General features: G+C 48.3%; 20 protein-coding genes and 3 pseudogenes across 22 annotated transcripts in view; 14 read left to right on the top strand and 9 right to left on the bottom strand.

The window, feature by feature from the left end:
* LOC117857152 (BTB/POZ domain and ankyrin repeat-containing protein NPR2) overlaps positions 1-233 on the bottom strand; it is a 4,318-nt gene extending 4,085 nt beyond the window's left edge. The window contains exon 1 of the mRNA XM_034739660.2: positions 1-233. This exon is cut by the window's left edge and continues 1,062 nt beyond it. The gene's annotated coding sequence lies outside the window, so the exon portion shown is untranslated.
* A 4,476-nt stretch (positions 234-4,709) lies between these two features.
* On the bottom strand, positions 4,710-14,611 carry LOC117856021 (DExH-box ATP-dependent RNA helicase DExH6). The gene is made up of 15 exons (XM_034738422.2): positions 14,307-14,611; positions 13,200-13,290; positions 12,736-13,045; positions 12,530-12,604; positions 12,039-12,083; positions 11,426-11,516; positions 11,279-11,337; positions 10,838-10,999; positions 9,745-9,797; positions 9,625-9,658; positions 9,217-9,306; positions 8,133-9,134; positions 7,440-7,998; positions 6,202-6,698; positions 4,710-5,555 (listed from the first exon to the last, which is right to left on the bottom strand). Exons 1-15 carry the CDS (start codon positions 14,425-14,427, stop codon positions 5,151-5,153), a joined length of 3,594 nt encoding a protein of 1,197 aa, XP_034594313.1. The 5' UTR covers positions 14,428-14,611; the 3' UTR covers positions 4,710-5,150.
* A 378-nt stretch (positions 14,612-14,989) lies between these two features.
* On the bottom strand, positions 14,990-17,886 carry LOC117859146 (protein TUNICAMYCIN INDUCED 1). Its single transcript, XM_034742346.2, has 3 exons — positions 17,626-17,886; positions 17,184-17,531; positions 14,990-16,063 (listed from the first exon to the last, which is right to left on the bottom strand). The coding sequence occupies exons 1-3, from the start codon at positions 17,755-17,757 to the stop codon at positions 15,278-15,280; spliced, it is 1,266 nt and encodes a 421-aa protein (XP_034598237.1). The 5' UTR covers positions 17,758-17,886; the 3' UTR covers positions 14,990-15,277.
* A 1,567-nt stretch (positions 17,887-19,453) lies between these two features.
* LOC117857582 (uncharacterized) lies at positions 19,454-23,436 on the top strand. Its single transcript, XM_034740328.2, has 10 exons — positions 19,454-19,987; positions 20,082-20,268; positions 20,374-20,507; positions 20,602-20,714; positions 20,808-20,931; positions 21,246-21,395; positions 21,499-21,654; positions 22,185-22,264; positions 22,341-22,390; positions 22,832-23,436. Exons 1-10 carry the CDS (start codon positions 19,604-19,606, stop codon positions 22,996-22,998), a joined length of 1,545 nt encoding a protein of 514 aa, XP_034596219.1. The 5' UTR covers positions 19,454-19,603; the 3' UTR covers positions 22,999-23,436.
* Positions 23,437-26,749: 3,313 nt separating this feature from the next.
* Positions 26,750-33,114, top strand: LOC117857581 (nuclear matrix constituent protein 1b). Of its 2 annotated transcripts, none has more exons than XM_034740327.2 (8): positions 26,750-27,103; positions 28,378-28,587; positions 29,062-29,315; positions 29,514-29,784; positions 29,938-30,021; positions 30,109-31,817; positions 31,907-32,093; positions 32,614-33,114. In XM_034740327.2, exons 1-8 carry the CDS (start codon positions 26,951-26,953, stop codon positions 32,749-32,751), a joined length of 3,006 nt encoding a protein of 1,001 aa, XP_034596218.1. In that variant the 5' UTR covers positions 26,750-26,950; the 3' UTR covers positions 32,752-33,114. The 2 variants fall into 2 exon arrangements, with proteins under 2 accessions (XP_034596218.1, XP_034596217.1); XM_034740326.2 differs by having other exon boundaries at positions 31,904-32,093.
* A 484-nt stretch (positions 33,115-33,598) lies between these two features.
* On the bottom strand, positions 33,599-35,210 carry LOC117857583 (trans-resveratrol di-O-methyltransferase). Its single transcript, XM_034740329.2, has 2 exons — positions 34,067-35,210; positions 33,599-33,989 (listed from the first exon to the last, which is right to left on the bottom strand). The coding sequence occupies exons 1-2, from the start codon at positions 34,889-34,891 to the stop codon at positions 33,681-33,683; spliced, it is 1,134 nt and encodes a 377-aa protein (XP_034596220.1). The 5' UTR covers positions 34,892-35,210; the 3' UTR covers positions 33,599-33,680.
* Positions 35,211-40,574: 5,364 nt separating this feature from the next.
* Positions 40,575-45,204, top strand: LOC117858831 (probable xyloglucan glycosyltransferase 1). Its single transcript, XM_034741968.2, has 5 exons — positions 40,575-41,881; positions 42,582-42,890; positions 42,980-43,270; positions 43,365-43,478; positions 44,206-45,204. Exons 1-5 carry the CDS (start codon positions 41,159-41,161, stop codon positions 44,827-44,829), a joined length of 2,061 nt encoding a protein of 686 aa, XP_034597859.1. The 5' UTR covers positions 40,575-41,158; the 3' UTR covers positions 44,830-45,204.
* Positions 45,205-46,142: 938 nt separating this feature from the next.
* Positions 46,143-47,962, top strand: LOC117857537 (uncharacterized). Its single transcript, XM_034740252.2, has 4 exons — positions 46,143-46,391; positions 47,328-47,400; positions 47,482-47,537; positions 47,624-47,962. Exons 1-4 carry the CDS (start codon positions 46,336-46,338, stop codon positions 47,742-47,744), a joined length of 306 nt encoding a protein of 101 aa, XP_034596143.1. The 5' UTR covers positions 46,143-46,335; the 3' UTR covers positions 47,745-47,962.
* Positions 47,963-48,263: 301 nt separating this feature from the next.
* On the bottom strand, positions 48,264-52,809 carry LOC117857536 (uncharacterized). The gene is made up of 3 exons (XM_034740250.2): positions 52,077-52,809; positions 50,382-50,569; positions 48,264-49,060 (listed from the first exon to the last, which is right to left on the bottom strand). The coding sequence occupies exons 1-3, from the start codon at positions 52,657-52,659 to the stop codon at positions 48,614-48,616; spliced, it is 1,218 nt and encodes a 405-aa protein (XP_034596141.1). The 5' UTR covers positions 52,660-52,809; the 3' UTR covers positions 48,264-48,613.
* Positions 52,810-54,354: 1,545 nt separating this feature from the next.
* Positions 54,355-55,528, top strand: LOC117855860 (uncharacterized). The gene has a single exon (XM_034738260.2). It carries the CDS (start codon positions 54,680-54,682, stop codon positions 55,298-55,300), a length of 621 nt encoding a protein of 206 aa, XP_034594151.1. The 5' UTR covers positions 54,355-54,679; the 3' UTR covers positions 55,301-55,528.
* A 3,467-nt stretch (positions 55,529-58,995) lies between these two features.
* Positions 58,996-60,578, top strand: LOC117854632 (uncharacterized). Its single transcript, XM_034736862.2, has 2 exons — positions 58,996-59,268; positions 59,605-60,578. The coding sequence occupies exons 1-2, from the start codon at positions 59,222-59,224 to the stop codon at positions 60,302-60,304; spliced, it is 747 nt and encodes a 248-aa protein (XP_034592753.1). The 5' UTR covers positions 58,996-59,221; the 3' UTR covers positions 60,305-60,578.
* A 2,347-nt stretch (positions 60,579-62,925) lies between these two features.
* LOC140222997 (protein DETOXIFICATION 33-like) lies at positions 62,926-63,432 on the top strand. Its single transcript, XM_072294270.1, has one exon. The coding sequence runs from the start codon at positions 63,025-63,027 to the stop codon at positions 63,301-63,303; it is 279 nt and encodes a 92-aa protein (XP_072150371.1). The 5' UTR covers positions 62,926-63,024; the 3' UTR covers positions 63,304-63,432.
* Positions 63,342-65,945, top strand: LOC117859023 (protein DETOXIFICATION 32). Its single transcript, XM_034742191.2, has 7 exons — positions 63,342-63,883; positions 63,975-64,061; positions 64,199-64,255; positions 64,398-64,636; positions 64,730-64,848; positions 64,931-65,017; positions 65,115-65,945. Exons 1-7 carry the CDS (start codon positions 63,348-63,350, stop codon positions 65,214-65,216), a joined length of 1,227 nt encoding a protein of 408 aa, XP_034598082.2. The 5' UTR covers positions 63,342-63,347; the 3' UTR covers positions 65,217-65,945.
* A 2,148-nt stretch (positions 65,946-68,093) lies between these two features.
* On the bottom strand, positions 68,094-69,249 carry LOC117859076 (zinc finger A20 and AN1 domain-containing stress-associated protein 5). Its single transcript, XM_034742258.2, has one exon. The coding sequence runs from the start codon at positions 69,156-69,158 to the stop codon at positions 68,460-68,462; it is 699 nt and encodes a 232-aa protein (XP_034598149.2). The 5' UTR covers positions 69,159-69,249; the 3' UTR covers positions 68,094-68,459.
* Positions 69,250-73,520: 4,271 nt separating this feature from the next.
* On the top strand, positions 73,521-74,453 carry LOC117858120 (putative calcium-binding protein CML19). The gene has a single exon (XM_034741124.2). It carries the CDS (start codon positions 73,607-73,609, stop codon positions 74,255-74,257), a length of 651 nt encoding a protein of 216 aa, XP_034597015.1. The 5' UTR covers positions 73,521-73,606; the 3' UTR covers positions 74,258-74,453.
* A 9,407-nt stretch (positions 74,454-83,860) lies between these two features.
* On the top strand, positions 83,861-86,940 carry LOC117858978 (uncharacterized). The gene is made up of 3 exons (XM_034742140.2): positions 83,861-84,054; positions 84,142-86,129; positions 86,514-86,940. Exons 1-3 carry the CDS (start codon positions 84,018-84,020, stop codon positions 86,631-86,633), a joined length of 2,145 nt encoding a protein of 714 aa, XP_034598031.1. The 5' UTR covers positions 83,861-84,017; the 3' UTR covers positions 86,634-86,940.
* A 139-nt stretch (positions 86,941-87,079) lies between these two features.
* On the top strand, positions 87,080-88,748 carry LOC117856508 (serpin-Z1-like; annotated as a pseudogene).
* A 2,569-nt stretch (positions 88,749-91,317) lies between these two features.
* Positions 91,318-92,430, top strand: LOC117854536 (serpin-Z1-like; annotated as a pseudogene).
* Positions 92,431-97,822: 5,392 nt separating this feature from the next.
* On the bottom strand, positions 97,823-99,466 carry LOC117856506 (serpin-Z1-like). Its single transcript, XM_034738856.2, has 2 exons — positions 98,928-99,466; positions 97,823-98,839 (listed from the first exon to the last, which is right to left on the bottom strand). The coding sequence occupies exons 1-2, from the start codon at positions 99,315-99,317 to the stop codon at positions 98,048-98,050; spliced, it is 1,182 nt and encodes a 393-aa protein (XP_034594747.2). The 5' UTR covers positions 99,318-99,466; the 3' UTR covers positions 97,823-98,047.
* Positions 99,467-100,919: 1,453 nt separating this feature from the next.
* LOC117856794 (uncharacterized) lies at positions 100,920-109,600 on the bottom strand. 2 transcript variants are annotated; one of them, XR_004640657.2, is made up of 10 exons: positions 109,400-109,600; positions 108,850-109,294; positions 107,095-107,834; positions 105,397-106,769; positions 104,254-104,315; positions 103,587-104,163; positions 103,413-103,494; positions 102,803-102,931; positions 101,808-101,855; positions 101,196-101,269 (listed from the first exon to the last, which is right to left on the bottom strand). XR_004640657.2 is itself a non-coding variant. In XM_034739184.2 (9 exons), the coding sequence occupies exons 1-9, from the start codon at positions 109,583-109,585 to the stop codon at positions 101,066-101,068; spliced, it is 3,717 nt and encodes a 1,238-aa protein (XP_034595075.1). In that variant the 5' UTR covers positions 109,586-109,600; the 3' UTR covers positions 100,920-101,065. The 2 variants fall into 2 exon arrangements, 1 of the variants encoding a protein (XP_034595075.1); XM_034739184.2 differs by lacking the exon at positions 102,803-102,931 and having other exon boundaries at positions 100,920-101,269.
* A 1,115-nt stretch (positions 109,601-110,715) lies between these two features.
* Positions 110,716-116,991, top strand: LOC117856505 (uncharacterized). The gene is made up of 8 exons (XM_034738855.1): positions 110,716-112,179; positions 113,582-113,803; positions 113,901-114,138; positions 114,216-114,406; positions 114,625-114,860; positions 115,408-115,651; positions 115,739-115,846; positions 116,637-116,991. Exons 1-8 carry the CDS (start codon positions 110,731-110,733, stop codon positions 116,763-116,765), a joined length of 2,817 nt encoding a protein of 938 aa, XP_034594746.1. The 5' UTR covers positions 110,716-110,730; the 3' UTR covers positions 116,766-116,991.
* A 1,271-nt stretch (positions 116,992-118,262) lies between these two features.
* On the top strand, positions 118,263-121,115 carry LOC117856723 (uncharacterized; annotated as a pseudogene).
* A 91-nt stretch (positions 121,116-121,206) lies between these two features.
* Positions 121,207-126,410, bottom strand: LOC117856722 (probable indole-3-acetic acid-amido synthetase GH3.2). Its single transcript, XM_034739094.2, has 3 exons — positions 125,931-126,410; positions 125,631-125,732; positions 121,207-122,923 (listed from the first exon to the last, which is right to left on the bottom strand). The coding sequence occupies exons 1-3, from the start codon at positions 126,269-126,271 to the stop codon at positions 121,540-121,542; spliced, it is 1,827 nt and encodes a 608-aa protein (XP_034594985.1). The 5' UTR covers positions 126,272-126,410; the 3' UTR covers positions 121,207-121,539.
* Positions 126,411-134,721: the final 8,311 nt, after the last annotated feature.

Here is a 134,721-nt window from a genome sequence, read left to right as displayed (position 1 = left end):
AGAGAAAAAAAGGACGTGAGAGATTGTCGGGGGGGCGTCGACGGACGACCTGGTAGGGGGGCGAGGACTGGCTGAGGAGCGCGCGGTAGAGGTCAAATGGAATCGTGGAAGAAGAGTCCGGGGGGCACGCAGTTTCGTGGAAAGCAGGGTGGGGGAAGGGAAAAGGAGTGGATCGAGGAAGACGACGACGGCGAAGAAGAGGGGGCGCCGGATGGGACTGCTGGATTTGCTGCGTCCCCATTCACAGGCATCAGCTTTTCGAGTAATAAATTACAAGGACCTGAGGTGTTTCGGCGCAAGTTGCAGGGAAAACCGGGGCCTGTATACGTCGACAGGTGACGCCTGACCATGGTGACGTCGACGGCAAGCTGTGCGTGAGCTTCGCCTTGGCGTCGTCCCTCCGGTCTCTAACCTAAACCTTATCTGCTAATATTTTAGTATTATGTGTATGAAAGTTGTGTGTGAAAATATCGCTCTCAAATGCCATCATAGCAATATAATTTATATTTTAAAAAGTGTCTATAGCTCAGTAAAATAGAGACTCTCCTCACACGAATTTCTGAGTCATTGAATCTAAAATCGGCGGCTCAGATCCCTCCTCTCTCTCCCTTATCTCCTCTCCTCACCCTCTTCTTCTTCCTCCCCCCACCCTCTTCTTCTTCCTCCCCCAACTCTCCGCCACCCGCCGTCCAGGCCCTCCCCTACCCCTCCAGCATAGGCGGGCTAGGGTCCGCCGGAGCTCCGCGGCGGCCGTCTCCTGCCCCTCCCGCCGCCATCACCATCGACGCCCCGCCCGGCACCGCCTAACCGCCATCCTCTGTCGCCCGGCTGGTGGCGCCCCCGCGCCCGCCACCTCCGCCGGACCGGCCTGCCCCTGAACCCCTAACCGCCATCCTCCGTCGCCCGGCCGGTGAGCAACCCCACCCCGGCAACCCCTGAACTCCTAACCTCGCCGGAATCTTGCCGGAGTTGGAGAAGAAAGAGAGATGGGGATGAAGAAAAATTTAGGTGAGGAGGGGCTCTATTTCACTCGGATGACTTTTGCATCCCTCGTACTGTAGCTGAAACGGAAAGGCGTGTCTGAACTAGAAAGGAAGAAGGCTGCCCGGCAGGCTCCCACTGCATCAAGCTCGCTTCCAGGAGCACGGTCGCCACTCGCTGTCATCGACTTGTTTATACAATATTGTACTGACGATATTGTTATATTGCTATTATATTAGTACTTATTATATAGGGCCTGGTTATCCTGGAGTAAAGTTTAGTTCACCCATTTTAGCTCCTTCTAGAGCAACTCCAAGAGGCTGCTAATCTTACCCCAATATTTTTTAGGAAAAAAGAGAAAAAACGAGCTCCAACAGTCCACCCAAACCTTCCTCAATTTTTTTGCAACGCTAAAAAACAGACTACCACCACGTATATTTTAGCGTTCGCATTTCTCCCTCAATTCTGATTCCCGCACGCTCGCGTGTCCCTTCCGATGGGCCCAATACGATGATGTGGCCTGTTTTAAAATATTGGGGGCTATTTATTAGCGATCCGCTGTGGATTGATATGTTTTTGAGGGAAATTTTTTTTGGAAGACTCCCAATACATAGTTTTGGGGAAGAATTTTTGGAGTACTCTTGGAGTTGCTCTTAGTCCCTAAAGTGCTAAATAAGTGGACTAAGGGTCTGTTTGATACTTCGTGTTAAAGTTTAACAAGTGTTAAAGTTTTAGCACTCTCAAATGGAGTGCTAAAGTTTAACATATTGGGGTGTTTGAATAGTGTGTTAAACTTTAACACCTTTGGTGGAAAATGACTTTATTGTCCCCTCATTTATGGCTGGCGGAGAGGAAGAGAGGAGAGAGAAGGGGGCAATGGTGGGAAAAAGTGGAGAGGGGGACCACTTTTAACAAGTTTAACACCCACATAGGTGTTTATGAAATTGGAGGGTGTTAAACTTTAACACATCCCTTTTAACACATGTGTTTAGGAGGTAATATGATAAAAAGGTGTTAAAAGTGGGATGTTAAACTTAACACCCCTATCAAATAGGACCTAAAATGTGAACTAAACACTTTAATCCTCTAGTTCAAAAGAGGTGGATTAAAAGGCCTTGAAGATACTTCTGCCCCTCATTTATTGCTTCGCTCCCCCTCCTCCCCCTAGCCCCCTCCGCAAGCCTCCCTCCCGCCGTGTGGCTCCTGCGCCAGAGGTCCCGACCTCGCGCCATGGACGGGTGCCGCCCGCAGGCCGCGGATGTGCGGAGCCTCGGCCTAGCACCCACCGCGGACATGCGGAGCGCCAACCTGCTCTCGCGCAGGCGGGTGAGCCCGCCCCTCCTCGTCGCGCTGAGCATGGTGCTCGCCCGTGGCATTGCGCGCGCCGGCCCCTGTTCTCCACCGTGGTCCATGGACCGCCTCACCACCGTCGCTCCTCGCGTCCGGCCGCCACCCGTCGGTCGCCGCGGCATGACGCCTCGACGCCGCCGCCCGGATCCGACGGCCTCACCCCGTGTACGAGTTCAAAACGCGTGCGTATAAGCATACGGTGTGATAGAAAGTTCCAAAACCGAATGTATGAGCAATTTTCCGAGCATGGCGTCCTGAGCAAACGAGGGTGGTTTCCAGCTCGTTCGGCTGGCTGCTTTGCAGCTGGCTTCTGCTGCTCGGCTCGCTGCCGCAGCAGCTGCAGCACGCAACAGCTCTCTGCCCCAGCAGCCAGCCAGCCGAACGCAACAGCTAGCCGAACTTCAGAATAGATGGTCACCCTCAGTGAATGACTATATTAATAAATTTTAATCTAGGGTGATTTAAATAGGATAGGAACTAAAGTCAATCAGGGGCATAATAATCCAGGCGTCGGTTAGCCCCAACCCCCAAGTCCTAGTGTAAACGCGGCCCCGCACGCTACGCTACAAGAGATCGCAGCAAGTGGGTGACATCACCCGTGCGGGAGGCGCCGGTGGTGGGACGCGTGAAGTCGCGCCCCTGACGGGAGCCCCCGCGTCACGGGCCCTGTTGCGGCCTTGTGGGACGCGCTGATGCGGTCCTCCTCCGTCACCGTACCGGCCCGGCACCAAAGCCATCATGATGGCGTTGGCACCCCCGGGATCCTCTGCGCCGGAAAGAAACCCGTGCCGTCGCTGTGCCGATACGCAGGCATCAGCAGCAATAGCCAATTGTAGTTCTTTTTTAACACGAGTCATGACTCACGAGCCATAAGTAGAAGTATCAGACTATGCAGTTTTACCTGGTGTGGGCGGTATTGGGAACTTCAGTCCCTATGCAGTTTACGAGTCCATAGTGTAATGGTGCGATGTAGTATATGCGGCATATTGAGGTCACTTCAGAGTTGACCGAGACTTTTGGACCATGGGAGTCGTTAAGACTAATGGCGGTGACTGAAAGCACCAGGCTTCGATTAGATTATGGTTGTCGAGCAATGACGCAAGCAAAAATAATATCGGATCGGCTTTTGCTCTCTCCTCTCCTTCCCTCTCCCAGCTAAAGGAGGAGCCGGTGGAGTTATAAATTATGGCTCCTCCGGCTCCGACTCCTCTAACACCGTGTCAGTAGGAGGAGGCGGAGCCTCTGAAGCCTGATCAAACTAGCCCATCATTTTCGGAAAGATGACAACACAAACATATTCTAGTTCTTACAGGGAAGTCCTGGACAATAGCAGCACGCACATTTCAAACTTCTAGCCAGGGTTTTGATTAGTTTTCTCCCTAATTCGTTCTTAGTGTTTGTTTCCTTAAAACGATGCATAATATCGTGGAAAGTCCTGCTACTAGCATTTAACTTTGAATTACAAATTTCTAGAAGCTTCAAATGCGTATTATTCTGCGGTTTTCTAGGAGGCTTATATAAGCACATCACGATTAGCATGCCCTCAAACGAAGAAATCAGAAACGGACGGTGAACGGAGTAAAAAATCGTAGCAGTAGTGTACTACCACACTCGACAGCGCAGAAAATCATCACCTGTGTCGTACGCAAAACACCACGGTCAGAAATGACAGGCTATCCACAGAAGTTAATGCAACAGCGACGAGCATTAAAGCTGGGTCATCGGCCAGCCGTGCAACGGGATAACCGAGCCAGATCATGCCGGATTCATGTGGCGTACCGATACCACACTGCCGGATGACGGCATCGTGGCCCGTCCCGACACGTGCATCACTCACAATTTGGGCTGTAGCGCCTCCGTTTCCGTGGTACCTGCCCGACCCACTAGGCCACTACTCGTACTACTAGACATCGCATTCCGGTCACAATTTTTAGTTTTCCACACAAGGAGGATGCTTCGCCCTGCATGGCAATCACAGCACAAGACGACTCGCGTCACAATTTCTCTTTTTCGAAAAAGAATAAAGATGCCTCCATGTCAATCACGACATCAACACAAATTCGCATCACTCCCATCACGTTGGTTTCGATTGGTTTAAGGGATGTTTAGGCCCCATCACATCAAATGTTTCGATACTAATTAGAAGTATTAAACATAGACTAATTACAAAGTTCACAACCCCTAGTCTAAATCACGAGACGAAACTATTAAGCCTAATTAGTCCATGATTTGACAATGTGGTGCTCAGTAAACATTCACTAATGATGGATTAATTAGGCTTGATAGATTCATCTCATGATTTAGCCTAGGAGTTCTTATAATTAGCTCATATTTAGTCCTAATTAGCATTCGAATATCCGATGTGACACGGACTAAACTTTAGCTCAAGATCCAAACACCCCCTCGCTATCTGGATTCTGGAAGACAAGTACATGCATGCACAGGATTAGACACGTGAGATGCAGGGCACATTTCCCTGCTGTGTAGGGCACAGAGCCTACCTGTGATCAAAGCTAATCCGATCTCGACCATTCTGGGGTCAGCATTTGAGCATCTGAACTGAGGTCTGTGATGCTGCTGCAAGGGAGACCGGCAGACCAGAAGAGTAACAACGTACACTGAAGGGCATACCCGCAAAACCGCAGATTTGCGATCAAGGTGGGAATGAGCTTCTGCTCTATAATTCTTTCCCTTCACTTTCAACCAACAACACAGTAAATCTTGTGACTTTCTAACTAAACTTGTTCTTCATCCTTGCTCAGACGTAGTACACACAGCTCAACCGAAGGGCAAGCAAAAATACTACCTTCAAGCCCTGATCACCGTGCTGCGTCGCGCTGCCTTTTGAAAGACCGTCGCGTTGAACTCCCAGGTCCAGAATTGCGGAAAGAACGCTGGGATTGGTCAAACCTACCAGTGGGAGCCCTAGATGGCCCAGTATGTACTGAAGCACCACCTGGATGGTTATATGAGTTCTGAAAATTTGGTGGCTGATGTGGCTTATCAGCCAACAAGGACACGAGGAAACCACCAGGTGGAATATAACCAGCTCTTCTTCCCTGGGAGAAGCTGCTAGCTTCCGCTGAATTCTGGCCTGAACCTCGGTTTGCTGGAAGATCATTGGATGGAACCATAGCAGGCAAGCCATCGTATGAGAGGATGCATGCGATGGCATACATCGACGCTCCAAGGGCTTGTGGGAGAACATCTTGAGGATATTTGACCTGTAGACAACACGTTTTATCAGGGGGGAAACATAGGTAATAGAAGTTACGTGACACAACAGTTTGAAGGGATGAAGAATAGTTTGAAATTGTACACAGGCTTTAATCAAAGACACAATGCAACTAGGATGAACGCGGGGGGTGGGGGCGGGGGGGTTGGGGGGGGGGGGGTAATAGCATATTGAAGATTTATCACTACAATTAAATTGCGTATGCAGCATTATCTGTACGGCAATTTACTGGTGTGCCTGACGGGCCATTGTGGCATGTTTAAGGAACAACACAAGTAAAAACAGAGATCAAGCTATATATAAAAGCTAATAGAGAAGGGCATTCACATGCTTTATCCAAACGAGACCATGCAACTAGGATGAACAGTGGGAAAGAAGAGAAGCATATTAAAGATTCATCAGTATTATTTTTCTCATGCATAAACCAATTTTTTCTTGAATACACAAGAAAGCATGCACACACCAATTATCAGAAATTGCACATGCAGAATTAATTGTAATGAATGTATGGCAACTTGCTGGGCACTGGGCAGGTCATCTTTAAGGAACATAGAAGAAAATAAACACAAAACAGAAAAGCTATATACATGATTAAATTCAAAAGGAGATGCATCAGCCAGGCACGATCATCTTACTTTGAAAAGAATAGCTGATGCTAGACGTTCTCTTAAGCAGTAAATTTGAGCAACATCCAGAGCCGTAGCATCAAATCGGAGCCACCGATCAACAACTACTGAAACAGTGTTATCAGGAGAAGACATAATCTCTTCTTTGTGCTGTACCAAAGTGCTTTTCTCAGCTTCATCCTCGCTGGAATCTTCCTCTTCATCACTATCATCATCAGGTGGAGCAACAACCATTTCTGTAGCGAGCAGAAGCAAAGGATGTGACCCAACAACTGAGCAATTTTTTATATACATTCCACCATCACCTCGAGTGATCTCATCGTATATCAGCAGTGGATTCCCAGAAGATTTACTAAATGATAGGTTAAAATTGCACGAATGTGGATGTAGACGAACTTTGGCACCACTTGCTGTTTCCACAACTGCTTTTCTAGCATTTTTGCGAGGAGGGAGCAACCTCCCTACCATTGGGTAGGCACCAGCCATAAGAACAGCACGCATGATACCTAATAGAGTTGGAAGTAAGTTAAATGCAGTTGAGCAGTTCAAATTTTAAGGCACAAAGCAAAATTTGTGAAGGAACCTCCAAAAGTCTAAAAACACAATTTGATTTCATTACCAAACGAAGGTACAAGATACTTTCTTCTGAAACAAATATAAATTAACAAAATAATGAAAATAAAAGATGGAAAATCTATAATGCACCAAACATCTAATTGACATATGTAATGAATTTTAGCCCATTTTAAATAAAATACCCCATCTCTTGAAGGACCAAAAAATTGAGGCCATATCTAAATATACTAACTTGGCATATGTATCTTTGCGATAGCTGTGATGTTCTTTTATTTACTTCAGGCACGGTCCTGATATAATATTACAACTATACAGGGGAATATTCCCACATGTGGGCACTAGACAGATAATATTACTTCATTTTCTACGCAACCACACCCAACCCCAAATGCAGTTCCCTAGAAAGAATGCACCCTTCTCAAGGGCCATAATCAGGAATGGAGCCAGGATTAGAATGATAGGGGGGCCAAGCAAGTTAGATCATATTTCTCTGTCACTAGGCATAATAGTTACCTAGAGATCTGACAAAATGGACCACTTAATACTTAATACTTAGTGTTTTACAAAGCATGTACATAATTCACAACTTCACATACCAAATGGGAAATTATTAAGGAAATCCAAGAATATACAATTTTTAAGATCTTCCATTTTCACAGTAACCTTAGTACCTGGATCTTTTGAGTTTAGGCTGCAGGCAGATGTATCTGCAGGAACGAACCCTCTTTGAGACAGTTCATTCTGAAGCTGTTTCCTCATGTTTGATAGCATATACATGATGTTTGAAGAGACAAAGTACTTTGTACAAAATTGAGATTCTTGGCCTCTATCTTTGGCACGCCTCCAGCAGTCGAATGCCGCCACAACAGCAAGCTGGTCACTGAACCCACCATACAACGAAGCAAGCTCAACTTTCGCTGCAGCTGCTCTTTTCCTCTCATCTGGGGCCATTGGAAGGAGGAATGGATCTCTATAATCCGCTGCACATGCCAATGTCAATGCTGGATCCAGGCAGTTCATTAATATAGCAAACAGGAGCATCTTGGTTGTGGATGGATGGACCGGCAGGGAACCCAGCTTTTCTCCTAACTCGGTTAGTTGTTCATCTTGTGTTAAAGCACCAAGATCCTGAAGTACAGTAATGGCATTTCTTACAGTTTCTGGAACTGGAGGGTCCAATGTTTTCTTCAGAAAGTCTGCTATTCTGCAGTTTGGATCAAGCAGTTTGACCTGCATGATGGAGATTGGATTAATGAACAGCAACCAGTAACTAAATAATACTTTAGTTGCAGATATGGGAAATATTCCATGCTATTGTTTTCACTAGACATTAGGGACAAATTAAATACAAGCTAGCATTGTACCTGCAAACAAAGTTCCTCGATGGGCATTCTTTTTATTTCAGGAATTTGGTAGTCTGGTAATGATGATGCTCTAAACCTTGAGTAAAGATGATAGCAAATTCCTGCCTGACAACGACCAGCACGCCCTTCACGTTGTCTTGCATTGGCTTTTGAAACCCAGGAAGCATGAAGTGTGGACACATTATTGTATGGATCATAGCTTTTCTCTTTCATTCTCCCACTATCTATGACAAACACAACATCATCAATTGTCACAGCAGTCTCTGCAATGTTGGTTGAGAGAATAATTTTACGAACCCCTGCAGGTGGACGTTTGAAGACCTTTTTCTGTTCTAAAGACGGAATCATGGAATGAAGTGACAATACAAGAAATCTTGATGAATCCCGTAAGAATGGAGAAGCAAGTAACCTTTCCCGAGTTTGATTGATATCTTCCCACCCAGGAAGAAATACCAAGATAGCTCCTTCATTGGAATCCACACAAATTTTTCCAAGCAACCGTTCTATTAGCACAGTATCAATGTGCTCTGGGTTAATAGTTGCCAAGTACTTATTAAGCAGCTCATTATCTTCAGTTGATTTTGCTGTACTGCACTCCATATGTTTCTTGATTACTTCATAAACCTCTTGTTGTTTTTCTTGCTGTGCCCAATCTAATGCAGATTTTCCATCATGATCCTGTGCTGAACAATCAACACCAAAAGATAAAAGCATACAAACATCCCCAAGCTGACCCTTAGCAGCAAAAACCATTAAAGGTGTTACACCAGTCTCTGAATGCTGATAGTTGTAGATTTCTGGGTTCTGCTCTGCAGAAATAAGCTCAAGGAGAGGATCAAATTCATCATTGAGTAAAGCCAGGTTAATTGAATCATCCATTGAGCTTTTGAAATCGTCAGTTAAAACGCTGCTCTGCTTTTTGTCACTGGTTGTAGTATTAAGATGATTATCACCCACAGATTGCAGAATAGAAAGCACATCCTCCAAATAGTAAGTTTTGACCTGAGGAAAAAGAAGTTACAACTTGCCAACAAAGATTTCAGACATTTAGTTTAAGATATTCAATCTGAGAGAGTTTACTAACAGGATAGGTAAACCCAGGGACTTGAATGACTGAACATCCGTTGAAGTATTGTGAAAACCGCTCAGCATCGATTGTTGCACTCATGAGTACCTGTTAAATACATTATTAATGCTTTTGTATTGGCAATATACTCAGATTTAAACGTGGTAGGTAATCCTATTAATTGGGAAACAGTTCAACTTTAACAAGCTACTTGGATAATACATAAGACCAACCAGTGTAACAATGCATCAATGTGATGAATTAGTGATGTTGTAACACTAATCTACCAAACCAGGAACTTCCAGTCTACAAACCCTTAAGCAGCCAACCAAACTGTTGCATTTACAACAAGTTTGAAGCATCTTTTATGTTTTGGTATGATGGCTGAAAAACAACAACTGAACTACAAATAAAGATTCTGCTCACCAAACGAAGATGAGGATACACTGGCAACAAATCTCTGCATAAAATTGTTTTGTGAAAGGCATTAGTATATTATCATGTGCACTATTAGTAATAGTGAACAAATGAAGTTTATCACGGTACCTTAGAATAGTCAGCATGAAATCAGAAAACCTATCCCTTTCATGGATTTCATCCTATAGATAGTAAAAATGATTATTAGTTCATAACATTTACAACATAGAATAATGTATACTCCCACAACACTAGAATCTTTCTCCAGGACCATGTTAAGCAAACGCATACGACAATGAAGTAGCTGCATATTCTATACAAAACCAGTTCAATAATGTTAATCAAATAAAAGAAATAGAACACATTATCCACAAAATTTCCAAGGAGTGTGGAAATTAATGATCCACACACCAAGCCATGACTTGATCTCGTTTCGCTACACTCACTAATATTATTATACTTTTCCCGCCTCAACTTCCTTGGGGCAAAAAGCTTTATTTTGAGGGGACATCAATACAAAAGGCTTTGCAATTGTTATTTTTGGCTTTTGCTGCTGCATTGTGTGCAAGAGATCAGGTTTTGCATGCAATGATCTAGAAGATTCGCAATGGATGAGTGAATAGTATAAAAATAAGTATTTCAGAAAAGAAATCATGGACAGATTACATTGCAAGCTTGTAAACTTAAGCATGAATTTCCCCAATTTAACAAAGTGGGCACAAATTCATAATAATATACATGGAGAAGGTTACAAGGTGTTAAGACAGCAACAAAATAAATAGCAAATCTGTGCCGAAGTCACAAAAGCATTGACATTAGAAAAAATTACCTATGGGACCATAATGTCAAATTACTAGGTACTTCCTCCATTTCAAATTATGGGTCGTTTTAAATTTTCTACATTCATGATATTTAGTATGTATTTAGACATAAGCATATATCTAGGTACATAACTAAAACTATGCAAAACGACCTATAAATTGGGACGGAGGGAGTACCTAAATGTTACAGGCAATACACTTGATCGCAAAAGAAACATTCCCTCTCTAACAAACTAGATGCTCATATGTGAGTTAACACTTCCTTGAAATGTACAGATTACCATTGCTTTTCAAATTATATGCTCTTGAAAATTTGTAAGCCAGAATCATATGAAAGTAATATTGTTACCATATCTATAAAATCATAATAATTCTGTGTATATTTAAGTATAAAGCATTACCACAATGATGTGTGATATTCCCAAAATTGCATCATCTAATGACCGCTTCGGATTTCGTGTCTTTGAGGTGTTAGTTCCTCTTCCTATCAGTACTCTCAAAAGAACGCCATTTGTGCAGAACATGACTGATGAATTCTTCCCTCCTTTTGACTCCAAACGTATCTACAGTAAAAAAATAGCATAAGACAGAAAAATATTTTGACATAACAATAGGCACAGGAAAAAGTCTCATAGATTCAAGAAAGGTAAAGTGGATCTAAAAGATCAATTTACATAAAAGAGGTATACTTCCTATGTTTCCAAACACATGACCCTGGAAGGCTGGAAGAACTTTGAGGAACATTCATTCGCCTTTTGACATTCGCAGCAACCATAAAGTGGACCTAAATAGACTTAACCCAGAAATACATCATATAGAAGAATATGACAATTTATTAATACCTTATATCCAACTGTATCACCAACAGCTTCTCCTCTTTCAGCAGAGATTCGCTCGGCAACTGGATAGCAAACAGAGCAAAGCACAACTTACAAGCAACCCGAAGATACAAATTCAACTAAATCTGTCATAATTTGCGTCAAACATACCTGAGATAGCTGAAATCCGACGTGGTTGAGTGCATATGATCTTACATGATTCTCCTTTGCCCCACATATGATCCAAGATGTATTGTGGAACCTATATAAGAAAAACATGGATAGTTAGCCAAATAAGTGAGTATCATTCCCACCCCAACCGACACAAAATTATCACCAAAGCTATTGTTATGGGTGGCCGGAGGGCCAGCCCATCTATCCCTCACGTCGTCAAGATAAAAAGATTAGGATAGAGATTAGATTAGATGATGTTAGTTCCTTAACTACAGAGATTAGTTTCTTAAGGGTCAAGTCTCCTCATCTATACAAGGATGGGATTGTATCTCCTTTCAATCAAGCAATAAAGAAGAATTAATCCAAGTTTCCCAATAGTCCCCCCTCCAAGCCAACTCAGCCCGGTTATCTTTCAGGTGGTGTTTACCCTATAATGAACTAAGGTTCATAGCAATTGCTCACATAAATAAATCAAAATATAATTAACAAACAGTAGTAGAAAAAACACGACAAAAAAATCTCAATTTAATGCAGGAACGAACATGAGATTAATCTATAAAATAACTATTTCATGGTCATATTACATACAAAGTGTAGAAAGAATTTGCACCTGGGTGGTTTTACCGCAGCCTGTTTCTCCAGAAATAAGAACCACCTGGTAAGAAATATAGGGGAATCAAATTGAAATCAGATGATGATTAAAGAAATTGTCTGGAGTGCTGGTAAAGTGCATAATGCATGAAGGAGAAAATAACAATGATAAATAAAGTGGCAAACATTTTGCTGAATAAATGCCCTCTGTTTTTTTTTGCTTGGTAACCAAGAATCACATGAATTGAAGATGTGGTCTAGCAAATGTTAGATATTTTCATCCATGCATAAATATGTCATGTCCACAGTGTGTTAATATCACCTTCACTCCTAAGAGGAAAAAAAGAGGAAAAGACAGAATCCTGCACCAAGTTTAATCCATGTATCATGTTGAAGTTAGGATAAAACTCAATTCCAAGTTGGATGACCTCTTTTGCTGCTTTTGCAATATTGCAGATTTAAATATATAAAACTTTGAAATGTAAGAAACCTTTCGAACAAAAAAAATACCTGGTGATTTTCCAAAGTTGAAGTGATGGCATCCTTGAAGGATGAAATAGGAAGCTTTGATCTGTCTTCCATGATCTGTTCACAAGTGAACTTTTAGCTATAAATAAGAATGTCTCGTAAGACAAATAAAAGAAACATCATCTTACTAATTGCAGTCATTTATAAAAAGAAAAGGAAGATAATATTATCTAGCAAAAATATACGACCTTCCTCAACTGTGTGGATCCATTTATTTTAGAGGCAAGCATCTCAACTTTCTTCGTTATATCAGGTTTGCTCATTGCTGGCCTGCAAAAGGCACTGTCTGTTTTCCATTTGGTGTTTGCTGCCTTACCACTAGAATTCCGGTTGGCATCCCCATGTAAATCAGCATCATCAGGAGGATAATGCGTAAATAAATCCTGCAAAACATGTATCGCCTCTTCAGAAAACCTAAGGTGGCTAGGTCCTTCTTCCATAGCAGGCCCCTGCTTCCGTTTACTTTTATAAACAGAGAGGCGTCGCTGTTCACCAAACCTGTAAGTTTACGAATAGAACTCAGAATAGCCATGACGTAGCAAAAGTAACATTAGGACGACACAGCCGTAAGATGCACCAAGCCTAGCCATAGATTCCTTATAACTCTTCACTGAAACAATTCTGCATAACGAATTTTTGTTATCTTACTCACCCAGAACTTTTGGATGTCATGCCCATTTTTCTACACATCTGATGGATTGCACCTCGCTCTAGTCTGGATATATCAGGTTCAAATGTGTACACTGCAAGGTAAAATTGTCTAGGTATCATTCATCTCACAGCCACAGCATATCACCAAGGAAGAGACCAGTGATCCAGGATGCATAAACATAATATAGATGGAGGGGGGCTGTATTTAAACTCAAGTTAGGCCCAACACATGAGAAAAGGATGACATCAATATAAGAGACGATTCTTATCACCTTACCAACCTTTGAAGTTCTACCAACTTATTAAACAATAAATTTCCCAATAGGGGCCTTTGCTTGTGCTTAATGTGCACTCACTAACACACAGAGATGTAAACATGGAGAGACATTTGCATGGGAGGCGTACAGCTACTTCACAACAATCTTAACTAAAGTTGCAAGCTGCAACTCAATGGGAAACATTTGTCAGTTATTTGGGGGGTCAGATGATAACAACCTGAAAAATATGAATGAAAAGCTACAGTACAGACACAGAATAGGCCACTTAGCCAATGGTCAACCTAAGAAAACATTTAAGATTTGTGTAAACACGAATTCAGATTAGCCACAGATGGACAAGGTGCAAATACTTTGTAGCTGTATTTGTGAAACATATGTTGATAGAACACAATGTGGATGAGAAATACTATAATCCTCACTTGTACCATAACAAGGATCAAGCGATCAGCTGTCATGCTAGAAACAGCAGTGCAAAATTGGTCACACTACAAAAGTAGGAAAATATTTCACCCAAAGCAGGTTGTAATCCAAAGGCGCTAATGAACAAGGATCACAGGACTAGAAATCTAGAATCGCCCTATTCTAATGGAGTTAGATAACAACAAAGCACCGATCCGGGGAAAAAACAAAAAGGCAAAGCAAAAGGACCAAATGGCGCACAAATGGGCAAGGCCTGAGCTCAAATTTCCCCCAAACCTTAGAACCCCCAAGCGCGAGGTCCCCTTAACGACGCATTGACACAACTAAAAAACACGCTCAAGCACCTCCCAATTCGCGACTCCAAAGCGCAAAAACAGACACCCAAGCAAGAGGAAGCGAATGGTGCGAACCCTCGGCGTCGGAGGCGCGGAAGTCCTCGAGCACCTTGGAGACGCGCACCAGCGTCGCCTCCCTCACGCCGCCGCCGCCCGCGGCAGCCGCGTCCTTCCCCTTCCGCCCCTTCCGCCCCATCCGTTAGTCCTCGTGCCCGTAGTCGTCGCCGCGAGGCTGGCGCGGTGGCTGGGCGGCTTCCTTCGCTGCGGCGCGCGCGGGTTGGCTTGGCCGGCGGCGGTCGCTTCCTCGACGCTGCGCTGTTGCGGTGCACCGAGGGAAAACCTAGAGCGAGTCGAGACGGCGAGCGGGGGGCGCAAAGAGTTTGGACGGACGGGCACGCCGGACAGGTGGGCCATGACGGTCGGTGAGGGTTCGAGGGCGTGGCGAACCGTGTGGAAACGGGCCACGTCCCGCTTGGCGCTTGCGATTGCGAATGTCCAAGGCTTCCAAGTTTTAAGGCCCAAGCACCCATGGATGATGGATTAGAAAGGATCTTTGGCTCGAAGGAGAATATTCGCGTCCCTCTTCGTGCATTTTTTTGGCGAGGCCGCGAGGGCGCGAGGCGAGCTCTTCAGAAATTCAGTGGTGATGGTTAATCGTACTCTACCCGTGGTTGGGCGTATCCACCGCAGCAGTGTGCATCCGCACGGTGCAGAAGACATCTCGGCTTGAACCGGATAAATTGGCACGACAATGCACAGAACGAACTCTCAAGTTCTGAGAGGCACTACAAACTAAAGAATCACGAACTGTTGCGTTCAAAAATGTACAATTGCTAACTACTCGTACAAGATTCTCCTTTTGTCTGGCTCGTTATTCGAGTTGATTGATATTTTTACAAAGCTAGCCAGTATTCCTGTAACATACAACGACACTTCTCATGTTAACAGTCAGCAGCAATAGGCAATAAACTTCTTGCCGCTTGTAAAGCTTTTCTCGACGGCGTGCAGCTCTGAAGAGATAAAACAGTCTCCAGCTCTTCCGGCTTTCATAGAGTGAAGTAAACCGGCGGCGGATGGACAATCTCCATCTTCGACCTCGTGACGTTGCCAGTGAGCACACTTTCCGACATGGCCTCGTCGGCCTGGAAAGGCTGCACCTGCGCGATCCTCTCGGGGATCGCCTGGCTGCCCTCCACTCGAGCAAGGACCTCATAGTGCGCTCTCAGATTCTTGGGCTTCGTCTTCCACTCCGGGAAGTTGGACCAGTCCGTCTCTCCCTTAACAAGCTTCTTCTCCACCGCGAATGCCATCTTGACATAGGTTTGCGCGGAGGCTCGCGCCTTCACCAGCTTGAATGTCCCATTCTCGCCTGCTTTCTTTCCAAGGACCGAGGCCAAAAGCTCCTCAAATCCCTGCAGGCTACCATCTGATCCGTTCAGTGACAAGAGAGGCCACAATGCGGTATTGTGTGGTTCATCCTCGTCTTCAGTGACAGCAGGGATTGTCCCTGCCCGTGAGGAGAGCTCCACTTGGCCTGGGGCCAACCTTTTGAGCTTGAGCTTGTCGTTCGGAGACTTGGAAGGAGTAGAGGATAAGGAGGTTGGGCCCTCGATGCGAAGAGAGAGCAGGGGCTTCTGATTAGACCGGGCTGCACCACGTAGGGCTTGTGCAATGGACAGTAAGCTAGAGAGGCGGCCCTTGTAAGTGGTCCGGTTGAGAGGAAGCGGTAGTTCAAGTGGCAACCGGAGGCTCACAGCCCTGGCACCCTTCACTGTTACCACTGCACCATCAGACAGAACAACTTTCTTCAAGGTTCCCGCATCCACATCATGCTGCAGAGAAAATCAAACATTAAAAGTTAGTATTTATTATGGTAAAGGTTTAAGCTAATAGGTCTGCATAATTCATATCAATAAATATAGATCATAGAGTAACTCAAGAAACCAGAATAATTTACTTGGCTAAATACATAGATGGTCTTGCATGAGTCCCAGGTAGCAGTTACCAGCCTCAGATGCATCAGAGAATACATACATCAGAGAATACGTACTTTAAATTTCTAAGTCAAGTATCAGGATATCAGAATTATCCAAGTTATTTCTAGCAAAACTGATTTGCATGTATCAAACATACTTGCTCACATGAAAAAGCAGTGAAGTACAGCATACACAGAGCCAAGGCCCTAGCGACACCATTACAGTGATATTTATGTAACATCACTACTCTCAGGAGTGTAATAAAATGAAAACAATAATAAAAAAGCATGATCCTCATTCTACTAGTAATTCAATCTGGTAGTCCACAATTGAGTCAGCAAGAAAGCTCCATTACGCATCAGATGATTCAGGAACAAGCTTGCATGCATCGCAAAAAAAGAGACCCGACAGTACTCTACAAATTACTTTACCATTTTGCATCAATTCGTTCTTATCTCATATTTCACAAAGACAGAAGTTGCCCCTTGCTGCGTATAATTAAATCTTCAAACAAGCTTTACTTGAATTTATCTGCTTTGCAATCTTCAGGCAAGGCATTCAAAAGCTAATGATGCCAGCAGCATCCAGCATCATACGTAGTAAACTAATACAGATTTCCCTTCTTCAGTGTTCGACGGAAGCATGTAGCTTTTGATATGCTTTAAATCTTAAGGCAAGGAATTCAAAAGCTAATACTGCTAGCTGCATCATGCGTAGTAAACCAAAACATTTAGCTTAACTCCCTGATCTTAATGTTCTTATCTTATTCAATCACCAGTTCATGCTATATCCCGATTTCAATTTTGATGTCTTCGGGTGAGCAGGCCTTACCCTTAGCAATCAGCAAATCACAACCTTTCAATCTCTAGACTCTCACATAGAGACCAAGGATCACAGATACACAATTCAATACCGACCAGAACAAGAGCATTACAATTTACACACTTGTAGGGGCAAAACGAACTTCTGCGCTTACCGGTAATGCGAGCCTGACATCGTCGCCGTCCTGGATCCAGAGCTCCATGGGCCCGGCGAGCTGGAATGGCGGCAGGGTGGGCTCGACGACGCTCCCTTTCCCTGCCCGCCAGATCTCGGCGAGCGCCGTGTCGTCGGCGTCTGCCTGGGAGCGGAAGATGGGGAGGTCGACGAAGTCCCAGCGTTTGACGTCCTCGAGCAGGCGCACCGGCAGGACCTTCCTGCCGACCTCGATGTCAAACTCGTACGATACCGCGTGCCCCACCAGCGCATCCCGCACGTCGAACCCGGACACCTTGAGCCCCTCCGCCTGGAACCCCAGCCCCTTCACGATCGCGTCCCTCAGGTCCTGCGGCCGGCATCGCATTCGATCCGCACACCAATCAGATCAGACCCTAGGACAAACGAATCGCAGCAAGAGAGGGATTCTCGCTTGAGCTCACCGAGATGGCCTTCGGGACGGGGGGCTTGGGCGCGGCCGCGGCCTCCGGCTTCACGAGGCCGCGCGCCGAGCCGGCCACGAGGAACAGCGCCAGCGGCAGCGCGAGGAGTCGCCATCGAGCTCGAGCGGCCATGGCTGCTGAAAACTTGCCCTTCACTCCGATCGATTCAGCCCGAATTCCCCCCTTCCCTGCTGATGTTTCTTCCGGCGTGAGGCCGAGAGGAGTTGGATTTGCTACGGCTTTTTTTAGGCTCAAAAAATTCCGACGCGGCTAATAACGATCTCTCGGGAAGGATGACGGGTGGGGCCTGGATATTTATGGGCCCCGCCGCGGCGCCAGTGGGGGAGTACGTGGAATTCTCTGGAGGGCGGACTTGTTTTTTTGGAAATCGGAAAACGGGTTTGGCCGATGGGGCTGACGAGGAACACGTGTAGCGGACCAATGAGGAGCGAGCAAAAGATTGCGTGGACGGCGCGGGGTGGCGGTTGCAGCGTGTGCCCGACTCACCGTTGGGCTCTGTTGGGGACCGTGCCACCGTGTTGCGTGCAGCTGCGATTGGCATTTTCCACTTTTGTAGAGCCCCGGAATTTGGTTGCCTGGATCGGGCCTAGCCAGCCCAACCAAACGAAGCACAGGCCCGATTTATGCAGGCCACCTGGCCAAGCAACCAAACGTGAATTTATCTTGTGTGATCATGGAATAAACTCACCCAGGCTAAATTAGGTCATGCTAAGGGGGTATTTGGATCCTGGAGCTAAACTTTAGGGCCTGTTTGGATACCTCATGTTAAAGTTTAACAAGTGTTAAAATTTTAACACTCTCAAATAGAGTGTTAAAGTTTAACACATTGGATGGTGTGTTAAACTTTAACACCTTTGATGGGAAATGACTCTATTGCCCCCTCATTTATGGCCGGTGGAGAGAGAGGGAGGAGAGAGAAGAGGGTAATGGTGGAAAAAAGTGAAGAGGGGGACCACTTTTAACAAGTTTAACAACTTTTAACACCCCCTTGAGGTGTTAAAGTTTTTGGAGGTGTTAAACTTTAACACTTAAGTTTTAACACATCTGTTTGGATCTCAAAGTGTTAAAAAGTGTTAAAACTAGGATGTTAAACTTTAACACCCTCAATCCAAACAGACCCTTAGTCCCATATGTTTATTCCCCAACCGCTGCCATACTATGCCATAACTTTGATAGTGCATGAGATGAAACAAAAACACATTTCAACATATCGCATACATTTACAATCTACTGGTAAAAACCAATGGCTTTTAGTATAGTTCAGGTAAATTGAAAATTTAGGTGCCGGAGTTGAATACCAAATTTTTCAAATTAAATTTAGATTTCTCAACTTTGTAACTTTGTATCGGGAATAGTGATAGAGAATATCAGGTCGGATATTTCAAGATCAGGTTTGGAAAATTCTGCCCACCCCTGCCACCCACCACCCGCCCCTCTTCTTGCTGGCGCGGGAGGCGGCGGCGGCGCGTGCAGCTCGCCGAGTGAGAGAGCGCGGAGGAACTGGATTAAGGATTGGATGGCTAGGACGGCACGAATCTTACGTCGGAAACTAGGTAAGAAAAAAATTCTGGAAGCCGGGATCTCCGACGACGGGGCCGGCACCGGTCATGTTCAGAATCAGTGCTCCATAGGCCCAATACACGGCCCGTTCGGCTCAGATTTTAGGGCCCAGCTTGCCCATGTTCTCACGCGCGCGTGCACACACACCTTCGAGCGCAAGGGCCACGCACAACGTCACGCACACGTCGTCCAAAGGATCCCTGTTTTCTCGCGGAAGAGGTTCCTATGCGGTTGGGTGACTGACATGTGTGGACGAGCGCACGCGTCAGTAACTCAGCTGCAGATTCAGAGGAGTCCATCCTTTCTCGCAAGCTCCACCGAACTCCGACGAACCCCACCCAGTCCACCACTCAGGCTCGTCGGAAGCGACAAGCGATCACCTCACTTCCTCACCTCGATGATGCTTCCGCTCCGCCTCCTCCTCCTCCTCGTCATCGGCCTCCTCCCCGCGGCGGCGTGGGCCCTGGCGCCGCCCCGCTTCCCGGGGCCCCAACCCCGCGCGCGGCCGGGAGCTAATGGGATGGGGGGCTACGAGTACGAGACCCGGTACTTCCGGCAGCGGCTGGACCATTTCAGCTTTCCCGGGGTCGGGGATGAGGACGAGGAGACGGCGTTCTTCCAGCAGAGATACCTGGTGGGCCGCGGCGCCGGGTGGGCCGGCCCCGGCGGCCCCATCTTCTTCTACTGCGGCAACGAGGGCGACATCGCCTGGTTTGCCGCCAACTCCGGCCTCGTCTGGGAGGCCGCCCCGCGCTTCGCCGCCCTCGTCGTCTTCGCTGAGGCAATCATCCCCCCGCCGCCTCCCGTCTCGTATTCGTCTTCTGCTTCCTGTTCTTTTTTTTTTCAGAGCGTGTCGTTTCGCTTGTGTGCTGCAGCATCGTTACTACGGGGAGTCCATGCCGTTCGGGAGCAAAGCCAAGGCGTACAACAATTCCAAGTCCTTGGCGTATCTCACGGCCGAGCAGGCGATTGCCGACTTCGCTGTGCTGCTCACTGACCTCAAGAGGAACCTATCCGCAGAGGGCAGCCCCGTGGTGCTCTTTGGGGGTTCATACGGTGGAAGTAAGAGCTGCCTTGAACTATTGATTATATGATAGATGTAGTTACTGATCATCGTGTTTCAAAATTCATTTCTATGCTGCTACTGATACTGTTTATTGTGGGCAGTGCTGGCTGCTTGGATGAGACTCAAGTATCCACATATTGCTGTTGGGGCTCTCGCATCATCGGCTCCAATCTTGCAGTTTGAGGACATCGTCCCTTCTACCATATTCTATGATCTAGTGTCAGATGATTTTAGGGTTTGTATTTTGCATTGCCTTGTGCTTCTGTAATTTTTTGGACGAATATGAGTAATATGACACTAAATTTTGTTTCTGCATTATATGTGTTTAGAGGGAAAGTTTAAGCTGCTTTCAGACAATAAAAGACTCTTGGAAAGTATTAGATGACCAAGGAAACGGGCAAGATGGTCTTCTGAAACTAAGCAAAACTTTCCACCTTTGCCAGTGAGTCATCTTCCTATACCATTCACTCTTTTTTTTCTTTCTTTATACCGTGAGCTCTTTTGTAATAACAGTTAATTACAAAATTGTTGGCAGGACCCTGAAAACAAGCGGAGACCTTTCAGATTGGTTGAGCTCAGCATACAGTTATCTGGCCATGGTGGATTACCCAATTCCATCAGAATTTCTCATGCCTTTGCCAGCCAATCCTATTAAAGAAGTTAGTTCGTACACGCCAATTGCCATAGTTTGTATTGCACGTTTTCTGCGTATGCTTCACATCAAAACAATGCATAAATAATTAATCTTCAGTACAATTTCAAAATGTGTTGTTATTCAATTTTATTTTTATATTACTGTCCCAATAAGCTAATTATCACAAGTCAAGTTCCTCTAAAAAAATCACAACAAGTCAACAGAGGAATCGTGATCACCCTGTTTTTCTGTGTGCCACTGCTTACACTCTGTAAAATTATCTAGTTCTATTTCATTAATGCTGCCACTTCTTACTAGATTATCCTTTCTCTGTTTCAGGTGTGCAGAAATATCGACAGTCAACCTGAGGGTACTAGTATTCTGGAACGCATATATGCAGGAGTAAATGTATACTACAACTATACTGGCACTGTTGGCTGCTTTGATCTAAATGATGATCCCCATGGAATGGGTGGATGGGATTGGCAGGTCCTGAAACCACAGTTTTAAACTGTTTCTATGCATTGCATTTCTTTGATCTATGCTGAGGTACTATATTGTGCTGCTTATGGTTCATTCTTTGTTGAAACAGGCTTGTACTGAGATGGTAATGCCAATGTCTTACAGTGAAGACAGGAGCATGTATCCACCATATAAATTTGACTATGCTTCCTATGCTGAGAATTGCATCAAAAGTTATGGTGTCAGGCCAAGGCCTCGGTGGATTACTACAAATTTTGGTGGGCATGTAAGTTTGGTGTGTTCAGTAATTGCATCATTATCATGGAACAAATGGGTTGTTTTGATTACCCAGGTAGCTTCTTTAATAACAGATCCTTAATGAAAAAATATATGAATCTTTGTTTAAGAAAACATGTCTTCAATGAACATATTAAAAATATATGAATCTTTGTTTAAGAAAACATGTTTTCAATGAACATATTTTAAACCCTGATTAGGGTGTTCGTGGTCTTGGCCAACATACGCCTTTGGTGCCTTGAAGCACTTAAATATTTATTTAAGTGTCTTATTTAGTGTACAATGCAATCCATGCTCCTTATTTCAGCTTATTTAACTCCCATATTGTTGGCTTTTGAGTTGAGCTATACTATCATTTAATTGCATGAGAGATAAGTATGCACATGCACCTTATAGATATTTTATACACTGGTTCTGCTATGCAAGTGTTTATCGAAATATTATTTTTTGTTTTGGCTGAACATAATATAAATATGAGTTGAGAGACTTTGTCTACTGGATTTTCCTTTTCACTTCCAGAATATTACTACAGTCTTGGAAAAGTTTGGTAGTAACATCATATTCTTCAACGGACTTCTTGATCCGTGGAGTGGTGGAGGGTGAGCAAACATCACTTTGTCTTTTGATCTGAAGCCATTTCATTGGATTGAATTTTCTGTCATGTGAACATTGCAGTGTCCTGAAGAATATATCTGAGAGTGTCATTGCTATTGTGGCTCCATTAGGTACTGTGCTGTCCCCATTATACCTTCAGTACTTGTTTGTGCCCAATTTTACATTTGCAATTCTTAGTTTTAGACTGTTACAATAGTAGTGACACAACAGGATCAACCGATGTCTACCTTCAGTCCATGCATAATGCGATCTGATATTGCTCCATAGTTTAGTTTTAGAAGTTAGTAAGCAGTGCATAGAAAAACTGAAAAAGCAATTCAAACTGATAATAAGTATAGACATTACTTCTATACACTAGCTCTTCGTACAATTAAATTTTTATCGTGAAGAAGTAACTCGAACTGACAATGGCTGACTCACCAAGGAATTTTATCCAGAAAATATTTAAATGCCATAACCGGGGCATGTGCCATATCCGGCTTCCTCTCTCTATCGCACATCAAGTGTTGATCAATATTAAGAAGCCTGCAATGGTTTTGATTTGCACGCAGGAGCGCATCACATCGATTTGCGCCCGGCGACTTCAGACGACCCAGATTGGCTGGTAAGCCTGAGAGAATCTGAACTGAAGATCATATCTGGCTGGTTATCGGATTACTATGGGGCGAGAGGGGCACTTTTCCAGCCAGTGGCTGTCAAGGGCTCCTCTGCATCATAAGGAATTACGCTCGCCCAGATACAAATGCGTGATCTCAGAAATAAAGAAGGGCTCCATTTGCGTCGGTGCAAATGCTAACCACAGCCACTGAGCCACGGCAGCTGCTGCGTCATCATGGTCTAATGGAGAATGAAGATCTTGATGTTGGTCAGATGCTGGATATGCTCTTGCGTCTTGTGGTACATACCAAATTACCAATGATATGGTTCGCAGCGCTATCAGATGGCGCATGCATGCGCATGGGCTGGTGAGGTCACAAACGCACTGGATAATGTAATGACGCTTTCGCAATGGTGGTGGAGGTCGGGTACTGGGCTGAGCTGCCTGAGCATAGGTTGAATGTATGTGTCGTGCCACTGTCAACCAATAAGGGCACGTACAACCCACAGCCGACCCTCATCTTTTTGTTGCCACATCAGTTGAGGAGGTCTACGTGTACATCATTAAATGAAGAAAGAGAGCGGAGCCGGCGTCTCACTTCGTCGACGGCGCGGGCTCGTGCTCTGAAGCGAGTTGCTTGCTTTCGTCACGCGGTGTATGGCCCGCTGCGTTTCGTCGACGGCCCCGCGGATCCCTTGCGCAAGAGCAGAATTTTTCCTCCCGATGGTGGCAAAATCTTCAGCGCGCGCACCTTTTCTTCCCTCCGCAAAATCTCCCGTTTCAAGCACCTACAAAAATTACCGAAAACCTACATCAGTAGTACAAGCACCATGCTGCAAGAGCAGAAATAGGTGGCGGCGGCGGCGCGTGAGCGGCTTGATGCGGCGGCGGCGCTGGAGAGGACGGCCGCCGCGGCGCATGCACGGAAGGGCTCGGCATCAGCAGAAGGGCGCGGGCCACACGGTGGGTGCTCCCGATGGGAGATTTGGCTCAGCTGCTTCATTGATGTCCTTCACCAACGTAGCAGGTTCTTCACTGGCGCTGACACCTTCCTCAATCTTCAGATCCAGGTTGCTACCTGGTAACGCACCACTCCCAATTTCTGCTGAGATTGCTCATATATACTAGTGATGGCAGGGATTGCGATTATTTTTTCCTGGGACACAACTTGTAGATGTGTGTAGGCTGAGGGGAGGTTTGAATCTAACTCAATTAGAATGCAATGTTTTGAGCTTAGAAGAGGAATTTAATTCTGCAGATGTATAGTGCATAATTGTTTCCTGCTGACCATATTTTCTAAAATCGACTGAATATAGTGGAGCCAATGTTTTCTAAAATCGACTGAATATAGTGGAGCCAACCTGTAGTTGGACTTATTCAGAGAACCTGCCTCCTTTAGCTTGTCAGTTGTCACAGGATAAATTGCAGTGTGTACAGGAAGAAACATTAGAATTGTAGATGTTTTTCTATTTACAATTTTCCTGAGATTTACAACTGTGACTTATGCAGTAGTTTGATTAGCTTCAAAAATATAGTAAATGTTTGAGCAAGTACAGGAGTTTGTAAATGTGTCATCTATGTTTGATATCAGTCCATTTCAATAAATGATTGTTCAAGTGCGGCCTGCTAGCTTGTGGAGTTGTGGTCTTCTGTCCTTTTCATTGTACAAATGCAAAGGAAGGCAAAGATGGATTTATTTAAGCATATACGGCAGCGGGCAAAATCAGGATTAGTCCTATATTGTAATGGTAATGCGTTTTTACTATATCATATCATGAATTTGGAGTATCTATTGATATAAATATATAATATATTTATGCTTCTCTAAAACACTCATGCTTGAATATACCATGCATTCTCTCATTCGAGCACCAAAATGACTATAAAGATCGAATGTATACTTGATTACCAACTCTATGAATGAATTAAATAACTTGCAGACATCTAAATAGACGACTCACAATACGAGCTGTCTTTTTAACTGTCTGTGTGTGACATGACATAGTTCACAGACAACAGTGCATACCTCTTGAAAAATGGCGCCAGTGTGCGTTTGGCCCGGGCATGACGGGGACGTGGGAATAGAAAACGACGAGCCGCCAGGGGCCCGTGGGGCCGGAAGGGAGCCGTCAAAGTCAAAGCCCTCACCTCGGATGCGAGCCGCGAGCGGCCCGGGGCCACGCCACTCTCCGAAGCAGAGCAGCTGAGCGCTCTCTCTCTCTCTCTCTCTCTCGCATCCAGATACAGATAGCCACAGTCCAACCCAATCCACTCGGCTGTGGGCACCACCACAGACACACCGGCCAATTTGCTCGGCTCCTTTTTCCGCCATCACAGCTCAAACGCCGCGGGCGCCACGCCGAAACCCACCAGCACAACCAGCCAGTCCAGCCTGTCCAGCCTTGCGCTTCCGCCGCCCGTGCCGCCGGGCCCCACGTGCCCAGGCACCGACTTGTAGCTTCCAGGGGAAGCAGGCGTGCGCGAAGCAATTTTTCTATCGGTCCAAAGAGGCAGCAGTAAAGGCGAGCCTTTCCCGCAGCGGAGAGTTGGGCCGTTGGAGAAAGGACTTTTGAGACGCCACGCTTCTGTAAACCCCGGCTGTAGCTGACGTGCGGGCCACGAAACGCTGGACCCCGCGTGTCAGGCTTCTTCATTCAACGCACCTGTGCTGAGTAGGTTTGGCGCTTTTTCAAATGCTGCCGGAAAGATTTTCCTCATCGGATGCTTCTGTGGACCAAGACTACCAGAGTCGATGCTACAAAACGGGACCAACAGATCAACAGAAAAAAGGCCATTTTTTTTCACGAGGACTAGAGATTTATAAGTGGATCGAAAAATCGGAAAATCCAGTGATAACGCCAGTAGGCGGGAGCCCGGGAAGCGGGAACCATCCGTTTGTTGCTTTTGTTTTAGAACTGTTCTGGCTAAGCAAGGGCCACCAAATGTTTGTTTTTTCTATAATAAAAGAGCTACATGGCAGCTGAAATGCGAGCTGTTTTGAATTTTCTAGATACATAAATTTTGCTACATATTTAGACATACATACATTTAGATCCATATCAAACATTTTATATAAAAAAATTAAAACGGATAATAATTTGGGATGGAGAAAGTATGATTAAAGCCAGCATTGGCATGAATGAGCTTTGGGTCGAGCCTTATCTTAGGCTTTGGTAAGCTTGAGTTGGCCACACAATTATAAAATCTAGAAACTAAGTATGAAAGAGCATTGTCATTGACCAGAAATTTTAAACCTAAAAACAATTCAAAAGACCACATCAACAAAAACGGCGCTTCTTGGTTAGGATTGTTATTAAGGAAAAGTCAATACACGAAATGGAAAAGTAGAAATAGACTATGCTACCTTAAAGATGATGTTTAAGCATCATGTGTGCATTTCCTTTTATGTTCAAATATCCCAAGAAATCCCAATTCCTATAAAAACGAAAACGAAAACAAAGCAATGCACAGTGATTGTTTGCTGGTTCAAAGAACATTGCTTCTTCCAACGCCATAGCCTCATACCACAGCTGGTATAGCTTCTAAAGTGGAAACAAGTGCTTAAATAAAAAAAGGGAATAGTATCTTACCATACAAAAGATCACGCTATCAAACCATATCGCACAGTTCATCCCAGGTGGCATTGCCCCCACAAACAGAAATAAAACTAGAGAATCGCCGATTATCAATCCTCACCGGCTGTACAACAGCACGCCGGCTCCGTGCACCCGGTCCACGGAGCACAACACCCACCCGATTTCGATTCCCACTCGGGCCTCGTCCACCCATCGAGCCAAACCAAACCCTTTTTCTCCCTCCCTCCACCCCCCACCGAACCCGAGTAAAAACCCCGGAGTCGCAGGCGCAGCCGCACGAAAGGGGGCGAGGAAAAAAGCGAGAGAGAAAAAGAAAAGGAGGGGGCGAGAGAGGACGGTGGAGAGAGAGACCTCCACTCACCCCCGCCCGGAAAAGCAGTGAGCCCTCGCCGCGAGGAACGCGTGACCTCGCCGGGGTCGCGGGGCAGGCGGCGCCGACAGGATCTGGTAGGGTTCAGGCGGGCGGGACCCTCGCCATGGCGAGCCCGCGGTCGGCCGGCGCCGGCGGCGGCGTGGCGGGGGACGAGGCGATCTGGAGGAAGCTCCGCGAGGCCGGGTTCGACGAGGATGCCGTCAGGCGCCGGGACAAGGCGGCGCTTATTGGCTACATCTCGCGGCTTGAGTCCGAGGTAATATGTTGCGGCGGATGAGCCGGGTTTTTGGTTTCTTGGCTCGGTGGTGTGCGGTTCTTGGCTACCCGGAGTAGTCCTTGTCCTAGGGCGGGGTTCTTTTGTGGGGAGTTGAGTAGAATTATCGGGTCAAGAATTTGGGAAAGAAATGCCGAGAGTCTGTCGGCGGGGAGGGGAGGAAAGATTTCTTCTTCCTTTCTCTCTCCGCCTCGATTTTTTTTCGCGTTTCTTGGGTATTGCGGTGAGTATGTTCCAGATGAGTGGCCAAAGTTGATGAAAAGGGCCGTTTTCTTGTTGGTGATTGGTATTGCTGTATCCGGAATGGTACTTATTGCCATTGCAGTTTGGTTTCCTGGTTGTAATTGCTCAACTTAGCTGTTTTTCTTTGTGATTTCTGGGTTTCCTTTTTGTATCCACTTAGATATTCCGTGTAGCCCAGCTAATGTGCCAAGTGAGAGTTAAGTAGGATTGTTCCCATTGTTTCAAGCATGCTGCAACTGCAACAGTTGTTTGCGGGGTCAGTTCTTTTGCTGCCAAGGATGCGACAGAAGTTGAATACAAGAAATTGTTTTTTGGTAGCTTGACAAGATAGCAATGACTGCCATTTGCCGAAGCATCTTTTAGTTTACCAGTACCCGTTATAAATTATGCTGTTATGCTTAATGTTTTTTTTGCTGTGCATAATAGCATAATAGCTGTAAACAGCAAATCGTGCATCTTTTTTAAGGTTGGGCTTTGGTAGAGTACTTCCTGTATACTTTGTTACCTTGTTTTAGAGAGGTTGTATGAGTAAGTTTCTTTTGATGGGAAATAGCAAATTGCTGAGCTTTACCTCCTAGTCTATAGCACAAACAATGTACACGGTTATGGTGGATTTGCAACTCTACAAATTCTATGTTGTGAGCTCCTATACCTGGAGCCGATCATTTTCGCTCTGTTGACTGCTCAATGAGCTGTTTAAAACAATGAATTTGCCACAGTTATTGTGTTAGCATTTGCATTTATTTTCTGCATGGTAAATTCTCTTGCTATCATTACCATGTTTACGTTACAACCGAATACAATGTTGTTTTCCCATTGATACCGTGAATGTTCCTTGATCTGTGCCAGAGTAGTAATAATCTAGTGTCTTGTAGGTATGCTATATCGGTTACTGGTTGCTGTTGCTTACCCTTTAGAATTGCATGTTTTACTCTCTCGTTAAGACTTGCAACTTGTGTTTGCTATTAGTTTTTCAATTTTTATTTAAATTCTGCGAAAAATTCTTTCTGCAGATTTACGATTATCAGCACAATTTGGGGCTTATTTTATTGGAGCAGAAGGAGGTGACATCTAAATATGAGCAACTTAAAGCTGCTTCTGAGGCCACTGAGATCATGCTCAAGCGTGAACGAGCTGCCCAGCAGTCAGCTTTGGCTGAAACAAGGAAAAGGGAAGAGAACCTAAAAAAGAATTTATGCATTCAGAAAGAGTGTGTATCCAATGTAAGGTTCCATCTGAATTGTTCTACTATCTCAATCCTTTGCTTCCATGTGTGAAACATAAAAGATGTTCTCCATTGGTTTGTCAACATATAGACTGAACAATTGACAAAGGTGAAATATATGTTACTAGTAGAGAGTTAGTGTTGACAGGGATTTTCAAATTTTTATGAATGCTTAAGTATTTTAGGTGGATGTGCTCCCTTGATAATTTATATTAAGGCTTAATTATTCGAGGCTAGGAATAAACTTATCACCAAAATGGTAACAGGTGTATATGCTCATTACCTTGAAAAGTTATATGTGTACTCAATATGTGATGTAACATGTAAAGAAATTTTGTAGGATTTGAGCAAAAGATAACCCCCAATTTTTCTTGCTGCTTGATTTCCCTCAAATTAGAATTGCATGGGACTTCCGTATTGTACTCCATTTCACTCGTCTAACAGCTTAATCTCATATTGCTATTCAATGTAGCTTGAAAAGGCGCTACATGATATGCGTGGAGAAACAGCTGAGATAAAAGTTTCATATGAAGCCAAACTGGTGGAAGCCCTTCAAATGATAGATGCTGCACAGAAAAAGTTTGATGAAGCAGAAGAGAAACTTCTTGCTGCAAAATCCTTGGAAGCAGAGTCCATTCGGACTCACAATGCTTCACTGAGAAGCCTGCAAGACATTGAAGACCGTGAAGATCAGCTAAGAAGAGATAGAACTTCTTTTGAACTTGAGTATGTACTCAATTTTCTTGTGAAATTAAGTTGGCTTTCCCACCTGAAATGGTTTAATTTGAGTTCTATATCAATTTTATCTCTTATGGATTTAGTAATTTGTAAATTCGTGCAGTCTGATGTTTTTGTTAGAAATGATGATTTTGTTTGTGGAAATGTTTTTCCTTTGACTTATTTAAATCAAACATATTATTGCAGGAGTGCATCGAAGGAGAAAGAGATTAGCCTCCAGAGGAAATTATTGGATGATACCAAAAAAATTTTGCATGAAAAGGAGCAGGCATTGGTGAAAGAACAAGCACTTCTTAATCAGAGGGATGACAACATCCTTGAGAGGCTTGGCTACATAACACATTCAGAGAAAAGGTTGGAGGAGGAAAAGCTGAATCTTGAAGATGAAAGGAAGGCTCTCATGGAAGAAAAAAATAAGCTGGACCTGAAAATGCAGGCAATTATTTCTAGGGAAGAAGTATGTATTGTTTCCTTTCCTTCTTTTGTTAGCAGCAGAGTTTGGTTACTCAAATTGTGCCTATTGTACAGAAATTCCCTTCATTCTTTTATTAGCAGCAGTACTTTGTTACTGAAATTGTGCCTCTGACGCATAAAATGCTCTGTTTCGTAGGCTATAATTAAGAAGGAATCTGTACTTGACAAACGTGAAAGCGAACTATTGGTTTTGCAAGAGACAATTGCTAGCAAAGAAAGGGTATGATTTTCTAGTATCATTATAGTTGATGTTTGCATAGTTAACATCTTGCGTTCCACACTTCTTAATTGTCCTGATATGCTGTAGGCTGAAATAGAAAGACTGCACCAGGAGCAAGAAATTGACTTGGGGAGGAGGAGGAATGAATTCGACACCGAGATGGAGATTAAGCTCACTTCTTTCAAGGAAGAGATTGAAGCGAGGAAAACCTTGCTAGATCAGAGGGAAAGTGCCCTCAGTGAGCAGGAGGATGCAGTGGCACAAAGGGAACAAAATATCAACCTTAGGCTTGCCGAGTTATCAAACAAGGAAGAGTCTTTGGTGAAGAGATCAGATGAGTTAAAGGAAGAAGAGAGAAAGCTCTCCTCTCATAGAGACACGGTGCACAGCGAATTACAAAAAGAAAGGGAGGAAATTCAGAATATGAAATTGGATTTGGAGAAGGAAAAATCTTTCTTTGAAGAGGAGAAACGTGAAGCGATTCAAGCTCAGGAGAAACTACTAATAACCCAAAGTGAGAGAGAGGATTTGCTAATTTTGCAGATGAAACTTAAAGAAGAAATTGATAGTCTGAGAGCCCAAAAAGTTGAACTTATGGTTGACGCAGAAAGACTGCTAGCGGAGAAAGAAAGATTTGAGATTGAATGGGAGCTGATTGATGAGAAAAAGGACGAGCTACAAAAGGAAGCAGCCAGGATTGCTGAAGAGCGGAGAGTAATAGATGAGCATCTCAAGAATGAACTTGATGTCATCAAACAAGAGAAGGAAAATCTCCGTATTCAGTTCAAAAGTAGTGCAGAATCCCTCGCTTGTGAACATAAGGAGTTCATGAATAAGATGCAGCAAGAGCATGCTAGTTGGCTAAGCAGGATACAACAAGAAAGAGAAGATCTTAAGAGAGACATTGATATCCAGAGAACAGAGTTGATGAATTCTGCAAAGGCAAGGCAGATGGAAATAGAGTCATATTTAAGGGAAAAGGAAGAGGAGTTTGAGCAGAAAAAATCCAAGGAGCTTGAGTACATCAATTCTGAAAAGGAAACGATCAGCTCAAAATTGGAGCATGTCAGGATTGAATTGCAGAAACTTGAGGATGAGAGGAAAGAAGCTTTGCTGGAACGAGCGAGGAGAGAGCAAGAGCTGTCTGAAATAAAGAGCACTATAGATGCCCTTAACGAGCAACGAGAGAAGTTGCAAGAGCAAAGAAAACTTCTTCATTCAGATCGAGAAGCAATCACACAGCAAATCCAGCAGCTTAATGAATTAGAAGAGCTGAAGATTGAATCCGAGAACAATCAACTGTCTTTGAGACAGTGTGGGAGATCAAAACATGGTGATGTAGAAACCCAGAAAGAGAATGGTGTTCACCTGACTCCTGATGAGGATCAAAATGCTAGTCCCAAGAAGTGTTCATCACCAAAAGTCATTCTTGGAAAGAAATTAGAAGTGTCCCCCTCAGTTTCAACACCAATTTCATGGGTTCGAAAATGCGCTCAGGTGATATTCAAACGCTCTCCAGAAAAGAGTGCTGACCATGATAATGATAGATCTGCACATGCAACATTGGGAAATGTCAACGACTTCAGCTTAGTGGAAAATGGTGGATTATTTGCTTGTCAGCTGGAAAATGGTGCCGGAGAAGTACCACATGCTGTCGATGGTCTTAAAGTTGGGAAAAAGAGGCTTAATTATGCACTCTCTCATGATCAGAGTGAAAATTTAGAGCCCAAACGGAAGCACCAGAGGAGCAGTATTCTGACTCGGAAAGTGGTAGGAGGGGAAATTGATTCTAACGGGTATCCTCCCTTTACTCAATTGCTTCAGTTTTATGCTAAAATTTGGGAAGTTTTTCTTACAATGTATTTTTCGTGTCTAATGTCAGCAGTCCATCAGTTCTAGAAGAAAAATGCTCTAAGAATGAACATGACGCAGTCCTGGTTGGTTTATCTCGGAAGGGACTGCCTTATCCAAGAACAGGAGAAGTGGCTTCATCTGATGATGCACTCTTTGTGAATGGGAAACCAGATACTTCAGATATTCCTGATGATGAGCCTTCAGAGGAGATTTCAGTGGTAGTTTCTCAATGCTCATTTTATGTTTATGGTTAATGTTTTGCACCTTGTTTTTTTTAATAGAGTAATGCTGAGTTTGATAGTAGCTTGTGGGATTGTGGCATTCCACATTATTCTAATATTACATCTGTACGTATGCGAATGGAGATTTGTTTTTCTAGAAGGAATTCTTCTAATTCTCCACCTAACATGCTGATAAATAGTAAAAATCCTTATTAATGTCCTAGATATTGCTTGACCTATGGAAACCATGTATGGAAAATTGTACATTGTGATTATATAAAATTGGAGGCACTGGTAAAAGCGTCCGGTGTTCATAGTTATTATTAGGTTTGTGTTTGACTGTTAAATAATGAAATATGGAGTTGCTAAATTTCATAGCGGAATTTGTGCCAAATGAAGGTGTCGTGTTAGTAAAAGTTGTTGTGCATCTTTTTTATGCAGCATTTAGTCATATAGGGCACGCCTTCTGTAGCATTTTTTTTTTATCTGACTGGTTTGATACCTTTTGCCTTGCCAGTCTGCCGCTGAGGCATTAAATGGAGATGTTGCTGAGGACAAGGATGAACTTGATGAGGACTCTGATGATGAAGGTGAAGAGGAAGAGGAAGAGAAGGCATCTTCAGCGAAGAAGCTGTGGCGCTTTCTCATCACGTGATCTGATCACCTTCCCCGTATGATAAATAACACAGCTAACTGTAGGCTGACAGTTACCTGTCCAATGAGGATATGTGGTATTGCGAGCAGCGTCGCCTTAATCATCCGCTGTGATTGCCCTGCCTTTCGGTTTGTAGAGGTGGGACGTGGGGGAGGTACTTGTTTGGTTGTGTGCATGTAGTACTGGGAGCAGCGCGCTGTTTTGGATGGGCGCTGTAGCTTGTTTCTTTTTCTGTTCTTGTATCCCCAAGATGGCTTCGACGTGTAAAGTGTTTGATAGCTTCCAAGTTGGTGTAAAAATGATGGTGGGTCGTAGCAAACCCTGCATTGTCCAAAAAGCGTGCTTGTTTGAGCTGTTTCCGCAGAGTTGTGTCAAATTTGTGATTTCCAGACACTTTTCATGCTTGCGGCTCGCGTGAACGACATGCAAAGTGAACCGACCGTTGGGATTTGAAGTGAGCCAATTTGGACGGCAAATTCTCTGCATTTTCCACTTTCTTCACTTGTAGTACCTGCCTGCGTGCTGTAACGTATGTACTCCATCCATCCCCAAATTATAGGTGGATTTAATTTTTCTAAATTCATAAATTTTATTATGCATTTGTATATCGCAGGTGATTCCAGCGTCCTCCCTGATCCAGGTTCCATTGCACGCGGGTTCAGCAAAGCTGCCCGTGCTGGCAGCGTCGCAATGGAAGCCCTGGCGCGGTTCTGGCGGCGATGTTTCTTCCAATGTTTTTACGGGCCCACGATGTAGAGCGCCAGCGATCGGATCCGGCCTCCATCACGCGATCAAGTGCACGAATGATTGAAATGAAATAGCCCAGCAAGGGTGCGAACAAAGAATATGAACATGACATTGCTCTGGGTAGCATCATTATTATACTAAACTAAAAGGGCATGGATGACAAATTTGCGACGATAACAGGCTTATGGATAAACCTCGATGACCGACCGTGCCCCTAAGACGTGCCCGATCTTGTAGCGAGTGAACCCCGCATCCATGAAGATCTTGCTCCACGTTTCCTCCCCTCGCTCTTTCCCCGTTGACAGCACCATCATGCACATGTCCATCAACAGTTGAGCCTCGAACGCCTCTTTAGTCGTCGACGATGACCCTCCCACCACCATGTCGATGATCACCACCTTCCCTTCCGGGCCATTAGCAGAGACGACGGCCTCTCTGCACCGTCTCAAGATCCTCACGCAGTCCCCGTCGCTCCAATCATGCAGCACATTCTGCGGTCATCCAAGATTATTCTGCATGAAGTTTATCTCAAGTTTGTGTTATTGTGTAAGCTCAGCACGGCTCGTACCTTGAGGAGCACAGCATCCGCCGGCGGGACGGAATCCATCATGTCGCCGGCGACGAACTCCACGGCGCCGCCGCCGGCGCGGACGCCTTCCACCACGTGGGGGAGCTCGAGCACCGAGCACCTGACGTGCGGGAACGCCCTCGCGATGGCGCTCGCCATCTCGCCGCTGCCTCCCCCGACGTCGACCAGCGACGCCACCCCCTCGAACACCCAGCCGCACTCCCGCACGACCACCTTCGCCACCAGCCGGCTGTCGGACGTCATGATCTCCCTGAAACGCGCGCCCCGCTCCGCGTCGCGGCCGTCGGCGGCCCAGTAGTCCGTGCCGTACGCCATCATGAACGGCGTCGTCTCCGCCGACGACGACGCCGCGCCGCCGTCCTCGCTCCTGAACCACTCGTCCAGCCGCAGGTACGCCGCGAGGTTGGACGACAGCGCGGTGGCCGAGGCCGCGAACTGCGACAGGCACGCGCCGCCGTTGGCCTCGGCGTCGCGCACGAGGAGGAGAGACAACGGCGTGAGGCGGTAGACGCCCGCGGCCGCTTCGCCGCCTTCGTCTTCCGTGAAGATACCTAGCGCGGCCAGCAATCGCATGAGCCGGGATAGGTGCGCCTGTTTCGCCTCGGGAAGCGAGAGGGCGGCGAGCAGGCCGGGCAGCGTGGTCGCGCCGCCGGAGCGGTGGATGGCGTCCGGGATCCCGAGCTTGACGGCGCACCGGAGGGCCATGGATTTTATGTAGCCGTAGGAGATGCACCAGATCTCAGCCTGGGCTTGCATAAGCTCCTCGCTGGGGATCGCGCTGGGCACGAATTGCTTCCGGTCCATTGCGTTTTTTGATTATGGATACGGTAACGCTGGAACCGCATGTCCGACGCTGGAGATAAATATCGGACGCAGGATCTACCAACATCTCGTTTTTTTCTTTAGCCTCCAGCTTCTTATCCATTCTTATCCATTCGTTCATCTTCTGTAAGCTCTAGTTTTTCTCTGCCTCTCCAGCCATGAACTAAATCTAACTTTGCCCTTTCTCTGCAGCAACTCAGATCCTATACCTACTCACGTCCCAGCATCACCGAGCATGCCGCTCCACAAGCCAGTGTGCTCAGCGAGCTTGCCGCTCTCCGGTGCGCGGCTCGCCGCCTCACCGTACCAGTCCAACGACAGCAGCCTCTCTGCTGCCACCGCTGGCTTCACCTCCACGGCGTCATGCTCCGCACACGCCCCGAACGGCGGCGGCGGTCGGCAGGCGTGGGGCTAGGAAAGAATCTATGGTGGCAGCTATCATACTCTAGGAGGAAAAAGACTTCACCGTGAGAGGCACCAACCATTCATGTAGCATCTAAATTTTGTAATGTTGCAACAGGTATTTTGAGATATTTTGCGTAGTGTTCGCTAATGTTGCAAGATTGATTTTTAGATTTACGTTTGATTTTTGGATGTTACAATATCTAACCTGAGATGTTGCAGCAGTAATATTTTTATGTTGCATGGTTGACGATGATTTTTTTTACAAAAGTTGATGATGATTTTATTTCTAGGTTCGGTATGTCACTAGATCGAGATGTTGCATTAGATGATGTATGATGTTGCACAAGGTGTTGCGAGATTTTCTGGATTAAAGGAATTTTTTCAACGAAACGTTAATTGAAACATCGACAAATGTTACGATGGGCTTCTTTTTTCGTGTCTCCCAGAAATTTTATTCTTTTTGCATGTTGCATGCAACATCCGACGCGCTAGCCTTCCTGATGGGACGTCCGGATCTATATCTATAGTTGGATACATGCAGCCAACTTCCGGTCCATTGCTACCTACAGTATTTGCTCCTGCTGTCTAACGACTATTACGAGTTAGCTAGATGCAGATTGCAGAGCTTGTTACTGGGTCTTATCACTTACTATATTACTATTATGTATCTGGAGTAGTAATATTTATAGCCTGAATGGAGACAGTCCTCTCTCAATGTTGATTAGCCATAGTCCGTCGTCGGGGAAAAGGAAATCTTAGGTTTAAAAGAATATTTAATTGGATTGATGCCATTATAATTTTTCAAGTTTTTGAACCACGCCATTACTATTTCTAATATAGGGGCTGCGCCATTACAATTCTTCATCAATTTTGAGATATGGCTAAAGGAAGGAAAAAGATGACACGTGCCCCACGTTAGTGAGGTTGAGGGAGGAGTTGTAGGGTGTTATTTGGTGCAATATGAAAATACAGTGGTCTGTATGTGAGCACAAGGACACTAAAAAGCATAGAAAATAGCATATCTTAGATTGATGAAGAATTGTAATGGCACAACTCCTGTATAATAGCGTGATCCAAAAATTTGAAAAATTATAATAGCATAGATCCATTTACTTGACCCTTAAAAGAATATGCGGGCCCACGCATTGCTTGCTGAGTACTTGCAATTACAATTTTGTTCCTTTGATTTTGTCGGACCGAAGAAGACCTCGGAACGAGAACTCCAATGGACGAAAACATATGGAATTGACTGTGCTAGTTATAGTGTCTCCATGTATTTTATCTGGCCCTCGCCGGTGCATGGTGCTTGCCGTTGCCGTGCCAGGAGGTAAACGCCCGTTTCGTGATCCGGGTTGGCGGATCCGCATTGCCGAGCTGAACACGTACCATCGAGATCGGAAGCCCCATGGCTTCTGACTGAGACAACGCTTCTTCCTGCCAGATCTCGAAGCTCAGATGCTCCTCGCCTCGCGAGGCTCGGGTGAGTGTCTCTCGACCCTGCCGCCGATGGTCCGTCCGTTCCTGAGGCGCATTCAGAGAACCGGACCAGTTCGTAGCGATGGCCATGGACTCTGCACAGATTCCTCCGGTGTACCCCCTGAACCTTCATCAGCGCCAGATTAATCCACCCAAATCACAAGAATAAAATTTCTCGTGACGTACTCGTGTGCATCATTACAGCAGCAGCAGCAGGAGTGTCAATCATTAATGATGGCCCCCTGGCAAGGCATACGTGCAAGCAGGGTACCGGTACGATCACGTTCAACATCGATCCTTCCGAGCACGCATCTGAATCTGATGCGTGCGCGTGCTCCGCTGGCGATGCTACCCTACGCCCCTACTCTTGGCTTGCAGCTAGCACAGTCGCGATGCGTGGTGTCCCAGTGATGCCGCTAGCTGATTCCGGGTCCCGGGAGGCTGCGACAGCTACGTACAACAGGTCCATCCGTCCGTGCATAGAATTCGCAAGGATTAATTCTGATGATGTGCTAACAAAAAGGAATCGTCGTGTCAATATAACCTAGGAGTTTTCATGTAAAAACATTGGTCTCGGTCCCTGGCTTTTCCTAAGAAAACAAAGGAAAAAAAGGAAAAGTCAGGCACCCTGGCCTGAATGCCTCATCCTTATAAGCTTTTGGCTCTGGCACCATAAAAGACCGACTTGCGTGGGTGTATATGATCACGGCACCTTCGGTATAATGTGTCATCATTTGCACCATTGGCCAGGCTCTAAGAAAGCAGTTCCGCATAACACACGGTGCATCAGGGTCTGCAGCCACACGCACAATCTCTGCAGATCGGTGACGAACATTTTGACATGCCTGGAACCAGATGGAACCTGACCATTTCTCACTCGTTGCCCGATGAATCAGAGGAGGAGACTGCTTCGCCTGTCCTCGTAACATACTCACACTGTCACACACATGGCCTGGCCACTACGCGCCCACACCGTATGTATGTTCCGTCCACGGACATTCAGGCTCCACAAGCAACCGCCCTGCATGCACGACGGCTCCCTGCACCTGGCAATGTCCAGCTAGCTTGCTGCACGTACCAAAACGAAGGCCCATGGAGATGGACCTACCAGGCGCAACCAAAGAAGAACTAGCGATCCAAGCGTGGGTGTCGGGACAGGATTCGCCCGCCGATTGCCGTCTCCTCTGTGCTATCAGCTATCATGGAGCCATGGAGGCATGGGTGCTACCCATGGGGGGCAAGGGGAATTTGTCGCTGCCCGGGCGCAGCGGAGCACCTGCTGCAAGATCCAATCTTGGCGGCTTGTTCCTACTACATTGTTGGCTCGTCATCTTTTCTGCCTTTGAGAGAGAGAGAGAGAGATGACGCACAATATCGTAAGTTCGTAACTCTCCTTGCAGCTGGAGAGCCTCTCTGCACTTGGGATGGTCATTTTCAAGAAGAAAGGAGGACCAATCGGTCCCTAAAACAAATTTAGATTATTGTTCCCCCTTTCATGGATACCTTGCATGGTCCTCTTTGCATTATACAAACAAAAGTGATGGAAAGAAGCTGATCCCTCTACTACCTCGATCTACCTGTAGGGTACAGCATGGAGGGCCTCAAACATTCAGGAACGGCGCCACATGGATCCAGCAGTGTGATGCAGTCAGAGATGGACTGAGAAATAAGGCCGGGACGATATCCTTCCAAATTTGATCTTTAAAAGTTCAATAAACTAAGCATGTATCACCATGCAACATCTTTCATCCAAGTAGGTGTCAATCAACCGAGATCTAGTGGCCTTCGCATTTCTACTATATTTTCTTCTGCTCCGTTTCCTGAAACCATGTCCTGGACGGATTCCATGTCTGATCCTGTTTCCTTGATTGGATCTCTTCATCCTAGCCCTTGTTTACTTGGTGAATTTGGGAGGTGCCGAATTACTGTAGCAACACTGTAGTGTTTCGTTTGTATTTGTGAATTATTGTCCAAACATTGACTAATTAGGCTCAAAAGATTCGTCTCGCAAAGTACAACAAAACTGTGCAATTAGTTTTTAATTTCATCTACATTTAGTACTCCATACATGTGACGCAAGTTTGATGTGATGGGGAATCTTCTTTTTGCATAGTGCCAAAGTTGGGAGTTGGGAGTGAAGTAAACAAGGGGCTATTCTTCTTTTCTATTCGACCACTTGTATATTATTAAATTCAGTCTCTTTCTCTATCATGTAAAGTTAATTCTGGGGTTTTTGTGTTGTCTAAACATCTCTTGTTTGTCTTACTGTCAAAAGTTAGCGCCTCTTTTCTCTATCATGACGACGAAGACATTTTTAAGCATGGCACGGCACTGCGATGCTTGTTTCAGCAGCTTCATGCCACCACGACACATGCCTTCTCTCAAATCTGAATGGCCAAGTTGCTTGTTTCTCTGATTCTTAAGTTCATTACATCGTGTACTGATTTTTCTCCTGTGCGTCCTGCTGGAGTATTGTACCAAGGGTGTATGTCAACGTAGAACGTAGTCCAGCCGGTACATGTTCATCTGTCGGGCAAGTCCTGAGGGATAAAAAAACATAAAATTTCCTTCAGCAGCTGCGTGTCCATGGGAGCCCGGGATAAAAAAAGGCTGATACTTTCCTTCATGGACATCATACGGGACAAATGCGCAGATGCCAGTGAGGTTTCGACGGACCGGATCACCTGCCGGAGCCTCTGATCTGATACCCAAACAGGTGACAGACGCGGGCGTGCAGATCCACCTTCTGGAGCCTGAAATGCGAAATCTCACCATACCCTTCAGTGTGACAGTGTGGGTCTGGTACTCTGGTAGGTGCGCTATGATCTACTTCGCAGTCATTTAGATCAGTCAGCATCGGTTCTGTACAGCCCACACAGTGGCCGTTTTGGTTGGCTGTGCTCCTGCACAACTGCAGTGCTGCTGCACAGTGTCTGAAGAAACATCCGTAGGAGGCCATCCCGGCTTTAACTCACCTGCAACTATGATCCGGTTTTAAGCTGTCGTACCTGGCTCGCAGTACTCCCTCCCCTTTGTAAAGCTTCTCCAACCAAATCGGGTCCATGAGCGGCGCGCTGTAAAACTTCGGCGATCCGCCGGCCCAAATCATTGATGCGCATTTGGTAGTAGAAGTTATAGAACTCGGCTGCAGTAACTGCCGAGCCGGATCGTTCCCGCGATCCACCGAGGACGCACGAATCACACACACCTTGATTTGGAGTAGTTGATTGATTGGTGTCCGAGCACGCGCTTGATCCGTTCCGATCTCCCGAGTTCAGCACGTGAAGCGCCGATGCGTCTGATTTCTCCTCTGGGCAAGGACGGAGCCAAGGAGCGCGGAGCGCCACGGCCACAGGCAGTCAGGCACCGTGGCTGCTCGCCAGCCTCCGGGAGCCGGCGGCACCGCAGGCGCAGGCACGACCGACAGAGCTGCGGCCCCGGGCAGGCAGCGGGTAAACGGCGGTTGGTGACAGGCCCAACCCAACCGCGGCCGTAACATCGTCGTGCATGCAGCGCGGTCACCAGTTACCAGCTGCCGGCCGGCTGGGGCAGGGTTGGAGTTGCGGTCGCCACCGACAGCCCCCGTCCGGGCTCCACGCGACGAATCATTCGCCCGCACCTCACGTGCCCCGTCGCATCCGCTGCCTGCAGTGCTGCCGCTGCGGTTGGTTGCGCTGCGTCGCACGCCCTCCGGCCCTCCCCTGTCGCCGCCCGCGGCGGCCCCGCGCAGGCGAGGCGAGACAACAAGAACCCGGAAGGGCCTGACCGCCGAACTGACACTTGCCGGATCCCGAGACCACCGTCTGCCCCCATGGCTAATCCCTCCTCCTATGGCGGATTAGTTAATTGATTGAGCTGATTAGCGAGCGGCGTCAAGGCCGCCCCGTGCTTCTTCTCCAGCTGGAAGCAGAAGCGGAAGGTGACAGAAAAAAAAAGGAAAGGAAAAGACGGGGGTTTTAATTGATTATTAGGGTTTAGGAGGTGGTGGTCGCGGTAATCATAGGGGCTCATAAAGGTTGGGCTTGTCCGAGCTCTGCTCAGTGCTCAGGCGAACTGGATCCCCGCCGCGACGTGGTGAGCACTCAGCTAGCCCGTTCTTCCTCGCTCAGGCTCAGCTACCTGCTCCCCCTCACCTCGTGCGCGCGCGCCCCTCCCCTCTTCGTGGGGTCGTGTCCGGCCGGCCGCCTCCTACCTCACCACCATTTCCCTCCTCGTCCCTGTTCGTATTAATCTCTGCGCCCCTCCCTTCCTTGTGTGTCGGCGTCGTCCACAGGTGGTCTCGTTGATGCGCTGAGGTGTCGCGCCGACGGGGAGGTGGGAGCCCAGAAAGCGGCGGCGTCTGGGGCTGGGTCGTGCAGCGAGGTGCCAATGGAGCAGTGGTTGGGGCGGGAGGCGCGGGGTGGCGGCGGGAGCGGGACGTCGGTGGTGGTGAAGATGGAGAGCCCGGACTGGGCCGTCCCGCGGTCGGAGGCGGCGGCGGGGGCGGGTGCCGCGGGCGGCAAGGCGGGGCGCGGCAAGAACGCGCGCCAGATCACGTGGGTGCTGCTGCTCAAGGCGCACCGCGCCGCGGGGAAGCTCACGGGCGCCGCCTCCGCCGCGCTGTCCGTGGCCGCCGCCGCGCGGAGGCGGGTAGCGGCGGGGCGGACCGACGCCGACGCCGGCGCCGCGCCGCCCGGGGAGAGCCCCGCCCTGCGCACCAGGTTCTACGGCTTCCTCCGCGCCTTCCTCCTCCTGTCCATGCTCCTCCTCGCCGTCGACGTCGCCGCGCACCTCCAGGGCTGGCACCTCGCCGTCGACGTCCCCGACCTGCTCACCGTCGAGGGGCTCTTCGCCTCCGGGTACGCATCCTGGGTGCGCATCCGCCTCGAGTACCTTGCGCCGGCGCTGCAGTTCCTGGCGAACGCGTGCGTCGTGCTCTTTTTGATCCAGAGCGCCGACCGCCTCATCTTGTGCCTCGGATGCCTCTGGATTAAGCTAAGGGGCGTCAAGCCTGTTGCCAAGGCTGGCGGCAAAGGTTCGGACGACGTCGAGTCCGGCGCCGGGGAGTTTCCCATGGTGCTCGTGCAGATTCCAATGTGCAACGAGAAGGAGGTGAGCTGGAAGAGCAAACAGAAATTTCGATTCTCTGCCTGATTCCGTTGTTGGGATGTGTTCAAGGTCGCATTTGGGATTGGGCGTTGAGTGCCCTAGCCGCATTAGTGGTTGCAGAGATCGAAAGATTCGGTTCTGAAGCTGAACTTGTGTGGACTCAACGGGTGGTGGATAGGTTAATTTAGATTGGGGAATCTTGGCTTTAGTGCCACTAACGCAAAATATTGTGTCTAGGTATCATTTGGGGATTGGAGTGATGCTTAGAAATGGAATGGAATGGTTTCGATTTCTGGCAACAACTTTGAAAGCACTAGACATGGTTGCTACCGACATTTTGGTGAGGATCTTACTGTTAAGTGTTTGGTGGGTTAAACGTCCCGTAAAAAAAAAATGCACTTGTGTCTTTCTTGTTTTGCATCTTGGCCTCCCAATTCCCGAACACATTTAGGAAGTTGGAAACATAAATAAATGTCAGGACTTCCAGACATTGTGCTGATCTTACGCTTGGAGGAGGAAGCTGTTAGAATTAATGGTTAATAGCATTAGCATCTTTTCATGTTTTAATATACTTCAGATTCAGAAGAGGATAAGACTAGATACATTTTGGACAATCTTGAAGCAGGGAATTATCGGCTAATGTGTGCAGTTATTTTTGGAGCTCTAACAAAATTTACCATTCCTTTGATTTATATGTTTGCAGGTGTACCAGCAATCTATTGGTGCTGTTTGCAGTCTGGACTGGCCAAGGTCAAACTTCTTGGTGCAGGTGCTAGACGATTCTGATGATGCTGCCACTTCAGCTCTTATTAAGGAGGAGGTGGAGAAATGGCAACGCGAAGGTGTTCGCATACTGTACCGACACCGGGTGATCCGTGATGGCTACAAGGCTGGAAATCTCAAGTCAGCTATGAACTGCAGCTATGTAAAGGATTATGAGTTCGTTGTTATCTTTGATGCTGATTTTCAACCCCAACCAGACTTCCTGAAGCGAACTGTGCCCCATTTCAAGGTTTGGCAGACAGTTTTTTACATTTTTTAAAGTCTAAGGATGAGTCTCTGGATTCTGTTGTCTGAATCAGTTGTGTGTGGGACTTCCAGGGAAATGAAGATGTTGGATTAGTTCAGGCAAGGTGGTCTTTTGTGAACAAGGACGAGAACTTGTTAACTAGACTGCAAAACATAAACCTGTGCTTCCACTTCGAAGTGGAGCAGCAGGTTAATGGGATCTTCCTCAATTTCTTTGGGTTCAATGGAACCGCAGGAGTGTGGAGAATTAAGGCACTTGAGGATTCTGGTGGATGGATGGAGAGGACAACAGTGGAGGACATGGATATTGCTGTCCGAGCACACCTCAAAGGCTGGAAGTTTCTGTTCCTTAACGATGTTGAGGTACCTGCATAAATTTTGTAGTGCTTTATGAATATTTTATTGTGTTCAGACGTGAGATTAAAATTGAAATTCTGTTACACTATTATCCTTTCAGTGCCAGTGTGAATTGCCGGAGTCATATGAAGCATATAGAAAACAGCAACATCGATGGCATTCTGGTCCCATGCAGTTGTTCAGACTCTGCTTTGTGGATATTATTAAATCTAAGGTATGAACCTTTTCTTTTATGCGAGTTCTGAAATTTGGATCGCTCAGCATATGCACAATATCAAATTCTAATGAGCCCTTTCAACATGGTTATGGACTTATGGTTTAGGATCACCCGTCATTTTCACCCTGTTTAAGAATACACTCAATGTGATAATTTAACATGATGGATTGAAAATGGTTTTCTCGAGACTGAACTTATTCCTTATGTCGCTTGAAACTTGCATGGTTCTTATTCCCTCACAATTTTGAGCCCTTTTTTGAAACCTTGAATTATGTTGCAGAAACAGAATAGAGATATAGACCCCCAAAAAATCTTTTGGGTAGATTATTTCATATGCCAGTGCCGGTTACCTTTTTGCTCTGTTTTAACATGCAACTAGATTTCTAAGTTGATATTCTGGTTTGCTGCGTTCCGCTCCTTTTGAGGCTCGTCATTTATGTATTCCTGCTCATATCTAATGTTTTAGGGAACTTTATTTAGTTTTCTACAAGTAAAGCTTTGGTAAATTGAATTTACATTCAGAAAAATAGACCGGGCTCGTGCACAGTACATTTGTATTGAAGAAAATGACATTGAAATATGAAGCTAATGAGTAACAGTTCAAGCACTCAGTTCTCTATCATTATATTTTTAGCATTTGATCAGCATGTTTTCTTCCCATCTTTTATGTAACTTTTTCTTTGGATCATTGGGCTGGGGCTGACCTTTCTTCTGTTTACTGCAGATTGGTTTTTGGAAGAAGTTCAACCTGATATTTCTTTTCTTTCTCCTTCGCAAACTTATTTTACCCTTCTACTCCTTCACTCTTTTCTGCATCATCCTTCCCATGACAATGTTTATTCCTGAAGCTGAGCTTCCTGCTTGGGTTGTGTGCTACATTCCGGCAACCATGTCCTTGTTGAACATCCTCCCAGCCCCCAAATCCTTTCCATTTATCGTTCCCTATCTTCTATTTGAGAATACCATGTCGGTAACCAAATTCAATGCCATGATTTCTGGCCTGTTCCAGCTCGGGAGCGCCTATGAGTGGGTTGTCACCAAGAAATCAGGCCGTTCTTCCGAAGGCGATCTTATTGCCCTCGTCGAGAAGCAATCTAAGCAGCAAAGAGTAGGATCTGCACCCAACCTTGACTCCCTAACAAAGGAGTCGTCGAATCTCAAAAAGGACTTCAGGAAGAAGAAACACAATAGGATATACAGGAAGGAGTTAGCACTCTCCTTCCTTCTCTTAACTGCCGCAGCTCGGAGCCTGCTTTCGGTCCAAGGCATACATTTCTATTTCCTTCTGTTCCAAGGGGTCTCATTCTTGGTTGTTGGTCTCGATCTAATCGGCGAACAAGTCGAGTGATAGAAGAAGAATGATAGATTTTATTTTTGCTGGGAGCGGGTCACGCTCACGCCAACAAAGAGTACTTCAGGTGAAGGGCAGCATGGTACGTGACTGGATGCATACACGACTACACGAAAAGATTTGGTTCAGATTGTGAGGGGTTATAGTTCGTCAGGGATACTGAAATGGTGAAACGTGGAATTGTATAATGTAGATATATGGCTCGGGACCCTGGACTGTGAAAGGCTTTGGGGGTCTAATTCTTTTGTAAGAATCTTCAGTGGTTAGATGCGCTATTCTTGCTTACTTGACAGTTTATAAAAGGAGATACTGTTGGGATCCATGTAATTTGGTCAATTGCTACGAATGCATACTGAATTACTGATACTGTGATACTCGTCCATTTGTTGTGCTATCACTTGTGGATAGAAGATTTTGCACTGTGAACCCAGCAAACGGAAGAGGTTCTGCCTTGGTGCATCAGGAGTAAACTTATTTATGAATCCGTACCGTTTGTGAATGCAAGGCGGCGATTATGGTTTATGGGAGGAACAAATTGATTTTTAAATTATTCCTTTTTCTTACCAATCTAACAGATCACACGGAGGGATATTGATCACGCAGACGGGTAATGACCGTATAAAAATCTATTTGTACGTCCCGAAATTCTAGCTGTCCGAATTCATAGTCCAAATTGTATTTTTTTTAGACCCTATACACCCTCGATCCTACCACAAATCGCCAAAACCAGATGCAACGGGGGGCTCCTATATATCTACCGAAAGATGGTTAAGAGATGAAATTGTAAAGCCCAGCAAGCCCATTATAGCACGTTGCAGATCAAAAGTCTATTTAACTGAAAAAATGTTATCAACATTTAAAAAAAATTATCAACATTTTTAAAAAAAGTTGGACCAACATTTTTTTAAAAAATTGGACCAACATTTCTTAGAAAAAGTTGAACCAACATTTATTCAGAAAAAATTGAGCCAAACATTTCTTTAAAAAAGTTGAATCTAACATTTTTGAAAAAAATTGCACCAACATTTTTCAAAGAAAAGTTGATCCAACAGTTTTCCAACCTTCGCTCGGCGCGGCGAGCGGCAAGCCCGCGCGCGGGGGCCGGCGAGGCGTGGTGGCTATGGTTTTGATTTTTTAAAAATGGGAAATTACCATCTATATCCACCTTCCGGAAGATGGATAGGATTTCCGGGTGCAACGTGGCACCATATGCGGCCCATCCAACAAGGACGAGGCCCGTCACAGCCCTATCGACCAAGCTGCCTATACGGCCCAGTTCACATGAGCGAACGCTAACCCAACCCACCTAACCAGTAGTCCGGCGGACCACCAGTTCACCAGCCCCCAGAGCGACACGACCCTCGCCGCCGGCTTCGCGACCTCAACTCCGAGCGCCGCCTCCCCCTCGAAAACTCATCTCCCGCGCTGCGCCCAGGCCGCCAACCGGCGTGCCGCGTGTGGACCTCTCGCTCCATAGACCGACACCGCCCGCCCGCTGCCGCGATGGCTGCCGCTTCTTTTCCACCAGCATCTTCCTCAGGCGGCTGGGACTTCACCTGGTGAGTCCTCCCTCCCCGCCCCTCTCTCCCATTCTCCCTCCTTTTTACCTTGGGCCTTGGCCAGCCGGGCGTCGGTGCAGTTAGATTCCCATACCATCATAGCCTTGGTCTGTTCGCATACTTAGGTAGAGGTAGCTTCCTTGCCCGTGCCCTGTGCTGGTACGCAGAGGATTCTATTTCTGGATGCTTGTTTTGTGTTCGACGGATGTCTTCAAAGAAAGTAACGTCATGCTTAAGCAGAAAATGGCTCTCTGGGATCTATGGGTAACAATAGCGTGAAAAATTGAGGCTGCAGCACATAATTGAGTGCCTGCAGGTCTGTAGTATCAGTACGCCCCCGTTTTTAGCAACCTGAAGTGCCATAGCAGGAGCAGCTGATCACCGTGGACTCTATGAAAAAAGCCATATGTTAGATCACTGATCACAGTTTCGTTTCATAACTGTTAATATGCTAACTAAAGTATATGAAGCAGTCAACAGTAGTGCTAAGGCAAGAGAATAAACAGATCTGTGTACCATTTTATTTGGAAGTTATGATGGCACACACCTTTTTGCTGATTCCTAGTCAAGCAGGATTTGTATTCAGAGCACAAGCCATCGTATATTGGATGGCTTTATGAAGGTTCAGTAAAGTAGTGAGTTATCTGCATGTATTTTCAGAAATGATTGTTGGGGCCTTGGGGGAGAAAACTGACTGAACTTGTGTGAATTGGTTGTTCGTAGATCTAGATTGGCAAGCCCAGCCTTAGAATATCGAGGCACTAGGAGGTATCAGTCGCTTGCTTGGTTTCCAGATTGGCCCTACAACACCTTGCTCTGAGATAATTGAGATGATTTTTACTGTCCTGTCATAAAATTGCAATGACTCTATGCAAATATGACCCCTACTGCGCATGGGTAGAGTGTGCAGTACAACACTGACATATTGTTTGGCAGTAACTTTGAAGTTGATTATGGGTCTGAGGAACAAGCCTCCATAATCTACAAAACATTAGCAGTTGACAAGGAGGTAAAGTAGCCGTATTCTACTAGCACTTCTTAACAAATGATGATCTGTGACTCAACTGACGTTTGTGGCTTTGTATTGCAGTTGCAGCCTGACAAGGTCAAGAGGGAGATGACTCTATCAGACAGCAAGCTTGCCGTGTTAGTATATCCTGTTCTGGCATCTCTAACTGATATGCATTGCTGTACCAAGGCTAAGACTGAAGTCCCCTCATTTATGAATTCAGGCACTTTGCAGCAGTAGAGGCCCGGTTTCTGCGAGCATCCTTCAGCGCATTTGTTGATCTGATGGGACTTGTGACGAAGCTTGTCGAAGAATATGGTGTGGCCAAGGAAGGGCATTCTTGAAGAACAATCTCATGCACGGCACGCTTGTGAGCACTTTGGATAATCTGTACCAGTGGAAATGCTTTTAGGTTTGGCAAGCTAAGGTATCAGTGTATTTGCTCTTGATTAGTCCAGCCCTATTTAGAACAGTGAATTTTTTTCTGCATATTCATGTGAATTCAACTTTACAGCATTAATGTGAAATCCACAGATAAGAACAGGTCACATCCCGTTGTGTATATGCTTGTGCACAATTTTGTTCTACTTCGTATAGAATTTTCAAAGCATGATATGTTCTCGATAGGTAATCATGGATTCTGCCTTGTACAGTCGTGCCTTCGATCAGGTTGCCAATGGCCACCCAAAGTTTTAAGTGAGATCGTTCTGTCTGTCCGTTATCGTCGATGTGAATTGTGACCAAGATGAAATGCGCCCTACGTTCATGGCACGTTGAATACTTTGCTTGCTTGTGAGCATGGCTGTTCCCTGCAACTAGTGGAGGAGCTGCGAACCACTCGAGAGGAGCTCTGTTTGCACATGTACCGTGTAACCGTGATACTATTTGACAGCTATGGATGGTTCTAATGTATTACATTTGGAATCCCAAACCAACAGCAGTATGCAGGGGCGCTGGTACAGCAGGAAAGCAGAACAACGTGTGGAACTTTATGTACAGAGAAAAACTGACTTTGTAGATGCATCAACATACAACGAGGATGCCTCAGAGGCATTGTTATCCTGATTCTGCGTTGCTGCTACTTCGATCCCGAAACTAGGATGTCACGCAGCCACAGAGCTATGAACTTTACTATTTTTAGGTAGCAGCTAGTGTTCTTCATGAAGCCACCATCTAGCTCCAATAGTTGATTGCATATGAGCAGTCCAGTCCCTCAGTCATCCTCTAGATCACTGAAGGATACATCTTCCTCCTCACCTGCTGGAGCGGTGTTGCCTGTTTTGCTGGGCACAGGGTCCATATCCTGTAGCCAATCATCTACTTCTTTTTCATCATCATCCTCTACGAGGTTGGGGTTAGACTTCTCTGTGGGTAAACTCTTGACCTCAGTTTTCACCACCAGCTCTTCTTGAATTACAGACTTATCAATCACTTCTGTGTCAGTGGTTGAAATTGGATGCTTTTCAGCCTCAACATTTGGCACGGGATCAGAAGTTGGTTCTTGGACCGATGGTGCTTCAGACATACTACTCTCATTTTGGATGCTGGAGGGCGACAGTGTGCTATCTTCAGGTTGTGTAGAGGGAGCACTCATGTTTTCTGATGATGGATTGTTCTTTGTTGGTGAACTTTGCAATAATTCTTCCCTTGCTTCCAGGATCTGCACGAAATAGAAGAATTTTAGGAAGGCAGATCGAACAAGAATTATGTATCCACACTTTAGTTCCTAATTTTAAAATACAGCAAGAAACTTCAATTCAAAATTCACATTTATTATTAGACATATTAAGTTATCAGTATAGTTTCCATGGATGGTATGTATATTTTGAGTTGACTGTATAGAGTGCGCATGATACTAACAGCAGTATGACGTGAATATGTCATCCGCAGACAAACATGGGTTGTAGGACAGATCACAACATTACGTTAACAATGCAGTTCTGAGTGGTTTCATGAATCATATGCACATTTGACTAGATTGGAGAATTTAGTTTAGTTGAAAAAAAAGGGAGTAATTACTGAAGGATATCCAGCATAGAGCTACTTCACATTAGAAACTGGAATCTCCCTTTGGAAGGATTCAATTTTCAGAAATCAAAATTATCCCCACCACAAGAATATCCAAAAGAAATTACAACATTGAACATAGATGTCTAAACCTCACTCTATCTGATAATGATTGGAACTTGGGAATGGGCATACAAAATGCTCTTGATCAACAAAGGTTAAATATGAAGGAGAGATTTGCATCAAGAGCAATCATTAATCTTTGTTTGCCTACACCATCAAATACTCATCAAGCTTTATGTGCTTGCATCATTTATCACACTATGATGTCACTGTTGGGCTTAGTTCAGCTTATGCTCTTTAGTTGTTACTGTGTTCCCATTAACTTGGCAATAAATAAGTTATTTAGACTTCAAGCAAGAATGTGTAAATGCGATGATGCATGCTGGATGTATGAATTCCTCAGTAGCTGGTAGAAGCAGTATTAGTACAGTATCCTGCATCCACAAGACCCACAGCTAATTTTCCACAATAGTGTTAAGCTCATCTTGAGTAATCAGTAGGACTAGATACAGTATCCTGGTAGGCTAGCTTTTTGCACAGATAGTTTGACTTCCATTAAGCCCAGGTTTGTACCAATCAATTTGAGCTCAGCTTACTCACAATGGACTTGTTCATAGAAAGAATCATCCGCCAATTAAATGATCACCAGTAGGGAGTAGAAAATGGTTTCCAGATAGACTATCTCAGATCTAAAGACCATTTCTTGATTTTAATATTTTATAATCCATAAGCAAGTAATTTGATTTCTGATAAGATCTATGTAAGTTGCCTTTGCAATCAAGTCTATAAGCATATGTTTCTTTAGGGTATTTGTAGTCTGCTGCACACAATAGATAAACATGATAATCACTCAATTAAGAAAAGAAAATCCCACAAACAGAAAAAAAAAGAATAAAGGAAAGGGAATATACTTGTGGTGTTGAAAGAATTTCAGCATCTTGCTTGTTGAGTTTCGAATGTAGAAGCACAAAATAGATCTTCCAAAAGCATGCTTCACTCATAATGGTAGAGCAAAGCTCAGTCCTGAGGTAGGACAGGCTTGGCACAAGATGCTCAATAGCCACTGCATGTCCATACTGTGCTTCTGACAGTTCAAAATCTAAAAACATAGAAGCACATCATATATAAGTAAGAACCTGAGTAAACCAATCTGGTACAGTAAGGAGCATGTGTTATCATACATGATGCCATGATAGAAAGAAATGCAAAATATACTGAGTCATTCAACTCATATATGTTGAGCCTATAGTTATCAGCTCCAAAAGCAGCTGACACTGTACGCAAGATTGAGTAAAAGTATGTTAAAGTTTGGACAGTGTGACAAAATATATCATGTAGTGTCTGCTTGGTCCAACCAACATCTATACAACATCACAACCAAGATGCAAACACAGCTCCAACAACACTTCCTTGACAAAACGTTGTAACTTGTAAACATAAGCAGATATACTCGATTTCCAACATAAACAATGATCCTCGGCAGTAGGCAGAGTGAACTCGTGATTGGTACTCTCCCTCACTAAAGCTTAGCAAATGCAGCGTATGGATAATTAGAGTTCAGATGCTAAACTTAAGATGAATAGAGTAGGTTACACTCCGAAACCATAATTTCAGTATTGAGATTAATCACTTGAACAAGCTTATGCTGCTAAAGTCAACCCTCCAATTCTTCGCTGATCCAGTACCATACAGGGGCGTAGCCAGTGGGTATGCTGGGTGGGCCCCGGCATACCCTAAGAATTGGCAGGCGCATGTACTAGCAGTAAAAAAAAAAATCCCTTGCAGCGGCGAGTCGTGTGCGAGCGCACACCAGCACAGCAGGAGGAAGCGACGCGAAGAGGTGGCCACTGGCTAGGACGCCAGGGCATAGGGGCGCAGGCTCTGCAGCGACACAGCCAGCAGGTCTCCAAGCTAAGGATTATTTTGTTTGATTATTTTTAATTTGGGATATTGCTCTGTAGTAGAGGCTATTGGTCTATTGGAGCAGCTCCTGCTGCACTCAAAATTCTACAAGCAGCTCTCCACAGATTCGTAATCGTTGGTTTGACCATATGAGTGACTTCTGACAATTCTTAAATCTGAAGTTTGCTAATACTATCAGTGTTTCTCTATTTTGCGATTGCAATATTCCTTCTGTTATCAGGCTACAAAGTCTTGTATCCTTGATATTGTTTACTTTAACCTGACAACCGTTGATTCACAATGTATCATTTAGATATCAGGTCATCATTGATTGACAACCATGAATTCATAATTGACTGGGCTTGATTTTTCGCATTTGCAATTATATTGTTAGCTATGCAAGTTTTTAACTTATTTGTTGAACTAAAGATATTATAAGATCCTTTTACTTGCATACTGAATTGAATGAAAAATTTCATTATTGTATACCGAATTGCTTGGTGAGTTTTATAGTTGTATACCGAATTGTATATTCGAGTATTGATTCGACATACCCTATGTTGAAATCCTGGCTCCGCCACTGGTACCATAGCGACTAAATGAGCACACAATTAGCAAAAACAAACGGTTTGACGTTTGAATCGATACAACCAAAGCAACACAATAAACCTTAAGCACTCCAATCTGATGCCGCTTGCTCTTACCATCCGCGTGGCGGTCGTCGGCGAACAAGGGGAAATCGAGCCACGTCTTCGGATGCTTCGAGATGTGACTCACGAACACCACCACCTCCTCTGTCACGCCGACCGCCTCTCCCTCCTCCTGTCCCTCCTCCTCCCCGGACCCGAACGGCAGGAGCGAGGACGCGATCCTGGAGATCTCCGCCACGGCGCCGGCGTTCGACAGCATCGAGATGCCAGTCCTCACCCTGCCGCCTATCTCCGCCAGGTCGCTCCGGATCCCGTCGATCCGCGGCGACTGAGGCCCCTCTGCCGCCGCTGCCTCCTCCTGCTCATCCCTCTCATCGGCCTCGCTCTTAACTGGCGGTGGCGCGAGGAAGGAAGCGACGCCCCAGAACTGGCGGGTGAGGGACTCGGTCAGCTCCGAGATGTCGCCCTTGACGCCGCGGCTCGGGGTGTCCGGCTGCTCGTCGGACTCCCCGGCGTCAGCGCTGGTGGGGTCGGATGCGCGCGGCGGACTCTGGTCGCCGGAGGCGGACTCGGATTCATCGTCGTCTGAGTGGGCGGAGGAGAGGGTGGCCGCGATGGAGCGCGCGAGCCATGACATCGCGGCGAGGTCGTGGTCGTGCCGTGCGCGCGGACTGGAGCCCGGTGGGCGGCGGAGCACTGGAGAGGTGGGCGGTAGGTGGAGTGGAGTGGCGGAGAACGGGGAGCGTGACGGCCGGCGTAAACCGGAAGAAGGATGCGATGCGACTACGCTAGGATCAGTGCGTGTTCGGCACGGTTGCATATTGGATTGGAAAAAATAGACGGTCGTGATCTGCAGCCAGAGCGCAGGCCGTCCTCTTTTGGGCTTTTGGCGGTCCTAGAGATTAATGGCTTTTGGCGGCCCATGTTAAGGCAAGTTTTTCATCGTTGGTAGCCAAACCTCATGAGTATTACGGGATGAAACTACTCTATTATCTCATAAAACTCTCCTCTACTTTCTTCTTGTAACGATGATACCACGTTAGCAAATTTGATGATGTAGCATAAATTTTTTTTTAAACGTAAAAGGGCAGGAGCATATCATATAAGAAGGAGAGAAATTATTTGTCTTACATAGTTAGATTACATGATAACAATTAAAACGCTCAGCTCATGGCACATGGTTGCATTAGAGAAGCGATATTCCATCGTCGGTGTGGCTCTATCGTCGGTGCGCACAGGCACTTCGGCGCAAGCCAACCTCTTCCCTGATCATGTTGAATACTTCTGGTGATGAATGTAGCATAGAATTTAATGTGCATAAAACTTCTTATGAAACCTCATCGAGACTGATCAAAGTATACGGCTTGAATCTCGATTAAATATGAATATATCTAACCAACTCTCAGTCCCCACTTTATGATTTGAAGTCTCGAAGACATTATATCAATGTCAAGATACTATGGTTTCCTTATACTTATATTCAAGGCTACAAAAATCGAGCAAAGTAAAAAGCTGACGGGAAATGTAATGGTGAAGTTTTTCATCGGATTACCTTCTCCTGCTAATGTAATAAATGGAGACTTTTAGAAACAGTAGGCCAGTTTTTCAATGGATTACCTTGTAAATGGACACCTTAGCCATGTAAGCGTTTTGGCCTTCTCTCCGATTTACCTTGTCAAACACTGAAGTCAGCTCCCTCCCAGCAGTTTTCAAGTTTGACATAGTGAAATCGGCTCTCCCCCTCCGATTTCTCAAGTGGTTTTGTCGGACACTGAAGTCGGCTCTCTCTCCCTCCGGTTTCCTGTGGCAATCCAAATCAAACGCCATTACTCGCGCTGTCGCGCATGACCGCGGATGTGTGCCATTTGTCTCCCAGGTCTTCCCCGTTCGCTTCGAAATTCCGAAACGAGCGGCCAATCCACGGCGATTCCTGGCGTGGCATGATTACTATACAGCCTCGATTGGGCCGCTGATTTTCCATGGTTGACGCTGGACAACTCCGTTTACAATACGTGCCAGCGTTGAAGAAGTGCCGCGGCCCCTTTCTTCTGTTGGAGCACAGCCATCAACTTCGGCTGACACATGCGTGCACCCGGACACCAATGAGCCATCAGCCGCCGCGCGCGTTGGCCGGCTCAACTCAAAACAACTTGCCGTTGCCGATCGAGATCGACCCGATCCCCAAAACCGTGGACAAATCCCCCACCATTTCCAGCAGAATAATGGTCGAATTCTGACCATTTCCCTGCACGGCCCGTACTAAAAACCGCCGGCCCCACGTGGCCACGCCATCTGCCGAAGCGAACCAGCGTTAAACAACGAAACAAACTCATCATCCCCAAACCAAATCGCTGCTACTTCTTCAAAGAGCCAGCAATTTATTTAGAAAAAAAAGAAATTGGAGGAATTTGCCGCGTTCAGACGAGTGTGTGCAATGGTTAGAGGCAGCCCGGTGGAAACACCCCAGGCCCAGGGTAGCCATCATTGTGCTCATCACTGGCTGCCCCACACACGCTGACATCGTCCCTATAAATGCAGATGCAGGCAGCCTCATCGCCTTGTCTGATAGGCACGCCAGCTTTAGCTTGTAGTGTTCGTGCTCGTCTCTCCATTCCCTCTCGGGATCGGAAGCCAAGTCAAGCAGCGCGCGCGCGGGGATGAAGAAGAAGAGCGGATGCGGCGGCGGGTGCCTGGGCGCGCCGATGCGGGCGCTGTCGCGGGCTTGCGACTCGGCCTGCGACCTCTACGTGCGCGGCATGTCCGGGTGCGCGCGCCGCGTGCCGTCGGGGTCGTCCGCGGGCGTCGTGGGCCGCGGGTTCGGCGGGACGGGTGCCGCGTCCCTGCGCCTGCGGGTCAGCTCGGAGAGCGCCGACGACCTCGTCCGCGCCGCGGCCGCGGCCAGGCGCCACCAGCGCCGCGTCACGGCCGAGCCCGCGGAGGAGGGCGCCGGCTACGACGGGGCGGGCAAGACGAAGGCCGGCGCCGCGGCGAGGCAGGGGCGCGTCGCGCCCGAGCCGGAGAAGGCCGTCGGCTACTACGGGGCCGCCGGCAAGAAGGGCGGCGCCGGCGCGGTCCTGGTCAGCGCGGCGGCGCCGGCTGTCTGGGGCCCGGCGCTGAAGAAGGGCGGCGCGGCGGCCATGGGGACCATCGCAGAGGACGAGCCGTGCGAGTTCGGCCCCGACGGCGCCTGCGCCGTTGTCCCCTCACTGAAGCCGCAGCGCCGCGCCGGGTTCGGCGCCGTCAAGGCGGGGAGCGGCGACGACGCCTTCGCACGGTGACGGATATGATGCATGCGGATGCGACGCGTACTCGTCCTGCACTCCTGCCTGCCGGCGCAAGATCGCAGGACTTGCTTCGTTCGAGGCACATACACATCTAGATTGCACCACTTTTTTTCTCCCGTTCTCGTCCTGCTGTGTAAATTACTCTAAGATAACTATAAGAGAGCATGTATCGTTAAGAAATCTATGCGCGAGTGTGACGTGATCGCCAGAAAGTTTCCACAAGTACTGTTTTGAAATGGTACATGCAGTGATTACTGAAACTTCAACTTGCATCGATAAAAACTTCGCTATTCGGGTTTGATTTCGACGTCAGCTTCACAACAGCAGCGATCACTCTAGAACATTGGGATTTTGGGCCTGATAATGGACGGATGAGACCCCCTGGAGTCACGCTTGGGATTAAGTAAGGTGAAAATCAGTTCATTTTCTACTCAAATCCAACAAGTATTGGAAACAAGCCTGAAAGGGACACACGCCCCCCCCCCCCCCCCCCCCCCCCCCCCCCCCCCCCCCCCCCCCCCCGTGCCTGGAGACATGTCAGCGATAGCATGGACATGGAGGCAGGGAGGAAAGGTGTGGTGATGATGTTGGGTGGGATGGTGGACGACGGTGGAAAGGGGTTCGCTGAAGCGGTGAGCTACTGAGCTGACGGCTAGCCGGCCAGGGACGGAGGCGAGAGGGATAAGGAGAAGACTACCATAGGCATGGTAGGTTCTCATCGGAGTTCCGTACCAGTCCACTCGTATCAAGCTCTGGTGAGACCGTAACCCATCACATTATGGTGGGGCACAATAATGAGGCACCAGCGGGGGCAGCAAAGCTCATTGGAGGAAGCAGCAACGTCAATGGCTATCGGAAAGTTAAAGTAACACTCGGGTGTGAGTTAGACTGTCAGTTTTAGAAAGAAATGCTGCATCCTACAGCGTTGGCACCCGGATTACCTCTTTTCTTTTACTTGGGCGTTAAGCTTTTGCATACAAGTATCTCCACGCCGACACGATCGATCTGACGCTGCAATACACGAATGGAGCGACGTTCCTTTTGCTTCCAGAGGATGGCCAGCACGCTGTAAACCGATTCCTTTCTGCTCCTCGGCTTGTGCGTTTTTTTCTCCGCGCGTGCACGACATTTCTCGCTGCTGAGCGCGGCCTCGCAAAAATTTATCGTTTCCTCGGCTGAATTGCTAAAATACTTCTTAGAAAAAGGTGTAGAAAATGCCGCTGCCTTGTTCGCGAGTGCTCGTCAGTGTTAGCGACGGCTTTCTGCGCTTACCAATGATTTGATGTGGAAGTGCAGTCACTTGGTGCGAGTTTTTTCTACACTGGGGTACCTGTCACTGTCAGTCAGTCAGGTGCCCGCTTTCTGAATTCTGATGCCCTCCCGGCCGGCCGAAGCAATTGGCGCCACGCCGTGTTGCGTGTGCAAGTCGTTCTTGACTCGTCATCGAGGCTTCCATTTGTCATCGGTCCTGGGCTCCTGGCCTCACGCCACGCGTCAAGTGTGGCACAATGGAACCGTCCGTCTAGAATGCCATTTTTTCTGTCGTGAACGAGGGGGTGTTTGAACACCGGCTAAACTTGAGCACATATCCATCGGATATTTGATACTGATTAGAAATATTAAATATATTATAATTACAAAAATAATTGCATAGATGGAGTCTAATTCGCGATACGAATCTATTAAGGGGTGTTTGATACTAGGTGCTAAATTTTAGCAGCGTCACATCGGATGTTCGGATACTAATTAGGAGGACTAAACATGAGCTAATTATAAAAATAATTGCAGAACCTTGTGCTAATTCGCGAGACGAATCTATTAAGCCTAATTAATTTATCATTAGCAAATGGTTACTGTAGCACCACATTATCAAATCATGGACTAATTAGGCTTAATAGATTCGTCTCGCGAATTAGACTCCATCTGTGCAATTAGTTTTGTAATTAATTTATATTTAATACTCCTAATTAGCATCCAAACATCCAATGTGACAGGTGCTAAACTTTAGCGGGGTGTATCCAAACACCCCCTAAGCCTAATTAGTCCATGATTTGACAATGTGGTGCTACAGTAACCATTTGCTAATGCCTTAATAGATTCGTCTCGCGAATTAGACTCCATCTGTGCAATTAGTTTTGTAATTAGCTCATGTTTAGTCCTCCTAATTAGCATCCGAATATTCGATATGACCCTGCTAAAATTTAGCATCTCGTATCCAAACGGCCCCCTGAATTAAGGCATGTTTGGCTCCTAGGGTCTAAACTTTAACCCTGTCACATCAGATATTTGATACTGATTAGAAAGTATTAAATATAAGCTAATTATAAAACTAATTGCACAGATGGAGGCTAATTCGCGAGACGAATCTATTAAACCTAATTAGTCCATAATTTGACAGTGGTGCTACAGTAACCATTGCTAATGATGGATTAATTAGGCTTAATAGATTCATCTCGCGAATTAGCCTAGGACTTCTACAGTTAGTTTTATAATTACCTCATATTTAGTCCTTCTAATTAGCATCCGAACGTTCGATGTGACATGTGCTAAATTTTAGTCCTAGTATCTAAACAGCCCCTCAACGTGCGGCGAAAATGTTCGATCGCATTATTAGTCGAAAATTAGTACAATAATTAAAATCTTCCGTACGCCCTCAAAAACTAGTCCATACGTAAGGGGTTGCAATTTTTTCTTTACACAATTACATTTCCGTTCCTCTTAAAAAACATCATCGTAATATAGAGATTCATGTTGCATAATGTCCACTCATAATGGTAAGCGACGCGATCATTGATAACGAGACGTTAGAATAATGTGTTACTAATCTAAAGCCTCTTAGAGGTACTCACAACAATAGGATAATTTCTATACTCATAACTATAGCTTTTATAATTTTTTTTCTTGTTATTATGTGATATCCATCTCAAATATTATAGGCAAAGTATTTTTTTTTATGGATACGAAGGATTGTACTTATAGACAAGTCGATCTGTTTTCCACGACCATGATAAAGGAAGTGATATGGGCCTAAGACATACTTTATCTATGGAAGAAATGATGGAATCTTGTGGTAATGTGGCGTATTTGGTTTCTTCAAGCTCAATAACTAAGCCATTCCTCTTTTCGAGCTATATTCTTTGCTATACATAAGTGTTTTTTAATTCCATTATGATTAACTTGTTTCCGTACTTAGATTAGTTAGGCTTGCGCTTGAATAGAGTTCAGTTGAAATGTTTTATACGAGAGCCATGGAGTGAATCCTGCATCTCGTATGAGTGCATACCGAGGAAAATATTCTATAGATTTTATGGCATTAGCTCGCCTCGTCCAGTTAAGTAATTTTTTTCCTTCCATTCATTGAGACAGGCACAATACAAATGCCTGATGACCAACTTACCAGGGAGGACTAAAGGCTCCTGCATGATTTTTTCCAGCCATTTTTAATTCGTCACAGTAGTGTCGCTGAAATTTCATACACCTTTCGTTTTCTCTCAAGCGAAGCATGTCAGCATATGTCCGTGCTAATCGAAAGAGAAAACGACTCAGAGCGCGTCGTTTCGATGGGCCGCCCGTGCACAAGCCTAGAACATGCCTAGCGGCGCTGTCACGACTCACGACGAATCAATCCCACGACGCGCTGGCGAAGATAGCACGCCACCATAAAACTACGGGGGCCCCTCAGGGCTCACGCTCATCCGTCCGTGCAATGCGAGGGCACGGCGTTCCCAGCAGTTCACTCGCACGCGCGCACCGCTCCACTCGGTCTCGAGAGGCGCCCCGCACCGAGTTGGCGGCTCGGGCCATCCATCCATCCCCGGCAAGGCGGCAACCCTTCTTCCCCCACCCCCCCCTCCCCCCCCAACTTCGCCGCCGGCTCGTCGCTCCCGTGGGCGGGCTCCTCGTCGGCCTCCGGTGATGTCCGGCGGTAACGCGTGGTCGCCACTCTCTTCGCACGGGTTTGGGTACGTTTCTCTAGCGGTTCTCGTTCGGTGGTTGCTCCATTGCCGATTCGGATCCGTTTCCTTCGATCTACGCGTGGGGCGGCATCTGGGAATATCCTAGATTAGACAATCTTTATCGGATTTATCAAGCGTTCTTTTTTGGGGATAAATTTTTTTTTGGTTGGAAGGCACGGGCTGTAGAATCATAAATGCCGGATCGGAATCGGTTCCCTCCAGTATTAGGTTTACTAAATTGCGGGGATTTAGTTTGCGGCAGCGGCGACTCTTGTCCTATTTTTTTTTTTTGGCTCCTGTCGTCGGATCGTGGCTTGAGTCAGTGATCTCCCCATCCTGCAGATCGGAGTCCAGCGGCATGGCGAGCCGCGCCAGCGAGCCAGTGGCGAGGACCAACAGCGGCGGCGGCGGTGGCGGCAGCAAGGACTCGGGCAGCTTCGAGTGCAACATCTGCCTGGACCTGGCGCAGGACCCCGTGGTCACCCTCTGCGGCCACCTCTTCTGCTGGCCCTGCCTCTACGAGTGGCTCCACGTCCACGCGCACTCACAGGAGTGCCCCGTCTGCAAGGCCGTTGTCGAGGAGGGGAAGCTCGTCCCCCTCTACGGCCGCGGTGGCACCTCCGCCGCTCCACGGGCGAGGTCTGTGGCCGGCGTCCAGATCCCCAGCAGGCCGACCGGGCAGCGGCCGTCCACCGCGCCGCAGCCTGACCACAACAACCATTACCCGCACCAGAACCCCTGGTTCATGGGTGCTCATGCTGGTGGCGCCCCTGTGGCTGGCGGCCGGTGGGGAAATTACACTTTCTCAGTCGCCATTGGAGGGCTGTTTCCTTTGCTGAGCTTCCAAGTGCATGGTTTCCCGCAGGCCACTGCCTATGGGCCTGCTGCAGGTTTTCCTTATGGCTATGGCCATTCTTTCCATGGGTGGCATGGGTATGGCTTCCCGCGCCAGGCGCCACAAGGCCAGCAGGTTGATGTGTACTTGAAGGTGCTGCTTCTGGTAGTTGGCGTGCTTGTAATTGCCAGCCTGATTGCATTTTAGATCATGCACGGCTGGAGATATTTCTGATCCTTGTCGCTGTGAATGTTAGTCCTAGCATGGTTGCATACTAGATAGCTCCCATGGTTTGATGTCAGTGTGGAGAGAAGTAGAATGATGCATCGGCTGGTAATAGTATCTGTGATAATCATTGGCAGTTGGTGTTTGGTTGTGTAAAGTTGCCATCGAAGTTTTATAGGTGCATTTGTTGTGTTCTTGCCTTGAACTTTGACCATGTTCATATTTGTTCAATGAGTTTGCAAAATTATTTATGCTATCTTCTGTACTTATTTTCTTGCATGGTTATTCTGTTTTCACTGACTATTTACTGCTAGCATAATGCATTGGAAAACTATGCTGTCTAACCATTGTGGTATATGATTTCTCCTACATTATTTTGGTCATATATGTATGAGTCCTTATTGCTTATCCATGGAGAAGGAGAAATGCATCATTACTTTTGTGTTCCAATTTGCAGCTCAACCTGTTTTCTGAATTAAAAATGGAATCAACTTAAACCTTTACTGCTGGGCATAGCCAGTAGGCTTTCTAATTTATCCATACTTTGCATCCTATTATTTTTACTTTGTATAGGAGCTTAAATTTGCACTTTTGGGGAATCCTTCAATGTCAAAACATGAACATCCTGCCCTCCTGCCTGATTCAGAGTAAAGTAGTGATGAATCTAGGGCAACTAACAGGCCCTAACATTTGCCTTACTTTGCATTCAGGTTTTGGAGATCTTAGAAGTACATAATACGCTTAAGCTTGTATCAATCTGTGTTATGGATGTGTTATACTGTTACTGATGCTAAAATAAACATTAATAGGATGATTAAGGCGGTGTTTGGATACACCCTCCTAAACTTCAGTACCTGTCACATCGGATGTTTGGACACTAATTATGAGTATTAAATATAGTCTAATTACAAAACTAATTGCACAGATGGAGTCTAATTCGCGAGACGAATCTATTAAGCCTAATTAGTCCATGATTTGACAATGTGGTGCTACAGTAACCATTTGCTAATGATGGATTAATTAGGTTTAATAGATTCGTCTCGTAACCATTTGCTAATGATGGATTGATTAGACTTAATAGATTCGTCTCGCGAATTAGTATAGGGGTTCTGCAGTTAGTTTTATAATTAGCTCATGTTTAGTCCTCCTAATTAGCGTCCGAACATCCGATGTGACCCTCCTAAAGTTTAGCACCTCGTATCCAAACACCCCCTAAGCATTTCTATTATTTGAACATTACCTCTAGGAATGATCTAAAATGTTTCAAGCTGTGGTGTTGTGTATGATGGGCATAGATTCTTATATTGTGAATGCTAAAAGTCAATCATGACAGGGTGACCAATCATTTCTTTCTTTATTCCGAGTTCTGATTTATCCAGCTTGTTGACTAAACATTTCCCAGCAGCTTGTACAACTTAAAATATTCCCCGGTGAATATTGATGCAATGAGCGGCGTAAAAATTTCTAGCAGCGTGTATGATGGGCTTGATTGTTGATCTATGCTGTGGGCTTGCCAGATGTTACATAATTCTAAAGTTTAATGATAATAGATGAATAACCACAATGTTCTATATTTTGTGTTTCAGACTAACTAGCACTAGATGCAGTTCAAAGATGAACCAAGGATAGTAGAATCTGTTAACTGTTATGTGATGTTGTACATGACTTATTCCTTCTCTAGTTTGTTGAGGCCATTGGAACTCTGCGAAACAACTTCTTTATGCTCCTCAATGCTTTGAGATATGGTGATTCTCTCTGCATGATGCTCACACTGGACCAGGATCATTAGAAAGCATATCCATAAACATTGAGGCATGGAGTTCCACAGTCCATATGAACTTGACTGGAGGTGTGTATATAATTCACTGTGGAAGTAATGGAAGGAAACACTTGACTGGATGCGAGCTAGACACTTTCATGTTCGAGGTTTGATTTTTCAGCTGAATAGCTAACTTACTAGATGTGGGTTCAGACTTCAGACACTGATTAGAATGATGTTTGGATGTAAAAAGGTATCCCAATCTGGCAAGATGGTGAAGAATTTGGTTTCAGCTGATTGAGCTTTACTCATTGCACTACGGATGCTGGGAGCCTAGGAGCACGCTGATGAAACGCTCAAGGGGACGTATTGTTGGCATGGAACTTCAAAAGTCTGCGACCAAACTGGAACCACGGAACAACCTCTTGAAGCAGAGGAGAATCCTGGCAAGACACTCCGCTTCCGCCGACGCATTTTGACTCACACCGTCACGCTCACAGACCGTACACCTGAATCGCATCCGGGTCGTCGTACTGCCACAGCCGCCGCACCCCCTTTGTTCTTGTTCAGAGTTCAGACCTCAAAGGCGGGCTGCCGACCTGCCGAAGCAGCTCCGCACCTGGGCGTCGTCGGATAAGAGTTGGCTCCAGTTTCGGAGCCGCGCGAGCTCTATCCACAATGGCTGCGGGCACCAACCCCTCGGTCCACGTCGCTCGCAACGGAGCAAGCAGCCCTAGTAGCTCTGCTAGCTCCGCTAGGTGTCCGCATCCATGCGGGACGCGCGGTCAACCCAGCTGCGAACTTGGACCCCAACCTTGACCTCTACGTACAAAAGGGGGCCTTGTCTCTACTGTCTAGTGTCCCGGTGCGTGTACGTACACATCAAGGAGTGTGTAGTTCGACGTGCTCGGTGTGCCGGAAGAGTTGGAGACTTGGAGCAGAGATGGCGCGGGCGGCTGTGTCCAGGAGCAAGAACTGGTCGGGCGAGTGCAAGAACCTGTGGCGCGTCGCGGGGCCCGTCATCCTGGCCTCGGTCTTCCAGTTCCTGATCGCCTTCGTCACCGCGGCCTTCGTTGGCCACATCGGCAAGGTCGAGCTCGCCGCCGTCTCCATCGTCAACGGCGTCATCGAGGGCCTCGCCTTCGGCCTCCTGGTAACGATCGCCGTCCATGGCGCGTCACTCTCGTATGCATGTGGTGATCAGATCAGCCCTGTAAGCTAAAGCGTGTCGTTCTCGCTTTTCCGTGGATTGCGTCGCAGCTCGGCATGGGGAGCGCGCTGGAGACGCTGTGCGGCCAGGCCGTGGGCGCCGGGCAGCTCCAGATGCTGGGCGTCTACATGCAGCGCTCCTGGATCATCTGCCTCGCCACGTCGCTGGCCTTGCTCCCGCTCTACCTCTTCGCGTCCCCGATCCTCCGCCTGCTCTGGCAGTCCGCCGACATCTCGGCGGCGTCCGGGCGCTACGCGCGCTGGTGCGTGCCGCAGCTCTTCGCCTACGCCGTCAACTTCCCCATCCAGAAGTTCTACCAGGCGCAGAGCAGGGTGTGGGTCATGACGGCCATCTCGGGCGCCGTCCTGGCCGCGCACGCGCTGCTCAACTGGCTCGTCGTGGCCAGGCTCGGCCGCGGGATGGTCGGCGCCGCCGTCGTCGGGGACGTCTCCTGGTGGCTGCTCAACGCGGCGCAGTTCGTGTACCTCGTCGGCGGGTCGTTCCCGGAGGCGTGGACGGGGTTCTCGCGCAAGGCGTTCGCCAGCCTCGGCGGCTTCGTCAAGCTCTCCATCGCGTCGGCTGTCATGCTGTGGTTTGTATCCTAAGCTTTCTTAATTTTTCTTCCTCCTTGAGTTCACTAATCACGGCATCGGAAGCTATTAACACGTGTCTGGTTGGTACAGCCTAGAGATGTGGTATTATACGGCAGTTCTCATTCTGGTGGGGTGCCTGAAGAACCCAGAGATTCAAGTTGGAGCGATTTCCATATGGTCAGTGCCATTTTAATTTGTCTGACCTCTTCTAGTGGCACCTGCGTGTGCATTTCTCTCAGAAAACGTTGGTAGCCCTGTATGCCTGTTAATCGTGATGATTTCAATATTTATAATTTTTTTTGTTGTTTTAACAGCATGAACTATCAGCTTTGGACACTGATGGTTGCGCTTGGGTTCAACGCTGCAGTAAGGTAATGCCCAATATTGCTTGTGTTTCTCAGCAGGCACCTTTCTTGTATTATATTTCTGAAGAGATCATTGAGCTCTCACCTGTCGACAGTACTGACCACTGACATACATAGCTCTCGCTTTCTGTCTCTCGCTCCTCGTCAGCGTTCGCGTCTCCAACGAGCTTGGCGCCAACCATCCGAAGGCAGCCAAGTTCTCAGTGGTGGTCGCCACAACCACATCGGCCGCCATCGGGCTGATCCTCACGGCGGTCGCTCTGGCGGCGAGGAAGCAGATGCCTCGGCTTTTCACAGGCGACGGCGCGGTCGTCAAGGAGACCGCCAAGCTGGGGTACCTCCTGGCCGCCACCATATTCCTCAACAGCATCCAGCCGGTGTTGTCAGGTATACTAGAATCTGCATCGGGCATTGACATTTTTCAGAGAGAACACGGATGCGCGCAGTTGTCTTATCATGCTCTGTTGTTGATGGTTGCAGGGGTGGCGATCGGTGCCGGGTGGCAGTCCTTGGTCGCGTTCGTCAACATCGGCTGCTACTACCTCGTCGGCCTGCCCCTCGCAGCCGTGCTTGGCTTCAAGCTGAAGCTCAATGCAACAGTAAGACAGGGCTGTAAGATCTAGTGCTGCTTTTAGGTGATCTTCCTCGAAGGCAATTCACTGATTCTTTATGTTGTTGCAGGGGATTTGGGTGGGCGTGTTGATTGGAACGGTGTTACAGACTGTGATTCTGTTTGTGATCCTCGCCAGAACCAAATGGCAGAAAGAGGTACAGTACTTCCATTCTCTTTTTAAATTTTTTTTTTTTGCTCTTGATCCTCTCTTTTCTCTCTCTCTCTCTTGATCCTCTGAAACGTTCGGTGCAGGCTATGCTAGCAGAAGAGAGAATACGGGTGTGGGGAGGAAACGTTGAGCTGCCAGAGACTCGAGAAACAAGGCCAAGTGAAAACATTGACGCACCTGTTTGACAGAAAGCTAAGGACATAATAAAAACATCATTTGTTACAATCATTTTCAATTATCGGAATCATGTAGTGTGCGAGGTGTAGACTATTGCACTACTTGGTATTCTCTTACAAACAGAAAAAACAAACCAGATCGAGAAAGCACATTGAAAGAGGGAGAGAGGCATTGATCATCTCAGTTGTGTTTTATACACGTACAAGCACACCATGCACGTCCGTCAGTAACGGGCATCGTGGCAGCTGAAAGATTAGACTAAGATCTAACTGACCGAAGGAACCGATCATGCTACCTTATCCTGCAACACTAACACCCCCCTCAGCCAGTGCATCAGCTGATTTGATGCACAGATTGTCTCGGAAATCTTCAAATAGCGTCGTTGGAGGACCCTTCGTCATTATATCTGCAAACTTATATCTGCAAACTGGTGCTTGGTAGGTAAATGAAAAACATATCTGCAAACTGGTGCTTGGTAGGTAAATGAAAAACACACAGTTGTCCAAGCGTTGTCTTCTCGCGAACGAAGTGGATATCGAGTTCCACATGCTTAGTCCGGCGATGGTGCACCGGATTCTCTGTGAGGGATACGGCAGAGATATTGTCGCAGAAGATGATGCTTGCCTTATCGATGGGTAAGTGCAGATCACGCATAACACTCTACAGCCGCATTGGCCACACCTCGATACTCGGCTTCGGCACTGGAGCGTGAGACGACGGCTTGCCTCTTGGATGACCACGAGATCAGTGAGTCTTCGACGAAGACGCAGAAACCCGATGTCGAACACCGAGTGTCCGGGCAGCTGGCCCAATTCACGTCGGTGTACGCCGTCAGCGCCATGGACAAGGAGCCCCATAGATGCATACCATGCCGAGTAGTACCGCGGACGTACTGTAGTATGCGCTTTATCAAGTTCCAGTGGATGTCCCTTGGCGCGTCACGGCGTAGTCCAGCTCCGGTCAGGTCAATGTCAGGTATTGCAGGGCTCCGGCAATGCTCTGGTAGAACGTGGCATCTTTGAACAGTTTGCTGCTGCTGGTAGATAGCTTGGGCTTGGTGTCGACCGGTGTTGAGGTGAGCTTGCAGTTCGTCATTCTTGCTCGTTCAAGAATGTCGTCCGCGTACCACTGTTGATGGAGGAAGAAGCCATTGGCAGTGCGTTGGACTTGGATGCCGAGGAAATAGTGTACGGGACCGAGGTCCTTCATGGCGAACGCGTTGTGAAGTTGACGAATGATGGACTGCAGAAGTGTTGTTGAGGACACCGTGAGGAGAATGTCATCTACGTAAAGCAGTAGCCATGCCGTGTCGTTGCCATGGTGAAACACGAAGAGCGAGCTATCGGAGCCCGTGGAGACAAAGCCGAGACTGTGAAGATGCCCGGCAAATTGTTGGTACCATGCACGCGGTGCTTGACGGAGGCCGTACAAGGACTTCGTGAGAAGACAGACGTAGTCGGGCCGGCGGTCGTCGATGATCCCGGTGGGCTGTTGACAATATACACATTCCTGCAGTTCGCCGTGCAAGAACGCGTTCTTGACATCCATTTGATGTATCGGCCACCGGTGAGAGATGGTGAGGGTGAGGACGGTCCGAATGGTCGCAGGCTTGACGACGGGAGAGAACGTCTGATCGAAGTCGACGCCGGGGCGTTCGTTGAAACCACGACCACCCACCAAGCCTTTCGTCATTCCAATGTACCGTCGGGAAGGAGCTTGTTCTTGAATATCCATTTATTGATGATGATGTGCGCATTGCTTGGTCGTGGAACGAGGGTCCACGTGTTGTTCCTATGAAGAGCAACAACTTCTTCTTGCATCGCATCGCGCTATGCTGGATCACGCAGGGCCACATGAACACTGGAGGGCACGGCGTGATTGTCCACCATCGTGGCAACCTGAGCGTACCGAGGATTGGGCATGAAGATTCCTGCCCTGGCACACGTAGCGTTGTAGGATAAGGTGGCATGACCGGTTCCTTTGGTTAGTTAGATCTTGGCCTAGTTTTTCAGCTGCCACGATGCCCATTACCGACGGACGTGCATGGTGTGCTTGTACATCTATAAAACACACCTGAGATGATCAATACAATCTATCGATTGCCTCTCTCCCCCTTTCATGGTATCAGCTTAACGTCCGATCCTATTCTTCCAATGCTCTCTCCGCAACAATGGCTCACAGTCCTTCCTCCTCCAACGCCTCCACCGTGGGTGCCCACGATCTCAACCCCTTCCATGTTGCTGCACAAGTTGAGGCCGCGCAAGGTGTTGACGGCGAGAGCTTGATCGCTGATGGGATGGCCGACATCGCGTGGCGTGTCGGCCAACTTCTTGACCTGGCAGCAGTAATCGGCGACGCTGAGCTTACCTTGATACATGCTGTGGAAGTCCTGCAACGTCTAGATGGCGCGCTACATGGTGTTGTTGAGGAAGAGGTGGCGCACCGCCATCCAGAGGGAGTACGCCGTCGTGCGGCGCTGGAACACCATGTCGCGGATGCCCTTGGAGATGGTGAGGTAAATCCAGGAGACGATGCAGTGGTCGATCTGCATCCACTCGACATCGTGGAGACGGAGTTGGGCGTCGACCGTGCCATTGACGTGGTCGATGATGCCGAACTTGCGGAAGGTTAGTTTGAAGAAGGAGCTTCAGGTGGAGTAGTTGGAGTTGATCAGCTCCCGTGTCTCAGGCACATGGGAACGGATGTTCACAAGTTGAACTGTGGAGGCGGCGATCGGCATTGGTGCAGCAACATGGAAGGGGTTGAGATCGTGGGCACCCATGGTGGAGGCGCTGGAGGAGGAAGAAGGATTGTGAGCCATTGTTGTGGAGAGATCAGCGGAAGAATAGGATCGGAGGTTAAGCTGATACCATGAAAGTGGGAGAGAGGCAATCGACATATTGTATTGATAATCTCATGTGTGTTTTATACACGTACAAGCACACCATGCATGTACGTCGGTAACGGGCGTCGTGGCAGCCAAAAGACTAGGCTAAGATCTAACTGACCGAAGGAACCGGTCATGCCACCTTATCCTACAACGCTAACACATGACATCTATGATCTGACAGAAAGGAGAAACACAAATTCATATGAATGCTTATCAAGTTCTCAAACATGAACTAGTTGCAAACAGTGGCATGCTAGCCAAACTAAGAACGTGGGATGGCATCTGAACGGGCGGCCGGCCACAGAGAACCGCAAGCATGGCATAACGGGAGTCAAGACCCAAGCGTGGCGATCAGAGATATTCAGATCCTGCAGGCCAGCTTGTCTCCCTTAATCACGGGGTTGCTACGGGCGATGGCGTCGCGGCCGCAGCCCTTGAAGTCGAAGGCGCAGCAGTGCTCCTCCGCGTACCTGTGCTTCCCGCAGAACGTCTTCTCGCATCGGCACACGAACCCTGTCAGCCCCACCTTCTTGTAGCAGGCCGCGCACCGGCTCGGCTGCGCCTTCGTCGCGGGCTCGGGCGCGGAGGAGGACGGAACCGTCGGTTCAGCAACGGCGCCTTTAGCGGGCGCGAAAGATACGCTGGAAGCGGCGGGCGCCGGCACGGCTGGCTTTGCGGCAACGGCGGATCGCGGGACGGGTTCGGACGCCGTGGCAGTGGAGGAGGCGGCGTCGGTGACGATGCAGTGGTTCTTCTTGTAGCAGACGGAGCACATGTCCTTGGTAGCCGGGCTGCCGAAGAAGCCGCAGCCGGCGGCGCACAGCGCCGGATCGGCGCTCTCGTGCGGTTGGAACGACGACATCTTGCGCGCGGGGAACAGAAGACGGAACACGATCGTGACCACGGGTCCGGCTGCTGATTCAGGTGGTGGACGCGAGATCTTTGGGTGGAGTTGTGCGGAGCGTGGGCGTGGCAGGCGGGGTTTATATATTGACGGATGATGGCCGACTTGTACGGGACAATCGGAACTCGGCAGTCCGATTGCGGGACAATGGCGCATTGGCGCTTGGTTAGGAGACGACTCCGAGTCTGTGCGTGCGCACCGAGTAGAAAAACTAGAGCTTTCCTCGCTTGCGAGCCGCCGAGGGGAGTTCGGCCTAACAATCTTGATCAAGAAGCGTACATCTAGACAAGGGCAACAGAGCCCAGGCCTTTGCGCATTGAGCCCGGGATCAAGTGCGCGTATCTGAAATTTTATATTCTAAAAGAAATTAAAATCATTTTCTTTAGACCCCCCAAAAAATAAAAAAAATATTACTCAGCCTCGGAGGGAGTACTTGCCTTTTTGTGAGTTACGTTAAGTATATTGCTCGCTCCTTAATTATGGTGCCATCCCATAACTCGATCATGTTTATAATGCATACGACGACGTCGCCGAGACGAGTTGACCATGTTTATTCGCCCTGTAGGCATGGTTGTATACTTGTATACAGGCCCCACACTGCAGCAAGCAGACGGACATGCACGCTGCTGGTTCGCCACCGACCATTTCGTTCCTGGGCCGGCTCTCTCCTCTCATCCATCAGCACGCGCGGCACTGCTCGTGCTCGAGCATGAAAACGGGCACCAAGACAAGTCACGCTTTCCTTTCCCTCCCAGTCCCAGACTCCCAGCCCGAGTCAGGCAAGGAGCGAGCAACGCGCGCGTGGAAACTTACCAAAGTCACCGCGCCCCGCGGGAGCGCCTCTCTGGCTCTGCTCGGCTCCATCAATCCACTGGACCTACTTGTGTCTCAGATGGTGCTCGCTTGACATCATTCTCCTCAACGTGCTCCGAGATTTAAACGCGCCGCCGCCTTGAGTTGGTTCCCTTGATGGAGTGAGGATGTCGTATACCCAGCCAGAAACTGCAGAAAAGCACAAAGGTCTTAAGAAAGATGAGGTTGGGATCAAGAGTATACTTGCAGTACTTACCATTTCCAACTTAATAATATTGTACTGGGGCAAGTACTTGCTTTGTATGGGTTACGTTAATTAAGCGCGCCGAAGTGAGCACACCTTGCCATCCAGTGCTCGAAAAGACCGTGCCTCGAATTCGCTCTGCAGTCTGCACGACTGCACCTGCACCCAGAGGGCGATCCTGCACGTTGGTGAGTCTGGACCAGCAACAGCAAAGCACGTAGCAGCAGCAGCAGCCCTTTAAGCACGCCCAGCTCTGCTCAAGTCTCAAGCATCAAAATGGGCACCAGCAACACAAGCGAAGCAACGACCCGCGCCGGAAAGGGCGACGCGCGTGCCGAAACTTACAAAAGCCAGGGCGCCCCGTCTCGCTCTGGCTCGGCCGAACCCACTGGGATCTCGTCCTCGTCGACCAACCACCAGCTCGCCGTGCACGCATTTTCAAAAGTCCAAACTCCTCCAAAGCCACACGCGCTCAGCCTGCCTTCCAAAAGTCCAAACTCCTCCAAAGCCACACGCGCGGCGACCTCTCAAACTCAAAGCCTGGTCCCAAAGCGCGAGAGGCTTTTCGCTCGTATTGGCTAAAGCAAAGCCGAGCGCTGCTCGAGCCCTCGCGGGTAAACCTCACCGGAACACCCCATATCGCTTTGGTATCCTAGACGGCGGACGAGACGTGGCATGCTTTAATTCTCTTTTCCTCCCCTGCTCCCGTGCTCCGGACGTGACCACATGGCCGTTTGCTGGTTTCCTGAGAATGGAAGCTGACCCTGATCGATTAGCACCCGCATTTCGTCCTCGGCCAACACCGATTTAGCTAAACGCCGCCTATAGGATCCCAGCAGAGAGAGAGAGAGTGACCAGTGACAGATCCTGCGCGCGCGCAAACTTATCTTGCCAGCACCGCGCCACAAAAGACGGGAGCGTTCGCGAGTAAATTAACAGTGGACACGCATCAGCATGCAACTGCAAGGGTGCCCGTCTTTTTATCCCGGCTGGGACGAAGCCGGCATGAAGCTTCGTCCCGGCCGCACCGAACCCCCTGACGTGATCCCGCCTTGCGCCACCGTGCGCTCTCGATGTCGTTCCGGGGAGTGGTGGTTCAGGTGAGGGAACGCTTGTCTACTTCCTCCCGTTGGGACCCTGCAACTTGCAGGAATGATGAGAGGACTCTCTGTCCGTGGGCATTTATATACTTGCTACTCCCCCATTCCAAATTGTAGATCGTTTTGACTTTTCTACATTCATAAATATCATTATGCATCTAGACATACACTATCTAAGTGTATAATAATATCTATAAACATAGAAAAATCAAAACAGCCTACAGTTTGGAACGGAGGCTGGCAGTTGGCAACGGGGCAGGATCGAGCCAGGTGGTGATGCGATTGACATGAGAGATGCGATTAAGATAACCATGTGGTGTGAAACATATATGCGAGTAATAATTAATTAATTAATTAAACTGCTGACGATGATGACCTTCTAGTTATTGAGACAGTCCAAATTAAATAAAAAAAGGAAGCACTCAAAGAGCTAGGCGACAACGGGACTGGTCGATGACATTAGCGTGCATCTAATAGCGTTTGGCAGCTACTAACATCGTACAAGCTGAGAGTAAAAATAATGAACTACGCAAGTCATGGTGGAATGCTTGCGCACGCCGTGAGCAAACAAGAACAGAACCTAGCGACCTGGAGCAAAGTTCTAGTAGCATTTAGTTTTGGCGGCAGGGATATCCCTACTCGCTAGTTTTACCAAGAAGGATCTGATAGCTACGCAAAACTGCATAGACTGGAACACCTCGCTTGCATGCATTGTGCCGATGTTCTCCATGTTCTAAGGAGTTTCCATCGATTGGACAAACATGTTGTCCGTTCATGAATCTTCCGTGTTTAACAACCAGCGTGATGTACCTGCATCAGTAATGCTTTGGTTGAAATCTGTATGACATCTCGCATACAAATCAAATTTGGTCAAGGGTTTCCAAATTTCTAAACTGCAGTGCCAATTTTTTTAAGACGTGCAAACCACGTTTTTCATTAAGAAGAGAAGTTTGAACGTGTACACAATCACGCAAAAAACAGAAACACTGTCCAGGGATGCAAACAACAACCTAAAAATGACTTTTGAAGAAATGCATGCGTCCTCCGTTTCCACCATACTCAAATCACTACCGGAAGCGTCTGTATTTTTCTTACTGTCCCTGGTGTGCCAGTAGCAACTCATGCGTTCATCTCTGATCTGTGTGCTCCAGCAAAGGATAATCTATCTCCATCGCCAATTCACAGGGGACCACTGGCAAGATCGATCCTTCTCCTTCCTAGTTGCGACACACTGCTGGAGAATCCACCTCCAGTAGCGGTTCTAACCCCCCTTAGTACCGGTTATGCAACAGGTACTGCTATAATATCGGTACTAAGGGGGTCCTTTAGTATTGGATAAAATAACTGGTACTAAAGGGGTATTAAAAATTTTAAAAAAAAGAAATCCACCGACCGGAGCAGCACCTGAGCCCCGCACCGAAGAGAGAAAGAGCCGCCCTTATGACTCGTCACCGTCGGCCGCCCTTCCTCCTCGTCGGCCAAGCCTGGTCCCGGCTCTCGTCCCCGCTGCCTCGCCTCCCCCGCGACCCCCTGCCAGCCCCCTCGCCTGGCCGGCCGCCCTCGCGACGCGCTCCGCTGGCCCCCTCGTGCTGCCAGCCGCCCTCGCATAGAGAGAGGGAGGTGAGGCTACGCACCTCGTCCTGGCACGCCACCACCCCTTAGATCCCGCTGCCCTCGCTGCGCCTCCACGCTTTCCCACCGCATCGGCCTGCAGATCCCGCTGCTCCATGCGCCATCGCTTGGTACTGCTCCACGTGCTGTCGCCCCGCTGCAGCTCTTGTGCCGTCGCCCGCCACTCCACCTCTGCGCTCCCCCACTGCCGTGCTGTTGCCTCACCTCGCCCCGCCACCGCTCCTCATCAGCGTCGCAATGAGGGGCGTGCGAAGGGGAGAGGGGAGGGCCAGCCGTGACTGGAGGGGAGGGGCGCGCCTGGAGGCCGCCATGAGGGGAGAAGGGAGAGATGAGGAGGGCCGTTCAGGAGAGAGAGAGAGAGGCGTGCGGATAAGATGGTGAGGAGCGGACGTGTGCGGTGGACTTCAATCCAGTGAAGTCCAAATTAGTACCAGGTGGAGGTTTCAACCGGTAATAATGTGCAACCTTTAGTATCGGGTGAAGCCTCCACCCGATACTAAAGAAGTTCACGAGGATCTCGTTGAGGACTAGCCGTTAGACCCGGTACTTATGCTCACATTATGCTCACATACCGGAATTTCAGGATAAATGGTGAGTTTTCCGGCAGAGACAGCACGAAAACAAAAAAGCCCCGTGAAACTTCCCGCACTGCCCACAGTAAAATACTCCCCTTCGCGCGGGACCTCCCTCGCCTCTCCTCGCTTATATATACGCGTCCACCCGCCGCACTGTCTCTTTCCACGGACACAGTGTTCACCAGCTCGCCGGCAGCTTCAGCTCGCTGCTCGCACACACTCATATAGCCAGCTCAGAAAATGGCGAGCATCGAGGTGTCCAAGCCGTCGAAGCGTCTGTCCCCCAAGCGCAGCGGCAGCTTCAAGCTGAGCCTGCCCGGCCTGTTCTGCGGCCAGTGCAAGGCCACGTCGGTCTCGTCCCCGCCCGACTCCCCCACGGGCGCCGGCGCGCGGTCGCTGTCGTCGTCGTCCGCGTCCGCGTCGGCGTCGTCCTCGGGCACGTCCCGCGGGCGCGACCGCACGGCGGAGCTCCGCGAGATCTTCCGCCACTTCGACCGCGACATGGACGGCCGCATCTCCGGGCGCGAGCTGCGCGAGTTCTTCGCGTCCATGGGCGACGGCGGCCTGGCGCTGGGGCAGGGGCTGGCGCTCGGCGGGCTGGAGGACGGCGGCGGCGGGGACCTGATGCTGGGGTTCGACGACTTCGTGCGCATCGTGGAGAGCAAGGGCGGGGAGGAGGAGGAGCGCGAGGACCTGCGCCGCGCCTTCGAGGCGTTCGAGGCCGTCAAGGGGTCCGGCCGGATCACGCCGCGCGGCCTGCAGCGTGTGCTCAGCCAGCTGGGCGACGAGCCGTCCGTGGCCGAGTGCGAGGCCATGATCCGCGCCTACGACGACGACGGCGACGGCGAGCTCGACTTCCACGACTTCCACCGCATGATGAGCCAGGACTAGGACCATCTTTTTTTTCTGTTGGGTTCGCCTTTGCCCTTTGATCGATTCGTGTACCTGTGTAAACCGTTCACTTTGGGACGTGCTGCCTGCGTGTGACTCGAGAGTCTGGTCGTGTGTTGAGTGGTCTGGAGGTTGTCGTGTACTGCGTGCAAATTACTATTGTTAACGTCTCGGCTTTGCCAGCAGTGCAGTGTTACCTGGAGCGTGTAACCGTAGCCTGCGCACCTAAGCGGACATGAGGCTTGTCTGCTTCTGCCATGAGCTCCACGCGAGCAGAGCGAGTCCAATAATGAACGGAACCGGGAACATCCGTTCTCGCAGGTCATTGGAACCTCCTGCGCGACGGATTGCCGGATTCATGCGCATGCACCGGCCGCACAAGAGTTTGGAAAACTCTAGCCGTAGCGATGATCCGCCAGCGCCGCGTCCCATAGGGCGTGATCCGATAGCTGGGCGTCAGCCTGGTCTGCATGACTGAACCGGGCTCTAGGCTGATTACATGCAAAAATCGCGCTTGTTTGGTTGCATGGATGCAGCCTGGCCGTTTGGAGCGGCTGATTGGTTTGCCAGCTCAGCCTCTTTCGAGCGCTCGGAACTGCACCATGCGAGCCAGGCTGTGAATAAAAGTTAAAACGTTGCCGCTTTTTGCATCCGACGAGCCAGGCCCCGCCCAGCAGCTGATTCGGGCAAGGCCATGTTACATCCCGCCCGCGAGCTGCCAAGCAAATGCGAGCATCCAATCAAACCCATAGCATCTGTGCATAGAGACATAAGTGGTGACATAGGTTAGCTTGTGCATCTCTTTTCCGAGTGGTGGCATGCAATTTTTTCACCGTTGATGTTACTTCAAAAGTCGTGCAACCAGTTGGATAAGAATGAAGTTGGTCCCACCATCTTGTCGAGGCCCCTATGCCCCCACATCGTGCCTGCCTCACCACCAGGCATATACCCAGGCCAAACCAGGCTAGACAGGAGGCTGACTGGCTGAGGCACTCCCCCAATTCCGTTGGACCATCGCCGCATAGGATTATTTTCTCCCTGGCCAGATCCAGCTCGCTCGAGATCGTCTATGGATATGAACTGGGTTTCCTAGACCAGCCATGGATGGGAACTCGGTCATTTCATCAATGGCGGCCGCAATAAAGGATTCGAGTGGTACTGATCTGAACTTGTGTGATTTTTCGGCTGAGGATCCAGTGTTCTTAGTCTCGATCTTTGGTGTTGTCGTGTCAATTTAGATTTAGGTAAGGGTTGTTTTCGCTGGACTAGGCCACATCTCTTAGCTGGTGCCTTTCGTGGCGCCTTATTTTCTCCACTTCTAGTCTGCAAATGTATCTAAAGAATCTCCAATTTTTAATGCGAAGGATAGCCAAAAGGGTTTAGTGTGATTTTCCTTTGCAAGCACACATTTATTGCGTATTTCTTGTTTAGAAATTGGCATCTTTCTCTAAAGTTAAAAAAAACAATTCATGTGGCAGCAGCACGGATCTTGAGAAGCAGCATCCATGGTAGTGAATTTGCCGGCTCAGCCCGGTGGACCCGTACCGGTGGGATACCAATTGCAGTCAGGAGAGGGGAGAGCCATGCACCCCTGCCGCAAGGTGCGACCGGTAAGTGGTAAGGGTAAACGTTTGGGAGATTTTTCCTTTTGATTTGCCGTGCAACGCTGCAAGGCTGCAGATGCGCCCAGTGTGGCGGAGCTCGCCAAAAATTTTAGCTGGGCAGAATTTACCTCAACTTTGAACGGTGCAAATGCTATTGAACAATGCTAGTCCGTAGTTCCCTTGTTTAGTTCCTACTGTTAGGAGGCACTTAGTGTTGGTGTTTAGACTCGGCAACCTACCGAGGGGTACCCGAGGTAGTGTTTTGTGTGTGGGGCTCGCCGAAGACCATGAACTCGAATACACGATTTAGGCAGGTTCGAACTGCTTAGGTCGCATAATACCCTACGTCCTGTGTGTGTTGGTTTGTATTGATTGATAATATGTTTGGAGGGGATCCCTGCCTCGCCTTATATTGCCGGGGGTAGGGTTACAGATCGGTTGTTGTAGAAGAGTACTAGTCAGATTCGACCAGGGAGTTCTACTCTAATTGCTACGAGTAGTTTCCTAATCTTTGACTAGTCCTTGTCCACCACATAGACCACGCCGTCCTGCACCATAGTCTCCATATCTAATACGTCTTGGTGTACAACTCCGTATTGTAGGACTGCCCAAGCCTTCCGGTGGGTCCATAGATGCATGGCCGACAAGTCCTGAGTACTTTTTAGTCAAATGTAGCAATCTCGAGTACTTCTGTAGACGTCGCCGATGCTGATTAGTTTGTGGTGCTCCTTTTGATTACTCCATCGAATTGAGTCTTCGAATGTGCTTGGTACTGTCATGCGGCTAGAAGGTGCTTAATGCCTCATTTAACTTAGTCTTGAATCTTGAATCTTATATGTTTCTCAAAATGAAACGTGGAAAAAAACAAAAAATCTACCCTAGCATGCATGCGTTTGCATGCATGGTGAGTTCCGTGAGGACATGCATGCTGCGGTCAGCCCGCACCATGCAACCGAACGTGATCCCGCGCTGCTAGCTAGTAGCATATATGGCAACCAAATTTTATTGGACCGACTGACCTCTTGATGGCCCGTGTAAATGCTTCCAGCGACATAATATTTTTCATCACATATGCGATATATAGTCTCCGTCAGTTCCCAGGCCCATTTCCGTTCGTGATGAGCACCACTGATGCATCACAAGATCATGAAAATACATGAATAATCCCATAAGCATATACTTATGTGCCAGTAGTTTGCTAGGTAAGAATCGTTCCAGCAAACGACTTGCGTCATATCTGAATGCTACAAGTATGCACTTCTGTGATGCACACACGCACGGAAGAGCTGACCGTTTGGGCCTGTTGGCCGCTGTGCTGTTGGAAAACTGGACCGTCTCCTTGGGCCACTTGCCTAATGTCTGTCTGATGGGCTATCATGATTCGAGCTGGTCCATATCTGTTCATCTTCTCCAATCGGTCACAAGACCATCAGATCGCACTAGGAAGATGGAGGGGTCTTTTGTTAGTGTCGTGCTACTGCATTGTTAGGTTCATTGTTGGCTGATTTGGCAATAATTTCTGTACTTCGTTTCAAAAAGAAGGGGGAAAAAACAGTTTTTGTGGAGTTGCTGGTGCTGCCTTTGCACTTCCCTCGTTTGCCAAAGTGAGTGTTTGCATGGCCCAAGATTCTGAAACCACGGCCTAACAGCAGTGTGTCTTTTAAAGTGAGGCAAGGCGGATTCGAACGGAGAATAAGCTGTGAACGCCGCCACGCATTGTGCTCATGCAACGTGCACACAACACCACAATAAAAAGGATCATGTATCGAATCAACAATCGGCTGCTAGCCAGATCAAAAGCGAGTTCAGAATTCAGGACTTGCCCGGACCCCAATCAAAAGCACCAGAGGACTTGCGCTTTTTGATCAGCTGCCGTGCTAGCTGCACCGCCTGCCCTGGCCATGTGGTAGCGTGATCTCAGCGGCCGGGCGGCGAGACGGAGAGGGAGAGGAGTCTTTCCTTCTTCATGGCTTTGGCATTATTACAAGAGGGATCTCGCTCCATGAACAGGGTTGCTCACCTGTCCACCTCTCCGTCCTCTCCCCTCAGCCCTCACCACCTTCCCCTTCCCCTCCCACTGCCACCGATCCGCGCGCTTCAGCCACCACCTTCTCCCACACGATGGCGCACAACCACAGTCTCAGCGGCATCACCATCGGCGGGGATGGGACGTGCGCCGTCGCTGGCATCATTGCCGGCAATGGCATCACCGCTGGCGCCGTCTCAATAGTAGCCGGGAGGATCGACCTCAACGACGACGCGCTGGCATGGTTGGCTGGCGGTCAGCCCGTGCGGCGCCGCGGGGATCCTCTCCGTGGGGCGGCCTCCGTCGCCGGCACCGTCATCAGCGGCGGCAACGTCGTGGTGAACGGAGGTAGCGGGACCGGAAGAGCTGTGGCGCCTGGAGGCGCGCCGGCGGCCGGCGGTGGCCCTCTACGTGGGTCTCGTGCCGTGGCTAGCGTCATCGACGGGAACGGCAACGTCATCGTGAACGGAGGAGGGAGCGTCAGGGTCACGCTGCGTGGCGTGGGCGCGCTGCCGAGCGCTGATGGGGTCAACGTCGTCGTTGCGGACGGGAGAGGGAACGTTGTGCAGCTGCCAGTCGCCGGTGGCCATTCTGTGCATGTCGCCGGGGTGGCAGTGCATGGCGGACAGCTCGGGCCGTGCCGTGGGGATCCTCTCCCGGGGCCTGCCGCCGTCGCCATCGTCGGCCATGGCAACGTCGTGGTGGAGAACGGAGGGAGCGTCACGACCGCTCATGCGGGTAAGGTTGAAAACGGACCCATCCCGTTTTTCACATTTAACCCGCCCGTTTTCATTTTTTTTGAAAAATTCGGGTTCAGGATGGGTCACGGGTCGACGGGCTGCGGGAACGGGACGGAAACGGAGGAGGCTCCATCCCAGTCGGATTCCCGGAGTCCTATATTTGATTGGGATGGATTGGATTTAATCCAAATTTGACCTGGATATTCGGCCCATCAGCTAACTACATCCCAACAGCCTAGGTCCGATACTAACATATGGTTGTTTTGCTGTTGGATGTTGGCTCTTGGCTATTGGCCTCGTGCTGACTTGTTGTTGGCTTGTTGCCTGAATGCCTGTTGCTGTGCTGGTCTTGTGATGGCTTGTTGCCTGAATGCCTGTTGCTATGTTGGTCTTGTGATGGCTTGTTGCCTGAATGCTTGTTGCTGTGCTGGTCTTGTGACTTGTGAGATGCAGTCACAGTCTCACAGACACAGGCACACAACGCATACACTGATGCACTGCATAGGCACAACAGCACGCCAGCACACGCGCGGCAACAACATGGCAACAACAGTGCTTTTGTGCTGTGCATGTCTAACTATGATTAGTGTGGTCTGTGTGTCCTAACTAAAGTTCCTGGTTCCCATCTATTTCCATCGAGTTTCCGGCCGTATTGGTTCGTTTCCTACACCCATGTAACCCGCTCCCGGCTGTCCTGCTCCTGCTCCGCTCCCGCTCCCGCTCCCGACGATGAATTGCGGGAGCGGAAACGGAGAGGGGTTTTACCGCCATTTCCATCCGTTTTCATCGCTACATGTGGGTGCGCTGCCGACCGTCGGTGCAGCCCGTGCGCGGCGGCGTTGAGGTTCCCCGTGGCGGGCAGCCCGTGGGCGGCGGCGCTGAGGCTGACTGTGGCAGCCAGGTCGTGTGTTGTGGCGCCGAGCCTCACCAGCGCGAGCAGGCCGAGCGTGGCGCGGTTGCTCTCCGTGGGGGGCCGTCATTCCGCCGTCGCAGGGCGGGGCTGTGCACCATTCTGTAGCTTCGGTGAAGCACATCGCGAAGGTGAAGATCAGGAGCATGAGCAGCAGATGGGATTTCTACTGCATCTGCGCATTGACTTACTTCTGCTCAATCCATTCGAGTAGTAGTAATAGTAAGCAGTAGCAAGATCATGTTAGAGTTTCTAGATTAAGTTGGTGGCTTTGTGTTGTGCGACTCGTTACTGTCTGTTGAATCGTCAATCGTGTGTTATGCAATTTTAAGAGTTCTAGGGACTGAGGCTGACTCCAGTTCTGTTGCATTGCAAAAGAACAGAAATGTTCAGCATTTTGGTGCCTGTGAGGCTGTGAGTTACATTCAGGTTCAGCATCATGAGCTCACTGCTCCAAACATCTTACATTCATCACAGCAAAATAGCAGCTACAGTCTCTCTATAAGCCACTACTAGACTCGAGTTGCCGGATCATCCACAGCACACTGGACTATTTACCTCTGCTCGTCAGGCTTACCCTGCTGCAATTTCCATTTTTTCCATTCTCATGACGAGTAGCAGTAATAGTAAGCAGTAGCAAGATCATGTTGGGGTTTCTAGATTAAGTTGGTGGCTTTGTGTTGTGCGACTCGTTACTGTTTGTTGAATCTTCAATCGTGTGTTATGCAAATTTTAGATATTCAGGGACTGAGCTGAGACTGACCCCAGTTCGGTTGCATTGCAAAAGAACAGAAATGTTCAGCATTTTGGCCTCTGTGGGTTACATTCAGGTTTAGCATCTTGAGCTCATTGCTCCAAATATCTTACATTCATCACAGCAAAATAGCAACTACAGTCTCTAAGCCACTACTAGACTCCAGTTGCTGGATCATCCACAGCACACTGGATTGCCTCCGCTCGTCAGACTTACCCTGCTGCTATTTCCATTTTTCCATTCTCATGACGACCCACTCCTCATCGCGAACATCGCCACGCAGGCATGCTGCTCCAACTGTTGAACTGGGCAGAGCACAGCCCAGCTCTTTAACATAGTAACCACATGCTTTTTTTAATCACAGATCCAAAGTTTGGCATCAAAAACAGTGACTGCATTCCCACCCGTGCATTCTACCAAACTTGTTTAGCAACAATACATTCAAAGGAAGATGATGAACGCACTCGCTCTCAGGTCTTAGCACAGAACAAGCACGAACAATCCTTTACCTTTCTTCTCTGTCAGAATATCTCTAGAAGTATGGGGAGCACGGTATTCATCGTAGTTTTTTTTCTTGTTTACGCGAATTGTACGTATGAGAATCACCATTTCATTCCCACCATGATGAAGGTGGTTGTGGAAATGTGCTTTCCCAATGCACAATCTCTGCCTCTCTGGAATCAATATTGCTAGCTCCATCTCAATGAATGAGGAACATCTGCTGGTTCAATCAGAGCGATTCCTGACATGTTGACCTGCCCAGCCAGGTGATGCCTGAAGCAACAATCTGAAGATTCTACACCTTGTTTGTTTAATCTTTACTCGATTTCGTTTTCCCTGAACTTTTGGTGGAAGGCGCAATGAGATTATTTCATCTTGCAACTGCGTAGACCAGTTTGCGGGAGATTCCATCCACCTACACTGCAAGTATCAGCTGAATCACACGACTCTAGGCCTCTTCGAGTAAAGGAGGAGTTTCACATAAAAAACATCTCACGGCATTCTTAGTTTTCTGACCGGAAGACAGGCATTCTTAGTTATCACCAAGAAATCATCAGTAGTGACTTTTTTCAGGCGTGGGTTGCAAAAGGGCTGCTGGAGTTCATTGATCATCGCTGCATGGTGAGCCTTCAAAGGCTGAGATAATGACATGGATTCTGATAGCACTTCTGTGTGCTCAGGCAGGCCTTCAGGAGAATCCACAGGAGTGACTAATCATATCAGACGCTCTTCTGATGCTGAGCTATGAGATGTCTGAATGAGTGGCACTAGATGTCTGAATGAGTGATTTCATAAGCTGTGGAAACTCAAATTGAAAGCTGACAATCTAAGCTGAACACCCCCCCCTCCGCCCCCCCCCCCCCCCCCCCCCCCCCGACTAACTGAGTACTCCTATGTTCCTCAGAACTGAACCATAATTTTATAGTAATTCATTTACCGAAGTATAGAATATAGAGCCTTAATAATTATTGTTTCAAGAACATATTAATGTGGATTATGGGTTGGCTTGTTATTGTTGGGTATTCTGCCTTACAAAAAGAAAATGTTTAGCATAAGTTAAATGAAAGAAATGTCCTGCTACTTTGTTTTTGATAAAAGCATAGTCCTTTCTCAACAGAGCTACTTTGTAGGTCTCTTTTGAGGTTTGCTTTGGTCAGTGGTATGGTCTTTCTTGATCATTTTAGTGGATAGGCCAAGGTGACCAACCCTGCTGATTTGCATGATCAGCACAAATAGACTGACTGAAAATAGCACATCCAGAAAAACCTGAACGAAAAAGAGCACCAAACAGACTTGGTCAGGTAATAACAAATACTCCGTAGCATCGTTCAAGAATGCAGCATTGCTGCAACACATGATAAAAGTTCAACAATGCCAAAATTGTTAGAACCGATTTGCTCCAGACTGTTAATACAGTCCTCGCTGCTGTTCTGAACTCTCTGTCTCCATCAGAAAGCTTCCCAGCCCACAAGGTATCTCCGCTTGAACATAGGAAAGGTGAGTCATTTTGCAATGCAAGTGATCAGTTATTCAGTTCTTCACAAGTCAATGAAAAAATGAACTGAAATCACAATTGCTTGCTCCGCCGGACTACTTGCTCTTATTCCGTCGCTGCATTGTTGATTGGATGGAGTCGCCCATGGTAGATGCCTCCTGCAGGGTCCGAGAGGTCCATCTCAAGAAGGAAGGAGACGGCTGAACGGTAGTCGGATCATAGCCGAGGAATTTTTCTTGCTGGGCCGTGGTGGTCCGCCGCTTCAGGAGGAAAAGAGGGCGGAAGAGCGCCGGCGGTGGCACGAACCTAGGCGTGTGCCGCGGTTTCTTGGCGCCGGGGATGGCCGGGGTCGCCGGGGCGGCGCGGCATCACCGGCAGCCGTGGCCATGAGCGGCCCGGAATACTCGCAAATGCCCTCGCGATTAATAACGGCGATCCGATTATTTACATATACCTCCCGACATATTTTCAAATAACCCCTTTATTTGGATCGTGATTAATAATCTCGATCCAAATCTTTACATTTACAACACTGGATTTTGCATATAACACCCTAGTCGTGGTCCGCTCCTCCTCCCGCCCGTGCACCGCCGCTGTCGCCCTCCCCGCGAGCCCCCATCCCATCAGCTATTGTGCCCACGAGGTGGCGTGGAGCCTGATGTAGCCCATTTCAGACGGCTGCAAGGTGTTCGACTGTTCGTGAAAATGCTTATGAAGTCGGCCACTCCTTTCTTCCAAGCATATTGAATGGGGACGGCTGAGCACGGCTTATTTTCAGGCGTCGTGCTCAAATTGGAGCATGTAGTCGGGGACTGATGCTGCATCTCTTGGAAATAGCATTCCGTAACGTGTAGAAAAGACTACGTCAATCGTGTCTAGCTCCTCCTTATCCGTGGGCTGTGGCAGCATTGACATGATCACACGAGCATTCAGCGAAAAGAACGAACCAGCTCCCCGTGTCGCTGAGCACACAAGGATATCCTCGCTAAGCAACACTGTCAGATCAAGCCTGAACCGTAGGAAACAAGCAAGGCCTAGGTAACCGATGGCCCGGTGTGATCATTCAGCGAAAAGAGCGAACCAGCTCCCCCTGGTGCCGAGCACACAAGGATATCCTCGCCAAGCAACACCGTCAGATCAAGCCTGAACCGTAGGAAACAAGCAAGGCGTAGGTAACCGATGGCCCGGCCCGAGCCCACCGAGTTAAGCCCAGCCCGTGGCCTTTATAGGGCCGAGTGTGGCAATCATTTTTTTTGCCCGAAAAAAAGGGCGGGCCAAGCCCAACCTAGTTATTTTTTTAATTGTTTTTCAATAAAAAGATTGTGCGGCCCAGCCTGGCCCGAGCCTAGCCCAAAAATAGCTCGAAATAGCCAGCCCGAAAGATGTCAGTGGGTGGGCTTGGTCACATTTTTTGCCTGAATCATTTCTGAATTTTTTGCCGGCCCAATCCAAACCGTATTTTGCTCAGGTCTGTATGCGCACCGCCGCCCCCATCAGGGCCACCAGACACGTGCCGTGCCGGTCGCGCGAGCCAAGCCCGTGTCGCGCCGTATAAAACCTGCCCCGCCGGCGCCGTCCCCAACGGTCGGATACCAAACGGTTCGAATTTCGAAACGCTCCATTCGTCCCCACCGGCCACCCCTCTCCATCTCTCCAGCTCACCGCCTTCACAATCCCCACATCACATCGCCGCTTCGGATCGAATCCACCTGATCTCGACGCGCGCCGCCATGGATTTCCCCAAGCGAGAGCGAGCACTTCCCCAAGGTGAGGGCGCGACCGGATCTGACCCATCACCCCCGAATTCGCTTCAGTTCTGTTCTGAATTCCCTTCTCATTTTTTTTCTGGCGCAGGTTCCCCGCGAAGGAGCCCCAAGGCGATGAGGCCCGGAGCGGCCACGGAGGCCGACGAGAACGCGAGCCCCAAGCGTCCCGTGGCGGCGTGGGCCGCGTCGCCGCAGAGGAAGAAGGTGCTGGGGGAGCGGAACGACGACGGCGGCGCCAGCATGGAGGCCGTGGCGTCGCCGCCACCGCCGCAGCCGAAACCGGCTCCGAGCCCGCCGACGCTCACGGGCCGCGGCGCGGGGGCGTACGACCCGAAGACGAACTACACCACGCCGCGGCCGGAGTTCCTGCGCTACGACCCCGAGCGCCGCCGCGAGATCCTCCTCCGGGTGGCGCGCGCGGCGGAGGTGGACGACTGCTCCAGCTCCGCCTCGGGCACCGGGGCCTCGGAGGACGACGGTGGCTCCGTCTCCTCGGACGCCGCGGCGGCGTCACCCGTCTCGTCTGCGCGAAGGAGCGACTCCGAGGCCGAGCTTGACGACAGCGACGACGACGACGACGAGGAGGAGGTGGCCCAACCGCGTCGAGGTCGGTGGGAGCGGCGGCTGTTTCTTCTGCTCGTCGCTGTGGCCTGCTCATTCTGCTACATGCACTGTATGAATCCCGCAGCCTTCTATGTTCCTTCAGGAGATAGGATGGATTTCATTGGGCCGATTGGGGGCATGTACGATGCTGGTGATCATGAAGTAGATTCACTGAGATTGTTAGGGCCAGTTTATATGATGGGTCCAGAGGACGTGCTTGAAGAGACTACAAATCAACTTATGCAAGGGGAGACTGAAGATGCGGTTCATCAGCATGACCAGAGAGCATCAAGAAATCTGGTGGCAGTTACGATGTTGGGACTAGCCGATATGTGCCTGAATGTCCCACCGGGAGAATTGACATGCCAACTTGGGGGTGAAAGTAGCGAGAATGTGGCTGATTCGAAGGAAGATCCTGAGCTGGATGATGAGCACAAGACAGAATCGACAATCAAGTCCTTAAAGAAGAATGAGCAAAGCTATGAAGATCCCGAGCTGGATGATGAGCACAAGACAGAATCGACAATCGAGTCCTTTAAGAAGAATGAGCAAAGCTATGAAGTTGGTTGCTTGGATGGAAACATCGCATTGGATTCCATTGGTACTAATTCAGCCCACATTGCTGACATGGAAGAGGGCAGTTCGGGATTAGTACATCAAGAGGAAGGGGAGGATCATCCAAATCAATTTGCGATTCAGTTGGTCTCCATGGAGAAGGCAATTGAATCATCAAGTGACAAGCTGAATCTTGACGCTGAGCTATGGCAATATGAGAACGCAGCAGAAGCTGCAAAAGAAATATGCTCTGCTGTAAAATTTCTGTGGTCTGCAATGGAACCTCATTTGCTGCAGATATTGGCATGCTTGTCTGTTGCAGGTTTTGTGGCTGCCATGTTCAGGTACTTTCAAAGATCAAGAGAGATGGTTTTACCTGCACGACTACATATGCTTTCAAAGTCACCTGCAGAAGTGCCAGTGTTGGTCCCCAATCAAATTGTGCAGCTGCCAGTGTACTCTTCAGAGCAACCTACACAATTGACAGTTCCAAGACAAGGCCTGTCTGGCAGCTTGGAGGTTCCTATGGGGTTGCCATTACCCAAGCCAGACCCATTTGTCAGCCTTAATGTTCCTGTGCAAGAGCCATGGCCCAAGACAGACCCATTTGTCAGCGTCAAGGTTCCTGCGGATCATGGGAAGCATGATCAGAAACTTCAGCAGCAAGATGCTAACAACATGGAGGCTTCAAATGGTAAATTTCTGAATCACAGAAATGTTGACAGCTCCAAGCCACCAGTTGTCGAACTACTTGGAGAGTTCACATTTGCAAACAGCGCAAGAGGAAGGGCTATCAAGAGCTTGAATCAGTATGCTGGAGATGCTGCAGTTCAGGAATTGCCAGAAAAGGATGTGGACAAGATGCAGATGAATTCAAGCATCGATCAGACCCCGAGTGTTCGAAGAGGAAGAAAAGAGGTAAATCCAGTTCTCCCAGTTTCATTTGTGTAGTTCATTAAGCACTCTAGTTCCGGAAGAATGTTATTTGTCATGATAAAATGAGAGGTCGTATTATCATTTTTACTCTTACTCTCATGATCTGTGTCCACTACACCATAAAAAATGCATTTGGAAATTTATGTATTTTGTAGATATTTTGTTACACCATAAAAAATGCATTTGGAAAATACACCATAATTGAGTTTCATTTGTTACTCTTACATGTTCTAGATATTTATGTTCCGGCTTTCATTTTTAGTTTTCAAAGCAGATGTGACTAAGAGATCAAGCTTTTGATTCACAACTTGCTAATAAGCAGCAAGCTGTCCATTACTCCATTTACCATATGATTTTCTTCAACAGGAGAACTCTGTAAAAGGAGATAAGACGGATGCGACATCAGCGCCACTGACGCCGACTCCGTTGACACCGACTCCGTTGAGACGCTCCAACCGCCTCCGCAACAAGGTGACTTCACCTTGAGCAAGACGCCGGTCGACCCTGGATGGCTGGTTCCTTTTGGGGTGTGGGGGACAGCACCTAGTTGTTACCCAAGAATGCAAAGCTTTGTCTGGTGAACTTCAGAAGCTAGGACAGTGTTACCTGAAAATAGCTGCAGTATTACGTTTGGTTTTCTGAAACCCCGTGAAATCTGTATTGACTCCTTTTAGTGCTCATGCGCTTGTATTTCTCGTACTGATGGCTACACTTAATAGTGGAGTAATTTGTAATGAACAAATCGGTGGTATTCTAGTTTATCCAAGTCCTAAATCGGTGGATTATGCTGTTACCTCTGGCATTTTAGTTGCTGATTTGTTGAACGCGCCACTGCTGCAGCTAATTGTCGCGCTGGGAATGGTTTTGAAAAAGTGTTGTGCAGGACAGCCTGACTCAAACGCGGGTGAGACATTGCAAGAGCTGTTGCATCGGCCTTGGATGATGACTAGTTGGAAGTTGGAACCTTGGAGGTGTACATGTTTCAGCCGCAAGAAAACCGATGCGTCTCAACTCTCAACCACGCGACGCGGCCAGAAAGTCCCGTTTCCCGTTTCAGTGATTCCATGTTTCCCCAACCCCGAGTCCCTCTAGACACGAAAGCGGGACCCACGATATTCGATCGCAGCCGTCCTTCGCCACCAGGCTGAGCCCTGAGGCAAGCCCGCCAGCGACGGCAGCCATGCAGCTCGCGGAGGCCGCCCAGGACGAGGCCGCTTTCTCCATGCGCGTGCTCCGCCACCTCTCCTCCCGCGACGGCGCCCGCGCCAACCTGGCCGTCTCCCCGCTCTCCCTCCACGCGGCGCTGGCGCTCCTCGCCGCGGGCGCGCGGGGCGCCACGCTCGACGAGATCGCCGACTTCCTCGGCCCCGCCGGCGGCAGCTCCCACGCCGCGCTCGCGTCGTACGTCGCGATGCGCGCCCTCGCCGATGGCGGCGGCGAAGGTGGGATCTCGGTGGGGTTCGCCAATGGCGTCTGGGTCGGCGGCGATCTGCAGCAAGGCCTCCTTCGCCCGAGTCGCCGCCGAGCAGTACCGCGCCGAGGCGCGCCCGGCGTTCTTCATACCCATGGTTAGCTGGCATTCCCCGTTCTTTACTTGTTCTAGTACTCATGGATTCGGAAACCATCTCTCGTATCTCGCCGTCGTTTTGTTCCTTGATACAGCCGGAGGAGGCGAGGAGCCAGATCAACCAGTTGATCGCGAGCGCGACGGCCGGCCGTATCGAGGACCTCCTTCCCCAAGGCTCCCTCCAACGCGGGACGACGGCGGTGCTCACCAACGCGCAACCCCCGCCTCACGCGGGACGAAGCCTTCTTCCCGCACGACGGCGGCTACGTCCGCGCGCCGTTCATGTCGAACACCAGCAGGCAGTATATCGCCTGCCGGCCCGGCTACAAGGTCCTGCGGCTGCCCTACGCGCGCGGCGGCGCGCACCGGCTGTTCTCCATGTACATCTACCTCCCGGACGCGCACGACGTCCTGCCGGGCCTGCTGGACAGGCTGAGCGCCGACCCGGCGCTGCTCGAGAGCTCCGGGACTCTGGCGGACGAGGTGCCCGTTCGCGCGTTCAGGGTACCCAGGTTCGCCGTGTCGTACAAAGCGAACGCGAGGGAGACGCTGCGGGACCTCGGGCTGCTCCTGCCGTTCGATCGCGTCGCCGCCGACTTCGGCGACGTGGTGGAGTGGGCGCCGGAGCCGCTCGTCGTCTCGGACGTCTACAACGGGGCCTTGGTGGAGGTGGACGAGGAAGGGGCCGAGACCGCCGCCGCCGCCGTCGGTGTGGGCTTCGGTTGCGCGCGCGTGGAGGCGCTCGTGGACTTCGTCGCCGACCACCCGTTCGTATTCTTGATCAAGGAGGAACTCAGCGGCGTGGTGCTTGTCGCCGGTCAAGCGATCCACCCGTCGATTTCGCAGTGCAAAGACGCGCATGAAGCGTACTCCAAACTCACGTTTTGCAGTAGCGTGAAGCAGAGGGGCCGTTGCCTACTTGCCTTGCAACGTGATCCATTCGAAGCGACGAGTGAATGTTAGCTTGTCCTTGGAGGCTCAGTTGGGATATTCCTAACAACTTAAGCCATTGTCGTTGAGAGTTGACCTACGTGTAATCCGCTTCATATTTTGTAAATATAAGAGGTTTTTTAGTTTGAGAAATCATCTTAGATGCGGTTGTCTATCATGAGTTTAATTGTAGCATATTTAATGTTTCTCGACTGTTTTTTATTCTCAAATGGCATAGAGCTTATTTTTCTACATAATTTTTTAAGTGCCCGAGGATTTTGTAGTTTATCTTGGACAATCCTGATGAGGGAAAGAAATTAGCAACTAACATTGGTAAACCAATATTTTCCAAACAAAAAAGGTAAGTAACTCAGCAGCATAACTCTTGAAAGTATCTTAGGCCCCGTTTTCTTCCACTGACTTATTTTTAGCATCCGTCACATCGAATGTTTAGATACTAATTAGGAGTATTAAACGTAGACTATTTACAAAACTCATTACATAAGTGGAATCTAAACGGCGAGACGAATTTATTAAGCCTAATTAGTCCATGATTTGACAATGTGTTGCTACAGTAAATATTTACTAATGATGGATTAATTAGGCTTAATAGATTCGTCTCGCCGTTTAGATTCCAGGGTTTTCTAAATAGTCTACGTTTAATACTCCGAATTAGTATCTAAACATTCGATGTGACACGTGCTAAAAATAAGTCAGTGGAAGAAAACGCCCCCTAATTAAACTAAAAACCCTTGGCCATTTAAAAAAACTAATTGTTGGCTATTGGCAAAAGGCACTTAGGAAACATTATGATTATAAATTTAGTACTCCAGTTATCCTGTTACTAGCTGGAGATTTATTTTTTGAGTCTCTATGTTAATCCTCAAGAAATGCGCACTAGCTACGAAACAATTATTTGGTAGACTGTAATCATCATCAATAACAATAAGCATTGGATCTACTTTATTTTCTAAACAAATTATACATAAATCCATATCTAAATTACCTAGCTGTTGGGGAAATATTAACGATCTCCTAAATACCGCTTAAAGAAACAATCATGAGACAATCATGAAGGACCAGTTCCATCCGGGATAACGAAATCGCCGTCAAGCCCAACATGAGTGGGACTCCGCCTCGCCCGACTGCGGTCCCAGGGTCGGGAGCGTCCGACCTCCCGCCGCAAGGCTCCGCCTCGTCCGACCGCGATCCCGGGGTCGGGGGCGCCCGACCCCCCGCCACAAGGTTCCGCCTCGCCCGACCCTGGGCACGGGGTCGGACTCACTGGGGCCCCCAAGACGGATATCCCCGTCGGGCGCGGACCGGGTGATCAGGGTAACGATCCTGTGGGTCCACCTTGTCGACCTCGTCATAAATGCGCCGCAGGTCTGGCAGGAAGAAGGATGACCACGCCCCTCACGCAACCCGCTGCAAGTACCCATGCACAACTCCACTGTACAAGCTACAGTACCGGCGGTTTCCTTCCATTCGCCGCAGGGTACTCATGGCCTGCGCCGTCCGGAGCAGAGGGAAGACTCGCCCGTTCTCGGGCCTCGCGCGCCCGGCAGCAGGGATGTGACGCCCTCTCTCCGCGAGCCATCATCAGGACGGCGGCATCCGCCGTCCCTCCCAACGGACACCGGAGTGGCGACGAAACGCCCTCATCATGACCCGGCGCCTACGGACACCGAAGAAGCTATCTGTAGGGCGCGACGACAGTTGGCGCACGGCCACCCTCCTCCTCCAGCATACGCGCCGGCAGACGCCAGAGGCCGGCGAGGGCGCCGGGCGCCTAGGAACTTGGTTCCTCCCTTCGTGCCGTATTTTTACCATACTACGTTTAAACTCTTTACTGCTCTCATCACCCGATCTCAGTTGTAACCCCGACAGCCCCCTTACGATATAAAAGGGGCATCGGGGTCAGAGACGGGAGGGGGATTCTTCTCCCTCAAACTAACAGCATATTCCTACTTTCCCTTAGAGCACAAGCACCTTTCAAGAGACCTGGGATCAGTCCCTCTCTCGTCAATCTGTAACCCCTACTACAGAACCCCGCGTGGGCAACACGAGCAGCCTCGATACTGGACGTAGGGCTTCCCTTGCCCGAACCAGTCTAACCCTGTGTCTCCCACGCTACCATCCGAAGCCTTACGCGCATAAAAGAAATTTACTAGTCTAAGTCTTGATCCGCAAATCTTGACAACGACACTAGCTACCTCCAACCTTTATCTATTACCACGTATGTCATTAGGAAAATATGTGAAGATTAACATTTTTACATCCTAATGCGCTATGTACAACCACCATGCCACGAAAACTCTCATGGTGAATTGAGTTCGATTTTGCATGGATCTGACTTTTAATGAAAAACAAGCTTCTTATCTTCCTTTTTCTTGAATGGATTCCTTCCTTATCTTTCTTGCGCCATCCGTGCATGTACGCGCTGCTGACTTCCTGTTCCGGGGAGTAGAGATGCCGAGTTCCAAGCCGTCTCGTGTCCGTGTCCTTGCCATCTCCGGGGAGAGCACAACGTCTCCAGCTATATAGGAAGGCAACGGAAGGGTCGGTGGACTTATAAAACCTATAAAACCTGGATCGGTGGTGGATCGATCGAGATGCAATAACTCTTCACCACGGCAACAACCTGAGCAAACCCCACGCCGCGCATCCACCATGGAGCAGGAGCATGCGGCGGCCGCGGGGGACGAGGCCACCTTCTCCATGCGGGCGCTCCGCCACATCGCCAGCCGAGGTGCGCTCGGTGCCCTTCAAATCCGAGGTAAGAAACCCACGCCTTGCCCTCTCTCACTGCCGCCGGCGGCATGGATTCTCACCCCTCACCGTCGTTTAATTTTGTTGCTTGATCCAGCCAGATGAGGCGAGGCGCCAGATGAACCAATGGATCGAGAGCGCGACGGCCGGCCGGATCAAGGACCTCATCCGCGCCGGCTCCATCAGCCGCGCGACGCAGGCCGTGCTCACCAACGCGCTCTACTTCAAGGGCGCCTGTTCGCGCAAGTTCGACGCCCGGTTCACGGAGCACGCCGCGTTCTACCTGCCCAACGGCAGCCACGTCCGCGTGCCGTTCATGTCGAGCACCCGAGACCAGCACATCGCCCGCCGCGCCGGCTACAAGGTCCTCAAGCTTCCCTACGCCAGCGCGCCCGGCGGCTAGCAGCGGATCTTCTCCATGTACATCTACCTCCCGGACGATCACTACGGCCTTCGGGGCCTGCTGCACAGCCTGAGCTCCAACCCGGCGCTGCTGGAGAGCTCGAGAACTATGGGGAGAAAAGTCCCCGTGGGCGTGTTCATGGTGCCCAAGTTCACCATCTCGTGCAAGACGGATGCGACGGAGATGCTGCAGGCCCTCGGGCTGAACCTGCCGTTCGACCCCGTCCAAGCCGACCTCTCGGAGATGGTGGAGTCACCGCCCTGGCCGGAGCCGCCGCTCGTCGTTTCGAAGGTCCACCACATGTGCTTCGTCGAGGTGAACGAGGAAGGGACCGAGGCCGCCGCGGCGACCGGCTGCAGAGTCATCCCTGGCTGTGCGCCGCGTATGACCAAGACTTCGTCGCCAACCATCCGTTCATGTTCTTGATCAAGGAGGACCTCAGCGGCGTGGTGGTTTTCGCCGGGCAGGTCACCAACCCATCGCTTTCGCCCTAATGTTTTGGACGAAGTGATCGACTCTCTTCACTGTGCCCTGAAATTTCGATGTGGAAGCGTGCATGAACTGATCTATCTTCGCATCTGATCGCTCTTATAATTGTACAATCAGCTGGTCCAGACTCATGTTGGTAGTGCTAATACAAAGTAGAGGTTCTTGTTCTTCATAGACGTGTTTCTTCTGAAATGCTTTGAGTTCGAATTTGTTATATTGACGAGGGATTGGAGATTCTGCCAGGTTATAAGAATGCCCTTAGTAATTCCTTTCACATATGTTTATTGCGCGTCACTTTGTGTGTTGATACCGTCTGGCGAATATGAAAGAGGCCATTTCAGCGTAGTATGCGCATATCTGAATTTATTAGTGAAAATTGAATCAACAGCTCTAATATCGAAGAGGGAATAAAAGAGGTCAATTCAACAATCCAGTTTATATATACATATTTCAAATTTCAATTCAGCACATGAATAAGGTAAGTTTACAAATCCTCTCATCAACAGCATGGCATCTGACTTCGATCATCTAAGGTGTCCCATAACTGCAGCTGATCCCTCCATTGGTTTGAGACTTCCTTTCCTTTCCCTTTGTTGTCCATGCTTCTATGATGAACAGAACCGATTCAGCATGATCAGTCGACAATATAGTAATTCTACAATGAAGCAATTGCCCATCTACAAAGTATGTACCTTAGAACAAAGTTTGAGAGTGAGCTTCTCTGCAAACCAGAGCACGGAAGTCATCAGGCACACACACCAGTAGTCATTGACCTAAAAGTACAAGGACTTTAACTTGCTAAACATATCACACCACCTAAAATCCCTCTTGAACATAAACTGGAGAAAGCGCAAGAGAAAACGATTAAGTGAGCCTGATTAGAGTTTAAACATTTGGTGACAAGGAATGAAATTGTAGGCATACTGTTTTGGGTCCGGAAACCAATGCCCAAATCCTTAGCTTCTGATAGACCTTTTTAGCAGCACGCAACCGTTAGTACCAGGGGCCCAGGGCCATCGCCGATACGGTAAGAATTGCCACACAAATCACAGTTGTAACTTTGCCGGTGACATGTATTACTGTCCACAGATTGGGCACTTATTTCAACGACTGTCTTCACTAATGATGGCATGCTCTCAAGCACAGGAATCGTACCAAAAATCCAAAGAAGACGCAGTGAAACAATTCTGAAACTCTAGGTGCCTTCGTAGGCGAGGATGCAGAGTTTCATGGCAGGTCGCGCCAGCGGCGGCCAAGGCCGCACGTCCGCACGGACTTCGGCACCTCCTGGAAGCCAAGGATGTGCCGCTGAACTTTTTCCGGGAGGACATCCAATGCCGTCGCCGCCGGCCGCCGGAGACACCCCTCGCTTAGTCTCGCCTGGAGGCATTCCGTCGAACAGGGTGTGGGCGTCGGTACTGGGCGCAAACGAGGGTCAGGGTCGTCAGATGGCCACAGACTGGAGTTGATTGCCTCGATGAAGAGGCGATTGGTACGTCACCGGCTGACTAGAGAAGATTGGCGAAACTGGTAGGAGAGGCTGCAAGGGACTGAAAGGAGCGGGGATGAGACGAACCGAGGGTAATGGGCGGCGCCGGCGAGTGGGGCAGAGGACGAGATGGCCGGCAAGCGAAACGGGGGCGGGCGGACCGGCGGAGCGCGCGAACTCCTAGCTACCGCCGCCGCCGCCGTTGAAACAGGGAGGACGACCGATCTGAACCGGGGGGCTATATGAAAGTTGTAGGGGGGTATTTGGAAAATATCCGGATCGCGATCAATAATCGCGATCCAAAATAAGGGGTTAAATGTAAATACTAAGGAGTATATCGAAAATAATAGGATCACGATGGGGGTTAAATGAAAATACTGGGCGTATTTTGAAAATAATCGGATCGCGATTATTTCCGATCGGCCCGGTCCTCCGCCGCGGCTCTCCGGAGCTCCGCCTCACGCCGGGCGTCCCTTCCCTTCCCTTGGGAGCCTCTTCCTCTCGATCCGTCCTGTCTCGCACTCTCGCAGCAGCCATAGCTTGCGGGACGCGCTCGGTGTCGGGCTGACAGAGAACCCCGCCTCTAGCTTGACACCGCGCGCGGCTTAACGGAGCGACCGGGTACGTACGGCGGCGCCGCACTCCGGCGGTCCGGCCGTACGTTCATCGCTTCCAATTGCCAGCGTGAAATCGCCGGCGGCGATGCAGTTGCTGTCCGCAGCCTCCTGCAGAGTGCAGTGAATTTCAGGCAGGCACTTTCAGAGGACCACCGAAATACGCAAGTTCAGAACAAGAAGCTGAAAATAAGAAGAGCAGCTGATTGTCCTGTAGTTCGGAGTTCTTGAGTTAAAAAGGAAAATCTTGGCAGAATTCTAAGAGATAGCTCAAAATATTTGACTATGTATTATGTAATGGAATAAGACAAGAAAAAAGGTAATTATATGATAGCAGAATCCGCAGAAGCTGATTAGTCCAAGCTGCAGACATTCTTCACGAATGCTTGCCTCAACCACTGTGATCTGCAACTACAAGCAGTCAGTCAGGTCAGAATGTGACGCGGTGATCAGCTTCTTTGGTTGATTCTGCAGACTCTGCAACTAATTTTTTCAAGCACGGTGCTTCTGTAATTCTGTTTGAGGTTGCCTTGGAACAGAGCAATTTTTAGCTGGGAACGGGCACTTGGAACTTGGAAGTGGCAAAGTGATCTTGCGAGCTCGATCATGTCTAGAGAAATGTTCTTGCCTGGTCTGCAGTGCAGGATTCTTCACGCATGCTTGCCTCAACCACTCTGCAGCTGATCAATGGGTGTAGTGTGTGTAGATCACAAATTTGAAATTCCCCGCTCTGTATGAAGATGGAATGCAGAGTGGACACCAACTAACAGTGTTATGCAAGTAGGAAAATAGTTGGAGTACTGGGGACTTATGAAAATTCAGTCATCAGTACCCAAGACATGTACAGAACCTGAAAGCTTTAGCCACTGCCCACTGATTGCCTAGCTTGCTGCTACCACACGATGATTGAACCCAATTCCTGGACGACACGCCTCGCTTCGCGTTTGATTTCTTCAGGCACGCATGCCTGTCGATGCAATTTGGCCGGTTCATCTTCAGTCTTCACGCTGCACGGTACCGTCTGTCCCATTTTATCTTTGAGCCGGTACATGAATCACCTCCAAGCAGCTCTAAGCTCACAACTGCGCCGCGTTGCTTTGACCACATGCCACCCTGCAGCTGCTTAACCTCTCAAAGGTCCGGAGAGATGATCTCGATCTCGCCGGATCAGTAACGACGACGACTGCCACGGTTAGTCTGACGAGGTCTTCGCAGGCGGCCTGCGGCAGCAAATGAGCGTGGATCTCTTCAAGCAGGGAGATTTCTGGGTCCGATGGGTGGGGCTACGCAATTCCGGCGGGGGCGGAGGACGGCCGAGGCGGCGGCGGAAGCCGGCGCCGGACGAGCGGGAGCCGGGAGGAGGACCCGATCTGAACCAGGGGGCCTCTATTAAATTACAAGGGGTTCTCTGCAAATAATCGCGATCCAAATTGGGGGTTAAATGAAATTATCTATGGGGAAATTTACAAATAATCGGATTGCGATTCGATCCAGGGGTGCTTTTGCAAAATTTCCGATCGCGATCCGGTCCTTCGCCGCAGCTCGTCGGAGCGCCGCCTCACACCATGCGTCCCATCCCTTGGGTGCCTCTTCTTCCTCATTCCAGTCTCTCAGCAGCCAATGTTGCGGGGAGCAAGGTGTTCCCGGAGACCCAAGGGGCGTTCGTTGTCTCTGGATTGATGCAGCGCGCGGTTCGCTGGAGCAGCAGCGGCGCGTACGGCGGTGACGCACTCAGGCCGTTCGTTCCTCACTTGAAATGTCCACCACATTCCGGTAGGCGGAGTTGCTGTCCACCGCCTCCTGCAGTGCGGCTGTGCAGTGAATTTCAGTCAGACATTTGCAGGGTCATCACAAGTTCTGAAGAAGAATCTGAAAAACTAAAGAAAAGGAGCAGCCGTTGAACCCATCAACTTCAAGAGTTTCCGAAAATTTTCTTCCCCAAAACTATGTATTGTAGGCTCTAATAAAATCTTTTTCCCCTAAAATCACGTCATCCTACAACTTTAAGAGTTTCCGAAATTTCTTCCCCAAAACTATGTATTGTAGGCTCTACTAAAATCCTTTTCCTCTAAAATCACGTCATCCTACAGCAAATTTCAATAATAAATTTCTCAATACTTAAAAATAGTCACATTAGCAATAATAAATTTCTAATACTTAAAAATAGTCACATTAGCCCATGTGACCCCCTCTGTTGGGCCGACTTCCTCCTCGCATCTGTTCTACGTCGGTCATGAGTGCGTACGAGTGCTCCAAGCATTCCAATTCAATCGTCGCTTAGAGCCGTGGAGAGCTGCTACAACACCTATCAATTATTGCTGATTGAACGTGATTAAACATGTTTTGGGGAGGAGGCGTCGAGATTGTATGTTCGTTAAAAAAAAAATCTACAGTAGAGACAAAAGTCGTGATTGCACGGCTCATTAGAGTTCCACCATTATTCTGAGCCCAAGCCATCTTTCTCTGGGCGTGGTGTGGAGTCTGCAACCTTTGGATGGATTGGCGAGGATCGTGACGCTTCGTATAGAGATCCCCCTGGTGGCGTCTTCACGAGCCTCCTCGAAGCGGTGGCCCACGTGTCCAGGCTCGAGGCGGCGGCGCCAGGCCACGCGGCCGCCACGAAGGCCGCGGCGGAGGAGGCCAAGGCGGAAGGGGGCGGCGCGCGGCCGAGCCTCGCTCAAGATGCTCATGGGCCTGACGCTGCTACAGATCTCCCGGCTCCGCTGGGCTCCCCGCCCCCGCCGCGGCTCTCGCCGCTGGCGCCCCACGACGATGGCCCCTGCTCCGCTGGTGCTGCGGCGCCAGCGGTTGCGAACGTGATGCGGTGCTCCTTCCCAGTCTCGATCGGGATGGAGTCCGGCAGCGAAGGCTGGAGCACCTGCGCAAGCGGCACGGCTCCGCGGGAAGGCACCTCCTAGATGTCCCGCGCCGCCGCGCTGGAGGAGCTGGCGGGGTCCGCGGCGGCGCTGCTCGACTCCGCTCCGCCGACGGGGACCTCCTCCCGCGCGCGGGAAAAAAAACTCGCGGGAAAGGAAGCACAGGGGCGATTGGGGGAGGGTCGTACTCGCGCAAATATGCGGGGTGACGGCGGACGGATACGGGCGATGGATTTTCCGGACACGAGCTGTTGGAGGTAAATTTTTTCTATTTTTTCCGTTTGAGATAATTTTAAGGGAGTTCCTGGAGCTGCTCTAATCCATATCTCTTGAACCAAAAGGGAAACTTTGCACAATTCTAAGAGAGAGTTCCAAATATTTGAGTATTGTTGCTACTGCATTCATCACCCAGAGCTTGTTCATGAGCCTATTCGGAAAAGTGATCAAGATAGGGAATAACTGGATCGTAATATGGGTATCGCAGACATTTTTAACGATGCGGGACGACCGACGCGGCTGCAGCCTCGTCCAGTCACTGGAGTCGTGTGACTGTTTCAAGCAGTTGAGAAATACGGAGTAGCAAAGTCGAGTTACCAAATTCTCAACACAGGTTCCAAAAAGATCAAACTAGTGCACCTGGTTTACAATCCAACATGACCCAACCTCTAGCTCATGCTAACATTTTCTCAAAGCCATCTCAAAAGTTTGGAGGAGCCAACTACAAATTGCAAGAACGAACACTTGTTTCCGTGTCGAAAATTTAGCGCGAAAGCGAAGGGTCGACCACTTGTCCGGCGAACACCACCACGCCGGTGAAGTCCTCCTGGATCAAAAACATGAACGGGTGGTCGGCGACGAAGTCCTCCGGCAGAGGCAGGCGCGCGCAACCAAAGGCCACAACGGCGGCGGTCGCCGCGGCGGCCTCGGTGCCCTCCTCGTTCACCTCGACGAAGCACTCGTGGTAGACTTCCGACACGACGAGCGGCTCCGGCGCCGACTCCACCATGTCGCCGAAGTCGGCGCGGACGGGGTCAAACGGTAGGGCCAGCCCGAGGTCCCGCAGCATCGCCGCGGCCCTAGTCTTGTACGACACGGTGAACCTGGGCACCCTGAGCGCGCGCACGGGGACCTCGGCCATCAGAGACGCGGAGCTCTCGAGCGACGCCGCCGGGTCGGAGCTCAGCTTCTGCAGCAGGCCCGGCAGGCCGTCGTGCGCGTCGGGGAGGTAGACGTACATGGAGAACGCCCGGTGGTCGCGGCCACGCGCGTAGGGGAGCCGCAGGACCTTGTAGCCGGGGCGGCTGGCGATGTGCTGCTTGCTGGTGCTCGACATGAACGGAACGCGGACGTGGCCGCCGGTGGGCAGGTAGAAGGCGCCGTCCAGCGTGAGCGAAGCGTCGAACTTGCGTTCCCAGGCACCCTTGAAGTAGAGCGCGTTGGCGAGAACCGCCGGCGTGCCACCGTGGATGGAGCCTGGGGGAAGGAGGTCCTTGATCCGGCCGGCCGTCGCGCTCGCGATCCACTGGTTGATCTGGAGTCTCACGTCCTCTGGCTGGACCAATAAACCAGACGATTATGAAGATTTCCGACGTAGCAGTGGCAGAGAGAGAAGGCACTTGCCAATTGCTGGGTGAGCTCACCATGGACTTGAAGGGCGCCGGGCGTGCTTCGGCGCGGTAGTGCTCGGCGGCGACGCGGGCGTAGGCGTCCTTGAGCCGCAGCGCCGCATCGACCCAGACGCCGTTGGCGAACCGCACCGTGGGCCCGCCGGCACTGTGATCAGCAGCGAGCATGTGCAGTGCGGCGTGCGACGCGAGCGCGGCGTGCGCGGGGCCGCCGGCGGGGCCGAGGAAGGCGACGATCTGGTCGAGCGTGGCGCCCCGCGCGCCCGCGCCGAGGAGCACCAGCGCCGCGTGGAGGGAGAGCGGGGAGACGGCCAAGTTGGCGCGGGAGCCGTCGTTGGAGGCGATGTGGCGGAGCACGCGCAGGGAGAAGGCGGCCTCGTCCCGGGCGGCCGCCGCGTGCTCCATGGCGGGCGGCGGCGGTGCGCTGGCTTGGGATGGTGGCGAAGAACAGTTGCGATCGCACACGCCGGCAAATGTGATGCGCGTGAGACCGTGACACGCCGGGTCGCGCTGCGTTGGACACCTCGAGTTGTGCCGCGTCGCGTTGATGTGACGCTATGGGTTTTCTTGATGCCAAAATTCATCGCAAGACTCCACGTCGATGGTTTAGTTCGACTTCGTCATGGATACACTCGAGTCATGACTTGTGTACCTTCCGCACTAAAGGCCTATGGGCTATAGGGCAACGTAAATCTTTTTTATTTGGCTTTTTTCCCCGTTTGAAATTAATAACTTATCATTTTTATCAACTGTCATAGTTCAGTGGTGAACATTTTTAACTACAACGGGTTGCGTGAAACTTTTACGTAAGTACTTATGGTTGTAAATTAAGATATTTTAAATAAGCGGACTTCGGTTCGAAAATGCTACGTATCATAGGAGTTTAAGACTTTTTCGGTTCGAAAATGCTACGTATCATAGGAGTTTAAGACTTTATTTAACCAAAACAAATTTGATAACCCCACATCATGTGACATGTATTTACACATTTCTATAGCGGGCCCATCCTTTTCTCCTAATGTAGTCCACTTTTTTGCATAGATATAAATGTAGATTGAGTATATAAATATAAAAATGAGATTAGATATTCTTCCTGCTAAATGTATATTGTCTCGGTATTCTGCTGGGTAGCTTCGCACATTACTTTTAGCAGAATATAAGTTACGAATTTAAAACGTGTATGCCACTTTGCACAACATTGTATAACAAGGCCTTCAGACCTGATACATAGTCCAAATAACATGCAGGGAGCGGACAAGAGGCAAAGGCTTTAGAGCATATATATTGATACACGTCACTTGTTTCATAATTTTTCTTATCCAATATTGTAGAACCTTTGATGATATGGAAGGGAAAAATAATGTTAAATAGAAATTGCCGTTTTGCAAAGCAACGGTCTCATAAGCTAAAATTTAAAATTATAACCTCTAAGCAATGAAGTTCTCATTAGCTCAAATTTAAAACTATTACCTCTAGGCAATGAAGTTCTCATAAGCTAAAATTTAAAACTATAACCTCTAAGCAATGAAGTTACAAGGCGGCTTTTCTTTCAGAATACAAACTAATATGTATGTATGTATGTATGTATGTATGTATGTATGTGTGCACTCACTGCTGTCAACATGTATATACAATTATACAACACCGTACACCTCCGAGCGCCTCGGATAATGACCTGCAAGCAATTACTAATTGATAATGGAAAGCTTACAATAGCACTGTTGACTTAGGTCTGTTTGGAAAAGAATAAGTAGAATGTACTGGATAGGAATGAGGTTGTAAAACTGAGGAATAAAAAACACAGGAAAAGATTAGGAAGAAACTTTGGAACCCAGGAATTCCAAATTGGCCGCGGAGAAGAGCCAAATTGAGCGCTGGATTGCCTCGACGCGCACAGCCGCGAGACCTTCAGCGCCAGCGGAACGTGGTGCTTTGTACACGAGCTCCCTCCGCAGAACTAGATTTCGACACAAGGTTTGCGATAGTTAACTGAAACACTGTATAACATTAGCAATACTATATAGTAGCCATTTATATATATAAAAAAAACACTATGGTAACCAACGATTATGCACAGTTTTCACATAACTGCTACAAGTTCCAAGCTCTCAGAAACTATAACAAAGTTAACATACATGCAGTATGCAAAATTGTCATGCCGCTTCAGCAGTTGTTTCCTTGGGCAAAATTACAACAATTATACAGTCAGATGGATGGGGTGGAAGTGCAAGCATGCCACACGCATCAGGTGTAGGAGGAAGGATGAATAGTAGCCTTGTCCACATGGAATTCACAGCAGGAACTCTTATCACACCAGCGCATTCTCTGTTTATCAGATAGGATATAAAATCCTGGAACTGCATGATACATAACATTTATGTTAACCAATTGGCCATTAGTTATCAAGGAACACAACTCTGAAATCATTAAGTTCTGCATGATCTGACACCCAAACTCGAAAAAATTGCATGATATCTCAAGTTTCCAATCTTTAACTACGATATGTCATGTTCCTCAACACTAGAAACAAAAATCTCTGATTAATATGACAACAATATTGCTGCCATATGTGTCATGGAACATATGCAGAGACAAATGTCTCACAACTGTAGCCAGTTGAACTATTAACGCAAACAAACACAAAACATTTGCAAACTCAAAATTACAATTTACATTGTCACAAATGCCAATACATTTTCTATTTTCCCTACTAAATAAATTACACCAGAAAGGGACAAGAATAATTTCATTTGTAGTTTGCTTAAGGCTTAGTGCAAGATTGTAATCGCATATGCTAATGAAGTATCAGATGGTCTTATCTCATTGCAATTGATGTATAAAAAAAAGAAAATAACTAAGTTCGGGTAATGTAGTTGCCAGTATCGAAGATCATACCCCTTTCTGATCACCATCTGAACAAGGCAACAGTCGGCAGACTTCTCTCTGCACAGTGGAAAATAAGAAATTATGGTTTCTCCCAAAAAAAATCATTTCCCCACAGTGAAAGCACATGTGCATTTTCCTCTATAACTTTCACATATTAAAATCCTTCTAACTTAGTCCACAGAAATCAAACAGTAGATAAATCCTTCCATTAGTTATAGGTGATATATAACCCTAAAACTGTAATTTTAATAAGTGCACACTGGCATACTGAACTATGATTATTATCTTAACACGTTGCATCGACTACACACTTAGTGAGTACCAAGTAATTTGGCTTGAGTCAAAATATATATTTATATATACGACTGGTCATCTCAACTTACACATCTTAAAACATAGGCGCCATGTCTTCCAAATTTATTAGCATCAGATATCATTGTATACTCATTGCCTAACAGTTAATCTCTGCATTCTCAAACAAATTTTGTTGTAGCATATGCAATCAAATCTTAAAAGCTTTAACCGCTGCTATGCATAAAGGTATTGAACTTTGCCACAGGCATGTTATTACTAGATTTGTCATAAAAAGTACTTTTAAACAGTTGTAGTTTTATATAAATCTTACACTAAAAGGCTTTGTTGTTTGTTCTTGTTATTTAAAGCTTATACCACAGTACATACAAAATTACAAAGTACTCCCTCCGTTCTTAAATATATGACGCCGTTGACTTTTTACTCCAACTTTGACCACCAATATCTATTGAACGAGTTAGTTAACTAAAGTAAAATGTGTATCATTATGTCTATTGTCAAATGTACTTTAGATTAAACTTGTAGGTTTATCTATTTGCAAAAATATTTGTAGAAAAGACGAATAGTCAAACAAATGAAAAAAGTCAACGGCGTCATATATTTAAGAACGGAGGGAGTAATTAAATGTGTTATCAGAGACTTTATTGATGTACAAAATTACAAGTGAAAAGGAATGGATGGAGTAATATCACCCTCAGAAGCACTATTTGAGTTATTAGCAACAAGCACAGACATGCTCATTACATGTGTTGCTTGCTCCATCTACCCTTTTGAATAAAATAGTGAGCTGAGCCAGGTGCCAAAAGATGCTATTTGCAAGGCTGCAAGTTCAGTGATGACCATGTACGATTAACTAAACCAGATATCAAGAACTCCAACAAAAGCTATCAAGACATGGAGCATGAAAACAACTGAAGGTTTGCATCAGAAATCTCAATAGTTTTGTTCCAAAGTTCAGGTTTTCAAATCAGACCAGGGGAATATTGATCTGGTTAGTTAAATTTCAGAGCCATTATCTAAAATTGAATGAAAGGTACTAGGTATCCATTATGCAAATAACATATAGCAAATTTATATTAACACCAGTATTAAGTATCTGAGCACCTAATTTCTATTTTCCAAGTACCATGGACCTGAAATGCAGAATGTTCTTAAGGCAAACTTTACACGGTATGTGAAATTTGTGTGTTAAGTACTACATAAACAAACATCCTTTCCCATTTCATCAAGACAGCATAAAATTCAAAACTGCACTAGGCTGCAAATATTTCTGAAATGCAATATGGTATTCTGGAAACTTACTTTACTAGGTGGAGTATTAGAGAAAGTTGTCTTCACGTGCTGGAAATCTGTGCGCTTTGTCATATCTAGTTTTTCAGGCCATCTGGAATGAAAAATAACAAAAATATTTAAGAAAATTACCATATTCATAACAGAAATAATATATTACATAGCATGAATTTATGCAAGCCTTACTCTGCCGGTTCAGAAACAGCATTTTCGTATCTACAGGCATCCAACTCTACTCTACTTGCATAGACTCTGCAATAATTCATGCTGCTTTTTGCAAGAAAACCCTGCCATCGAGGATGAGGACATGGATTTTGAAAGTCAGAAGAGTCAGCAATAGGTTGAACCGGAGGAGGAGAATTTGGGGGTGGTGGCACTGAAGGTGGCTGGGAAATAGGTAATGGAGGTGGAGGTGTAAATTGTGGGGGAGCTACATTTGGTAGAGGTGGTGGCGGAGGCATTTTCTCAGAATGCTGCGCTGAACCACCAGGAAGCTGCACAATAGGAGTAACAGAAGAGGGTATGAAAGGAAGAGCTGGATTGGCACGGAAGTTACTTCCAGGCATCATGCGAGGAGAAACATGACTGAAGGGTGGTGGATTGGGGGTAGTGTTCTCCCAAGGACTCCCTGGACCATGATATACAGGTCGAACAAAGGAGGTTTGAATAGGTGGTGGTGGTATTACAGAACCACGGTGTGTAGAGACAGGAGGGCAAGGAAGAATTCCTTGTGGAGCTCTATTTGTATTTGGAGGAGGTGGACCTGCACATCAAGAAAGACATTGTTATATTGGAAACTAATCATGCACAAGCTCGCAAGATTTCTGTTCCACTAAAGAAAAACTAGACTTGCCATAAATAGGTCGACCCCCTGGTGCTGCATAGCCTGCATGATATCCTGAAACTCTTGGATGCCTGCAGATGTTTCCAAAAGTAGAATATGTAAGTAACAAGAAAAGTTCCATTGGAGCATGTAAAAGTTGTAGGAGATTACATAATATGGTATCAGAAGCTATAATATTTTTTTTAGACATGTTGTATAAATAAATAAGTAAAAAGGACATGGAAGTCCTTCAGGGTTTTGTAGGTTCAATCAAATAATGAACCTCCAGACCTTCTAATTTTGCTCTATTTTTGATTGATGGTAAAAGAGGGAAACAGTAAAGGCATATAAGGGTCATCTAAGGTTTTTAAGCTCCTGCCTAGCCACATGAATTACCATGTTTTAATTCGTCCAGAAAGTGGAAAAGAAAAAAAAAAGCTTAGCAGGGGCATCTTTCTGCTTCTCACAATGGACACATTAATCAAACAGTTTCGTGATCCATGTAAAACTAAAGTGCAACTTTCCTGCACCTGCAGCACTCTGATCAAATCTGGTGGCACCAAATATTACAATAGAAAAAAAGTTGTAAATTGCCATGTCCTGCTTGTATATTGTTTCCATATGAATAGTGTGCTTTCAGTATGCTAATATCAGCTAAACTTAAAATATGCACATGTACAGTAAATGGCTCACAACATACTGTTCAAGTTGACATTGAATTACCATAAAGACTATTATGTTGCATGTTTAGATTCAAAAGGCGATTCTGCACAAGATTAAATCTAGATAAGCAAGAATGACATGCTGATGTAACCAAATAGGAAACACAAAAATGTTCCTTAGCAAATCAGTGGCAAATGAGGAAAGAGTAACTTCTCAGTAGCCAACACAAACATTCGTGTGTTTATAATGGCATATTATTTTATTTCCTATGAAAACAAGGAGTCATGGCAACCAATGCAATTGGCTGTATCTGCTCATACATATCGTGGCATAATTCCAAAATTGCACGGTCAAATTTAGAAAATTCACCTCAACAAGAGACGTCATCTTTAGCACGTTTGGGAGCTATAATTATATCATTGGCCAGATTGCAAAATAACAATAGATGCCAGCAATGTTTTATCTATTTAAGAATTAGGGGGGGGGGGGGGGGGGGGGAGTTAAGCTAACCTGATATCTTGGTGGATGCTGTTGTCAGGAAAACTCTGGCCTAACAATGGAGCAACAGGCAACACTGTTTTATCATGAACAGATCCTGCACTCCATGTCCTTGATTCAATAACAATTGACTTCATCCCAAATCGTGCTCCATGCAAGTGTGATTTTGCACAGGCAGCAGCATCTTGTGATCTATAAACTATAAAGCAGTTCCCATCAGACCTATTGAATTGGCATCTTATGACCTCACCAAATCGAGAGAAGGCATTGATTAACTCCATGTCAGGGACTGAGTTGTCTATATTTTGCACCAAGAGTTGATGACCAGGTGCATTCTTATCCCTGGAACAAACATCTGCAGGAGCTTGACTCCTAATGTAGACTTTTGCCGTAGCTGCATCAACTGCCGTCTCGAATTCCAGAAGCAAAGCATTTTCACCAGAGAGATCAGTAACACCACATGGTCTCTTCAACCCTGCTGCCTTCAATTCATCAAACACCTCATCTTTGTCTTTTTGGTTCTGGACTTTAGCAACATAAATATGACGGCTTTCACCGATAGCTATACCATGAATAAATCCCTTGCTACCTATAAGTCTGTCTAAATACCTTATTTGAAGAAAACCGCCCCAAATGGAGGAACCCTGCATATATCCACATGCACGCAGAGCATGCATTATGTTTCTATATTCAACTAAGGAAAAATCTTTGGATGGATAGAATAAAAAATTAGCTAATGGACCAAACTCCTCAAACTTAGATCTGACTAATGCTTCTGCAGCTCTATTTCCCAGCAAACCAACCCAAAGTTCCTTCGAAACTGAAATCACATCCCTTTTGACAGAAGGACCATAAATATCAAATGGTTCAGAATATATGTGCTTTGCCTTCCCATAATGTTGTCCTGGGGAAGTAAGTGATGTAGATCCTCCAGCAGAATCATACACAGATTTTGGCGTAACCGAATCAGATCTTGTACCTTGATGCGCTGTATCAGCGACAACACTTACTCCTTTGCAGTAATCCATTTTTGCATCCGCCAGCCTATCAGATTTCTGATTATCAGCATGAACCATGTCCATATTCTTGTCCTGTGAAGTTTTGTCTCCATAGCTATCTTTTTTCTCAGTTTTTGAAAGTGCTCCCTGCCCAGATGAAGAAACTAGTTCATCTGGTTGCATATTTTCTCTGACATTTTTGTCGAGTTTCTCGAGCACCGATGATCCATTGCCTATGTCACTTTTATCCTCAACAGGTTCTGACAACGAGCCCAAAACTTTCAAACAAGATGACACCTCTGAAACCACAGCAGGTTTACAGGAATCACATAATTTCTTGTACCTTGATAATATCCAATGTCTCAAAGATGGATGCCTAGAGATGGCCTGCAAATGAAACCTAGTAAGATTGTAAAATAAATAAGCAAAAGAGCTCCAGAAAGAAATGAAGAGGGAAGTTATACAGCAGATTTTTACAAGAAGATAAAGTGGAAGATTACAAAGAAGTCTCTAGAGATCACAAACTTCCTTAGTCAATTTTAACTTTAAGTGCAAGCAGAACCTTGCAAGTTGCAACAGATAAGCAGAATACGAACAATAGATCCTTGATTAAATATGTACACTAGAACCCTTTATTGTCTTCAATGGGTCATAATTCAAAACTATTTAATGGAAAGGTAAAAATTCAGCATCAATAGAAAATGATCCATACCATTGTGATGTAACACTCATTTGACTCCACCATAGAATTCTCCAAATCAACATTATCATCAGACGAATTATTTGAACGAACAATCTTTTTGGTGTAAGGCAGATTTCCTTCCGTCCCTGAAGACTGTCCATCAATCTTATCATCCAGAGAATCATTTGCAGCATTACTGTTCAGATGACAGGTCAGCTGATTTAAAAAGTACAGCCCTTCTCCTTTTACATCATCAGATTCTGCGGAAGCAAGCAGCGTGAAACAGGCTTCTAGTATATTCTCTGGGAACAAAAGAAATATGCATAGCAAGCAAAGTGCTCCCAGTTCAAATAAACTGTCAAATACTGGTTGTTTGGCATTATCCAACTCCAGCTTTAAAGTCTCTAACAACTTCACAGGGTCCTGAAGCATTAGACATTTTTTAGAGTCCATACGATAGATATCCTTTCCCTCAAAGGTTGAAATGAAGAAGGAAAGGACAGTTCTATAAACCGCAGAGCAGATTCCTTTGACAACGGGTGACTTGGGTGCTTCAGAAGATGCTGCAGAGCATATGTCAGTTAAGCCAACGATACAAGCTCTAACTGTCTTGTATGCAATACCACTCAAACCCTTCCCTCCTGTTACAGTGGCCATGTTGCATTTGTACATGTTGATGGTAACTTTAGTCGCTGCCTCGAGTGCAGTAGGACAGTGTGAAGCAAATCGAGGAATTGGCAAAGACAGAAAACATTGTACACTTTCACAACCTGCATGGATAGACAAGGAAAAGATAAGGATATTTGTAAACATGGAAGAACTGATTCTTTACTGGATTAATAAGCTTAAATCGTGCAGTTAAGGTTGTACTCAAGAAATTTTATTCGTAAGTATGGCTCTATTTGTTAATCAAATTGAGACGCAGTAAAAGATGATGCCTTTAAATCTGAGCACATCATGAGCAAAAGGTGTGACAAATAATGAAAGGAAGGCAGATAAACTTCCAACTCTTTCAAAGTTGTGCAATTCTCGTTTTTATATAACACAGAAAACAAGTCTTTGTCCTCACTATTTGCTAATCGAACTGTCAGAAAATGTGGAGAAGCATAGTTGCTACAGAGCAAAAATGGGCATCTGTAGTAAAGTTTTAGGGTTAAGTTATATAGTTCCAGAGATAATGGAACCATTTAATCATGAATCTTGACTAGCCTTAAAGATGCACATATAACACAACTGTCACGGTTTCAACAGGCTCACTTCAGTTTCAATCAATGATGCAGTGGTATTAAAATCAACTTTTGCTTCCAAATTTTATTTACTAGCACAGGAATTACATGCAGAATTTACTCGTCTGTGTACACGTTATTATTCACAGGCTTAAATGGAATGCACAACCGGAGAAGCTAATTGAAGTGGACAAATTCAATCAACCAAAGGGAATTAGGAAAATGAACAGGCTACCACAATATCCTTTGTGAAGCTGTATATTCCTCATGGCGGATTGCATGATTCCATTTGTTTAGCATCTGAATTCACAGGCTATTGAACATCCATAAAGCACAGATATGAACTAAAAACCACACTCTAACCCAGAACAGCCGAAGGAAAATAGGGCGAAGTGCCCAGAATTTCACCATCCGTAGAGATTGCAGCTACAAACAAATCTAATTTCGAATGGTGAGCCGTTCAAGCTTTACCCAGGTTATAGCAAATCACTAAATCAACGAACGACGAAAGCAATTCCAGTTTTACTGTACGTGACGAGAGAGAGGGGAGTTTAGCCACCTCGGGAGGCGGAGATGAGGTCGAGGTAGTCCTGCTCCAGCTCGGGCGTGAGGCCGCAGTCTTTCCGCTGCCCTATGTAATCACGGATACGGCGGTAGTGCATCAAGGCCTTGCTCAGCTCCTCCCGATTGCGGCGCTTTTGAAGCTTCTCCTCCTCCGACGGCGACGGCAGGGATGCCGTTTCCGCCGAAGGTTGAGAGGAGGTTGAGGGCGCCGCCGCAGCTAGGGTTTCGGGAGGAGGCGGCGGAGCAGGGGAAGGAGGTGTCGCGGGCACCGAAGTGGGGAAGGGGCTTGGGTCCTGGGCTTCAACTAGCTTCCGCTTCTTCGGCGGCGGCTCCGCCGCCGGCGATGGCATGATCGGGATGCGCTGGGCAGAATTTGGCGACGGTTCGGCCTCCTCCGATTGGCGTCTCTCGCCAGAGCTTCCCTGGGACTGAGACAAACCCTGAAATAAAATGGAGTTATTGTGCGGCGGTTTTGTGAACGGTGAACCGGCTTGTAAAATGTACGCGAACCTCCCGTGGCTGACGGGTAGGACCATCGAACTTACCGCTGCAACTCCAGCACTGGCTGCTGTTGGTGCGACCTCCTCCGGGCAAGGTGAGCCAATGTCGAGGACACGGACAGCATGAATGAGGTTCTCTACGGACCCATAAAACGCGATGGAGAAGGTAACAACGGCCACCGGCGGTGAGGACAGCGGTGGCGGTGGATCTATAGTAATGCTTCTGGGCATGGGTGATGGTGAGTATTGGTGTTAGAGATCTGCGGTGGCGGCAGGTATGTTGATGGATCGTCGCATACGGTGGTGCGCACGTGAGTACATCTGAAAATTTTTCGAGGTGTGGTTGTTCTACGGCCTACCTCAACGCCGAATGTGGCTCCGAGGGGAAGTGAAGGGAGCGGATATATGTATATCTTCATGTTTAGCGAACTTTGTTGATTTTTTTTCCTTTTTGGTTGTTTTGTACACGGTGCGTGACACGTGGACGGCCTATTTTCATATTACTTTTACTCTGAACTGCTCTGTCAGCCAATGGAGCATATGTTTCTTTTCTTCTATTTTCTTCTCATTTTTGTTTCTTTTTATTTCTTTCATTTCCGTTTGTTCCTTTATTTTTTTTATTCTTTTCTTTTTTAAGTTTTGGAACGTATTTGGAACATTTTTATACTGGAACAACTTTTACTTATCACCTTCTGCTCGATTTGTCATAAATGCAAGAGGAGAAATATGCTCGTTTTTCTTTAAAAATGCTTGTTGACCTTTGTTTATACATGAATTTTTTATCTTAATATAGCAGGTAATGCAATTTTTTTATTTCTTTTTGTATATGTCATGATAAATTATGAATTGATTTATAATGCCATCCATTTCACTTAGGTTGGAGCATGCTTGGTTAGCCAAGAGGGACTAATACTAGGTGAGGATGAGTATGCTTGACCAACAATTTTTTATAGATTATAATGAGTACATGGGTCTTCTCCGTATTCCATTCTCACTTAGGAGAAATCCTCTATTTCTTGGCACATCCTCTATTTCTTAGTACTATACGCTCTTTTATACATTAATTTAACCATAAGAATGCCTGTTGTACTGGAGATTTGGAACCATCAGGTGCGTTGAGAAATGCTCGAGTGTGAATGTTTATTCATGTTCTACCTTCATGTTGGAAATTCACTAACCATACTCTATAACTTCTACTTTAGCTGTCTAGCTATACTTTTAGATTTATCTATTTGTATAAATATTTTTAGAAAACTCGAAAAATCGGTGAGCGGTATTAGCCATGGTAAGCCGCCCCTGCGATTACCAACCAAACCGACCGCGCCGTCACCCAGGGTTCAAAAGTCACGCGCCCCAATTGCACTCCGCACGCCGTGATGACTGACCCCACCGGCCTGCCGCCGCCGCTCCGCCCGCCCACCGCGCCGCCTCGACCCGCCGTCGCGCGCGTGCTGCACGCTATCAACACCTGCACCTCCGCCGCGGCCCTCGGGCCTATGCGCGGCGGCATCCTCCGCGACCCCGCGCTCCTCCGCAACACGACCGTCGTCTCCGCCTTCTTCCTCGCATGCGGCCGCCTCCGCAGCCTCGACCCCGCGCTCGCCCTCTTCGCCTCGCTCCCGCGGCCCCATGTCTTCGTCTTCAACTCGCTCCTCCGCTCCCTGCCCCCAGCCCCCGCCTGCTCGCCGCTCCCGCTCTTCCGCCACTTCCTCGGCCTCGGCGTCCGCCCCAACCGATACACCTTCCCGCTGATGCTCACCTCCCTCTCCTCGCTCCGCGACCTCACGGCCGTGCACTCCCAGGTGGCCAAGTCCGGCTTCGCGCGCGACCTCCACGTCCAGAATGCCCTCCTTGCGCGCTACGCGGCCTGCGACACGGACCTGGCGCACGCCGAGCAGCTATTTGACGAAATGCCATGCCCGGACGTCGTCGCGTGGACAACGATGATCACCGCGTATAGGAACCGCGGCCGCAGCTTCCAGGCTCTGGCTGCCTTCCGGTGGATGTCTGTTGCTTCTGTTGCCCCCAACCGCGTCACCATGGTTTCTGCGCTTGGTGCCTGTGCGGCACATGGCGCGTTGAATACCGGCATCTGGATCCATCAGTATGTGCAGAAGCAGGGATGGGAACTGGACGTGGTATTAGGCACCGCACTTGTTGACATGTACGGGAAGTGTGGGCACATTGCAGAAGGAGCTCGTGTATTCTCTGAAATGGTCGAGAGGAATGTCTATACTTGGAATTCTATCATTGGGGCACTTGCTCTGGCTCAGGATGGAGAAACAGCTCTGCAATGGTTCTTCCAGATGGAAACTGACGGTGTACGGCCAGATGCTGTCACACTGATTTGTGTTCTTTGTGCATGTGCACATGCTGGGTTCGTTGATATTGGGAGGAAAATATTTAATTCGATTGTTCAAGGTAAGTATGGGTTTCAACCTGGGATCAAGCACTTTGGATGCATGGTTGACCTTCTTAGTCGCTCTGGACACCTGGATGATGCCTTCAGGCTTGTTGAGACAATGCCATCACAGCCAAATGCTGTCATCTGGGGCTTGCTATTGCGGGGTTGCAAGGCCCGTGGTGACTCAATATTGAGTGAGCATGTGACAATGCGTCTGGTGGAGCTTGAGCCTGAGAATGCATCACATTATGTGCTGCTAGCCAACTTGTATGCTGGGACAGGGAGGTGGCTGGAGGCTGAGGAGGTCTTGAAGTGGATGAAGAAAAAAGGATTGACAAAGGATGCTGGCTGGAGCCTTAAGATGTTAGAGGACAGCTTAAGCAAATATACAAGTGATGGAGATTTGATGGAATGTGCTCTCTGAGCAATATTGGATGGTCAGTTAACCTGTACAGTACCAGGTAGATAAGCATGCCCTTTCTTTCGCTCTGACCTACATCACCAATGTAGTCTTGGAAAGTGAAATTATAGACAGATGCTGCTTGGATTACTACAACAGCCTGTCGAGCGTGATGATGTCATTGTCATGTAGTGGTGAAGAAAAGCGTGTTTGACAAAAGATGCAGGCTGGAGCCTTGGAATGTTAGAGGACAGGTCAGAGAAACATACATGTGACAAATATTTGATGGTGTTCACTTTGTGACTCAGTCAATCTGTACCATGTAGAAGCACACCCATCCTGTCCCTCCCACTCTCCCAGTTAGATCACTAATATCTAAAACTGGAAGCACAAATTTTATGACATGTAAAAGGTTAGTAAGGTGAACGGCTTTGGTGATAGCACATGTATCAAGTGTTGTCATAAAAACATGGTTATTTTTGGGGGGAAATCAAATACTCTTTAACTCTCAATACGCAGTTCTTCATTATTTCCAAGTTCTAACAGCAATATGCTAGATACAAACTTAGACTAATGATACTCTGTTAAATGTATTTCCTACACCCAGGTAAAAACTTGTGTTGCCACTGTTGTTTCTGCTCAAACAATTTTGTCCTGCAATAAGAGGGTCTTGCAGCACAGTCCATCATTCTTAAATGGTTAGAATTAGCTTGCTGACGATATTACTTCTGAGTTCTGCATCTTGGAACAAATATAAAATTCTAGCTACCTACTATCAAGTTGTAGATTTTGTGCAAGAGAAGACATAATTGAATTATCCCTGCTTCCATATTCTTGTCTAGTTTAGCAGGAAGGCAAACTTTGGTTTGTTGACAGGCCCTAGTGGCTAGTGTTGTGGTCTTGTGGGGATGGGCATTCAGGCTGTGTTGGAATATTGCCTAAAAAACTAACTTTGTGCATCTGTAGCATATCTGTTGCATGTCCTGGTCTGTGGAAAACACAAATGAATAAGACAAGCCAAGTTGGCTGGTACTTGGTACTGCTGTGGAACAAGAAAATATCTCACCCTCCTAGCTCTTCATGTTCTATGGAGTAGCGCGGAACCAGCAAGAAACTTCTTAATTGATGGTGACTCAGTTATGTAAAGAAACTCCAAACACATGATATTGTTGCTAGGTGAGTCTGTGTCTGTTTATTGGAGTACTTCTTTAAAAATAAATTCGGGTTTATTAACTGGATCCACTGTTCATATTTCTGTGTTCTTCCCAAACAAATGCATGTTTGAAACCATGTTTTCCTGAGATTCCTTTTTTGTTTTATTGTTTTTATCCTTTAGCATGACTCATCACTATGCATATCCTACCATTATAAAGGTGCACAAAACTTCCAAAGGGACAAAGCTCTTGAGGAGATATTGTTATGAAACATGGCTCCTCTGACTCCAAGACTGGTAGTGCCCATAGATGTAAAGAAGCAGCCATGGGAACAAAAGATCCCTCTCCATAACCGCTGGCACCCAAATATCCCTCCTGTTGCTGATGTAACTGAAGGGGAATTGTTCCGTGTTGAGATGGTTGATTGGACCGGAGGGCGGGTTAGGGATGATAACTCTGCTGATGATATCAAATTCCTGGATCTCACAACAGTAAGTTTATATTTTTGCTACTGTTGGAGATCTCATTTGGTTTTACTTTTATTCTACTGCTTTCATGGTGAGCCAAACTGACTAAAGGTTTCTACAGACTCATTATCTTAGTGGACCCCTAAGAATAGTTGATTCTGAAGGGGTTCCAGCTTCACCTGGTGATCTTCTTGTAGTAGAGATCTGCAACCTTGGTCCACTTCCTGGCGATGAGTGGGGTTATACTGCAATATTTGAAAGGGAGAATGGAGGTGGATTCTTAACTGACCATTTCCCTAGTGCAAGAAAGGCCATTTGGTATTTTGAAGGAATTTATGCATACTCCCCTCAGATACCAGGTAAAGTTTCTTGTTATTGCTGGGTGTGAAGCCTTGCAGTTTTGGATCCATCAATAATTCCATTTTGCGTGTTTCAGGTGTTCGTTTTCCAGGATTAACTCATCCCGGTATAGTAGGAACTGCACCATCAGTTGAACTTCTTAATATATGGAATGAAAGGGAGAAAAGATTGGCTGAGACAAGTCCAGAGACTCTTAAACTGTGTGAAGTCCTACACCAGAGGCCCCTTGCTAATTTACCGACCCCTGAGAACTGCTTACTTGGAAAGGCAATAGGAACCACCCTCTATCTCTACTAATAGTGTTGCTTCAAGATTTGTGTCTTTCAATCTGCAAAGGGTTGAATCGCATCTGTATGATTTTTTTTTTGACCTATGGCACCAGTAATGCAGTTCTATATGCAGATATTGTCTAGCAGATCTGAATTATATCTTGCTATCTGTTTGTTTGTAAGTGCCATGTTCATAATTAATACAATTCTGTGCAGATTCAGAAAGGGACAGCTGAATGGCACAAAATGGCAAATGAAGCAGCCAGAACTATTCCTGGAAGGGAGAATGGCGGGAACTGTGACATAAAGAATCTAAGCAGAGGTTCCAAAGTTTATCTACCAGTATTTGTTGAAGGAGCAAATCTTAGTACTGGTGATATGCACTTCTCCCAGGGCGATGGTGAAGTTTCATTTTGTGGTGCAATTGAAATGAGTGGATTCCTTGAGCTCAAGTAATAAACTTTGTCATTATGTAGACTTCAATACTACTTGTTATATTATGTTTCATAAACATGTCTGACATCTTATATTTGTCTAGTCGACCTCTAATGATATAAACAAAAAACCAATTGTGTCAAATTAGAATATCAGATTCACTAGTGTAGGAAAACTTTATATTATTAGATTCCATCATTTTTTATAAAGATGCTAGCCTAGTACACTAGCACCAGTCATCTTCAATTCTTCATATGGCTATTTTGGCCTTTTTTTTCCTTCTATCTTAATGCAATGATACGCAGTTCTCCTGCGTATTCGAGAAAAAATCTTCAATTCTTCATCGCTGCTTGCATGAGACTTATCAGATAGCTCATGATTTGTGGTTCATATATTCTGGCATAGTGAATTATTTGGTGGGATCAAACTCGCTCCATTTGTGTGTTGCGATGTAGCCTGATCAATTATTCTGAACCCTACAGCTGATGTAAATCTGCCTATGCAAACTCACGTTCCCTTGTACGCTTCTCCAAAGTAACAGAATCTCTCTTGCATTCTATATAGGTGTGAGATCATAAGAGGTGGGATGAAGGAATACATGACCCCAGTTGGTCCAACGTCACTACATGTGAATCCTATCTTCGAGATAGGTCCTGTCGAGCCACGCTTCTCAGAATGGTTAGTGTTTGAGGGCATCAGTGTGGATGAGTCTGGGAAGCAGCATTTCCTTGATGCATCAGTTGCCTACAAGCGTGCAGTTCTGAATGCCATTGAGTACCTTTCCAGATTTGGGTACTCCAAGGAGCAGGTAGGCAGTTGGGTAGCTAACTGTTATCTTGAAGTATCATTTGTGCCGAATATTATCTTAACATCGGGTATTGGGGATTTTATACAGGTATATCTCTTACTATCTTGCTGTCCATGTGAGGGTAGGATATCTGGAATAGTAGACTCTCCTAATGCAGTGGCAACTCTTGCCATCCCTACAGCAATATTTGACCAGGTTTGCCTTCAACAGACCAACACCAATTTCCTTTGCTCCTTAAAATTATTAGATTAGTTAAAATATTTTTTTATAGATCATGACTTATTCCTTTTGTCTGATATTGTATCTAAGTATCTAACATGAGCTGCTGGTATGTTATTGGAGAGAGAAAAAGGTAGTGCATGTGACTCATGAGTAGGCTGTTCAAATCACAGCGGATCAATGTTGATGCTGATGAGATTAAATTTTACACCAAACATTAGTGAATTGATGTTAATGGAGAGAGAAAAAGGTAGTGCATGTGACTCATGAGTAGATTTATATTACTTTATACATTTTGTTAAAAGTAGATCATATGAGTAAGCCTGATAGCACTTGGTCAGTGCATCAGTGGCATGTATCACCAAATTATTTTCTTATATAGCAGTCAGTAATACAAGAGCCTCAACATTCTAAAACACACTTTCCCCTGACGGTTGCTGTTATGATCAAACTAGAAGAACAACTTGTAAATATTACTTCCTGGATTTTACATGAAGCAGTCACAATAGCCAGAGCAAACATATCATTTAGTAAGGATCAGACCTATTTTGCTTACTATTTCAAGATGGAACTTGACCTTTTCTACTCTGTAGCAAATTAGTCAAATATATACTAGTCTGCTGGTAGCATTGCTTTATTTTAAAGTTCCAAGGGTTCAATATCAATAGACAAGTCAAGAGAGTATATTCTTCCTTTGTACATATTCTTCTAAACTTATACTTTTTTCTCAAAACTTCAATGCATAATATTTCAATTGCTGTTGTAGGATATAAGGCCAAAACACTTGAAAGGGAGACCAGGACCAAAACTGATAAGACTTCCAGATCTTCTGAGCTGCTCAAATGATGGACACCTTCCTGTCACCCAAGACCAAAGTGGTAGAAGTGTACCCTAGAGATGCATATCATCTAGAAATTGATGAGTATCGTTCTACTTATACATATAAATAATCATCTTTATATTTCCAACTTCCAGGAATCATCTATGTATGTGACCTGGAATCCAGAATGTTGATCTTTAGTTTGTCAGACAATAATCATGTATGAGGATAGAAACACCTGAGTGGTGTCATATTTTCTGTATTGCTACAAAGTCGTGCTATGAATAATGTTGAAATTTAATTTCCCTCTCTAGAAACTTACTTATTTAGGGTGGTGATTCATGTGAAAGTCACTAAAGGAGAGTGGTACTATGATCGGTGTTGCCAGCAAAAGTAGAAATACCATGTCGTCCCTTGAATGAATGATGTAACAGATTTACCTAACTTGCAAGATTCACATTGTCAGATATTAGACCAATTTGTAACAGTTTCAGATAGAGGCCCCAATTTGGATGGATTCGGCTAGGTTTGAGTTTACATGTCATAAAGTTTATGTTAGGAGCTGAAAGCACAAGCTTTATGACATGTAAAGTTTAGTAAGATGAAGCAGCTTTGGTGATAGCATGGGTAATTAAGTGCTAAAATGCTCATTTTTTGTGGAAATAAGTTGAGCCTTTAACTCTCGATTTATGCATTTTTTTATTATTTCCAGGTTGTACCAACAATTTGCTGAATAGGGATTTGGATTAATAATATTGTGTTAATTGTATTTCGTACGCTCTGGTAAATTTGTATTCCCACTGTTGGCTCAAGAGTAATAACTATATCCTGTAATGGGAAAGTTATACAGTACTGCCCATAACTTTTAAAAATGAAATACTAATGTAGTTTATTGTATTATTACTTCTGAATTCTATTTCTTGCAACTAATATAAAATTTCTAGCTACCTACTAGCATGTTGCAGATATTCTTAAAAGAAGCCAGCTTTAAATATCCCTGCTTCTATAGTGTTGTCCAGTTTAGCAGGAAGACAAACTTTGTTTGGTGACAGCCCTTAGTGTTGCGGGGAAATGGACATTCAATTTATGTTGGAGTATTGCCAAAAACAAAATGTGCTCAAGTACCCAAGTGTTGCATGTTACCTGTGGAAAACAAAAATGAATAAGACAAGCCAAGTTGGCTGGTACTGCTGTTGTACAAGAAAATATCTCAACGTCTTAGCTCTGGATAGTCTATAGGGATGGGTGGGACCAACAAGAAATTTCTTACCTGATAGTGACTCGGTTATGTAAAGCAACTCTAAACACATGAATAGTATTGCAAGGTAAAACTGTGCCTATTCCTTTTGGAATATTTCTTTGAAAACGGAACATGAATTCTAGTTATCAGATCCACAGCTCATATTCAAGTGAGCTTCCCAAGTGGAAGTTTGTTTGAAAAATGTTTTCCTGGGATTCCTTTTTGCCTTCCTGTTTTTACCATTAGCAGTCTCGTCAGCATGCATATCCTGCCATTATAAAGGTGCACCAAGCTTCCAGTGGGAAGCTCTTGAGGAGATACTGTAATGAAACATGGCTCCTCTGACCCCCAAGATTAGTAGTGCCCATAAATGTGAAGAAGCAGCCATGGGAGCAAAAGGTCCCTCTCCATAACTGCTGGCATCCAGATATCCCTCCTGTTGCTGATGTAACTGAAGGGGAATTGTTCCGTGTTGAGATGGTTGATTGGAGTGGAGGCCGGGTTAGGGATGATAACTCTGCAGATGATATGAAATCCATGGATTTCACAATTGTAAGTTTGTATTTTTCTTGTGAAGATATCATTTAATTTTTCTTTTGTTCCAGTGCTTTCATTGTGAGCCAAACTGACTACGGATGTTCCACAGGCTCATTATCTTAGTGGTCCGCTAAGAATAGTTGATTCTGAAGGGGTTCCAGCTTCACCTGGTGATCTTCTAGTAGTAGAGATCTGCAACCTTGGACCACTTCCTGGCGATGAGTGGGATTATACTGCAATACTCGAAAGGGAGAATGGTGGTGGATTCTTAACTGACCACTTCCCTAGCGCAAGAAAAGCCATTTGGTATTTTGAAGGAATTTATGCATACTCCCCTCAGATACCAGGTAAAGTTTTTTGTTGTACTCGTACAAGCTCTTGGCAGTTGCTTTTTAAAAAAGTTTCTTGTTGTTGCTGGGAATGAAGCTTTCCAGTTTTTGATCCTTCAATTATCCATTTTGTGTATACCAGGTGTTCGTTTTCCAGGATTAACTCATCCTGGTATGGTAGGAACTGCACCATCAGTTGAACTTCTTAATATATGGAATGAAAGGGAGAAAAGATTGGCTGAGACAAACCAAGAGACCCTTAAACTGTGTGAAGTTCTGCACCAGAGGCCCCTTGTTCATTTACCGACCCCTGAGAACTGCTTACTTGGGAAGGCATGGTCAATTTTTTCACTTTAATGCCTTGGATTAAATGTAAAATTTGCATCACCTACAACAAACTGAGGGTTTGCAACCATCCACTACCATCTTTTAATAATGTTGTTTTTCACTGTGGGAAGTGCATATAAGAACATTCTACACTTTTTGTATTTCCTACAACACAAGTTAAGAGTTCTATATGCATATATTAGCTAGCAGATCTAAAGTACATCTTTCCACCTGTTTGGTAGAAGTGCCATGTTTGTAATGAATACAATTACAATGTCATGCAGATCCAAGAGGGAACTGCTGAATGGCACAAAATTGCAAATGGAGAAGCTAGAACCATTCCTGGAAGGGAGAATGGTGGGAACTGTGACATAAAGAATCTAAGCAGAGGTTCAAAAGTTTATCTACCGATATTTGTTGAAGGAGCAAACCTTAGTACTGGTGATATGCACTTTCTCCCAGGGCGATGGCGAAATTTCATTGTGTGGAGCAATTGAAATGAGCGGATTCCTTGAGCTCAAGTAATAAACTTTGTTCTTATTACACTTCAATACTACATGTTATATTATGTTTTATGAATGCATCTTCAATTTCAGAGGACCATAAGGATGGGCCCAAACAGCCAATTGCATCAAATCGGATCCACCAGTGTTGGAAAACTGAATGTTATTAGATTCCATCATATGTTATTATGACACTAGCCCAGTACACTAGCACCAGACATCTTCATAGCTTCTTGCAAAGGACTTTATCAGATAGCACATGTAGAATATGAATTAGTGAATTCATAGGATACAGAGGTTTATTTTGATTTTTTTTCCATATTGTGTTTTCATGGCATTGCTTTAACTGATGCTTCAGATCATATAGCCATATAGGCATAGTGGATTATTTGTTGAGATCAAACTCAATCTGTCTGTAGTGTAATCAGTCATGTCTGAACCACACGGGCAACACATGTCAATATTGTTGGTCCTGATGAGGATATGTCAGTTGGATAAATAAAATCTGGATGTGGACAATTCTTTTTCCATTGCATGCTCCTCAAAAGTTCTGTCATGTGCTCTGTATAGGTGTGAGATCATAAGAGGTGGGATGAAGGAATACTTAACCCCAATTGGTCCAACACCACTTCATGTGAATCCTATCTTTGAGATAGGTCCTGTTGAGCCACTTTTGTCAGAGTGGTTAGTGTTTGAGGGCATCAGTGTGGATGAGTCTGGGAAGCAGCATTTCCTTCCCTTGATGCATCAGTTGCCTACAAACGTGCAGTTCTGAATGCCGTTGAGTACCTTTCCAGATTTGGGTACTCCAAGGAGCAGGTAGGCATTAGGGTAACTAACTATTATCTTAAGTATCATGCATGCTAAATAGTATTTTAACATCAGGGATTGGGGATTTGATACATGTATATCTTTTACTTTCGTGCTGCCCTTGCGAGGGTAGGATATCTGGAATAGTAGACTCTCCTAACGCAGTGACAACTCTTGCCATCCCTACAGCAATATTTGACTAGGTCTGCTGACAACTGCTCAGCCCAACGCAATTTCCTACTTGTTTTAAAACTTCAGTGTTTAATATTTCAATTTCTAAGGCAGGATATAAAACCAAAACGCTTGAGCGGGAGACCACTTCCAGGACCAAAATTGAGAAGGCTTCCAGATCTTCTGAGCTGCTCAAACGATGGACACCTGCCTGTCACCCAAGGCAAAAGTGGCACATGAGCGCCCTAGTGATGAATATGATCTAGAAACTGATGCAGAGTCCATGTACTTTTGCATATAAATAATCATATGTATTTTCTCCACCTTTCCTACACGTGTGTGCGTAGCCTGGAATAACAAAAATGCAGATCTTCGATTTAGCTGGCAAAATCATCATGTGTGAGTGAAGTTTTTGCTTTTTGTAATTGGGAGTCAGTCCTTCTCGATCGCTGTCAGCTGTTATGTGCGGCCGATAGCCGTTTATGTGCTGCTGGTCTGGTTCATTCTCTGGATGTCTGATTCGTTCCGTGGTAACCCCTAGCAAAAGCAACTTAAAAAAACTAACAAAAGCAAAACACACGCATGCAAACACAAGCAGGTAGTTCGAGAAGGCCTATTATGATATTGGGCCAAGAATGGCGTTACCGTCTTACAATTACAAACACACGCCATTTCCACTCAAGAAATGACATCACACACAAGTACGTAACTACTAGCAGTGGAGTAGCTTGATCTAACACCAAAGAACCAGGCATCTGGCTGGAGCAAGCAGGAGTTGTCACCGGTGACTAATTCACTCCTCTCCCTAGCGCACGAGGAACAGGAGAGACACGCAGTATAAACGACTGGGAAGGAAGTAGTAGTGCTGCTAGCTGACTGTAGCGTCCAGCTCAATCTGGGCCGTCAGATGTTGAATCCGGTTGCTGGTCCTCTCACTTCTTGTGCGGGCTGAACTTGGGGCACGCCGGGCTGAAATGCTTGGACAGCACCCTGGAGTTGAGCAGCTCGATGATGGGGCCGAACGAGACGCACCTCGGCGCCTTGTACTGGTTGATGGACGCGCCGCGCGAGATGGCGTAGTCCATCACCTCCTCGAAGGTGCCGCCGCGCACGACGCGGATCTCCAGCGGCCCGATGGCGTCGCCGTTCCGGAGCTGCCGGTACACCGAGTTGAGCGCCTCCTCCATCTCCAGGCAGCAGCGCTCGAACACGGCCGCCTCGGGCATCTTCCCGCCCTCCCGCACCATCAGCTCCCAGTACACCACGTAGTGGCCCGGGATGGTGGCGGCGTCCGCCTGGCTCGTGTACTCCACGATGCCTGCGCCGTAGGGCGCCAGCAGCCCGGACGCGCGCTCCACGGCGGCCTGCAGCTCCGCCTCGTCCGTCTTGTCGGAGTCGATGCTGAGGAGCACGTTCTTGCGGCGCACGAACCGGAACTGCGGCGCCGCGTTGTGGAACCCGGTGACGAGCAGGATGTCGCCGACGCGGTAGCGGCAGAGCCCCGCGTAGGTGGTGATCACCAGCTCGTACTCCTTGCCCACCTCGGCGTCCGCCAGGTCCACCAGCCGCGGCGGCGGGTCGTCCTTGGACAGCGGCCTCGCGTCCGGGTCGTGCGGCAGCAGCTCGAAGTAGCCCATGTTGGGCATGATGGTGTAGGACACCTCCGACGGGTCGCACATGGGCCGGAGGTTCAGCCCGAAGTAGCACTCGGACGAGGCGTACATGGTGCACGCCATGGGAAGCCCGTCGCTGTAGTACTTGAGCGTCGGGATGTACTGCGCCATGGCGCCGGTGACGATCACGTCCAGGTACTTGGTGTTGGGCCACACCCTGGTGATGATGCCCTCCCACTTGTTTTCCTTGTCGGCGGCGGAGCACACGGCCTCCACGAAGCCGGCGAGGTCCGGGTCCGGCTTGAGCACCTCGCCCACGGCCGCGCGGATGGAGGGCTCCGAGACCTTGGCGCTCAGGGTGCCCGTCCGGATGTCGTGCGTGAGATCCTTCCAGTGGAGCTGCAGGAAGCGGATGGCGCGGAGCAGGCCGGACGCGAAGACGGCGCCGACGCGGAGCACCTCGGTGCGGGCCAGCAGGCCGCACAGCATCTGCGAGTACATGGACTGGAACGAGTCTGTGCAGAGGATGGCGGCGGTCGGGCTCGTGTACACGTTGTAGGGGTCGTAGGGGCGGTGCTTGAAGTGGTCGCTCTTGTAGTAGCTGGTCAGCACCGGCCGCGCCGGCAGACCGCCGGGCGTCGTCGTCTCCGACTTGATGAACAGGAAGTAGAGGCCCTTCCCCTTGTCCAGCCCAGGCACGTACCTGCAGATAGCATCATCATCCATAATTAAAAAGAGGAGAATTACAACGATGCCAGAAGAGATCCCAAAGCGTAAAGTTATAAGAATCCCCACCCACGACAGGCAACACAAACACAACAAAAAAGAAAAGAAACCCACAACACCACCACACTAAACACGACCTAGGATGACCGATACCTGCAGGAGAGAAGGACACTAAGAACACACGCGCATCACCGATTGCCTAACAACCCGGAGCCAGCAGAGGCAGAGGGAGAAGGTCATGCAAGACGATGCCTCCAAGGAGGAAGTGACGCTAACGCCACCATCGTTCGACTATCCACGTAAAAGCAGTCCAAGTCTTCACCTGGTGAAACCAAATGGATTTGGTGGCCGCAACAACACCCCAGCGGGGTAAGCTACGTTAAAGGATGCAACCGTTGTCGGCACCGGCGAATGTCAGGTAAAGCTTTCGCCAAGGGCCCCCAAAACCATCTCCACACAGCAGACCGCCGAGGCCTGGGTGAGAGGCAAAACGATGGGATGGCAGCGAGCGATCCACGGCGACGACGATGAGGAATATTTGCAGGTACCTTTGAGAATAGGGAAGGTCCAGACGACCGTGGGTGACCAAGAGGCGACTGCGACGACCCAACGTTGATCCAAAGATGCACCAGCGAGCGGTAAAGGAGCACGCCACTATCGCCCAACGACTAAAATAGCTACGACCAAGCTAGTGCAGCATCACCCGGAGAGGGGCGCCAGTAGATATGAGCGACAGCATAGGCCCTAAACTCCCACCACCAGAGCGACCAAAGGTGGACGACGGCCCCACGACCAGGGCTCGGCAATGGGCACCTACATGACCAAGGATGGGCGGTGGAACAGGGAGCTCAACGGCACCCAGCGCCTACACATGCAGCACAACAAAGCGGCGGCGACAATGATAATGGCTCCCGAGGCTCGACGATGACGACCAGCGGTGGCAACGATGTCTCCTGAGTCACCCCAGCAGCCCGGCGACCCGACGAGATGACCTTCACGGCCCCTCATGGGCGTCGGCAGCAGCCCCAAGGGCCACCGGCGGACACCAATGACAAGGAGAGCTACCTTGGGAGAGGAGGGGGGGCAGATCCACGCCGTTGGGGGTGGATCCCTGCCGGCAAGGGGCGGATCCGGCGATGTCGGACCCGGCAGCGACGTACGCTGGTGGCAACGACGGTGGCAAGGGCGACCAAGAGACCGGTGGGGTGCGGTGGGAGAGGGAGAAAGGAGAGAAATGCAGCGCCGGCCACTGCACACCGCCAGCGATGAACGGCCCCACCGACGTCCTTCTCGCGCCGCCGCACGGCGGTGGCGGTGCCGGGTAGGCCCGCGCGATCAGACCACGAGGAGGTTGGGGAGGCAGGCGCCCAGGCGACCGCGCGACCGGGGAGGCACGCCCATGCGGCTGGCGGCGGAGTTGATGGTGATGGCGGGGCAGATCTAGGGTTGAGGGAGAAGACGGAGGGGATCGAGCTGGCCCCGCCGCCGCCCTCCTCGCCAATCGTTGGGCTTTTGTCTCACGGCTCCAGCTAGGGGGGAGGGGGGCGAGCAAGGTGGGGAGGTGCGGAGGCTGCCCGGGGCGAGAGATAGCCGCTCCCCGAACACCGTGCACGCTCCGTTCCATGCATCCATGTTAATTTGCGCTCCACGAGAAAAAAACTACTAGTGTTTAATTTGGTGACTCAAATTCCGAAAGATACTGTGAGGAGCTAACATGGTGAGAAGTTTTTTTTCTTATACGTTTCAGGGGGGGGGGGGGGGGGGGGAAGGCTTTATTAGATATCAGAATTAGTGATCACGGATATAGTGGCGTCATTCTTTCCAGTCCGTACGTGCATGTTGTCGTATAATGGGGCAACAAGCACAATTAACAAAACTTTATCCAGCGTACCACACATACGTGTGCTTAGGCAAGTTGATTGGCTCTAAATCTTCCACCACTGATCGAGCACATATTTCAGCGCGAGAAGGCACTGCGTTTTGTCGCGTTGTTTACAAGGTTACACACAGCCCCAACCTCCCGGTTACGTATGCGATGGACTTTGAGCTGCCACGGCCTTATTTTAGCAAGGTAGAAGTTGGACGATGCTACACTTAAGAAAAGGGGAATCTTGGCGTCTAAAAAGTAGAGAAACGCCCGAGGCATCTCTGGCGTCTAAGATACAAACACGCATTATTTTAGGCCCGGTCTGAATGATTAGCCACGCCTCCGGCAAGTTGCCGGGTAGCCGAACAGGCTACGAAAGCATGACAAATGATTTCGTTCCACTAGCATTTCTACCATGCATTCACTTTATTTGGGCTCAAAATTACTATTATAGGTAGATTTTTATTAATATTTCCAAATAAAAGTGATGGATTGTGAAACGCATGTAGAAAGATGTATACAAGGACACCACTTTAATTCAGTTAGGTCAATTCAGTAAAATCAGAGGTTAGCTTAAGCCCTAAAAATACAGTGCGTGCACCACACCAGCTCATCATCAGCTTGGTCGATTGCAGCCGAAAACGGTTAGCTCGATCGCTTGGCCCTATCGCCTCGGCCGGGTCAAAACAGGCAAATCTATCCAAAGCAAGCGAGCTAGGATACGGATCGGAGGACGACGAAGACAATTTCCATGAAGGCGTATACAGCACTGTAGAAATTAAAGAAGCTGGATGATGAGGATAGATGGGTCACCCACAAGTTCATGACGGGCATGAGGAGGCTGTAGAGCATCTGGCGCCTGTTGAGCTCGTCCTCGATCGTCGGCATTAGCTTCCTCTCCCCCGCCGACGTCCCCGAGCTGCACGCGGCACACATTTGAATAATTAAGCAAGGCGTCAATTCACCCACCAACACCCGAACCGATTAATCAAGCGTTAATCCTCTCGCGGTTGCAGTCGTCGTCGCCGTTGCAACCATTGACCGGAACCGCGATTAGGATTAAACAACGGAGATGAGCAAGCAGCAACGGATCTGATTTGAAGGGCCAGCTACATACCTGGTGAGGAACTCGGTGATGGGGTGGGAGGAGATGATGTTGGAGCGGTCGCCGTTGGCGATGCGCTCGATCTCCGGGCGGAGGTCCTCGTACGTGACCACGGGCACGCACGCCTTGAACGCGGCGCGGTCCGTGCGCCCCTCCATGCCGTGCCGGCGGAGGTACTCGGCGCCGTTGTTCCGCGCCAGGATCTCGCCCAGCACGCGCACCTGCTCCGGGTCGAAGTTCTTGGTCATCTCCTCGATGATCTCCAGCTTCTCCGCGTCGCGCTCGCACGCCGCCACCCCCAGCGCCGTCACCCTCCCCTTCGCCGCCGCCGCGTCCGTCGCCGTGGGAGCCATGGCAGAAAAGCTAAACGAAACGGGGGGTTTATTTGGCTAGCTTAGCTTACTTGCGGGTGGCTTGCTTGGTTGCCGTTCCTTGCCGGCTTGCAATTCTCTGTGTCTCTCTCGTTCGCAGTTTGTGTGGGGAGGATGCTGTTGCAGGGCCCGGTATATATAGCGCGCGGGGGGGTGCTCCCAGGGCATGGCCACGGCCGCCATGCACGTCGGGGCAGCAGCGAGCCCGGCCGGCAGCGCGTGGCCCACGCGGGCGTCACTGCCCGCACCAGGCGGGAGCACGTGGGCCCGCGCTGTCCGCCACGTCGGACGGGCGATGGGACTCGCGGCCGGCGCGGCCGGCAGGCGCCATCGGGGCTGACGAGACGGGAGCGCGGCTGGGCGCGCTTGTCCCGTGCGCCCGCCGCGCTACGATGGTTCTGGTTTGGCCTGGCTAATTAGCCGACCGGTCGGGTTGGCGATGACGCCGGATTAAACTAACCCAACGCGGGCGGAGAGGAGCCCGACACGGGTTAGAAAAATGGGGTGGCGCGGGGAGGCATGTGTCGACACACCACCGTGCACCACCACCAGCAGGGGAAATCAGCTGGGTAGTAGGATAATGGGGGTGATGCTGCAAGCAAATGGAGGGAGGCGATAGCCGATAGGGACCCATTGGAAAATTGGGATTTCCCTTCTTTGTGTTGTTGGGAACCAGTTGGAGATGGACGGCAATGATGATTGATGAGCACTGTACTGGCGACTGAGGAATTTCCACGGGGAATATTTTTGACATTTTCGAGGGTGCGTATTTTGACATTTTGGAGAATTTCCGGAGTCATAGTGTAGTGAGTACTAATAACTGTTACTAGGAGATTAACCTACTTGTTAAAAAGGTAACACAAGTTAAGCTTAATTTTCACAGTACTCATCCCATGTACAGTACTACGGTTCAGCTTAATTTTCACAGTAGAAGCCGTCATCAGCACAATTTTCACAGTAATTATTTAACTTAAAACGCTGGATTGATTTTCCAAAGTCCTACCAACCACATATTCCTTCTTGGATTCATCGAAATGCATGTAGGGTGCCGGGCTGGATGTAACGTGTTTAATTAATTTGTTTCCCTCTCTCTTTTTTTGCCTGTTTTAATATAATTAGGACATCCTCTCAAAAAAAGCATGTATAATTAGCACACGCACTGTGGTTCGTTGGACTAGTGCCACAGTTGGATACGCAGGTTGGATCTCCTGTCTACCTGCGAGGGGAAAAGAGCCAAACGTGTTTTCCGTGCCCATCGAGGCGTGCATGGCCCTCTACGGGAAGGGTGCCGGTTCCGCGGCTGGATTTGGCATGCACGTTAACATCTCCGATGAGTTGGCGCCGCGCGCGCGGTGTAGATTCCAGGCTGTGCCGTGTTTTACTCTCGTCGCAGTTTAACCGCGACAGCGACGAGTCCAGTAAATTTGGTACCAGAACGGTCTGGCTTTACGTGGGTAATCGAATCCGGTCAATAATTTTATTAGCTATCTTCATCAGCGACGACAAACATTAGCCAAAGAGAGGTTGGGACTTGGGAGGGGGAAGCGGAGGACACGTGTCGCCATTCGCCGCAGCGTATTTTGAAATTTGTACCTGAAAAAGGCTGCTTGACTGGCATACCCTCTCTCGATGTCATCAGAAAACCACTCGCCGTGCATCCTAAAAAAAAGCTTCTCCGCCGGATCAGGTCGCTATACGAAACCATGACGGAGACGTATACGGGCCTCGGCTCGGAAAGCCGGAACCGTGCATGCATCTCCGCCGCGGCACCACAGAAAGCAGACGGCGCGGAGTGGCGCTGGCAGGGCTCGCCGCCGCAGCGCGGGTAACCCTCACGCGGCCACGCGCGGCGCGTGCAGGCGCCAGGCGGCAGCGTGCGCTCGGCGCCGAGCGAGCTGGAGCGTTGCTCGGATGGATGGATCCAGAGTCGCCGTTCATGCGCGCGGGAATCGCGGGCGGGCGAGGCTGATCGGTCGGCGCGGTGGCTTGACTGACATGCCCGGCCGCGCCGGCCGGCCGGCGCGCGGCCTCGGATAGTCGTAGATGGATGCATGATCGATGAATGATACTCCCTTTTCAAAGGAATACCTGATCGATGAATGATGATGCCTTATCCTTCAAATTAAACCCAGAGACTGATTCAAATAAATAAATAAATCCAGATGATGCAATAGCCAACCTAAATAAAAGACTTAAAAGAATGTAGTTTATAGTATATCAATAAAAAGACAAAGACGACGATAGCATCACCCTAAAGTAGTAATGCTAGAATAAGGAGTGAGCAAAAAATTATGTTAATAACCATCGTTTTCTCCGGAACGACGAGCGAGGAATTCTCTGAATAAGTAAGGATAAGTGTTATCTATGGATGCTTAATGTTTGCTCGATTTGAAATGACAATAATTTGTAATTCCTTCAAGACATATATGCATCTGTTCGAAAAAGACACACATGCATACACTGTGGCTATATATGTGTGCATTTCATGATGCAGAGCCGGGACGTTATCCCATCATATCATCTAAGAGAAGATACGACGTGTGATGTGTCTCTACACACCTCACTTCGTCAACGGCGGAAGAGGGAGGGCGACCGAAAAATAAAGGGAGGCACTGGCAGCCGCTAGCTGCAGTGACGTGCTCGGAGGAATAATTGCAGTTGAGCGCGGGGCGTTCGTTGGGGGTTTGGACTGACCAAGCATAACCTAAGCAAAAACCCTGATTGATTGGTTCCACTGCTTTGTGTGTGTTCCATCCCGAAAGCAACCGCGGATCTGATCGGCGAGCGAGGCGTCAACTCCGGCGGAAGAAAAACGGAGCCCCCGGCCCGAGTCCAACGGCTCGTCAGATTCGTGCGGTTTGTTTGCCGCGGCGAGTTCAGAGTTCTCGGTCGGCAAGCAAGAAGCAAATGGGGGAACGAAAGCGACGGCCGGCCAGGCGAGTCCGTGGATGTCAGTCGCACCAGTAGAGAAATGACATTCCATCCAGCTACAAAAGTCTCCGTCATTTTTTAGAGTTCAAAAACTAGTTCCGACGGGGGCTCTTTAGTCACGACCCCCTTTAGTCCCGATTGTAATGGCTAGAAATAATAAGGGAATCTAGTGAGGCAGTTAGTCCATTTAGTTCTGGTTGGTGTTTCTAACCGGGACTAAAGAATGATCTTTAGTTCCGGTTGAAACCAACAATTGGAACTATATCTCTCTTTTTTATTCCCCATCTGCGGTCTCATCTCTCTTTCCACTACCTTATCCTCTTTCCCAACCCACCACCGGCCTCTCTGTCTCTCTCCACCGCTTCCTCTCCTCCCTCTCCTCCTCTCTCCTCCCTCCACTGTCTGCTGCCGGTGCGCAGAGCCTCCCCGGCCGCCCCCCTGGCCACCGGCTGCCGACACGTGAGGCCTCCCCGGTCGGGGCCCTAACCGCCAGTGCGCGGCACTCGGGGTCCTGGCCGCCGGCGCGCGGGCTTCCTAGGCCGCCGACCACGCGGGCACGCGCGGGGCCTCCCCGGCCGGCCCCTGGCCACCGGTGGTGCGAGCCCGGTGGCTCCTGGTAGCTACGACGGCAAGCGCGAAGACCGGGATGAGGAGCAACGTGAGCTGGGGCGTTGGTGAGCAAGAGCACGGAGCTCTTGCTGGTCTCGGAGGTGCTGACCTTCGCGTCATCTCTGGCTGCCGGCAGCACCGGCTCCGGGGAGGGCGAATGAGCAGTTCAGCGACAGGAGCTCGTCAATGGCGATGCTAGTGGCGCGGATGAGCCACTCGATGGCCTTTACTGGGCTGGTCGATGCCGAGGCGGTCCTGGATGTTGTAGAACTGGATGGCCGTGGGCACCGAGAGCTGGACACGTCGGTCCCGGAGCCCCGCACCGTCACGACCTTGTTGTGCCGGTCCTTGCCCCTGGCGGCCGCGCATGCCACCCGGTATGTCCGCCATGCCGCCGTCTAGCGTGGCGCGCGGGCGCTTGCAGGCGGTGCACTCCATGCCTACCTCCTCCATGCCTCGCTCATCCCCAATTCTCAGTGTGCGGCTGTGCCTGCTCAATTTGTAGTGGAAATGGAATTCAAAAATAGGTGTGTGTCTTCTTCCTAATTCCTGCTTATTTTGTTCATGGAGTTCTTATTACTTTCTCTTTTTTTTTACCAACTAACCTTTCTTGATTTGGTTTTGGATTGTGCCCGACAGTCATGCTTGCTGCAAACTATTTATTTTCCTTCCTTCCATCTCCTTACTTTTTTATGAAGGTGAATGCTAATGGTGTATAATAGGTTCTAGCATATTTGTACAAAGATCTTGAGAAATTATTTTATAAAATATGTTCATAATTATTGGCTTGATGGAACACATGAGTTGATCAGAACAAAATCAGAAAAAGAAAAATTCATGGTTGTTGGCTCGGTTCTCTTGTATTTTTTTCCTCAGTGTTAGCAGGTTGTTTTCTTATTTCGTATCTGCAATAATTTAGAGGAGGTTTTTAATCCTGGACGAATGACCTGTGATAAAAAAAAAGGAACTTTTAGTTTCGAATAATTAATCCTGATTTAGGTTTTTAAGAGATACGAGATACGAGGCTGGTCGCGGCGCTCGTATTTACACCATTGTCGTCGCTGCCTTTCTGGTGGCCGTCAATCAGCTGATGTGCCTGCACGCGCCGATCCGTCCTCAAAAGAAAAGCTTACATGTCTGTGCTCTGCTAGTTCATGTCATGTCAAGATGGATATACATAAAGATAAGCGGTAATTTCTCACGGGTTAGTCTAGTCTAGTCTAGTCCGATCGATTAGCTGGGAGACCGTCCTGTTGAATTAGCGGCGTGCTTAGTGGTGTAGATGGCTAGCATAGATTAGGGTTATCCGGCCGGGGTGCTCTCATGCACGTAGCTTGACTTCGTGGGAGGGTTGTCGCCTGCCGATCAATGATCTTCTTGCTTTTGGGTTGGGCAGCAGGGAGTCTTTGGCGTAGACCAGTCCTGTATACGTGCTGCGTCGTCCTACCCCAGCTGCCCATAATCGAGCATTATTTCCAGTGACATCAGTGGGTTGATTTCGGGGCAGTTGAGCCAGACGGGCGCTGCAAAACCCCATGTGAGCGAGTGCTTTTGGTCGTTTGCTCATGGCTAGGGGAAGTCGTGTGGTTTGTTTTGGGTACAAGAGCTTTATCGCTTTCCCTACTGATCAGCTGGCAACTGGCATTGCATATACGCTTGCAGCTGTACTCAGCTAGGTTGCTTAATGCTTATTACACATGCGGTCCAACAAGGCCAGTCTTTACTGTCGATTGAATACTTGGGGACAGCCGGCCTGTTATTATCGAGTGGATTTGGATTGTCCCATGAAAGAGCGACATGATAGTAATGTCTTGAGGCGACTCTGCTTAGATTAGTACATGTTTTTGCAGACAAGGCAATGAGACCCAAACGCACAATCGGCTGTTTTGGAGCTAATGTCGAACTGTATTAGGGGAGGCTTATTGTGCAGACATAAAGATGAAGATCTTTATTATCTAAAAAGAAAGACAGAAGGCTATATCATATACGAAGAGGGGCTCTGCTGTTTGATTGCTTGACTTCACTTGACTGGAGCATTCCATCTGATTCGCAGTACTAGCTAGTACACCGTACGCTGCTGTTTATAGCCAGGCTCATCCCAGCTGCATCAGGAACAACCTACCACAGACGCCCGCCACCCTACGCTCGGGAGATGCGTTAACAAAATGGAAATGCTGGATCGTGTCGGGCGACACTCCCTGATCCTCGAGCCCTAAAAATACACCCCCACGATTCCCCTCCAACGCGAGAGCATGTATAGCCTCGAGTAGAAAAAACCCGCGCGCGTCGCTCCGCGAGGCCGCAGCAGCTACTCGATCGCTACCGTGTAGGAGTAGGCTATGTTGGGGCCGCATCCGGACCGAATCCAACACGCCCACGGAAAAAGAGGCCGACCGCGCGCATCAGGCACCGCCCCATCCATCGGTCCGGTCGTCCGTCCCATGCAGGCAATCCAGCCAGCCAACTGGCCGAGCACCCCCCACGGCCGGCCGTGATTCGGCGCGCCCAGACTCCGATGCCCGCGGCCGCGGCGCGCACGCACACGCGCTGTGTGCCGGCCGGCCTGCGTGCCCCGCCGAATGTAGCCACGCGACGATGCCGCGCCTACGCGGCTACGCTCGCTAGCTATAGCACGCTGATGAGCGACCGACCGATCGATCGATCGGTCACCGATTTTCACAGTTCGCCCACCCTCCGTGTGGCGTCTTGTGCTCGCGTGGCCGTCGCGGCTCCCACCTCCCATGTGAAGGCCGGAGACCGGCCGGCCGCGCGCCATCGATCCGAGTATACGACCATCCCCCCGTGCGCACGCGCCAGTGCGGAGCCCACCGCACCGTACGCGCGGAATGGTCAGGGGCAGGGCGTCAGGCTCCCAGGCCCGACGACCGCGCGTGGATGCATGGCTCGGGTCGCCGTCTCCACCAGGCAGCCGCCCGGCAGCCCGGCACCCTGGAGAGCGACGCCTGCCTGGCACGGCGACGCCGGCCGCTTCCATCGGCGCTGCACGTACGCCAACCACGCACGCTCTTGCCACAGCCAGCGCCCAGCGCGCGTTGCGATTGGAACCGAACCTGTGAGGGCTCGACACACATGCGGAGAGGACCGAGTCCAACGGATTACGGATCGCGGTCGTGTTACGTTAGGCGTAACAGTGGTGACCGTGATCCTGCGAGATTGACCGCACTCCACCCGCACCGTCAAATCCCGCGACTTTCGAGCTCCGAGTCAGCTTTCCGCTCCATCTCTGCTCTTGGGGTTGGGGGGCGAAAGTTCTTCAGAGTGAGCTGCACCGCGATAAGACAATGGCCACGAGCTGGAAACCGGACCAGCCAGTCGCGGAGCGGGAGGGGACAGCACAGCTATGTGCCCATCCGACACCGACGGGATGGCACGCAAACAGCGATCCCGTCCTGTACCAGTCATTTCGTAGGCCTAGTTCGCTTCGTGCTCTGCGTGTCTGACGAGAAGATTGGTCGAATCAGGTCTATGACTTCCACTCATTGTCCTTCTCCTTTTTTTAAAAAAAAAAGAACAAAGAGAATCCAACACACCATGAACATGAGTCCGTGGACTGTTCCCAGGAGTCGTTGCTGTCCTAGCGACGTGTGGTCCGCCGAGCTGCAGCGATCCAACCGAGCGAGTGATCGATCACACGCTGCCGGGCCGGTCGGTGTCACTGGTTCACTGTCACACGAGATACAGGTTCCAGTGGAGAGAAGCCGAAGTTTGCACGCTGGATCCTGACAGGTGCCATTAGTTAGTTATCTGCCGCGTGCTGATCAAGTGTCCGCCGGGAAATCTCACGTGACGCAGTCGCATATCTTCTCTTGATATTCGCAGGCTTTTCAAGGACCGGACTTCACAAGGTCATATGCTTAGGGCGCTTTTGGTAGGACTCCAACTTCAGCTCCAGCCGCGGCTTCTACTGGAGCCCTACCAAAGGTCAACGCACGAAATAGCTCCGCGAGTGAAGCACCCACGGAGCCGGAATCCTTTTTTAACTGTCGGGGAGGAGCCAAAAATAGTGGCTCCTCCAGCTCCTTCTCGTTGTTGCCCACCGTTGCCCTCGGGGGAGGGTCCACAGGCAGGCGGAGGCACCTCCGGGCGGGCGGGCGGCGGCAGACGGGAGAGCTTCGGCGGGCGGCGGCCGACGGTGACGGCGACAGCGGGGGCGGAGACGGCGACGACGACTTCTGGGGCGGAGACGACCGAGAGGCGGGGGTGGAGACGGCGACGGCCGGGAGGAGGCGGGGGCGGAGGCGGCCGGGGGATGGCCGACGGCGGGAAAGCTCCGGCGGGGGAGAGTGGATTGGCTGGGGAGAGCTCCGACTGGCGTGGGAGTATAGGGAAGAGAGAGAAGAATGGGAGGCCGGCGTGGGAGGATAGGAAGGAGAGAAAAGAAATAGGAAAAGGAATGGGAGGAGAGAAAAGAAATAAGAAGAGAAAAGAAAGAAAATAAATAGGAAGAAAAGAAAAAAAAGAAAAGGAAAATGAAAGGGTATTATGGGTATTTCATCTTATCTAACCATTTTAAATTACACGAAAGAGTCGTTTTGCCAAACGATTTTCGAAAAGGAGGAGCCAGAGCCGAAGAAGCCACTCCACCAGAGGAGCCCAAGCCAGAGCTGTTTTCGGAGGAGCCGGAATCCTGCCAAACTGGCATTATGCGGCGGCTCCGGGACAGTCTTGAGTTCAGAGGATTCAGGCATTCAGCTTCATGTTCAGGCTTTCAATGCAAGGCTTTCTGTGGCTGCTCTGACCCAGAGGCAACTTTTGTGCTGAATTCGTGGCGAAATTCCTGTTTGCAGAACTCTGTTTTCATGTTGCCAACTGCGCAGGGAACCGTATTGATTATCCTAAATTGACCAAAAATTCTGCTTCCATTTGCACCC

This window comes from Setaria viridis, chromosome 5 (genome assembly GCF_005286985.2).
Source record: "Setaria viridis chromosome 5, Setaria_viridis_v4.0, whole genome shotgun sequence".
Classification (NCBI taxonomy): Eukaryota; Viridiplantae; Streptophyta; class Magnoliopsida; order Poales; family Poaceae; genus Setaria; species Setaria viridis.
The sequence above is the reverse complement of the archived record's forward strand: the minus strand, read 5'-3'. Positions and strand labels throughout refer to the sequence as shown.

What these genes read in the sequence shown, in the direction of transcription:
- LOC117856021 (XM_034738422.2), bottom strand. Translation starts at nt 14,427, where the DNA reads ATGGGGCGGAAGGGGCGGAAGGGGAAGGACGCGGCTGCCGCGGGCGGC. An exon ending in ATGACATCCAAAAGTTCTGG is followed by an intron (nt 13,046 to 13,199) that starts GTGAGTAAGATA and finishes GTAAACTTACAG; the next exon opens with GTTTGGTGAACAGCGACGCC. An exon ending in GAATATCACACATCATTGTG is followed by an intron (nt 9,798 to 10,837) that starts GTAATGCTTTAT and finishes TACTATCTATAG; the next exon opens with GATGAAATCCATGAAAGGGA.
- LOC117859146 (XM_034742346.2), bottom strand. Translation starts at nt 17,757, where the DNA reads ATGGCCGCTCGAGCTCGATGGCGACTCCTCGCGCTGCCGCTGGCGCTG. An exon ending in CCGTCCCGAAGGCCATCTCG is followed by an intron (nt 17,532 to 17,625) that starts GTGAGCTCAAGC and finishes TGCCGGCCGCAG; the next exon opens with GACCTGAGGGACGCGATCGT. An exon ending in ATGTCAGGCTCGCATTACCG is followed by an intron (nt 16,064 to 17,183) that starts GTAAGCGCAGAA and finishes TTTTCTCTGCAG; the next exon opens with CATGATGTGGATGCGGGAAC.
- LOC117857582 (XM_034740328.2), top strand. Translation starts at nt 19,604, where the DNA reads ATGATGCTTCCGCTCCGCCTCCTCCTCCTCCTCGTCATCGGCCTCCTC. An exon ending in AAAACTTTCCACCTTTGCCA is followed by an intron (nt 20,715 to 20,807) that starts GTGAGTCATCTT and finishes AATTGTTGGCAG; the next exon opens with GACCCTGAAAACAAGCGGAG. An exon ending in CAGCCAATCCTATTAAAGAA is followed by an intron (nt 20,932 to 21,245) that starts GTTAGTTCGTAC and finishes TCTCTGTTTCAG; the next exon opens with GTGTGCAGAAATATCGACAG.
- LOC117857581 (XM_034740326.2), top strand. Translation starts at nt 26,951, where the DNA reads ATGGCGAGCCCGCGGTCGGCCGGCGCCGGCGGCGGCGTGGCGGGGGAC. An exon ending in AGAAAGAGTGTGTATCCAAT is followed by an intron (nt 28,588 to 29,061) that starts GTAAGGTTCCAT and finishes TATTCAATGTAG; the next exon opens with CTTGAAAAGGCGCTACATGA. An exon ending in CTTCAGAGGAGATTTCAGTG is followed by an intron (nt 32,094 to 32,613) that starts GTAGTTTCTCAA and finishes TTGCCTTGCCAG; the next exon opens with TCTGCCGCTGAGGCATTAAA.
- LOC117857583 (XM_034740329.2), bottom strand. Translation starts at nt 34,891, where the DNA reads ATGGACCGGAAGCAATTCGTGCCCAGCGCGATCCCCAGCGAGGAGCTT. An exon ending in CGGATGCTGTGCTCCTCAAG is followed by an intron (nt 33,990 to 34,066) that starts GTACGAGCCGTG and finishes GGATGACCGCAG; the next exon opens with AATGTGCTGCATGATTGGAG.
- LOC117858831 (XM_034741968.2), top strand. Translation starts at nt 41,159, where the DNA reads ATGGAGCAGTGGTTGGGGCGGGAGGCGCGGGGTGGCGGCGGGAGCGGG. An exon ending in CAATGTGCAACGAGAAGGAG is followed by an intron (nt 41,882 to 42,581) that starts GTGAGCTGGAAG and finishes ATATGTTTGCAG; the next exon opens with GTGTACCAGCAATCTATTGG. An exon ending in TGTTCCTTAACGATGTTGAG is followed by an intron (nt 43,271 to 43,364) that starts GTACCTGCATAA and finishes TTATCCTTTCAG; the next exon opens with TGCCAGTGTGAATTGCCGGA.
- LOC117857537 (XM_034740252.2), top strand. Translation starts at nt 46,336, where the DNA reads ATGGCTGCCGCTTCTTTTCCACCAGCATCTTCCTCAGGCGGCTGGGAC. An exon ending in CATTAGCAGTTGACAAGGAG is followed by an intron (nt 47,401 to 47,481) that starts GTAAAGTAGCCG and finishes TTTGTATTGCAG; the next exon opens with TTGCAGCCTGACAAGGTCAA. An exon ending in TCAGACAGCAAGCTTGCCGT is followed by an intron (nt 47,538 to 47,623) that starts GTTAGTATATCC and finishes TTATGAATTCAG; the next exon opens with GCACTTTGCAGCAGTAGAGG.
- LOC117857536 (XM_034740250.2), bottom strand. Translation starts at nt 52,659, where the DNA reads ATGTCATGGCTCGCGCGCTCCATCGCGGCCACCCTCTCCTCCGCCCAC. An exon ending in CGACGACCGCCACGCGGATG is followed by an intron (nt 50,570 to 52,076) that starts GTAAGAGCAAGC and finishes CTATGTTTTTAG; the next exon opens with ATTTTGAACTGTCAGAAGCA. An exon ending in AAATTCTTTCAACACCACAA is followed by an intron (nt 49,061 to 50,381) that starts GTATATTCCCTT and finishes TATTTCGTGCAG; the next exon opens with ATCCTGGAAGCAAGGGAAGA.
- LOC117855860 (XM_034738260.2), top strand. Translation starts at nt 54,680, where the DNA reads ATGAAGAAGAAGAGCGGATGCGGCGGCGGGTGCCTGGGCGCGCCGATG.
- LOC117854632 (XM_034736862.2), top strand. Translation starts at nt 59,222, where the DNA reads ATGTCCGGCGGTAACGCGTGGTCGCCACTCTCTTCGCACGGGTTTGG. An exon ending in CTCTCTTCGCACGGGTTTGG is followed by an intron (nt 59,269 to 59,604) that starts GTACGTTTCTCT and finishes CCCATCCTGCAG; the next exon opens with ATCGGAGTCCAGCGGCATGG.
- LOC140222997 (XM_072294270.1), top strand. Translation starts at nt 63,025, where the DNA reads ATGGCGCGGGCGGCTGTGTCCAGGAGCAAGAACTGGTCGGGCGAGTGC.
- LOC117859023 (XM_034742191.2), top strand. Translation starts at nt 63,348, where the DNA reads ATGGGGAGCGCGCTGGAGACGCTGTGCGGCCAGGCCGTGGGCGCCGGG. An exon ending in GCGTCGGCTGTCATGCTGTG is followed by an intron (nt 63,884 to 63,974) that starts GTTTGTATCCTA and finishes TGGTTGGTACAG; the next exon opens with CCTAGAGATGTGGTATTATA. An exon ending in AGCTGAAGCTCAATGCAACA is followed by an intron (nt 64,849 to 64,930) that starts GTAAGACAGGGC and finishes ATGTTGTTGCAG; the next exon opens with GGGATTTGGGTGGGCGTGTT.
- LOC117859076 (XM_034742258.2), bottom strand. Translation starts at nt 69,158, where the DNA reads ATGCGCCATTGTCCCGCAATCGGACTGCCGAGTTCCGATTGTCCCGTA.
- LOC117858120 (XM_034741124.2), top strand. Translation starts at nt 73,607, where the DNA reads ATGGCGAGCATCGAGGTGTCCAAGCCGTCGAAGCGTCTGTCCCCCAAG.
- LOC117858978 (XM_034742140.2), top strand. Translation starts at nt 84,018, where the DNA reads ATGGATTTCCCCAAGCGAGAGCGAGCACTTCCCCAAG. An exon ending in AGAGCGAGCACTTCCCCAAG is followed by an intron (nt 84,055 to 84,141) that starts GTGAGGGCGCGA and finishes TTTCTGGCGCAG; the next exon opens with GTTCCCCGCGAAGGAGCCCC. An exon ending in TTCGAAGAGGAAGAAAAGAG is followed by an intron (nt 86,130 to 86,513) that starts GTAAATCCAGTT and finishes TTTCTTCAACAG; the next exon opens with GAGAACTCTGTAAAAGGAGA.
- LOC117856506 (XM_034738856.2), bottom strand. Translation starts at nt 99,317, where the DNA reads ATGGAGCACGCGGCGGCCGCCCGGGACGAGGCCGCCTTCTCCCTGCGC. An exon ending in CGGCGCCCTTCAAGTCCATG is followed by an intron (nt 98,840 to 98,927) that starts GTGAGCTCACCC and finishes TTATTGGTCCAG; the next exon opens with CCAGAGGACGTGAGACTCCA.
- LOC117856794 (XM_034739184.2), bottom strand. Translation starts at nt 109,585, where the DNA reads ATGCCCAGAAGCATTACTATAGATCCACCGCCACCGCTGTCCTCACCG. An exon ending in CCAGTGCTGGAGTTGCAGCG is followed by an intron (nt 109,295 to 109,399) that starts GTAAGTTCGATG and finishes ATTTTATTTCAG; the next exon opens with GGTTTGTCTCAGTCCCAGGG. An exon ending in ATGAGTGTTACATCACAATG is followed by an intron (nt 106,770 to 107,094) that starts GTATGGATCATT and finishes TTTCATTTGCAG; the next exon opens with GCCATCTCTAGGCATCCATC.
- LOC117856505 (XM_034738855.1), top strand. Translation starts at nt 110,731, where the DNA reads ATGACTGACCCCACCGGCCTGCCGCCGCCGCTCCGCCCGCCCACCGCG. An exon ending in ATTTGATGGAATGTGCTCTC is followed by an intron (nt 112,180 to 113,581) that starts TGAGCAATATTG and finishes ATATTGTTATGA; the next exon opens with AACATGGCTCCTCTGACTCC. An exon ending in ATACTCCCCTCAGATACCAG is followed by an intron (nt 114,139 to 114,215) that starts GTAAAGTTTCTT and finishes TGCGTGTTTCAG; the next exon opens with GTGTTCGTTTTCCAGGATTA.
- LOC117856722 (XM_034739094.2), bottom strand. Translation starts at nt 126,271, where the DNA reads ATGGCTCCCACGGCGACGGACGCGGCGGCGGCGAAGGGGAGGGTGACG. An exon ending in ATCACCGAGTTCCTCACCAG is followed by an intron (nt 125,733 to 125,930) that starts GTATGTAGCTGG and finishes TGCCGCGTGCAG; the next exon opens with CTCGGGGACGTCGGCGGGGG. An exon ending in CTCATGCCCGTCATGAACTT is followed by an intron (nt 122,924 to 125,630) that starts GTGGGTGACCCA and finishes TGCTATCTGCAG; the next exon opens with GTACGTGCCTGGGCTGGACA.